This window comes from Pleurodeles waltl, chromosome 12, assembly GCF_031143425.1.
Source record: "Pleurodeles waltl isolate 20211129_DDA chromosome 12, aPleWal1.hap1.20221129, whole genome shotgun sequence".
Taxonomy (NCBI): Eukaryota; Metazoa; Chordata; class Amphibia; order Caudata; family Salamandridae; genus Pleurodeles; species Pleurodeles waltl.
This window is the reverse complement of record NC_090451.1, coordinates 604,642,519-604,786,697: the sequence shown is the minus strand read 5'-3', so window position 1 is coordinate 604,786,697 and position 144,179 is coordinate 604,642,519. Positions and strand designations below refer to the sequence as shown.

Below are 144,179 nucleotides of genomic sequence, written 5' to 3'. Positions count from 1 at the left end.
TACATGTGCAGGAAGGGACAACTCCCTGCACATGAACAAATGATCTCTTCAAGGCAGGCACCCTGTCATCATGTTGCAACAATGCCCGTGTTGGTGTAAGGAGCACTCATCTGTGCAGGCGCAGTGGGAATTGCAGGGCTGTACTGTATTCAAGTAAATATGGCACATCAATGCATATCTAAACTGCTGCAGTGTACTGCAACACATCTTGCAGCTGCCCGGAGCCATGCCAAATAAGAAAAAATCTGCAGTAAAAGCTTGCAACCTGTGGAACACAACCCATACAGAGTGAACCCACAACAACTCACACACAACCATATGCGTCATATGGGAATGGCCACAGAATAAAATGCATATAACACATAATGCATGTATGTGAAGATCAGGTGTACAGCTGTACAAGTGGCCACAATCTCACCATTTGACAAGATAAAGGGCCAGATCAAATAGAAAATGATGGTACATGCTGCGGTGCAAATTTAGGCAGCATCACGCACTGTCATATTCAAAACGCAGGGATGCGCCATATACATAAGAATACAGCACACCCCTGTGTACTCCGCTGCACAAGTGGAAATTAAGTGTCATGCGCCAACGCTGCCACCCTTGCACCATAGTGCAAGGATGGCTGCGTTGAGGGGGAGAATGTTTATGTGGCGGAAGGAACACCGTCCTGCACAACAACAAACTCAATGTGTGATTTGCTCTTACTCCCTGAGCAGCAGAATTCAGCAAACATAATAGACGCAAGAAATCCAGTAGAAATGTAAGCATTAGTCCTAGATTTTGCTATGCTAAACCAACCCCTGGGCCTGTGTCGGATATATGCCTAGCGTCCAGTGTATTAATAGTCTAAAATCTGAGGCAGTGTCAAAACGCAATGGGTGTTGCCGTGGTACGCCCACAGCAACACCCATTACACACACCTTCCACGCAAAGTGCTGGGTGTGAAGGGGATATATATATAAGGTGGCGTCAAGGCACAAAAAGTGGCTTCATGCCACCTAGTACATACAGGGCAGGGCATTGTGCCACTTGAGCCTCACCAAAAGTTACACTCAGGTGGCACTTGGGGCACCTACATATGCCCCAAAATACCTAGGGGCATATTTATGCACCCTTAGCGCCACCCGAGCATTACTTTTTGTGAAGCTCCGTGGGCGCAATGCCCTGTGCCGTATTCATAAGGTGGCATAAAGCCACCCTGTAACACGGGCCCTTCACACGCGAGCCCATTGCATGGAAGAGGGTCGTGCAATGGGTGTTGCTGTGGGTGTGCTACAGCAACACCCATTGCATTTTGTCGCTGCCTCAGATTTACGATTTTTATTAAACCTGAGGCAGCGGCAAAATCTAATGCCACCCCAGGGGTGGCATTAGCAAGACGCAATGAGGAGCAATACTTTTTATCTTCCTCCTTTTTGCTTTTTCTATGTGTGCTGCATTCTACAGCACACATAGAAAGAGCAAAATGCCAGACATGATTGTCAATGTGCGGGAAGGTGTCTATTACTGTTGCGCCGCGGCCCGTGTTAGGGGTCGCGGGGCCCGCGGCTGCCCTTTTCTTCGGCCGCGTGCTGTTCTTCTGCTGCAGCGAGACCTGAGGCCCAGGATTGGGCGTCGGTCCTCGCCGCGCACAGCGCTCGACGCGGGTGCTGCCGTGGTGTGTCTGCACCCCCCCCCCCTAGCATCACACTTACCGGGTGCCCCGTTTCAGGGCCTTCCTTTCCTCCTTCATGATTCCTGGAGCCATGCCTTCTCCTTCCCAGCACACCTTGCACCTCTCTTTTCCCTGCATGCATCTGTTCCCTTTTTTACTATGGTGCATTTTCCTATCTATTGCTGTAGCCCCTTCCCAATCCAAAATGGTGGTGTTACTTCTTCCTGTCTATCACTTCCTGTCTAGGGGTATATAAGGGGAATCAATTCTTCTTCTCATTGCGTTGCAACACTTCTGCTGTGGTGGTCACGCTCCGGCTGGTCTTTGCTTGGAATCCAGTTGTTCCTGTTTTTTCCTCTGCTTTCCAGTATTTCCAGGCTTCTGATTCCTTGTGTCCTCCTTCTGTTCCAGGGAGTTCCTGTTGGAGGTTTTTACCCCTTGGGGTTTTTCCTCTGGGACTCCTTCTGGAGGGCACGGACTGTGGTGGCGTACTATTGTCAACAGCACCGTGGCTACCGGAAGGGGTCGCCCCTACCTCAGTCAGAGTAGGACTTGCAGGAACCGGGGTCGCACACCATCCCTCTCCGATACAGACAGTAAGCCCAGGGTGAATCGTGACAATTACTGCACATAAAAAATAATGTAAAATTGACGCTTTGGCACTTCTGTTTGTGTTGCATTCTGCAGCACACACAGAAGTGGCAAATCGCCATTACTGATTGTGTATGTGCAGGAAAGGACACCTTCCCACACATAAACAATAAAACCTTTCAACGCAGACATCCTTGCACGATGGTGCAAGGATGCCTGCATTGGTGCTAGGCATCTGAATTTAGCGCCAACACGGGGGTTGCACAGGATACAATTAAATACGGCGCATCCTTCCGTTGTTGAAATGACGCAGTCGGGGCTGCCACTTTTGGCCAAGTATTGCACTCCATCATTTTCTGTTACTAGTGAGCTTTACCCATGTGTGATGCACAATGCTACACATAAGAACAACCATAACCTTGGGTCAGTGACATGTCACTAAGCCTCCAGTGGCAAATAGATGATGTCCCATGTCAACAGCCCACACTATCAAATATTGATTTTCCATTATCTCATTGTAGAGGATGATGGCTTACCTCCTGCCGACCTGCCTGTCCTGGATTTTCCTGATGACATTGATGACCAGCTGCCATCCATCAATGAACAGACTCTCCAGGATCACTCCATACACCACCTCCAGTCACAGGGAGGACCCTCAGTGTTCCGGGGTCTCCACATTAACCCCCCAGCCGCCGACACACGCCACCAGCCAGTACGGACACAGCCCTGGTCTCCGAGGTCCCAGAGATCAGCTTTCAGAGGACAGTGACAGAAGTCCAGTGGGAGCTGGCCAAGCAGGTGCGGGTGGGAATGGAGCCCATGGCAGGCAGCCTAGAGGGAGTGCGGACATGCCTCAGTCCAAATAAGGACAACTCAGGACAACTCAGCTGCCATCAGAGGCACCCACTCCCGCTACGTGGACTCCAACAGTCTCTGGCAGACATAGCTGCTGTCATAAAGCAGAGGCTACAACAAACGCCCCCCCTAAATGCCAGCAGCATGCAGAATACCTTAGAGTCCATACAGCGGGAAGTGGCCTCCCTCAGTAAAAATATGGCTGCCTACCAACGTGATGTTTCTGTGGTCTTGAAAAATCAGCAGTTCCTTCTTGCAGCAGTGATGCCCTATGTGTTGCCACAAATGGCAGCTTCTGGGACCTTTGACTCCACATCTCTACCCCCTGAAATGTATGTGGCCCCCTCCACCTCTACAACAGCATCAGCCATGGCAAAAGAGGCACCACACACATCGGAGGATGAAAATGTGGAAGAAATAACATTCACAAGAAAAAGCACCCGGTAGCACCAGTCTGTGCCACATGGACAATTTCTCCTTAGTTCTGGGCTTAAGATCATGCCAGTGCTGTGACAGTAGGAAATGTGCCCTCTTCACCTAAGCACTGTTGATTGTCTAGTACAACGGTACTCAAAGTACGGCCCGCGGGCCGCCAGCGGCCCCACGGACCTAGCTTGGCGGCCCGCGAGACGCACACCAAACGCCACATCATAATGGCAGCAGTATGTAAACATAGAAGAGGGCCCTCCTCTATGTTTACATACGGCGGCCATTGTTTATGGCGTTGCCCTGACGATCCTGGAAGCCAAAGCCCCATAAAAGTCAGCGCTTGCAGCTAACTTTTATGGGGCTTTGGTCGTCTGCTTCCTGTCACCGGCTCCACGTCTGCTGCCCGCCTGCCTGCCTGCTGTTCCACATTTGTGGCATCTTTACAGTGCTTTGAGTCAGGTAAGGCTCTTTGGTTATTTATTTATTTGTTTTTAATGTAGTGTGTGTTACTGGGGTAGGCGTGAGAGCAGATTGCGCTGTGTGTGTGCGCTGTGTGTGTGTGTTACTGGGGTAGGGGTGAGAGCAGATGGCGCTGTATGTGTGCGCGCTGTGTGTGTTACTGGGGTAGGGGTGAGAGCAGATGGCGCTGTATGTGTGCGCGCTGTGTGTGTTACTGGGGTAGGGGTGAGAGTAGATGGCGCTGTGTGTGTCCGCGCTGTGTGTGTTACTGGGGTAGGGGTGAGAGCAGATGGCGCTGTGTGTGTGCGCTGTGTGTGTGTGTTACTGGGGTAGGGGTGGGAGCAGATGGCGCTGTGTGCAGATGGCGCAGTGTGTGTTACTGGGGTAGGGGTGAGAGCAGATGGCGCTGTGTGTGTTACTGGGGTAGGGGTGAGAGCAGATGGCGCTGTGTGTGTGCGCGCTGTGTGTGTTACTGGGGTAGGGGCATTGTTTTGAAAAAGGGGGTGGGGTGGTTGTTCCCCCTCTAAGCCCCGCCCCCTCTAAGCCCCGCCCCCCGCTGTCACTTCAGTGCGGCCCTCGGCCGCAAACCATACTGCAATTTTGGCCCCTGAGAAAAAGTTTGTGAGTACCCATGGTCTAGTATGTATTTTCATTGTCTCTTTCATACCAATTGGCAATTTTCTAAACTCCTCACTAATGTACACTCTTCCTAACCATGTCTCATGACATGTCCCTCAACCCTGGACTCTGATTGTGCTACATATGGCTAACGTTCATTCATGGGGTCTGTGAAATGGATATTGTATAGAAATCACAATTACAATTGCACCTGTAAGTAAACACCTTGTACACATGTAGCATTTTTATGTTTACTCTTATCCATCCACTCAGCTAAAAGATAGCATTGTGTCAATCCATGTCAATGTGTACAGAATATCAGCACATGAGTGTATGACTGTCAGACACTAAGCCACACACTAGGATCCTAACATGAGAAAGCTGAGTGATGGTGTTGTTGGCTACAACCAACTTACTGAGTATACTATATTCTTTTGAACCCATATCCTTTGAAGTAGACATACAGCATGTATGGCTCAGAACCAATTCAATGGTAATTTACCGTGATGGGAGTACCAGTACAACTAATTTGTGTGGTACAGGAAAAACTAACCTTATCAGTGATGGCCACCTGTCAGTGTTGCAGGATATAGTTCAAAATTTGCCTGCTGTCAGATGTACCACACTTGCCAGCAATGAACTTGCAGGACCCCACCAACGACAGGTGAAGTACCATATTTACGTGTCCAAGATGAGGTTTACATACACATTGTGAATGGCTGAAACACTGGATGGCAAATGTGTGCACTAGTAGACAGTATGTAGCAGACATTCTGACAGCCCCTTGGTCTTAGGGGATGCACACGGGAAACCTGGAAAATCAAGACAGTAAGCATACCCTAGGCCATTCCCCCTACTTGGCCAGTGCACTCATGAGAACCCCCAGATTCTCAATCAACTTACAAAATTATTAGGCTAAGATGAACAGGATTTACTGTAAAACCATATGACAAAATATTACCTAAAACCTACCCTATGCTAAACTAACCTACACTAACTAAACCTAACTAACGTCTACATCTATCTAACCTATTCTGATCTTATCTTACACATGTAACACCACACTCTAAACATTGGCCCCTTACTCCCCTTAAGAGACAAGATACAAGTAGGACAACATAAACTTTGATTACATATGTACTAACCTAACCTAAGGCCTAAACAAATATATTTTGGGGGGGATTTTTTTATTGTATTATTTTTTACACACAAATACCTCAATATGACCCCCCATTCAAACCCCTAACAATAAAAAAATGTAGAACCACCCCCAACCACTATACTTAATCTAAACTATGCCTACCCTTCACTAACCTAAAACTACCCATCTAAAACCCAATCTAAAACTATGTAAAACATTAAAAGGGAGGGGAAGGAACTGGGAGATTGTACAACACAAAAGTTAATTTCCTGCTTTTCATCTTCTTGATGTATTGCAACATCCTCCGGTTCTCTTCACTTTCCACTCCCAGTTTTTTAGTCTGGCTAAAATCTTGCCCATGTCCCGTCTCATGTCTTGTTCAAACTGGGTTGGAACAACTGCAGCAGGTGGCTTAACTGGTGGCTGGGTTGTGGCTGATGCAGCTGACGTGGATGGCTTGGCTGTGGTCCCCTGCACCCCTGATGGTTTAGCTCCAGTGTCCTTGTGTGGCTGTGGCTGCTGTGGAGGTCCACCATGTGCAAATGCACACCATTCCCCTGATGCCTTCTCACTGTGGAACCTCCTTCCCATTCAGAGGTATCCAGTGTCAGCCTCCATTATGTGGCAGTAGCGTTCAGCCCTCTGGTCTTGTGTCATATTGGCAGCTGAAATATGAGTAGAAGCAAACATCAGTATCAGCATTGGGTGGAGGTTGTAAAGACATATTATGTACACTGCAACTGCAGATAACACATACAATCCACCACACATTCCTCAAATTTGACTTACTCCTCTTCTATGACTATTTCCTACCAGCCATCAACAGTATCATGTACATGTCACTGGGATGAGGGGAATCCATTGTAAATCAACAGGGCCCAGAGCTGATTGGACAAAATTGTCCATGATCAACATTTGTGTCATCAAACTTGTGAGGATCACGTGCCCCAACAAGTTTAATTTCCTGTGTCCCTGTGCATAAGGGGGGCTGTGCATTCAATCCATCACCTCGACTCCCCTGGTGAAACATCAATGCTTGCCCAGTCATCACGGATGACTCCCACCGGCTATTCTAAGGTTTGGTAAATAAGCATTCATGTGTCCTGGTGTAAGATCTGGCCTGAGCACATGTTACAAGGGGGCACACCATTGCCCATGATGTGCCCACATGTACAACTTATGTAATGCTCCCAGAAATATGGCCAAAGTCTGAGCAGCACATCAAAGTTGTCAACACATTATAGAACTGAAGCCCCCTACCCTGTGCTATGTTATGCTACATGTGTTAAAGGGCACACAGATGATGACTGTATGGGTGCCCTTAGGCCCACAGTGAGTTTGGCACTGCACTGGGTGCTGCAACAGTATCTTGATACATTGTACATCATTTGCACATGCATGTCATACTTCATCAAAGTAGCAGATACGCACACAGAATTCACATCATATGCATATGTGATGTGACTGATATCACTCACAAATGTCATGGTGGCAGCACTATGTGTGAAAACTGCTGAGATCTGGCGTGGAAAGAATCATAGACTTTTCCCACAACCATCTGGAGCTGAGTTGTCTAAAAAGTGTGTGCACTACTGACTGTTGTGCAGCAAAATAGGGCTCCTTGCAGTACTACAGACTCATTATATCTGAAGGGTACTGAGGCACCTGTGGTGCATGTTTCTCGTAAATAAGCCCCCTAGAGACATCTGCAGGTATAACCCACATTTGTACCGTCTTGTCAGTAAGTGTAAGGTATGTGTGGCACACAGTGCTGACAATGGTGCTGTGACAAAGTGGTTGTCAACAGGCATGCTATGTCTCACTGCCCTGAGACCTATCAAGATAGACATCTATGAATAAGTGGCCAGCCATTACAATTCCTATTACAATCAATTCCATGCCAGCACACGTTGCCCCTTGAACTACAAGCAAGTCATTCTTATAGCACAACATTCCAACAGATAAGATATCACCATCCGTTCTCCAATGATATAATATCATTGGTCAGCCAAAACCATCTTTCATACCATTCCACGCTTCAGACTGACTAACACCAAACCCTGGATTAGCACACATGATGCACACAATGACACTTACTGGCTGCATCGGGGTCTTCAAATCGGGCCACCTCACCTACGGTGTAGGGCAAAGGTCCACCTGCAAGACATGAATGGAAAACATTGCTTAGTGTAATTTGTACATATCAGTTAAGTCATCCTACTGGTAGATCAGAGCAACTGACAAACATCTATGATCAGTCAATCACACATTGTCTCAGATAATGTAGACCCATTCATCTATAAACCACCACTGTCCCCAACACTCCTGTGGTACTTCTCACTGCACCATTTATACATGGCATTGTCGTGCAGGTGTCTGTTAGCTCTACACCTCCATGACCATGTGAGACTGCTTGACACTGTATACTGCATCTGAGGGGCATTCTATGGTTGTTGCAGTTGCCATCCCATTGTGACACCCATAGCAGTTGAGTCTGCTTCAGATGTTGTAGACATCTACCTTATTGTCACAGTAAACTGACAAACTTCCGCCCAGGGGTTTTGTGGGTATTTCAAAGTGTTGAGGAATGCCATGATACATCCTTCAGTGAAGTAAGTAGTTTGTGTGTGTCATCACAAGGCACACACACAATCAATAATGCAATGGGAGTTTACTCATGTGAAAAATAGTTGTACCTACCTGCACATTGACTGATTGAAAGCATGGATATATTGCTAATAGTGTGTGGCCAGCCATTGTTGGCATTGTATACCATTATTTGTCCAGGGAGGGATAAGAACATGGGCATAGACATATGCCTCAACACAAACACACTTGCTATGTGGTTCAAGGATGCATTTGTTGGTGCAGGTTACTGAGTGATGAGCCTGTGATGGAGCAGATGCAGGGCAGCCCCATACTGTTAGTGAGAAGCGTCAGGCCTGTGGAACTGACTCTGCACATGTGTGTGTGGCAATAGACGTAGTACACGGTGTATGTGATACACAATGTACAGGAACAGGGAAGTGCCAGTGTTCTGGACCCAGTGCGTGGTCAAGCTCCCTTCATGCCTTGGCCAATGATACAAAGGGGCTGATAGAACAACAGCTGTGCAGTCAATTGCATCCAAACACGCCTTGTGGCCCTCACTGCACCCCTTACTCCAGCCATGTGTGCACCTAATGAGAATTAAGGCACAGCATTGTACAGGTAGGGTCCAACTGCATTTATTTGTGTGTAGAAAAATTCTGTTTTCAGCAGGAGTTGTAACATATCATCACAACTTCTGCTGAGTGGATAGGGGTCCATCACATACATTTCTATGCCCCTTATCACACCGGCTCTCAGCAGCCGTTCAAAGTGCATGATAAATAGAAATAAGGTATTTTTCATTTTTCCCAGTGGCTTATACATTAGCCTCCCAAACAGTTTTTGGGACCCCCTTCTATACATGATGCATGGCACAGGCCTCACTTGGTGCTGCTCAATACTGGGTTGCCCTATGCATGCATCACAACACTTTGTAATGGTTGTGCATGGAAAATGGTACAGCTGCCCTGCATCAGCTTCATTGTTGTACATTTGAATTCAGGCCTAAGGTATCTTCATCTCCAGATACACAACCATTACATGCAGCACTCAACCATATCTGCAACTGGCATGCACATGCAAAATAAAGAACTTTGGGCCAGATGTAGCAAGAAGGCAAATTGCGAGTTGCAATTTGCGAGTCCTTCCGACTAGCAAATTGCAACTCGCACTTTGCTATGCAGAACGGTGTCTCAGACACCGTCTGCGAGTCGCTATGGGATTGCAAAGACCCACCTCATTAATATTAATGAGGTGGGTCGCAATTTGCGACCCCATAGCGATTCAGGGCACTCACGGGGATGGAGGCCTGCTGTAGTCAGCAGACCTCCATGTCCGTGACTGCTTTTAAATAAAGCAGTTTCTTTTTTTTTCAAAGTGCAACCCGTTTTCCTTGAAGGAAAATGAGCTGCACTTTGAAAAATAAACCAAAACCTTTTGTTTCGGTATTTTTCAGGGCAGGTAGTGGTCCATTGGACCACTGCCTGCTCTGAAAAATTATTTTTTGGTCCAGTCACAAAGGGGCCATCCCGTTTGCGACTGGATTACCATCCACTTCAAGTGGATGGTAACTGCGAGTCCATTTGCGACCGCTTTCGCGGTCGCAAATGGAATTGCATACCAGTGTGACTCGCAAATAAGAAGGTAACACCCCTTCATATTTGCGACTCTAAATGCATTTTGCGAGTCGGTTCCGACTCGCAAAATGCATTTCTACATACCAGATGGGCTTTAGCGACTCGCAAACGGCGTTTTTCGCCGTTTGCGAGTCGCTAAAGCTTTCCTACATCTGGCCCTTTGTATAGAAATGGGAGACTTACCAACTGCTCCACCAATATCTATGTCCAGATGATCCAGCAGATCTTGCTCCTTTGTAACGAGGTCTGCCCAGCAGTGCTTAAGTTGGTGATCATTCCTTCCTGTCCCAAATATCTGTGTTAGGTGGTGGAGCACCTTGCCCCACCACAGCCTCCTTGCCTCTGTAGGGTAGCCAAGAATGACATGGACACCCAGTTCCAGCATCATGGGGTGGTAGTGCTGAACCAGCCATATAAACCCCCCAAGCTCATCGGCCGACATCCTACCTTTCCCAGACATACTGGACTGCAAATGCAGTTCACCCAACAAATAAATAAATCAAATTCCTAACACCTAAGCCAACTCCCACAACTACTCCAACAACTATCACAGACAAACACCCCACAATACAGATACAGAAACAGTACACTTACAATAAAAAAGACAGGTTGAAATACAAATAAAACCCAACACCTACAGGACACAGCACCATGCTCCAAACACTTCAAACACTCCCAAACACCTATGGCACCAGCTCCACACACCCTCACACAGTCACAGACAATAAGACTGCGAAGTGATAGTTAACTCACTGTACCATGTTTGCAGGCAGGATGTCCTGTTTCATCACTTCCTGGGCGTCTGCGTCCCGTTTTCAGTCATGCGTAGTTTTTTTAACGCATGACAGTCATGCGTTGATTTTCCCACCTTTTGCGTGAAATTGACTGTGGATGTGCGATAGACGTTCAGGGGCTAGGCATCTTTTAGCTTTAGTTGAATTCTATGTTATATGTGCCTGCGTGAAACATTTTGACACATGACGGTCATGCATCAAGTTTTTCACCATGGTGCGTTAAAAGGCGTGTGAACGTGTGATTGCCGCTCAGGGCGCAGGCATCATTTTACCTACGTTGCAGTGTGGATTTAATGCGTTTGAGTCATTTTTTTTTACGCATGACAGAATGCTTGGATTTTTGCACTGCAGGCCTTGAGTGCACCCTGATTCACTTAACATGTCACTAGGGCTGTGCTACAATGTTGTATATGTGGTATGGCTACATGTGCATGTCTATCCAGTAATGTCATTACGGTGACATGGGTATGTCGACGAGTCTGCTGCATGCGATTACTCAAACCTTGTGCATATGTGCTTGTGTAGCTACACTGTGTCCACATACATGTTGGCAGATGTGCGCAATGTGTCTACATATGTGTATGAATACACATTTCTGGGTGGACTACATTGTTACGTCTGACATACAAATGTACACATACCTACAACACAATTTTTAGGATGGCCTATGTCCAACAAATGGTAAGGCATGTGACAAACATTACAATTTGTACTCCGATTATTCAGTGGACATGGACTGCATTGACATCACGTTACCCCTGGCAATTTGCGTGTGCATGTGTGTCCACTCTGTGGTGTGTTGTATTTCACTTCATGTTGCTCTGCTACACATGTGCCATTTGGTTCCCCTTACATCTTAGTTGCAGAAGATGCTATGTACACATGTGTTAGTGAAGGTTGGTATATGCCATGTGTGTAAAGACATGTGTAGTGTCATTTCTGTAAAATATGACGACAGTGGAGTGTTCATGGGATGTAAAACCTCACATTACTATCACATTTTCCTCAGCAGTACTTGATGTCAGCCTCCCCCTCTCATGTACAGAGCTCTGTGTGTTGCACACGTAGGACATGTCTCATTATTTGATGCCCATAGTTGTTTACGTGGGCAGCTTGGTTAGGGGTTGTATATCTGTTGTGACTTCAATATTGGAAACGTGCCAGGTACAGGTGGTGTTGTCTGTCACTGCCTTCTGTCATGGTTGCATGCAATGGGCAAATACTGTGGCATGCTAGTGGCCAACATGACTGGGTCATGTACTGACCTGGCCACCCTCTCTGTACATATGTTAAATGTTGCCATGTAGATATTGATGTGTTGTACAGTCAGTATTGGTCTATGTGTGTCCCTTGTCCATGTTTTCCTGCATTACTAGTAAGGTATGTATTGCCTCCTACATTGCTCCCATTCTTTAGGCTACTTGCAATTCGTACACATCTCCAACAGCAACATTGTCTGGTCATACATGGACAGAATGCAACATGTGACTTGTGTAATTTGTAGAAGAACACATCTCCTACTATTGGCTACTTGTTTATTTGACAGTTTTGTGAGATGTTATGAGTGCCACGCACACGACATTACACCTCCCACAGCACTTGTGTTGTCTCCAAGTGCCCTGCCGTGTTGTATTTGCAAGTATCTGTGGGTGTTTCAAAGCTGTCCATCCACATCCTCCGGTGAACATGGGTATGCATTTCTTCCAGCATACCACAACCTAGGTAACTCTTATCATGACTGAATGATGTTGAGGTGTGAAATCATCTTAGTGCTGTACTTTTCATTAGCCAGATGCAACATATTGCTAGGTCTACTCCCACTCAGTTTGATGTTGTGTCTCTGATATTATTCAACAGTGCTGTACATAGTAGCACATCCCACACCTGATTGTGATGTTGGAGCCCAAAACATGTATGGGATAAATTGTTACTGTTGCTAGCATGCACTTGTTCTGTCATGTGAGTGACAATGAGTGGTGTGTATTGCTATGTGCTGTGTGATGTTGTTATACATAGCATACTAGGTAAATAGGCTGACACATGTCAAGCATTGTTGATACTGGGAAAAACCGTTGCTGCCTAGGGCATACACCTGTTTATCAGTCTTCACATGTTTATCTGTATTTGCTAGAGGCATATGTCAAGACAGCAGATTTGTGTGAGAAGTGTGCAGCTCACGTACATAGTGAGTGTAACACACTCTGCCTACATTCCACCCAGACTATTATTTGGTGGTGCATTGTCTCTTATAAATTCTTAGGGCATATTTAAGAAAAGTGGCGCTGCACACATGCTGCTTCATTTTTCATGCGTCCTTTAGCACCCCTCTACTGCCACTCTGTGTGCACCGTATTTAAAATACGGCACACCATGGTGCAGGGTAGGGGACAATAGCATTATTTTGATTGACGCTATTGATGTACTTTTCAGGAATAGTGTCAAAATATTGACACTACTCCTGCTGAGTACTTAGGGGCCCATTGTATTCAATGGCATGCCCCTTTTAACATCTGCTCTGAGCAGACGTTAAAAGTACTGAAACAATGACACAAGGAAATCTGTTAGATGTCCTTGCGCCATTGTTTTGGCCCAATAACGGTGGAATGCCCCCTTTGCATACATTATGCCTGGTGCAGGCATAATGTAGTGCAAAGGGTTATAAAGTGGCGCAATACTTGCTTTGTAAATATGGCGCGGGGATTTGGCACTCTAACATCCATTAGTAGAAATGTATGCTAATGTGTCTGCAAATGGAGCTAGGGGCTCTTAAATATGCCCCTTAGAACCTGACAATGGGTCATTTGTTTGGATAGTGATTCTGCACCCATAGCTGCTTATTTTGTCTGGCAACCATTGCGAACTCCACATCCAACATGTGTGGCAAACATGAAGTACAGTCCACCATGTGTCAGGGTTGTGCCCAAGGGCAGTGCCAGGACATAATTCCATGGATACACTGTGCAGGCTCAGCATCGGGCATTGGTTACAATCCCTGGACAATTACTGAAGGTCCATAGTTACCTATGATGTTCCACCCTTGTCACACATGTACCTTGCAGGGAAAGCTGCAATGACCGTGAGTTGTGACAGTGTTCTGTTCCATCATTACTTAATATCCATTTGTTGACAGCCCCTACCTACCTTATGTGTGCCCCCTGTGCATACATTCTTTTAGGCATGGTGTTGTTGTGGTGAATTGGCTAGGTTTTAGCACCTTGCCTACTTGACAGCACAATATATGTAGGGCTGCATGGATCTAGGCCTTCAGGAGTCACGTGCCCGTGAATTGCGTGTCACTGATATGTGAGATGGAGGCAGTAAACCCTCTTACATCAAAAACTATGTTGCTATCACACATGTCACCTTTGTGTTTCCTAACTGTTCCCTGAGGTTTGAGTCACATTCCAACGGTATATGTAGTGGAGAATGTTCTGTTTTACCCCCTCCAAATTATCTGCTCCATCATCTTCCTCCTCCTCGTTGGTGTCGTCTATCTGATCATCCCAGGGGACATTTGTTCTGACACAGATGTTGTGGAGGATTGCACATGCCAGTATTATTTTGCATACGAGTGGTGGAGAATACAAGAGGCTTTCTCCTATCAGGCCCAGGAACCTGAACCTTGATTTTAGGAGCCCAAATGTCCTTTCCACCACATTGCGTGTTCTTATGTGCCCTTCGTTGTAGGCCCGCAGTTCCACCGTTGTGGGATTGGCAAATGGAGTCTTAACCCATGGCTTTATGCCATACCCTTGATCAGCTGCAAAGGAAAGAGAGAAGATGTGTTGGTAAAGCGTGATAGAGGTTTAGAACATACCATGGTAGTTGTTAGTTTTAGTTGGAGTGGTGACTCAGACTTACTTGTGGTATCGTGTATGTTCCTGTTCTTGTGAAATGGTTTCATTGGACTGTGTTGATGGCCTTGACAATCTTGGGTAGTGGCTCAAGGCCCTGGGATTTTTAATATAGAACCCAAAATGATGGTTATAATTTTGAAAATGTGTTTTGTAGTCCATATATGGAGCAGTGTTCTTTTCTTAGATGGAACCTTCCACCTCCTTGACTCACACTAGTGTCCTATGTTGAGACACCATAGTTGCCCTACAAAGCCTGACTGTGCCGTCCATGTTACTATGTGGCTGTAGGAAAGTCCTCCTTTTTTGCCTGATCACCTCCACACTTGTTGGATAGGTACTGGTGGTTACTGACTCTTGGCTGTGCCCTGGGTACTGCTTAACAGTCCCAGGGCCAGTGCTCTGTGTAAAATGGATATGCAAATTAGGCTAATTATAGTTGGCTAAGTTAACCTACCTATAAGTCCCTAGTATATGGTAGGGCATGTAGGTTAAGGGACCACAGCATAGGTGGTGCACACCTAGGTGCACTGCTGAAGTGCCCAGTGTCATTTTAAAAGCAAGCCTGCCTTGCTGGCTGCTTTTAAATTAAAGTTATATGCAAATTCGACTTTGGAATTAAAAGTACTTCCAAAGTCTTAAACTACCTTATTTTTACATATAAGTCACCCCTAAGGTGTGCCCTATGTGCCCCTAGGGCTGGGTGCCATGTAACTATAAGCAGGGACTTTATAAAAATAGATTTATAAGCCCTGGTGAGGTAAAAACAGCCAAATTCGTTTTTCCCTCATTGAAGTAAATGGCCTTCATAGGCTAGAATGGGGAGACTTTATTTTTAATTTTAAAGTCTCCTTAAATGTTGCATACCAAGAATTTGGTATCAAATTAATTGTTGTAATAAATCCCACAACTTCCAGTTGTTGGATTTAATATAACTTGTTCAGGTAAAAAGTTTAGACTTTACCTAAAAAGTTGCCAATTTCAGCTCTGCATTGTTTTTGCTGCTGTGCTGTGATTGGCCAGCCTGCAGCAGCTTTTGCCAAGCTGCCTTGATGAGGTGTGAAGTGGCCTGGCTTCACACAAAGGAATGTGCTTGGGGGAGAGAATCTCCCCTCAGCAGATGGTGAGGCAGGAAGGGGGAGGGCTGCCGAACTGGTCTTCAAAGGCAGAGAAGGACATCTGGAGCACCCAGCAACACCCCCACATCCTGCAACCCCAGACAACTAGGTGCCCCCTTGATTAGATTAGGAGAGGGCAGGAGAGGGGTGTGTTTATGATTTTTAGCCACACCAGTGGGTGGGCTTAGCCAGATGTAACCTCCAAAAATCAGATTCAGCCATGTTGGATTTTTAGAGACTGTTGCCTTTTGGGATGGATTTTTGCCACACTTCCCAGGAAGTGGTCATCACAGGGGGACGACCCTGTTCCTGATTGGAGGACCAGGACCCCCCTGCTTTTCACCCAGGAGCAAGGATAAAACTGGCAGACCTGCCCCCACACCTCAGATCCCCGCCAGATTTCAAGAAGAAAAGAACTAAAGGAGAAGAAGGACTGCCCTGCTGGACCCCTGGCCTGCACCTGGAACCTGCACTCAGAAGGACTGCACCAGCTGCACACTTGGGCTTCACCACAAGAAGGACTTTGCCTGGCTTCAACTGGTTCAAGGAGGGACTCCCTGTTTGCTACAGGTGAAAAATTGCTACCCAGAGTCCCCCTGCACCAACTCCTGAAAAGTGACCAGCTGACCACTGTCCAGTGGCCAAAAAGGAGGTTGCGCCAGGTGCATTCTGGGAGTTGAAGTCCGCACCCCCCAAGGACCATCACAGAACTTCTGGACCCTTGGGGTGAGCTGTGGACACCAAAAGAACCTTAAAAGAACATCTGGGTGAAGCCCCAGAAGTTTGGAAAAGATTTGAGAATTTTTGAAAAAAAGCTCCAGAGAGGGACCGACCCGCCGCGGAAATTCTAGCCGGCTTGCCTCAACCGCGACCCGGCCTGACTTGGTGGTTCGTCCCGGTAAAGAAAAACCTCTGAAAAAGAGACTAAGTCCGAAGGTAAAAAGTTGACCGGGACCTCCCAGCCATCGTATCCGAGAAGGGCTCCACGGACGTCGGATCAAGATCCAGGTTTACCCCGGTCGAAGGATTTTCATCTCGAAAAAACGACTAAGTCCGAAGGTAAAAGTCTCCACCGAAGAAACCCACATCGCGTATCCGGACAAGGGCTCCAGGAGGTCGGATTCAACTGGCAGGTTCGTCCCGGTGAAGAAAAACTTCAAAATAAAGACTAAGTCAGAAGGTAACTTTTTAACCGAGGCCTCCCGCGACTTGTAGCCGAGCAGGGCTCCATCGCGGTCGGCCTGAAACTTTGACTTTGTCCCGGTCCTGGTGCAACCAGATGACCCGATTGGCGCTTTTTGTTTCTAAGCGCTAGAAAAATAATAATTCTTTAAAAATTCATATCTCCGGTTCCCTTTATCCGATTTTATTTGTTTTTGTGTCATTTTAAAGATAAAAATATAAACTATTTTTATAAATTGGTTTTGGATTTTTAAACTGTTTCCTGTGTTTTATTTAATTACTGTTTTGTGATATTTGAATGCTTTACACACTGTCTCCTAAGTTAAGCCTTGACGCTCGTTGCCAAGCTACCAAGGGTTGAGCTGGGATTAATTTACTGAGACCTAACTCTACCTAGGTGGAGGATGGTGGCTTGTTGCTAAGTGTAGATACCTACCTGCCCTTACCAATAACCCATTTTCCAACATTTTTGGTGGCAGCGGTGGGATCCTGTACTTGTGTTCATTATCACGTTACAGTTTTGAGTAAAACAAATTAAAAATCCTTTAAATTGTCTTAGTGCAAAAACATATATTTTTTATTTTTTATTTTTATTTTTTATTAATTTGGATTAATTTCAATTATTGAATATTTGTAATTTTTCTAAATTCTTGTTTCCAATTTTTGCAAAAAGTTTTTGTTGACACAAAAGTAGGGAACCATGGAGCTTGATCTGGCTAGCCTACCCACACTGACAGTAGTCCAGCTTAGGGGGTTGTGTATTGAAAGAGGGTTGCCTGCAACCACTGATCTCAGGAAGCAAATCCTGATTAAATCCCTGACAGCATGGGCTGAGGCCCAAGAGCTAGGCACAGAGGAAGCTCCAGAGGAGGAAGAAAAAGGGGAGGATGCTAACTCTAACCTCTCAGGGGAGGGAAGGCATCTGAGCCCAAGTGAGGATGAGGAAGAACGGTCCTCAGTAGATACAGTCACTAGGGGCAGACCCAAAGCTAGTGGTAGGAAGGGGGTCCTTTCAGGAGGAGTGAACCCATCCATCAGAGAAAGAGAGCTGGAGGCCCAGCTAGCATACATAGCTTTGGAAGCAGATAAGCTGGCCCTAGAAAAGAAAAAGTGGGCAAACAAAGAAAAAAGAGATGGTGGCAGCGATAAAGAAGCTGAGGTGTCCCTGGGTGGGGGTTTTTCTCCCAGATTACCCAAAGGGGTGGTTCCTGCCTATGTAGAAGGGGATGACATAGATAAGTGGCTGGGGGCCTTTGAGAGGGCCCTCAAGATGAGGAGAGTCAAGCCTCAGTACTGGGGTTCACTTCTTTGGGAGTTAGTTCCCAACTCTGGGAGGGATAGGCTCCTAACCATGAGTGGGGAAGATGCAGACTCATACCCCAGTATGAAGAGTTGCTTGACTAAAAAGTTTGGTCTGACCCCAGAGCAGTATAGGCTCAAGTTTAGGGACACCCAAAAGACAAGCACCCAGTCCTGGGTGGACTTTGTGGACATTTCAGTAAAGGCACTGGAGGGCTGGATACAGGGCAACAGGGTAAGTACCTTTGAGGGGCTGTACAATTTGATTATGAGGGAGCACCTTCTAACTAATTGTGTCCAAGAGAAGCTCCGCCAGTATCTAGTTGACTCTAGGTTGACCAACCCCAGAGAGCTGGGGGAGGCAGCTGATGACTGGTTAAGAACTAGGGTTAACCAGAAACCCCCAGGGGGTGATCAGAAAAAGGGAGGACATGGTTCTTCTCAGGGGAATAACCAGGGGAAAGATGATAAAAAGCCCAAAGAGTCCTCACAAGAGTCCCCAAAAACTTCTCAGGGAGGGGGAGCCCCGAGCCAATTCACTTTTAAAGGGAAAGGGTATCAGGGAAAGAATTATGATCCTGCTAAAGCAGGAAGGTTTCAGGAGCTTGCTAAGGCCGGCAAGTGTTTTGATTATCATCAACCTGGACATAAAAGAGGAGATGCTATCTGCTCCAAGAAGCCCCCCACTGGTGGGCAATCCCAGGGGATTGCTAGTGTAGGGTTGGGGGTGGAAGTTGGCCCAGGGGTGGAATCAGGGTACACAGAGGTCACCTTAGTATCCGTGGGTGGGGTGGACATTGCAACTATGGCCACCTTACCTCCCATCATGGAGAGGTATAGGCAGAGGCCTAAAGTCAATGGGACTGAAGTGGAAGCTCTGAGAGATATAGGAGCCAGTGTGACAATGGTCACAGAAAAGCTGGTTTCTCCAGAGCAGGTCTTACCTGGTGTCTTCCACCAGGTGACTTATTCAGATAGCAGAACCAAACTCCATCCCATGGCTATGGTGAGTCTGGAATGGGGAGGTGTGACTGGCCCTAAAAAGGTAGCTGTAGCTCCTGCCCTCCCAGTAGAGTGTCTGCTGGGAAATGATCTTGAAGCATCTGAATGGTCAGAAGTGGAGAGAAGGGTCCATGCACAGATGCTGGACCTCCCTGAATGGGTGTGTGCTGTGACCAGGTCACAGGCAGCACAACAGGGAAATGCTGGACACTTGGACCCTGGAACAATGGGCCAAGCCTCCAAGAAAAAGAGAAAGGGCACTGGGTCTGGATCGCCAGCCCCAACAAGTACAGAGGGTCAGGAAGAATCCAACCCTGAGGGGGAGGATCTGAACTCTGAGGGAGGGACACTTTCCCTGCAAACTATGCCTGATTTGGCAGAACTGCAAGGGGCAGGTGGGCCCACCAGAGAAGATTTGTGCCAGGGACAAAGAGAGTGTCCCACTCTTGAGGGCCTGAGGCAGACTGCTGCCAGGCAAGAACAAGGGGATACCAGTGGGACCCACAAGGTTTACTGGGAGGATGGAGTTCTCTACACTGAGGCAAGGGCCCTCAAACCAGGGGCTACTAGGAGAGTAGTGGTCCCCCAGAAGTATAGAGAATTCCTCCTTACCTTAAGCCATGATATCCCCTTAGCTGGACATTTGGGACAGACCAAGACCTGGAACAGGCTGGTCAACCATTTTTATTGGCCCCAAATGTCAGAAAAAGTCAGGGAGTTTTGCAGCTCCTGTGTCACCTGTCAAGCCAGTGGCAAGACAGGAGGCAAACCAAAGGCTCCCCTGATACCACTGCCAGTGGTTGGGACTCCCTTTGAGCGGGTGGGGATTGACATTGTTGGTCCCCTAGACCCACCAACTGCTTCAGGTAACAGGTACATTGTGGTGGTAGTGGACCATGCCACCAGGTACCCTGAGGCAATACCCCTCCGGACAGTCACTGCTCCCACAGTGGCTAGGGCCCTACTTGGTGTGTTCACCAGAGTGGGATTCCCAAAGGAGGTGGTCTCAGATAGGGGCACAAACTTTATGTCAGCCTATTTGAAAGCCATGTGGGATGAGTGTGGTGTTACTTATAAGTTCACCACCCCCTACCACCCACAGACCAATGGTCTGGTGGAAAGATTTAATAAGACCCTGAAGGGCATGATCATGGGTTTGTCTGACAAACTCAGGAGGAGATGGGATGTCCTCCTCCCTTGCCTGCTGTTTGCCTACAGAGAGGTGCCACAGAAGGGAGTTGGATTCAGCCCCTTTGAGTTACTGTTTGGGCACCCTGTAAGAGGCCCATTGTGCTTGGTGAGAGAGTCTTGGGAAAAGCCTCTCAAAGAATCCAAGGAGAATGTGCTAGATTATGTGCTAGGCCTGCGGTCACGCATGGCTGAGTATATGAAGAAGGCAAGCAGAAACCTGGAAGCCAGCCAGGAGCTCATGAAGCTCTGGCATGATCAAAAGGCTACCATGCCTGAGTATCACCCAGGACAGCTGGTGTGGGTTTTGGAGCCCATAGCTCCTAGGTCACTTCAGGCCAAATGGACTGGGCCCTATCCAATTCTAGAGAAAAAAGGTGAGGTCACCTACTTGGTGGACCTTGGCACTCCCAGGAATCCTCACAGGATCCTGCATGTAAACAGGATGAAACCCCACCAGGACAGGGCAGACATGACCATGCTAATGGTCACTGATGAAGGGAAGGAGGAGGAGGGTGAACCTCTGCCAGACCTCCTGTCCTCAAAGGCAAAAGATGGGTCAGTGGAGGGAGTGGTACTCTCTCCCAAATTGACAGATCAGCAACAAAAAGACTGTAAGCAAGTTTTGGGACAGTTTGCTAGTCTGTTCTCCCTGACCCCAGGACTCACCAATTGATGTGTCCATGATGTTGACACTGGTGACAGCTTGCCTGTCAAGAACAAGCTGTACAGGCTGTCTGACCAGGTCAAGGCCAACATCAAAGCTGAAGTGGCTAAGATGTTGGACCTCAAGGTAATTGAGCCCTCTGATAGTCCTTGGTCCAGCCCAGTGGTACTGGTCCCCAAACCTAATCCCCAAGGTGGGAAGAAAGAATTGAGATTCTGTGTGGAGTACAGAGGTCTAAACGCAGTCACTAGGACTGATGCTCACCCCTTACCTAGAGCTGATGAGCTCATTGACAGGTTGGGGGCTGCCAAATTCCTGAGCACATTTGATCTGACCTCAGGATATTGGCAGATTGCCTTAAGTCCAAGAGCTAAGGAGAGGTCAGCATTTTCCACACCAGAGGGCCACTTTCAGTTCAAGGTAATGCCCTTTGGCATGAAAAATGCTCCTGCCACCTTCCAACGGTTGGTGAACAGAGTCCTATCTGGGTTGGAATCTTTCAGTGCAGCTTATCTGGATGATATAGCTGTATTTAGTTCCACCTGGAGGGACCACCTGGTCCACCTGAAGGAAGTGCTTCAGGCCCTGCTCCAAGCAGGCCTGACTATCAAGGCAAGCAAGTGCCAGATAGGGCAAAGCTCTGTTGTGTACCTGGGCCACCTTGTTGGTGGAGGCCATGTACAACCTCTCCAGCCCAAGATCCAGACTATTCTGGATTGGGAGGCTCCAAAAACCCAGACTCAGGTCAGGGCCTTTCTTGGCCTGACCGGGTACTACAGGAGGTTTGTTCAGAATTTTGGGACCATAGTGGCCCCTCTGACTGAGCTTACCTCCAAGAAACAGCCCAAGAAGGTCATTTGGACCCCAGAGTGTCAAAAAGCTTTTGACACCCTAAAACAGGCTATGTGTTCAGCACCAGTGTTACTGGCCCCTGACCATAGCAAGGAGTTTGTAGTGCAAACAGATGCTTCAGAGGAAGGGATTGGGGCAGTGTTAGCACAAGTTAATGAAGAGGGCCATGATCACCCAGTTGCCTTCATCAGCAGGCGACTACTCCCCAGAGAGAAAAAAATGAGTGCCATTGAGAGGGAGGCCTTTGCTGTGGTCTGGTCCCTGAAGAAGTTGAGGCCTTACTTGTTTGGCACTCACTTCCGTGTACAAACTGACCACAGACCTCTCAGGTGGTTGATGCAGATGAGGGGGGAGAACCCAAAACTGTTAAGGTGGTCCATTTCCCTACAGGGGATGGACTTCACAGTGGAGCACAGACCTGGGACTGCTCATGCCAATGCAGATGGCCTTTCCAGGTTTTTCCACTTAACTGATGAGGACTACCAGGGTGTAGGTTAGTACCCATCACCTTTCATCTGGGGGGGGGGGCAGTGTAGGAAAGTCCTCCTTTTTTGCCTGATCACCTCCACACTTTTTGGATAGGTACTGGTGGTTACTGACTCTTGGCTGTGCCCTGGGTACTGCTTAACAGTCCCAGGGCCAGTGCTCTGTGTAAAATGGATATGCAAATTAGGCTAATTATAGTTGGCTAAGTTAACCTACCTATAAGTCCCTAGTATATGGTAGGGCATGTAGGTTAAGGGACCACAGCATAGGTGGTGCACACCTAGGTGCACTGCTGAAGTGCCCAGTGTCATTTTAAAAGCAAGCCTGCCTTGCTGGCTGCTTTTAAATTAAAGTTATATGCAAATTCGACTTTGGAATTAAAAGTACTTCCAAAGTCTTAAACTACCTTATTTTTACATATAAGTCACCCCTAAGGTGTGCCCTATGTGCCCCTAGGGCTGGGTGCCATGTAACTATAAGCAGGGACTTTATAAAAATAGATTTATAAGCCCTGGTGAGGTAAAAACAGCCAAATTCGTTTTTCCCTCATTGAAGTAAATGGCCTTCATAGGCTAGAATGGGGAGACTTTATTTTTAATTTTAAAGTCTCCTTAAATGTTGCATACCAAGAATTTGGTATCAAATTAATTGTTGTAATAAATCCCACAACTTCCAGTTGTTGGATTTAATATAACTTGTTCAGGTAAAAAGTTTAGACTTTACCTAAAAAGTTGCCAATTTCAGCTCTGCATTGTTTTTGCTGCTGTGCTGTGATTGGCCAGCCTGCAGCAGCTTTTGCCAAGCTGCCTTGATGAGGTGTGAAGTGGCCTGGCTTCACACAAAGGAATGTGCTTGGGGGAGAGAATCTCCCCTCAGCAGATGGTGAGGCAGGAAGGGGGAGGGCTGCCGAACTGGTCTTCAAAGGCAGAGAAGGACATCTGGAGCACCCAGCAACACCCCCACATCCTGCAACCCCAGACAACTAGGTGCCCCCTTGATTAGATTAGGAGAGGGCAGGAGAGGGGTGTGTTTATGATTTTTAGCCACACCAGTGGGTGGGCTTAGCCAGATGTAACCTCCAAAAATCAGATTCAGCCATGTTGGATTTTTAGAGACTGTTGCCTTTTGGGATGGATTTTTGCCACACTTCCCAGGAAGTGGTCATCACAGGGGGACGACCCTGTACCTGATTGGAGGACCAGGACCCCCCTGCTTTTCACCCAGGAGCAAGGATAAAACTGGCAGACCTGCCCCCACACCTCAGATCCCCGCCAGATTTCAAGAAGAAAAGAACTAAAGGAGAAGAAGGACTGCCCTGCTGGACCCCTGGCCTGCACCTGGAACCTGCACTCAGAAGGACTGCACCAGCTGCACACTTGGGCTTCACCACAAGAAGGACTTTGCCTGGCTTCAACTGGTTCAAGGAGGGACTCCCTGTTTGCTACAGGTGAAAAATTGCTATCCAGAGTCCCCCTGCACCAACTCCTGAAAAGTGACCAGCTGACCACTGTCCAGTGGCCAAAAAGGAGGTTGCGCCAGGTGCATTCTGGGAGTTGAAGTCTGCACCCCCCAAGGACCATCACAGAACTTCTGGACCCTTGGGGTGAGCTGTGGACCCCAAAAGAACCTTAAAAGAACATCTGGGTGGAGCCCCAGAAGTTTGGAAAAGATTTGAGAATTTTAGAAAAAAAGCTCCAGAGAGGGACCGACCCGCCGCGGAAATTCTAGCCGGCTTGCCTCAACCGCGACCCGGCCTGACTTGGTGGTTCGTCCCGGTAAAGAAAAACCTCTGAAAAAGAGACTAAGTCCGAAGGTAAAAAGTTGACCGGGACCTCCCAGCCATCGTATCCGAGAAGGGCTCCACGGACGTCGGATCAAGATCCAGGTTTACCCCGGTCGAAGGATTTTCATCTCGAAAAAACGACTAAGTCCGAAGGTAAAAGTCTCCACCGAGGAAACCCACATCGCGTATCCGGACAAGGGCTCCAGGAGGTCGGATTCAACTGGCAGGTTCGTCCCGGTGAAGAAAAACTTCAAAATAAAGACTAAGTCAGAAGGTAACTTTTTAACCGAGGCCTCCCGCGACTTGTAGCCGAGCAGGGCTCCATCGCGGTTGGCCTGAAACTTTGACTTTGCCCCGGTCCTGGTGCAACCAGATGACCCGATTGGCGCTTTTTGTTTCTAAGCGCTAGAAAAATAATCATTCTTTAAAAATTCATATCTCCGTTTCCCTTTATCCGATTTTATTCGTTTTTGTGTCATTTTAAAGATAAAAATATAAACTATTTTTATAAATTGTTTTTGGATTTTTAAACTGTTTCCTGTGTTTTATTTAATTACTGTTTTGTGATATTTGAATGCTTTACACACTGTCTCCTAAGTTAAGCCTTGACGCTCGTTGCCAAGCTACCAAGGGTTGAGCTGGGATTAATTTACTGAGACCTAACTGTACCTAGGTGGAGGATGGTGGCTTGTTGCTAGGTGTAGGTACCTACCTGCCCTTATCAATAACCCATTTTCCAACAGTGGCACTATGCATGCAGTGAGACACTTTGTGACCCTTTGTGCCAGATGATGCTTGTGGCAGCCATCAAGTGTTCGAGGGTGTGTATCACACATTATTAGGATGTTGTAATGTGGTGCAATAGTATCTCCTAGCTTCCAATACATGATTTATCACACATACTTTCTACACATGCAGAGTGCAGGCTTTGGGAGGGGGCACAGCTATTTTTCTCATGGGTCCCTTAGTACGGTGCACCCTGGGTCAGGTATGTACTCTACACTGCTCCTGAGTCCTACTATGGCATCCATGATTGTTACAGTTTTTTAATTAAACCTGCACCATGGTGGGCCATTTTTGGTATACGGAACAGACATGGTAGTGTTAGGGGGACTAGGGGCACATGTGAGGTGGCACTGGAGTAGATGCTGCCCCATTTATCATGATTCTGCACCACGGTCTTTAGTGGCAGATAATTCTGTATTTGTATGTGTGCGACACAATGCAGCAGACAGGTGTACGTGCACACTACAGATTTGTCAGGTATGTGTAGACGATATGTAGTTGGTTATGGCACCACTTGGGTGGCATTTGATTTAGGTTCTGCCAGAGGCTTGCACACCATGATTTACGGGGAGCTGTGCCTATGTGTGACTTTCTTAAAATGGCCATGGCCTATGCCATTGACATGCCTGGTTCATTCTTTGTTTGGTGTAATGAGTGAGTGATCTCTATTTAGTTGTCAACCTGCGCACACTTGTGGTGGTTTGTGAACAGCTTCTGTATGCAAAGGGGACTTGGCTCCACCTGTCCACATGTGGTGTGGCAGTCAGGGTGTGGTTGTGTTATATACATGTGGGTGTATGCGTTTGTGAAGTGCAGTGCATGCGGTGTTGTGTGGCATGTTGCATATGTGTTGTTGCCTGTACATCTATATACCCCTGCCCATGTGGAATTAGTGTGGTGTTTGTATTGTTTGAACTAGATGGTTGGTGTGTTGTGTGTTTTATGATTAGTATGGTGGCTTACCTATGAGTAGACCACTGCCATATTGGCCAACCTGGAATCGCTCGTTGATGGAGCAATGGTGAAATATGTATGCATCATGGAAGCTGCCGGGATATTTAGCAAGGATGTTGGTGAAGAGCCCACTGTGGTCCACAATGGCCTGCACATTGATTGAATGTGTGTGCTTGCGGTTCCAATATAGGTGTTCCGTTGCTGCAGGTGGCACCAGTTGTACATGGGTGAAGTCCATTGCACCCAGCACATGCGGAAACCCAGCAATTTGATAGAAACCTTGCTTGGTCTCCTGCTGCAGATGCTGGGTGTTGGAAAGCAGATGTGGTGGGGTGTGAGGCGTATGATAGAGTCCAGAACCTTAGGTAGGAGGACCGAGAGGATGGCTGGAACATACCAGCCACTTGTGCATCCGTTATCTGAAAAGATCCAGACGCCAGCATATGGAGGACAGCGAGGAATTTGGTCATGGGTGGAATGGTAGTGGGAGTTTGCACCCTTGCTATGATGTGTGGCTCAATATGGTGCAGCAGGCGTACAATGGACTCCTGGTTCAGTCTGTACATCCTGATGAAATTATGGTCCCTGAGGCAAAGGATGGTTGTGCACTGTCTGAAGATCCTCTCCTGCCTTCTGCGCTACCTTTGAGGCTGCTGTGGTGGTGTTTGTAGTTGCTGCGGTGGTGGTGGAGGGACCTGCTGTCTTCGCTGACGTCTGCAGCGTGAGCCAAGCTGGAGCAGTACCACTTCCATGTTTTCCTGGAGGTTTCAATAACTCCTTCTCGTGTTTTCCTTGAGTGGTGGTGTGTGGGCTTGTTTTTAACATCTGGTCTGACCAGGCATTAAAATTTGACGCTAATCGGACTTAGCGCTATTTTTAGGGCTGCATCCTTGGATTGCGTCGTGTTTGTGTTGGTAGGTAAATATGGCGCTAGAGGGCTAGCGTCATTTTTTGGTAGGGAACGCCTACCTTGCATCTCATTGGCGCAATGAGACGTAAGGTGGATTAGCGATCCCTACAAATGGCGCTAACTCCAACGTTTTGACTTTAGACGGGTCTAGCGTCAAAATATAAATATCTAGTTATGTTTGCGCCGCCTTAGCATAAAAAAGAATTATGCTATGGTGAGGCAAACATTTCATAAATATGGGCCTGAGTGCTATAAAAAATCTTGACCAAGGTGACAAGGTGTGCAGTTCACCAAGGTAGCAAGACACAAATACCCAACCTCCACCAACAGGCGTGGTACAATGGGAACATTTAAGTCATGAACTGGGAGATTTGATGTTTAGTTTAATCATGACATTACCACTTTGCCAAAAATACGCTGGTATAAATAGGCTGGGCAAGTTCCATAACCCAGTGACATTTAACCCAGTGATGCTTATTGAGAATGGTCCCTGAGTCTCAAAATGTAAATCACTCACAACAGTGTTGTTGAGTAATGCACAAGGTGAAAATTATGTTACCATAAGACATGGCTTTATTAACCCTCTTGGTGTGGGTGTCGGCCATTTTCAGACACTCACAACCTATCCTCAGTGTGCCTGTCAACCACTGGCTGACAATGTGCAGGGCTGTAAAGGATCAGATACCTTTTTTCAAAACAAAGGGAGGGGGATATGCAGATTAATTTCTATGTTGGCCCTTGCCCCCCCCCCCGCCCAGCTGTTAAGTCAGCATGACATCACTGATTCCTCACTGATTCCTCACCAAAGTGGCCGAAAAGAGCAGTTGAGTTCTCTCGCTTCAGTGGGAAAAAATGCCTCAAATGATATCCCCACATTTCAGGGAGGCCTTGTTGGAACGAGTAGAGTCTCCCCTATCCAACAAGGCCTTTGTGAAGCTGATTCCTGGCTGTGAATTGTGATTACTCTGAAATCCACAGCCAGGAATCCCAATAGGCCACCAAGGGCCAGTGTTTGGGAGGTCAGCCCTTGTGGTTAGGGGCTGAACCCCCTCGACCTGGGACAAAGGGAAAATGTTTCTTTTAAAAAAGTGTTGTGTCCCCTGTGGGGTGCAATCATGCCCCCAGGGAGAGGTAAAGATTTTTTTTTTAATGGTGAAATTGTCAGATGGCCAGTTTCGTGCTGCGTTATCCTGACACCCATCGCCCCATACAAAGGAGGAACAGGACAGTCCCAAACCACGTCCAGCACACAATTAAAATCCCCACCCCAGAGACCCAGCATTGCTCACCCCAGCCCAGGGGTGAGGGCGTCAAAAGATTCTGATGGATTGGGATTAGGTGCATAGATCCCTACCAATGTCAGATGGGGCCCATCTAATTGTCCCTTTAATACCACTTATCTGCAACCCATGTCTGTGATGTTCCACCACACACACAACCCCTGGCATGATCCATATTTCACCCCCCCCAAAGTGCGAACTTCAATGAGGATGTGCCATATTCCTGTCCTCACTATTTCGCTTGGGCTTTTCGAAGTTACCGGGTCGTGAATTGAAGTTCTTGCTGCATGGCAATATGTGTATAGCGGCACATAAGATATGCATGAATAGAATAGTGTTTGGTAGAGGTAGCCATGCCGCCCACGTTCCAGGGTAACCATATTGTATTGCGGGGTAACATTGTCAGTACACGTGCCCACAGTTTTAGTGATAGTGTGTATGCCAGTTGACGGATGGAATACACAAGTTGCCACCCACTCCATGTACCCAACAGAAGGCATGTAAATATTGTGTCTCTCTCTCCAGCCAGAACATCCTCCACCAATATCGGTATCCATACAAGGCTTCACATACACAAACTTAAAGTAACTAACATAACTTTGTAAAAGTGTTACACCCAGGTCAGGTGACATTCAGGTCCCCAGCCAAACACCCCTACACAAAAAACATAGAGTAAAGATACTGTATAACGGGCAAAATGTGTTCACTTTGGAGTCTCTCAGTGGAGCGTGGGAGTACGGTTGTTTCTCATACCCATTATTTAAGATTTGGACATTTCAGCATCCAGTTCTCTTAAGTGTGGCATCTTTCTGTCGGAATGTCCAGTTGCCCCAGAAGTCCAGATGCACAAGTTCGTACATGTTGGGGCCTACAGTACTTGTAGTGTAAGTTATCCGCAGGTCATAGAATGAGTCCAAGCTCCAGCAGGCACCAGCCAACGATGATACAGAGCCATTCAAGCCCGAGCCAGGATCCCGCGGGCGATCAGGGAATTGAAGAGCAAACAATTTTGCGCTGGGTTGCAGGGCTTCCATCATTATTTACACCTGCTCCACAGCCTCTATGTGTTGTTACACAGGTTTTGTTGTTAATTTCAAATTTCCATAACCACAGGAGCATTCCAGTAATGTTCAGCTGCAGTTCCTGTGGTAGACAGCAAGTGTTGATCCATAATATCCAAGTGTACGCTCCCTACAGGTCATCAGCAGAACGTTGAACAACTTTCAGGCCCAAGTGGATATCCATTGTTGATGATCCAGAACCTCCCCTGTCAGAACCAGTTTCCAAGGGATGCTCAATCTGTAGTAGTGCAAAGGGATTTTGGCTGTGCTGCGATGCCTCCTGCACCACCCTAGCCTGTTTTTCTGCCGCCTGATCCCTGGAGGGTGGAGATCTTGGGGTTTTTCACCTGTATCAGTGAGTTCAGGGTGTCAGCAATTCTGCAACATTGGAACCCTCCTGAGAGGGCTGAGCCATGCCTATGGTATGTAACCAGGTTCAGATGTCTTCCGGAATGGAAAAGATATGAGATGTCTCTCCATCCACCACTCACAATTTCACTGGGAACAAGAGGGCGTATTGAAAATTTAGTTCTAAGAGACATTGGGGGTGATTCAGACCTTGGCGGACGGCGGAGGCCTTCCGCCAAGGTTCCGCCGCCGAATGAACGTGCCGCGGTCAAAAGACCGCGGCGGCCATTCAGACATTTCCGCTGGGCCGGCGGGCGCTCTCCAAAAGAGCGCCCGCCGGCCCAGCAGAAATGCCCCTGCAACGAGGACGCCGGCTCAGAATTGAGCCGGCGTAGTTGCAGGGGTGCGACGGGTGCAGTTGCACCCGTCGCGTATTTCAGTGTCTGCAAAGCAGACACTGAAATACTTTGCGGGGCCCTCTTACAGGGGCCCCTGCAGTGCCCATGCCATTGGCATGGGCACTGCAGGGGCCCCCAGGGGCCCCGCGGCACCCCCTACCGCCATCCTGTTCATGCCGGGTTTCCCGCCATGAACAGGATGGCGGTAGGGGGTGTCTGAATCCCCATTGCGGCGTAGCGCACTCCGCCGCCATGGAGGATTCATTGGGGCAGCGGTAAACCGGCGGGAGACCGCCGGTTTACCCTTTCTGACCGCGGCTGAACCGCCGCGGTCAGAATGCCCTCGGGAGCACCGCCAGCCTGTTGGCGGTGCTCCCGTGGTCGGTGACCCTGGCGGTCACCGGCCGCCAGGGTCAGAATGACCCCCATTGTTTGACATTGGCGTAGGATCCTCGAAGGTGCTGAACCTGCGCTGTGAAGTCAGGATATGCAGTTAAGGAAGCATGCTCATATCTCCAGGGACTGTTTCCTTGAAACAGTTGGAGCACCAGGTCTTAGTCTCTAAAAGTGAGGAGCTGGGCAAAAATGGGTCACAGTGCAGTTGCTGGGAAAGTGGCCTGCCAGGCATCCGATGCCCCCTCTCCACCAAGAAGTATTTAGGGATCATGTCAGCCAAAACAGTTTCCATCAACCACTTTTTGACAAAGAGTTCCATACTATTGGGGCCTCTCTTCATTCAGGAAATCCTGGTAGGCAAATATTGCTGCGTCTGGATCGCCCCTCAGTGTCCCCTGCTCTGCGGTATAGGAAGGCCACCTCCAAACTCATCAATTTCAGTTGGTCTTGCAATTCCTGCACCGTATGCCTCAGGTCAGTCAGGGAGGACTCTGTCTCATTCACCCGGTCAGATAACTTGCGATGATCAGCCGAGAGCAGTTAAACATCTAGGGAAACCGTGTTGATCTTAGTTTGTAGTGTTGCCTTAATGTTGAGAAGTGCTTGTCATACCTTCTTGAACTGTGTGGAGTGTGCTTGCAGGGTGATCTCTCGGTGACCCAGGGCATCTGAGGTTCGATCTGCAGGAGCGAGAGAGGGTGCCAGGCCGCTGATATCCTGTGACAAAGGTTTTGGGATTTGGGTTTCACCATCATGATATCATGCAGTGCGGTTCCCAGTGTGGATGGGAAGAAGGGGTAATGAGCACTACAGAATCTCATCTTACTCAATGAGGGTCATTCCCAGTCTCGTAAAGGAGGAGCCGCCCTTCACCAATGTTGAGTGATGTATGGACTCACCAGCCCTTAGCTGCTATGTCGGCTTTCTATGCCACGTCTGGCAGTGAGAAGCGGGTGACTCATCTCAAGTCTCCCTGGTTGGAGGGAGCATGGTAATAGGTAGTCTTCATGGCCCAGAGTGATGTACTATGGTAGGGATTTTCTCTTGGTGGACTGCGCTGGACAATATACTCTGTTTAGGATAAAGGTGGAGGCCCAAGCACCTCAAGAGCTTGAGGCAGACTTGAAGTAGGGCAGGAGGGAAGGGCACTCCAGTTCAAATAATCCACTTGCAAAGGAAATGGATTCATCAGATAATGCTTGTTTGCCTTGCACTGTGGTCCATGTATTGGGCCCTTGCAACAAGGGGCAAGGAGGCAGTCTATTAGATAGAGGTAAGCAATTGGAAGGCTAATTGGGTATTGGAGTAAGCAAGCATGCAGGGCTACTGCAGTCACTATCAAGATCAGTACATAGAGGCGAGGCCTGGGTCAAACAAGGGCGATGGATTCACTCACACCACACCTTCACAGTGTTTCTCAACAGCAAGCACTTTCCCCATGAAGTCCAAGAAAGGGTGTTGCAGGCTCAGAGAGGGATGTTGGCCCATCAGAAAGCCTCCAGGCAGTGGTGGCATCTCCCACCCCTCACTGTGAATAGAGAGAACGTGAGCTCTTGTTCCAATCAGGAGAGTTGTCAGCCGCTCCACTGGAGGCCTCTGCGGCTATTGTCCGATGGGAAGGGCAGGCAGAAAATGGGTGCTGTGTGCAGTGGATTCTTTCAGCACACTTCAGCTCCAAACACAGATGGTCCCCCGGAGAGGATCAAACATCACCCTCCAGGGCTCTGTCGGAGAGTAGAAAGCGCTGCGCAACTCCAGCATCAACAAGCAGGCCGCCTGCACTTCACTTCTTGGAGAGAGGTGGCTCCGGTGGTCCCATGCACTGCGACCTCAGGATAAACAGTACTTTAATGCCAGACCCAGCCGGGCCCGTACTCGCCCTCAGACCATCAGCACAGGGGCGGCCACCAGAACCACTGTGTCGCCTCCTAGCGGCACTAAGGCTAGTCCCAGACAAGGTGGGGGGCAATCATGGCAGGGCAGGGCACTGCGGCAACATCAACGGGTGCCAGTCACCTAGGCCTCACAGGTGTGCCTCATAGCAGCACAGGCGTAGGCGGCCTCGTGCACCGTAACTCCAGGCCAGATGACGCTCTGTTTACGGGGCAGGTTCCAGCAGCTGCAGGCTGACAGCAAGGGCGCAGCCACTTCCACCACCTCATCCTTGCACAGCAGCACCGACTTGGGTGCAGTCAATATAGGATATGTACATGAAAGGACCAGGGGCACCTCTTCAGGGCTCTGCATTTTTCAGAAGTGGCAGGCGCGGACACCTTCATCTCTCAGGACCTCTCCATTGCCAGTGGCAGTAATGCTAGCTCATGGACCCCATGTAAGTGTGGGGCCATGCAACCTGGGGCTTCAAACAAGCCCTGTCTCACTGGAGGGCGCTTCACATCTGGGACCACACCGATTCAAGAACCCTGCTCAGCACAGCCTCTAACTCTCGGAGTCCCTCAGGGCTCTGTCCTTATTCCAAAGCTGTTTAATATCTACATCCGTCCTATAGCAGATGTAGTGGAAAGATGTGGTCTGATCCTTTTTTTCGTATGCGGATGATACTCAAATTATTTTTGCTTTGTCATCCGTGCAGAATCATGGACGTTCGTATCTCCGCCTGGGCTTCAGTTTTATTGCCACTTGGATGAAAATAAACTCTCTCAAGCTAAATGGTGATAAGACCGACGTCGTGATTTTGAGAAAAAATCGACAACTCTGGAGCCCTCAACATTGGCCGGCTTCGTTAGGATCTCTTCTGGCCCCATCTTCTAAGGTCAAGAATCTGAGTTTTGTACAAGATGAAACTCTTTTCACAAAACCTTAGGTGATGAAGATCACAGCCACGTGCTTTGCTGTGCTGAAGTGGCTGGAAAAGATCATCTGGATGATTCACATATCAGCCCAAAATTCCTAATCTTATCCAGACTGGACTATGGGAACGTCCTCTATTTAGGAATTGATCAAACCTCCATTAGCCATTTCCAGACTGTTTAAATTACAGCTGCACGACTTCCACTCTGGCTCCCGGGGCATATGTCTGTCTCCCATCGTCTTCAAGAGCTTCACTAGCTCTAGTCTCAAAACGTATCAATTTTAAGGTGCTATGTTACATTTTTAAAGCCAGAGTGGGTATAGGCCCCCTCTACATACAGACATTGGTGCGGCCTTATCAGTCCATCTGAATATTAATATCACAGAACCTAGCTTTGTGTACTGTTCCCAGGTTCTGACTGACCCGCAAGGAAGGGTGCTCTTTCTCTTCTTTGGCCGATAATCTTTGGAACTCTCTCTGTACTGGTCTGAAAAACTGCATGCCACTTCTTGCATTCCTGCTTAGCACCGGGAAACCCTTTTAGCACGCTTTATAAGATTATATATAATAATAATGTCAGGCTGTGCCTCCTCACTGTGTGAGGCACCTGGGCAGCGTTAAAGGTCAATTTTGAGCTGGATGGGAAGAATAAATGCAGGATAAGAGATGGCCAGCACGCAGAGCACTTCACAATGCGTCCAATGCTTCGGCCATCTTGGCCACGCTACCCACTTCATTTTAGGAGATGAAGATATTTTTGGACTTCACGCTCAAAATGGGGTTAGTACATACACCAGGCTTGCAGTACTACTGGTTGACTCACACAGTTTGGGTAACATCCGTTTTCGTATCATACATGAGCAGATATTGGCTTTTGCTATGGAAGCGTATGCTCAATTTCAGTTACAGTACTGCTGCATTGCCCCAAGACCATCCAGACCATGAGAGGTTGTTCAAAATTCAACCTGTCGTGCAACACTTGTCTGCCAGGTTGCCAGAAATGTATACTTGTGGAAAGAACATAGCCTTTGTGAGTCCTTGATCCTGTGCAAAGGGTGGCTGCTGTTCTGGCAGTACATCACGAGCAAAAGAGCTTGCTATTGCATCAAGATGTACATGCTGTGCCAGAGCTCTACTGGCTATGTATACAGCTTGAGAGTGTATACAGGACTCCACCCTAAATCCTGTAGGTTGCCCTCCCACACTAGGGGTCATGGGAATGAATTTATGGGATCTTGTCCAGCCACTTCTACACAAAGATTATAACCTTTATGTGTACAACTGCTATATGGGAGTAGATATGTTCAGAGAACTGTATAAAGCTGGCACTGTGGCATGCGGTACAGTGCATTGTCACCACAAAGGACTCCCACAGGAGCTTGTTTCTAAGAAGCTCTAAAAATCCCAGAGCACTGCATTGCATTCCAACGAACTCCTCGCAGTCAAGGTCTCTGATAGGCATGATGTGTACTTCTCACTACAATTTATGATGATAGAACTTCCCCCGTCACAGTTTGGGGTCAGATAGCCAAAGTTCACAAGCCCAACTATATACTTGATTCCAACAAGTATATGGGCCTAGTGGACAAGAATGATCAGGTTCTTCAGCTGTACAATGCGAGTCATAAAACTGATATGGTATAAAAAGCTGTTGACTCACCCGATCCAGATGGCAACATACAATGTATATGTTGTTTATCGTCAGACCACCACGGGAAGACTCATGTCTTCTCTTGACTATTAGTTGACGGTCATTGAAAGTCTTACTGCCACATAAGCAGCAACCTCCACTTCATATGTTCGGGAGGACATGGCATGGCTACAGAATCAACACTTGGCCGACTGTATTCCTGCAACAGCTAAAATGACTCGACCATGTTGTCATTGTAGAGTCTGCTCTAAGCAAGGAAAGAGGCAGGAGAGTCATGTTTACTGTCCTCTGTGCCTATCTCAGCCAGTACTGTGTGTTCCCGCTTGCTTTATGTTGTGCCATACAAAAGTGAAGTATTGGGAAATTGACTGAGGTGGAGCTACCATAACATAAACCTTTCAATGACTGTGCATGCCTATCTACTTTCCATGGGCCACTGCTTCATTAGGCAAGCAGCTGTATCATTTTTTGACTCTGCATTAGGAAATCATGGACTTGCCTATGGCCTGCTTAACACCTTTGTCTGCCATCAGTACATGGTAAGGGGTCTGATTGCCAAATGACAAATGCATTGTCCCCAGATTACACATGATGGTGGACAGAACATATGCCACATTTTCACAGAGTACCCTATGTGACAAATATGTAAAGTCTTGACTAGTTTTTGAAGTGCTCTTTAGTGAACTTAGGCAATCTTCCCCAGCATGTTTGCTTTAGTTTCAAAGGTAGAAATGCTCACTCAGTTCGAGAACTAGAAGGAGTTGGATTTAGCACAGTGAGTGCACTAAAGCCACATGAAAAACACGTTTTCTTGACCTTCAGGTAGCTTGCAACGAAAGGCATTAGTAAAGGTTCACTTGGCAAATATACAGGACTTTGAAGGTGACAGAGACTCGAACGGGTAGGAAAATCTTAGCCTAGTTGTTCTTTCACCAGGATCACCTAGGTAGAAGGCAGATAGTCAAAGTAGTACAGATACACATGCCATCACTTCATCTTCACCAATGGACTTAAACCCACTTACACCACTCTCTCCCTGATACTGAATTAATTTGTCAGTCAACTAAGCAGATCACTCCAAACCATAGGTAATGGAGCAGGCAGCCTCCTCCCTGAACTTGAATCACACACATATCCAGCACCTCAGACAGCTTCACTGGCTCCTCATTTATAGCTCTTTTTAAACTTCTGACACACACACATTCAAAGACTTACATACACTGGCCCAGCCTACTTCAAAAGAACTTCAGATTTCAGAATCCTTCCAGATACCTCTGCTCAGTCAGACACATCCCATGCATGATGACCACCACAACAGAAAGAAGTGACATCTCTTAATTTGCTCCCAAAGGGCAGAATTACCAGCCCCTTCACAGATACAATTATTGCATTCTGCACAAATCTGAACACTTGGTTCTTCAACTGATTGCTCCTGGGTCAGTGACATGATACCCTCCCGGGTGTTATTGCACTTTCAAAACACACAATACATTACAGAGAACTATGCACCCAACACTACACTTATGGGTATCCTGCTTGACATGTTCATTCTCCCTCAGAACATAGTAGATATTCAGCTTTCCATATGACACGTGCTTTACAGTCACAACACTGCACATAACGGTGGACAACGCATATGCTGTTTTCTCACTTTCCTCCCTTGTATGTCAAAAATGACTGTTCTTCATGGTTTAGGACATGCTCTTTAAGGAACTTAGGCAGTCTTACTCAGCATGTTTGCCTTAGTGCCAAAGGTAGACATGCTCACTCAGTTCCAAGATTGTAGGCCTTACATGAAAGTCTTGGATACCCCCAAATTGTATCCACAAACATGAATTAGTTGGATTTAGCACAGTGAGAGTGGTAATGAGAGTGCTAAAGGAACATGAAATACACATCTTCCTGATCCTCATGTGGCTGTCATGGGAGCAATTAATAAAGGTTCACTAGACACGCGTTTGGTAATGGTCAGAATGCTGATGGGTGTGATACTGACAGGTAGTAAAAATGTAATCAAACTTTTTTTTCATTTGTGAAGGTTGTTAACATACCAACAGTTAATATGTCTGGCCATGTATCCCACTGTAACTCTGATCACACTTCCCTGCGGGAGGGGTTCGACATTGCTATGCTTTGGTACGAGGACCAATCTGAAACTGGAAATGTATTCTTGTTGTGGTGGCTACCTGTGGTACTTTGTTGTTTTTGCTGTTTTGTAAAAAAACTTAATAAATTTGGTTATTAAAAAACATGTCTGGCGATTTGTGTTTAGATGTTTACTTGGGGTGTATTTGTATGCAAGTTGCTTGATGACAGGGCGAGAGTTGGTTTGAGTGGGGATTCTGTTCTGTGAAGTATGAATGTGATGGGCCTTTGAATTGCACCGGTATGTTGATGCAAGTGCACTGATTTGTTGCATTTGGTCTGCGGGTGGGGACATGAAAGTCTTGTGTTTGGTGGGTGAATGGCATGTGAATGACCTATAAAGCAGTTGGTGTCTTGCGGTGGCTTTTTAGACCACCTTCAGTGTGCTTAGTTTCATTATTCTGATACTCTGATTAGTATTTGTTCTTTGAAGCTAGCACATCTGAAAGTGTCAAAACCAACCTGAAAGAAAGGTGGTTTTACTTAGAAAGTTCAGTAACAACCCCTCATTTTCCGACAACTGAACACTCACAGGAGTCCTTGGAGGTACAACAAGTATTGAACCCACTCACTTTCCCACCATGCCATGCAAAACTCGAAATATTGCGTAAATGGCTAAGATCACTTCTTAATTTACATTTTGTGATGTTATCACTTAAATTGGCTGCAATCCACAAATTCTGCAATCCACACAGCATTTCCATATGTCTCCACATCAAAATGAAATCCAATTGTTGTGGGTGACCCTAGTGCTCACAATTGCAAAGTGTTAAAAATGCACCATAAATAAATTACATTTTTCCACTGAAAAACACCCAGTTTTCATAATGTGGATAGATGTACATTTTAGGGCCGTGCTGAGGTGCCACCAGTGCAAACCTACAAACCACAGACATTTTTTAAAACTAGACAACTTGGAGATCCCAGTCTGTATTTCACAAGATTTTCTTACCCACAATGCCCTGCAAACCTCAGACATTGCCTGAAATCACCCCTTTAATTTATGTGATGGAAACTTGCAGAATCCTCAGGAATCCACAAAATTCCTACCATCTATCGTTACTCCATTTGTGCTGATAAAAACTTTGTACCACTTGTGTGGCTGGGTCTCGTGCCCGCAACAGGAACGGTTCACCCAGTCTCATACACTACTCACTAAAATGTAATAGAGTGAGAAAGTTCTGGTCCCTGAAACAAGGAGACCCGTATTGTTGTGTTGGTAGTCTTCCATCACCAAATAGTTTGATCATGGTCAAAACACATTCTTCCTCTGTCTCTCTCCTTTGACTGTCATTAAGTGGTAGAGGTGGGCAAGATACTAGAGGCTTAAGCCACGCTTGAGATAGATACTCGTTTCTCATTAAGCCAGAGGTTCTCTTGGATCCTGAAGCCCAAAATAAGTAGTACAGATACACATGCCATCACTTCATCTTCACCAATAGACTCAAAGCCACTTGCACCACTCTCTCCCGGATACTGAATTACTTTGTCAGTCAGCTAAGCAGATGACTTCAAACCATAAGGAATGCAGCAGGCAGCCTCCTCCCTGAACTTGAATCACACACATATCCAGCACCTCAGACAGCTTCACTGGCTCCTCATTCATAGCTCTTTTTAAACTTCTGACACACACACACACACATTCAAAGCCCTACATACACTGGCCCGTCTAAGTCTGAATTAGAATGTGAAGCCAGAAAACCTGTGGTCAATCAGAGCTTCCTGTATGATCCTAAACAATTGTTTTATTTCACCTTGCCTCTTTTTTCCTCAAAATTACATGAGCAGGGCCGGCTCCTTTGCATTGGTGACGGAGCGTTGCCCCGCTGTTTGAGCCAGCAGATAAAAAAATAAAACACTATTTTAATATTGTTTTATTTTTTAGCTGCTGGCTGAGGCAGCAGGTACAGGACGCTGTGGGGCTGGTCCATGGGAGGAGGGATGAAGGGGAGTGGAGTCAGCAGTATTTCAGTTGTGGGCTTTACCTTTGCCGGGGCCATACTTGTCAAATCTCGCGATGCTGCAACTGCTGCTCGCTCATTGCCAGCCATGCCAAGTTTCCCAGGTCCATGCGTGATGTGCTGCTCCATTCCATTTTTTTCTCTTTAAATTCTGGGACTTGTAGTCCTGTTTAAGCCATTGTAAAACAATACTACAAGTCCCAGAATTTAAAGGAAAAAAACTGGGCTGGAGCAGCACATCACGCATAGACCTGGGAAACTTGGCAGCTATGCATTACACATTGGCAGCATGTGGAACCACACCAAAGTTAGGCTCTGGAACATAAGCAAGGGAGAAGGGAAACCCTCGCTATACAAGCTTCAGTGGGGGTCAGAACAACTTGTTTTTATTGTCTTTTATCTGTGATATGCTGGTCACAAGATAAAAGCCGAAGATAATAAATATTAAAGGAAAGAATATGCATAGCAAAGCTGTGGGATCAGTCAAAGGTGTTCCAAAGTGGTACTGAAAAAAAAGAAATGTCAGTGGCAAAAATATGTAAGAGGCTGTAGAGTGAGAGAACAAGGAAAAGAAAGAAAAATAAGACTGCAAAGAAAGAAAAAACAGTCAGAAAGAAAGGATGCACAGCTGAAAGAATGCACAAATGAAGAAAGGAAGGAAATTAAGGTGGAAAGAAGGAGCGATAACAAGAAAGGGAGAAGAAAGAGTGGAAAGGAGTTAAAAGAGAGTGGAAATAAGGAAAGAAAGACCACTATAAAGTAGAAAAGAGAACGCTATAAAGAAGGAAACAAAGCTAAAAAGACAGAAGGTATAAATAAAAGGCAGAGGAAAATAGAAAAGGGAAAAATAATGAAGAAAAAAAGGAAAGAAAGACCATAGACGAAAGGATAGAGTAATTGTAAAAAGGTGGGGAAGAAAGAAGGAAAGGCTGGTAAACATGCAGTTTTTTGGCCACATTTTTTTAAAATTCAGCTCTAAAAGTATCTTTTTGCACCATTTTCTCCACGGCCGAAGTTAGGACAACTCTCACAGGACTGCACAGAAATGGTCGGGATTTCTCACTTTGCTCGCATATTTAGTGCATGTGGTTCAAAGTGGGGGGCGTTTTATTTTTCTGGCTGCTGGACGTTTTCTTGTTCCCTTCCTACATGTTCAGCTGTTCTTCTTATACGCCATGTCCACAGTAGGAGTGGGGTTGCAGGTGGCGTACGTCCAACACACTATGGGGATCCCATTGGGATGAGAAGTAAGGGTTTAGTAGAACCCCATTATTTTAGAAGAGTGTGCTATTTGACATATTTCAGTTTGGGATTCACACTGAGTCAACTCCTATCATACAAACTAACTGACAGGACCTGCCAATGAATCATTTAGGTAAGACACTATGCCAACATTGCAACACAACATGAAATCAGTGATTATCAACTTGTGGAATTTTTAAAACTTCCTTTCAGTAAGGATGCTAGAAACATGTCTAATTAGACTCAGTTACTTTTAATGTGTCAATTACAATAGTTCATCTTCCTGCGCATCGGTAGTTATTTTTTCTTAATGAATTTGGATGAGTTAATGACAAAAAATGTAATATTTTCTCACATTAGAGTGATGTGGACTATTTGCAGGGGATTTAGGAGACATCATTTTTTTTAGTCACTTGTATCAAACATATCACTCAAACCTGAAACTTGGACTGACCTTTTGAAAACTTTTTAGGTGCATCCTTGGAGCAGTAGATTATATCAGTGATAATTCTTATTTAAGGCCTGAGTGAACAGCTTTCGTTTCGGCAATTAAACATCTCTCTTACACTCTGGCATTTGTAGTATGCAAGAAGGTATCAAGAAACACGCAAAAAGGCTACCCGCACTGCATCATGGTTGTCTTGTATCTGCCAATGAAATCTCTACTCTTTCACCACTTCACTGATTAACCTTTGATTGCTTCCAATACTAAAGGCCAAAAATACCAAACTGAAACTTGATTTTTTCTATGGCCGCTAAGTGGTCCATTGTTTAGTGTCTGCTCTGGTCTCAGGCCTGTACTGGAGTTATTACCTGGGGCTGAGATTAATTAAAGCGTTGCACCCATCCCAGGCTTTTCCCTCAGTGAGACGCCCTTTCTTCAATGAGCCTGAACCACAAAGCTAAATTTAAACTTTTGTGTAAGTTTGTTTGTTTTAAAAATCATAAAATCTGATTTAATATTAAGTTTATGACTGCGGCGACTCCCTAAACTTAGTATTAAACCGGCAGTTGATGGTGTTATTTCCATATATCTTATTACAGGTGGCTTGCTTAAAACACATGCTATCCTTGGTTCCTCGCTATTAGACTGGTATAGTTCGATTACCCCCGCTTTGCTGTTTACAGTAATTTGTACTGGGTTTTATATATTTATATAGGCTATCCATGGAAGTGACGCACTATTACCAAATTTCAGGCAAGCGGCCACGACTCGTCTGATAAAAACAGCCCGGGGCCGCCCCATATTTTTACCCATAAAAGGCAAGGTGCCATCTTAACGCGATCCTCAACATAACCTACCCCCAATTCAGTATAGGTAATGAAACTGGAGGAGCTCTAGAAATGGCTAAGAGCATACAACGAAAACCATTTTCCTCAAACTGGAATTTCTTTGTCTCAAAGTACCCCCCACACTCCAGCTCCATGGGTCCCCACTGTTGGGCACTTACTATTAAACTATCTGCCCTAGTCTTTTCGAAAACCTCAATATAGCATCACACATAACCCTCATTTTCTCAGCCCTCAGGGATACTAACGTGTCCCATTTCATATTCGAGTCAAAAAGTATACCTAAATAATTGAAAATCTGCATTTTGTTTTATAGGTTTTCTCCCCATAAAAAATCCCTTATGCTTATTCTTATTGGGGCCATAAGACATTGTAAAGGACTTTTGGCCATTGACCTTAAGCTTGAGTCCAATCATAAAATTATTAAAATCTTCCAGAAGTTTTTGCAGGCCAACAGTTGTCCGTACCAACAAAAGCGCGTTGTCTGCATATAATAATACTGGCACTGGTTGGCCACCTATTATAGGGGAATCTTCTGTACACCCAGTTAATACCTTATCTAAGGCATTAATGTAGAACAAAAACTAAAAAAGCTTTCACATCTGTAGAGTTGCTCCATAGAGGTAGATGACAAAGTTTAACTTGTCTGTCTTGCATCAGGAATTGGAACTAATTGCAGTGATACTAGTACTCATCATCTGTGGAGGATGGTGATGCCAGGGCGTGATTGAAGCTGTGGCAGTCCCAATCGCAGATGAATAAAACAGAGGTGGGGTAAGAAGTTACACCTGCAGCTGTTAGATCACTTCATGAAGTGACACTGAATGCATCTGAAAATGGTGAGTTTGCAATGCGACCCATCAGCAGATGTGACAGCACAAATAGGTATGCAAAGGAAGCAGGTTTGATTATGGGCAATTGTATTGCATTGCAAAATGCCTGATGCACTCTGATCAGTCAAGTCAATTCCCATCAGTTAACAGAAAGCACAGCCTGTTGTTGTTCCAACAGAATATTCAAGAAGACAGCCTGGAAACAGTTCAAGCATGGAAAGATAGGTAACTCGTGAGAAGGCTGAAACTTGCAAAAACACCGAGTCCAGAGTGCATTTAAATTAGCAAGCAGCTGTCCAGCAAGTCATAATGCAATAGCTTAGTGACGTTGATATTCATTTGGAGAGGGCATGTAACCACATGTGTTGATCTTGATCACTTCAGCAAAACAAAAACAAATAAGCATTGCAATGCAATAGGTCTCGCATATTTCAAACAAGTTAATTGTCATCTTTTGACAACAGCGCCCACGAGCAAATACAAAAGAAAACATAAGAAGAAACTAAGAAAAGACAACTCGACAAAATACAATAAAGTTAGCTTTAAAAAATAAAATGTTGCAATTTTGTGCCTGCTGGGCACGTTTTTGCCAGTCACAAGACTTCTGTTTGCGGGGCACTCGGAGTTAAAAACAACAAATAGTACCTCGATCACGTCGAGAGCAGCGGACTGGCCATTTAAGTTGCATCAATTAGTGCTTGATTCCTGCTCCGCACAGAGAAACGGAATTGATGCCAGGCGTGCCTTGACTGAGGCTGTAAAGAAGAGGCCATGAAAACCAACAAATGGTGAGCGACAGACAGGCTCCAAGCCCTGTACTAAACAAAGCAGACTCTCGCAAGGGGCACACATGAGCTAGCGCATGCATTCGCAGGCTCAACCCTAAAAAGGTATACCTACAATGGTAATGGCTGTTAATATTTTATCAACAGGCTTGCACATAAAGAACTGAAAAAGGAAAGAATGGTTTAAAAAATAGACTAAGTCAATATGTAGTTAAAAAACCTGAGTCAGTCAGTTTTTTTCGAGTCATGGAACATAATATGCAGTAGTTCTGTAAAATGAGCCAGAAAGTGAGTTTGCAGGAATTTGCAATAGGATAATTTTGTTTAGGACTCTTTTTTTCTTGCAGATAGATTGTAAGGTAAAAAGATTAAGTAAACGTTAGCGTGAAGGAAGGTTAACACTCTGTAATGTTCCGAGGAGTGGTGTAATCTAGTTCAAAAGGTGTTTACTTTGGAACCTCTGGGTGAGCAGTTGTATCCCACTCTTTTTTTGTTTGAAGTTGTAAAGAGTAGATTATAATACTGGGCTGCAAGAATGCTTCATTGCAGATTGGAACATAGTTGTCCTCAATTTAAGAAGAGGCTTAGTGATGATGCCTTATTTGCATAAATAGAGAGTGTAGTTTTCACGGTTCCAGTCATAGGCCCTCATTACGACCTTGGCGGGCAGCTTCAGCCGCCTGCCAAGATCAGACTGCCGGGCGGCCGCCAATGCAGCCGCACTCCTGCCGCGGCCATCGGGAGATCCCCGCTGGGCCGGCGGGCGCAAACCTGCTTTCCGCCAGCTGGCCTAGCAGGGATCTCGGCCGCAACACAGGAGCTAACTCCAAATGGAGCCGGCAGTGTTGCGGCCGTGCGACGGGTGCAGTTGCACCCGTCTCGCTTTTCACTGTCTGCATAGCAGACAGTGAAAAGCTGCATGGAGCCCTGTCAGGGGGCCCCTGCACTGCCCATGCCGCCAGGAAAAGGCTGGCGGTAGGGGGACTCGTAATCCCCTGGGCAGCACTGCAAGTAGCGCTGCCCTGGAGGATTACGCCCGCCAGGACCACCGGCGGTGCGACCGCGGCAGTCAAAATACACAAGATTGCACCGCCAGCCTGTTGGCGGTGCAATCGCCAAAACAGCCCTGGCGGTCTTTGACCGCCAGGGTTGTAATGACCCCCATAGTGTCCTTGGCCGCTCCTCGCCATAAAAGGTGGCAATGATAGCTGTGCAGACTTCTTTGAGAAGGAAGCATGTTATTGGCAACAACTCTGTGAACCCCCAGCCACCACGGTGCTTAATTTGAGCCAGTGGTTTTCGGTGCGGGCCCCAGCACTCATTTTTTAGGGCTGACACTTATTTTTCTGCCTCAAGCATTTACTGCGAGCAAAAGAAACATATGGGAAAGGAGGAGGAAGAGAAAAACAAAAAAGTGTCACAAAGGGAGAAAGCTGCAAGAGTGAACTGAAGGGGCAGGGAGTGGCTGTACATTGATTTAAAAGGCAGAGATGGCTTCAGTATTACACTACCTCAGTACTCTGCGCTCGCACATTTAATTGCAGCAGCCCCATGTTTCAGAGGAGAGCTTTGGGCACCAGCATGTTTTTATTTACAAATTAAGCACTGGAAATGGGGATGTTTTTGTGGTGACATGGTAATGGTAAAGAAGTAATGAAAAACAAAAATTGTAGGTGCTTTGTGATGAGGGGGTTACGGGGAGTAAATAGAGTGATAGGGTGCAAATATGTGTTTGGAGGTGTTGTGAGGATGTGTGATATCTGCTTTGTGAGAGATGTTGGGGTGCCCAATCTATGGTTTGGTTTGCTCTGATGTTTTTACTGGCTTCTTTGTTTGGCGTGGGACATGCAAAGGTTTGTGGTGTTTTATAGTGTGGTTGTATGTATGTGTGTCAGCTGTGTTGTTTTCAAATCCATCCAATGCGGTGTGGTGTATTACTGTGGGGACCGCCAACCGCCACGGTTCACATTGCCATTGGAAGGCCACCATGGCAAGACCGCCATGGTGATTTTTGACTTGTGATAGGTTCGGTGGTTGGTTGGCGGGCTGGCGGTGCCAGTGATCGGACCGCCTCTTTCCCACCCTCCAGAGTTATGGTGGTGTTGGGATTTTAGCTGTCTTTTGGCAAGCCTGGCTGTGTAACTCGGAATATGGCATTCTGTATGACCGCCAACATGACGGTCTTTTGGCAGCAACCACTCCGGCGGTCTGGCAGTCAAACCGCCAAACTCGTAATGGGGCACTAAATATTATGATACATAAATATGGTGATGTAAGAATATCATTGACAAGAATATCGTTTTTTGAGGTATATAATATTGTTTTACATAATATCATTTTTTTAAATATTGTTTTCAGTAATAAAGTGGTTAAAATATTGTTTAATGCCTTTTAGTTGATATATTAATTTTATGTGTTACTTTTGATAGTATAAATATTATTATTTTTTACTATATAGCATGTAAATGTAAATCAATTAGAACTTTTAATAGTAATTTATAGTGTTGTAGAGGGTTGTTGAGTTTGTGAGGGGATATAGTATGAAGTCAATTATTTTATGAATAAATATTAATTATTTAATACATGTTATTTAACTATATGATTAATATTTATTATGTAAGTTATGTAACACTGATTTATTTTTGTTATGTTATTTGTGGGCTATTAGGATTTTAAGGGTATAGGGTGGGAAGTTAAGTAATAATTAGCAATTAATTATTATTTGTTAATTCATTATTTAATTGATTTTTAATTATGTAATTCATGGAATACTTATTTAGTTACTTATTTTTTAGTTGTAGTCTAAGATGGTAGGGGTCTAGGATGGGAAGTTAATTAAGCAATAATTAAGTCACAATTTATTATTAATTGTTAATTAGTTATTTAATTGAATTTTTTAATTAGGTGAAAAGGGGACTACTGATTTATTTTACTTATATTTTGTTTGCAAGATGCTATGTTTGTAGGGGTATAGGGTTGGAAAGTAACTAAGTAATAGTTAATAAACTAATAATTATTATTGGTGTGCTGATTATTTAATTGAATTTTAAATATGCAAATTATGGAATACTTATTTTTATTATATTTCAGTTGCAGCCTTCAAGATTTGTAGAGATCTAGGATGGGAAGTTAATTTAAGGCCCGATTACGAGTATGGCGGTCTGAAGACCGCCAGACTCGCGATGGGGATTGGACTGCCTCGGCTGTGGTGGTCTGACTGCCAAATTACGACCCTGGTGGTCAGACCACCGAAAGACCGCTGCCTGCGCCAGGACCTTTGATCCCAACGAGATGACGGCAGTCGTAGTTGTAATCAGCCACGGCAGCGCTGAAGTCAGCACTGCCATGCTGATTACAACCATGTTCTCCACCAGCCTTTTCATGGCGGTTCAACCTGCCATGAAAAGGCTGGCAGAGAACAAGTGCTGGCGGCCACAGGGACCCTTGTACTGCCCCCGACATTGTCGTGGGCTGTACAGGGCTCCCCCTCCTCAGCACTGTCGGAATGAGCACTGTCTACTTAGCAGACAGTGTGCATTATTTGGGTGCCAGAGGGGCTCCCTGTGCAACAGCATTGGACTTGCCTCCATGTGGAGCCAAGTCCAATGCCACACACTTTGGGCCGGTGGGAAGCCCACCAGCACCATGGCGGTTTCCTAATCAGGAGTTTAGCGGTCGGGTTTTTCCAACTCCCAAACTCATAATCAGCCCCTCAGTAATATATTATTAACAATTAATTATTAATTGTTAACTAATTATTTAATTGATTTTAAATATGTAAATCATGGAATACTTATTTTTTTCGTCATAGTTCAGGTGGGGGTAACTAGGTTTTTAGTGTATAGGATGAGAAGTAAATTAATTAATAACTGAATAACAATTAATTATCAATTGGTAATTATTGAATAGTAATTATACATATACATTTATGTTAATTAATCATTTTATATTAAGAGTTTAATATTTTTCTACATTCATGGGGTTACTCGTATATGTAAAGTGTTTGAAGTGAAGTACTTTACCTACTCTTGCTTAGCCTACTGTTGCTCTGTTTGGAGAAGGAATAGTTAATTTTACCCCTCCAGTGTCCAACACTTTCCCTACTGCTGTAGTGTTTGGACTGAGAATAGTAAATGTAACCTATCTGAAGTCCAACGCTTTCCTTAGTGTTTTACAGACTGGAGTGGGAATAGTACATTACACCCCTCGAAAGTCCAATGCTTTCCCTGTTATTGCTTAGACTGGAGTGGGAATAGTAAATGTAACTCCTCCTAAGTCCAAAAAGTCCCTACTGTTACATAAACTAGACTGGCAATAGTATATTTAATATTCTTGGAATGCAGTAGTTTTCCTAATATTGGTTACATTGATTCCATAGCATTAATTGTTTGTGTTTTATTATTATTTGTTTTTATTTTACATTTATTTTAATGTTTATAGTCTTTTTAGTAAATGTGGTTTTTGGGTTTTAAAATTTTGAAGATTAAGGGGCATATTCATACTTGTTGTGCACCACGTTTGAGTCATTTGTTTACGCAAATTCTGTGCAAAACTAACTCAATATTTATACTTTGGCACTAGACCCATCTAGCACCAAAGCTATGGAGTTAAAGTCATTTTTTTAACGTGGAAACCTACCTTGCATCAATGAGATGCAAAGTAGGCGTTCCCGGGCAAAAAATTACTCTATGGCCTTAACGCCATATTTATCCCCCCATGCTAAAATCACTCATGGAGGGGAGGAGGGGTCAAATAATAGCGCAACGCTTGCTTTGCACATTATTTAACGGCTGAGTCAGGGCAGGCGTTAGGGGACATGTTGGCCTATTTTCATGGTAGAACACCATGGAATAAGCCCACAGGTGTCCTCCCCAGGGACACCCCCACCCACACCAGAGGGACAGTGGAGGATGGGGACCCCGTCCCAGGTAAGTATAGGTAAGTACAGGTAAGTATTTTTTATTTTTAAGGGCCATTGGGGGCCCTGAAATAGGCCCCCCCTAATTGGACCTGGGTACAATGACCATGCCTTGGGGACCCTTGTCCCCTGTGCTGGCCATTGGGGTGGTGGGCATGACTCCTGTCCAAGACAGGAGTCATGTGGTGTGGATAGTTTTATGTCAGAAAATGACGTTAGGCTGGTTAGAGTCATTTATTTTTACTCTAACTTGCCCAACTTCATTTTTTGGTGCAAAACCATACCACCCCCACCCAACTAAAGTCATTTTTTTTATGCTAGCCTACCCTTTGTGCCAGCTTGCACCATTCCATAAATATGGTGCCTGGCTGGCGCTCAAGAATGGGGCAAGCCGGTGCAAAGTTTTTTGATACAAAACTGCGTTAGTGCAATTTTGCACCCAAAAGTATAAATATGCCCCTTAATTTAATGTCTACATTAATTAATAATTGCTTATATTTTTATGGTTTTATTGAGTATAGATCAGATATATATATATATATATACATATGCCTATATATATATATGTGTATGTATATAAACATATATATATATATATATATACACACACACACACATCTATGTATAATACATACATATATAGAACCTAATTAATAAAAGTATATATTTTATATTATATTATTTGTAAGTATTTTAAATGTTTTACTATGGCTATAAATGTTTATAGAGCCATATAATAAATTTAAAATAATAAATAATAATGTAAAATATATATATTTTAATTATGTTACGCTATACACATTATATATATATATATATATATATATATATATATATATATAAATATATATACAAACAATAGATATGGTTTTGTGTGTTTCTAAAAGCGTATATCTACGGGAAACGTCCGGGACAACGACTCCGGAACAACGATTGCGTTGTTAACGCAAGCGGAACCACACTTGCGTTAACAATGATTCCCTTTTTCTCTACCTTAATCACGCATGTGCTGAATAATGCACATGTGTGGTTAAGGCAGAGAAAAAGGGAGAGGACATGGTCAGGTCAAGGCAGCCTTGGGGCGGGTAGTTTTTAGGGGTGGGGCGGATTAAGAGCTTGGGACGGGGTAGTTTTTTGTTTAGGGGCAGGGGTGGGGGGATCGGGGTAGTTCTGATTTTTAGGGGCGGTAGGGATCGGGGCAGTTCTGTTTTTAGGGGCGGGTGGGGGGTCAGGGTAGTTTTGTTTTGGAGGGTCGGTACTTTTGTTTTTGGGTGGGGTGGGGTAATTTGGTTTTTGGGGGTGGGGGCTAGGGGTGGTTTGGTTTTTGGAGGTGGGGGCGGGAGGATCGTGTAGTTAGGTTTTTGGGGATGGGGGTCAGGGTACTTTTGTTTTGGGAGGTCGGAGTACTTTTGTTTTTGGGGGTGGGCAAGGTAATTTGTTTTTTGGGGGTGGGGGATCAGGGTAGTTTGTTTTTTGGGGGTGGGGGACTGTGATAGTTTGGTCATTGGGGTGGGGGGTCGGGTAGTTTGGTTTTTGGGGATTGGAGGTCAGGGTAGTTTGTTTTTTTGGGGTGGGGGATCGGGGTAGTTTGTTTTTTGGGGGCGGGGGTCGGGGCAGGTTGGTTTTTGGGGGTGGGGTGGTCGGTGTAGTTTGGTTTTTGGGTGCTGGGGTCAGGGTAGGTTGGTTTTTGGGGGTGGGGGGTCAGGGTAGTTAGGTTTTTAAGGGGAGATGGGGGATCAGGGTACTTTTGCTTTTAGGGGCGGTGGGGGATTGGGCACTTTTGTTTTTTAGGTGTAGGGGAATCGGGTAGTTTGTTTTTTGGGGGTGGGGTGAGAGGATCAGGGTTGGGGTTCTTTTAGGGGCGGGGGGGTTCGGTTGTTTTTAGGGTGGGTCGAGGGAGGTCGGGAAGGGTTTAGGGCTCAGGGTGGGTGGGAGGTATCAGGTGTGGTTTTGTTTTAGTGGTGGGGTAGTTTTAGTATTAGTGGTGGGGTACTTCTCGGCCTTAGGGCAGTTGGGGGCGCCGCATGCTAGAACCACGCATGCCGTTCCCACACATACCTTTAATAGGCATGCTTTCACAACGAAAAATTGTTGTAAAGGCATGCGTGGTAAAGGCACTTGTGGTGACAACGCAATCGTTGTTCCGACCACGTTGTTCAGGCATGCATGGCTCCAGCATTCGTTGTTCCATTATACATTCTATATCTACATATAGTAGTATATGTAGTGCAATGTGTTTACTTTATATTGGATTTATATATTAAACTTTTATTAAACTATATTTTACACCACAATATTGTGTCAATGATCCCTTGACTCCGCCTCATATCAACTGGGGTTTAACCTTAACTATCTCATCCACCATAAAAGTTAACTAATTTTTGGGGAACCTAGGTTGTCTTCTTCCAGACATTTTAAGAGAAGCTGATGTAGGTCTGTTGCTGGTATTTCATGTTGTGCATGGTAATGTTTGTGTAGTTTGAGGAGTGTGTTTTGTAGTTTGACGTTGTTGATAAGTTGCTTTTCAGCAGGCATGTTGGCAGACACGCCTGTGAACACGTGGGAGGCATCTGCCAACAGAAACCTCGTTCCCCATTGCTGTGCTTCAGCCCCGACCCTTAATAGAGCAGAGGGAATTCCATCAGCCTGACGGATGGGTAAGTCCCTCCCCGATGGAGAAGTGATGTCCCCTGTGCCACAGTCTAAATCAGACCCACGCTGCCTTTCGGCATTTGTGGATGTTTTTGTTTGCGTGCAGTTTTCCATTTTAGAAAATCTTGTATGCTTTGCCAATGCTTCTTTATTTCTTTGACTGAAAAACAACGACATTACCGCCAAGAGCTGGTATTTATTTCATTGTAAGGCCTCGTTTAAAACGTTTGCATGTCCTAATTAGAGAATGAAATTCTTGAAGAACACAACCTACATTAGATGGCGATCAGGGTGCGAGTCTGAAGTTTTACCACGGTTGAATTGCAATGTTTGTTAGCTCCCTTGAAAAACCTCAAAGTGAAAAAAATGCCGTGTCTTCGGCACTTCTATTTCCATGACGTCACTTCTCAAAGAAGATTCTCAGATTTTAACCTTTCTTAGTTCAAAGCTGGGTTTGTCGATTTGCAACTTCAGTTTGTTGCTGTGGGTTCCTTTTCACATCCTGTCTGCTGCTGGCTGTGGAAAAAGTTGAAACAACAGCTCTGAGGTGGCAGAACCGTGAAACATTTCGACTCACACGCTACTAGGGGCACTGCGCGGGTGGCAGCGTCCTGGACTCGTTGGTTGCATGCTGAGAGATCGCCCCATAGGCATGGACTTCAAACAGGACCCCAAGAAAGGTAGGGGTACTCCACCGGATGGGGGTACGTAGAGGAATTGTGTTTGTAAAGTAGGGGGGCCCCTTCCTGCACATAAACAAGCCTTGGAGGCATTTTTCTCTCCCTATGTGTGCTACAGAATGTAGAACACATAGAAAGAGAAATAAACGAGGAGAAATGAATATATTTCTCTTTGTTATGAACCTGTTGGGAAGGTGTCCCATTATGACGCTATATCAGGAAATCTGGTATTGCATCGAAATCCATGGTTGGATACATTGGAACGCCCTGGTTCCACCCATCGAACACCTTCCCAACACAGAGCAACGCAAAGCAGCAATTTTGAGCTGCCTTGATTACTCTGAATTTTCAAAGAAGCACCTAGCCAGGCAAGGTGGCTTTGCCTGGCTCAGTAACTCTCACTTAAGCCCTTGTGTTGCCTTGGATGACACATGGGCAGTGCATGAGCTTAGTACATCTGGCCCTTAGTTAGAAAATATATTGCTTCTGCCTCCTGCCTCTCCAGTATGAAAACCATGTCGGCGATAATTGTAATTTAATTGAAACGTCACTAAATGAACATTTCTCTGCTGCTTTTGGTTAGGTTTCTATTTCAAAGGTTTTCAAATTACAGAAGGTTTAGAAATAATTATTACTCACTGAATAGCAGCTATTTCATCAACCTCGAAGCTATGAACATGTGACCCGTAGGCTGTATATGTTGCTCCGGAGCGGGCACATTGACCCACTGAGCTAATGTGATCCGTGGTCAAGAGGGCGTCCTTAGTACCATGCATTCTTTTTCCAACCATTTCTTTCAAATTCACTTTATTTAAGATAAAGCCCATTAGTTGGGTAGTAAGATAAAAACATTGGTTGTTTGGACCGCTGGATCATTAGTAGAAGGCTCTTGATGTATTGAATTGCTTTAAAGCATTCGGAAGTTGCTTTTTAGCTCTGGCCTTTGAGACAACTTTAGTTGTTGAACCTATTGTTTTTCAAACAGTTTCATACTTAGTATACATACATAGTGGAGGTTTTGATCAGCAGACGCCATCCGTTCATTTGTTGAATTGTCACTCAAATTTTGCTTCCTGCCCCACCTCATACAGAATGGGGCAGAGGGTCAGCCCACTTTACCGACTACCTCCACCTGCAGAAAGCCTTTTCACATTGGTGGCATCCACCTAAAATAGTCACTTTCTCTTCATTGATAAACATGGCTCCAAGTATCTTTTTTCATTTTAGTTATTTCTATATAAGCAGCTATTTATTGTACCCACGCTTCTTTTTGTCTACTTAGATAGTGATTTATTTTCTGCCTCCTTTTCAAAGTTCTTAAGTGCTTAACTGATATTGCAACATTGCAGCTGTCTGCAATGTGGGTGCAAGCTTGGTTAGCTGGTGATTTATTTTGTTTTCCTTCACAAACAATAATATAATGCATGTAACAACTGAGGTGACTTTATATAAAAATTACTAATAAAACAGCTTTATTAGTGAAATGTTTTGTAAATTTAACACTTTTAATGCATGCATGTGACAGCTGCATTTGTTTTCTTTTGTCCTTTTGTGGCATATTCTTACAATAACAAAGTGTAAGAAATTTACTATTGCACCAGCCTACGAAAACCAGTCCTATTAGCTTTTGCCAAAGCTTGTTTCAGTTGGTATGAAGGTAAACAAGAAGCCTACGTTAGTTTCCTTATGATTGTTAGATTTTTCTGCCTTGGGAAATTTGAGGTGCACAGATGAGAGAATGCTTGGCGACTAAACCTGATTTCAATCACAGTCAATTGTGCAGCTTTAATGTTGGTGAAGTTTGCATTCTCATATAATCTCTTTATTCAGACCTCCTTCTATGGATAATATTTAAGCAGTGTTTAATTTGGGAAAACATTGGTTTAGGGGCTCACACATTTTATTTGGCGCCTTCTGCCAGCACTGACACATGCCAAAGTTGTTGAACACCAAGACTGACTAGCTTTGATTCCACATCATGTCTCTTTCTTACATCACCCTACACTTTTTATCTCTTCATGCACATTATTTTCACCCCTGCTTTGTCCATCTGTCACTATTTTCGTGCCTTTCCTTTCCTCCTTTCTCCCCTTTGCTGCTTTCTTTCACATACTATGGGTGAAAGTCTGATGATGAAAAATAAGTCAAGATCCCAAAAAATGAATCCTCCTTTATGGCCTAGCAACAGTAGGTAACAAATTTTGTTATCGACTGCTATTAGGGACATATTTAGGAGCCCCTAGCGCCACCTTAGCGCCGCCATAGCGACATTGTTTTGATGATAAGGAGGCACTAAAGTGACTTTTCTGATGCGCCATATTTACAAAGTGGTGCAATGCACGCATTGTGCCACTTTGTAACCCCTTGCAAGGCATAATGTATGCAAGGGGGCATTCCGGCACTAGGAGGCCCGCAAAAATGGCACAGTGAAATTTTAAAGATTTCACTGCTCCATTTGTGGTACAATTTTTAATGCCTGCTCAGAGCAGGCTTTAAAATGACACTCCATAGTAACCTATGGACCTCCTTGCACTTTGCTGCGCTAGTGTGAACATTTTTGATGCTGGTGTAGCACTGCCCAACAATAATGTCAAAAATGTTGACACTATTGTGCTAACGACCACAATAGTATTATAAATACAGCACAACCATGGTGTCGTTAGGTGCTGGTAGGGGAGCGCTAGAAAAGTGGCACGTCTGAGCTGATGCACCACTTTTTCTTAAACATGGGCCTTAGAATCTGCGGTAAACAAAAGAGGCTTCCTATGGAAGACATGCATAACAAAATGCATTATACGTAGGAGCTCCGGTTGATGGTGTTACACACAAAAAGATAGTGACCCAGATGAATTCTTGGCCACATTGCATGTGCAGAGCCTTTGATCAGACCCCACAGACAGCCTCATTATATGGTCCTTGGATGCAGAGGTTTTAGTTCAGCATCCCCAGAGTTAACAGTATGGTGCGGAATTAACATGGATTCGATGTTAAACCCAGAGAATCACCTGAGTAATGAGGTATTACCAGGAAGTTTAGTAATTCCTCGTTCAACTCTACATTTTCCACAGAATTATTGGCTGTTGAACTGCGAGGGCCATGTTAATTAATGAGCCCCATCAGCAATTATAGCTTTGTGCTTTGTTGGTTGCATTAGTCCAGTGAAACTAGACAGTGGTACATGTATGCAAATTAAAGGAAATTATTATGTAGTCACTAAGGGCCTCATTATGAGTCTGGCAGTCTTGAGACCGCCAGACTTGCCTTGGCGGTCTCACCACCGTGGAGCCGGTGGTAAGACCGCCGTATTACGAGTTGTGGGGTTTGGCTGAAGCCAAACCTCTACAACTACACCTGGCCCGCCGGTGCGGTTGCACCACCGCAGCCGGCGGTGACCTCCTCCAATCCAGCGGCAGGCCTCAGGCTGCCGTCCGGATTACAAAGTTGCATACCACCAGGCTTTCCGTGGCAGTCATCCTGCCATGAAAAGCCTGGCGGTCATGCACCCGGCGACAGGAATCTTCATTCCTGTCGCCAGTACACACACGTCACCACACATCCCCCCCACCCATCCATACACTCACAGGCACCCTCCCACCCCTTCACGTGTGCATGTATTCACATACACACCCATTCAGCATACACATACATGCACTCGGACACACCCACTCACTCGCATTCATCCATACAGACACCCCCATACACGCACACGCACACACACATACGCATACACTGTCAGATATGCACACATTAAGCACCCCCTCCGAAAACTCACATGCACCGAAATGCTCTAGAGGCCCCGGCGCCACCTCTTTCGGACGCTCACTCACCTCTTCCGTCGAGGAGGACGTCTGGGAGGGGATGGGTCCTGGCAGTCTTCCGTCTCCACCACCACCACGCCAGCAGGACACCACAGAGCCATATTAAGGCTCGTAATACGGTAGGCGCAGTCCTGCTGGCGTGGCGGTGCCGGCAAGGTAACAGCCTCTGCACCGCCAACTGCCAGAACGAATGATGGCTTCTCTTCACCTCAAAAATGGCAGTGAGCAGCCACCACTTGTAATATGGCAGCCTGCTGACCGCCAGCACTGGCAGTCGAATGGCGGGTTAGGCTTTGGTGGTCAATGGAATTGACCGCCAAAGTCGTAATGAGGGCCTAAATGTAATTATGCTCTTTAATTCATAGTAACATTCTCTAGGGATACCTTGAGAAGGATATTGACAATATAATGATTACTTTTTTTTTTTTCAAAATTGCACAATGCATGGTGTAAAAAAAAAAAAAACGTAATATTAAATGTCCAAAGTCGAAAATATTGGATCAGTGAATAGTGATTTCTGAAAAGATGTACCTGATGCTTAGCCAGATTGACACAACACACTAACAAATCATACAGTGTGAAGCAATTAGCATTAGTCCAGCTAAGTCCAGCTAGTCGAGGATTACGTGGCCATTCTCAAGTTTTGCTGGAATTCTTGTCTCATTCAAATCCAAAAGCTGAATGCTTTCTGAGACTGCACAGACTAAGACCTGTCAGGAAGAGCAAACTTATAGTTCTGCATCTGTATTTATGAAGTGTAATTAGGGGCCTCTTTTCCCTTCCCTTAAAGGGTGGTGGGGCATTTTAGGTATGTTCTTAACGAGGTTGCTATATTTATTCACCATAAGCAGGGGGTAAGAGTGTTTAACATTACAACCAATCAACATTTAGTTTACAGTATGACCAATTTGGCCACATAATGAAAACCTATTTCAGAAATAAAATTAAAGGGTTTAATTACAAATTAATACTCAGGTTAATGTAAACAATTCTCAAAACCAAGCTATAAAGATACAATATCACCATTGAGTGACCAAAACGTTGAAAGAATTGAAGGCTGATCAACACGAGACAAACTAAGCACTTGATTAATGCAATAGAAACAGTAGAAGCAAAATCTGGTGCTCTGACAATAAACACTTACCAACTCTCTGAAACTTTTGAGAATTTTAGGAATAATCTAAATTAGCTAAGTAGTGGGAAATACCTAAAAGATAACAAGGGACTGATTGGGATGTGCTGGGCTACAAAACACGTGGGCAAAAAGTAAAAATGAAATATGGCACAAAATGAAGTTGGAAAAATGACATTGGAGGCCAATGAAGCTAACTAATGTTGGCAGAAAGCAAATAAAAAGGTAAGGAGAGGTAAGGAGAGGTCATCTCAGAAGCTTGGTTGAGAGTCTTCTCATGGGTGAAAGAAAATCTAAGTCCTCTCAGCAAGCATTTGGGAAAGTGTGGGACAAGGGTAAAGAGGTATGTATTTCTCAAAGTCAAGGTGATCTCTCCTACTGCAGCTAACTGGAAATGATAAATTAAAGTCCAAAGTGAATGATGATTAGTGCATTGGTAATGCCTTATAGATTGGAAGATTTCACTGTCTAATCTCTTCACATCATACGACAGACATCTGCAACATCCAGGCAAGTTCCATGGAACGTCATGGAAAGGTTTCCATCTTTGCTCTCCTATACAACTTTGCAACAATTACGAATTGAGCCAATCTTCACGCTCTCTGTTTCTCCATGTACTGTCCTCAAGGTTACTTTGTCAGGCTCTCTATGACTAAAACAATAACACATCTATTTCCAAATTAACATTTCATGTGAACTACTTCTATAAAAAAATGACTGCAAAAAAAGGCAACTTTCCCATATTCTGTAAAGCTGGGGCCCAGTAGGCCTAAGCACGACTAAACTAGAGCAGGAATAAAAAATCACACTTTATTCATGATAAGTAAACAAATGTAAACATTTAGGGGGTTATTACAACTTTGGAGGAGGTGTTAATCTGTCCCAAAAGTGACGGATATACCACCAGCCGTTTTACGAATCCATTATATACTATGGAACTCGTAATACGGCTGGTGGTATATCCGTCACTTTACCGTCACTTTTGGGACGGATTAACACCTCCTCCAAAGTTGTAATAACGCCCTTAGTTTATAAAGTAATCATTAATATATATTGTTTAATTTCATGTTACAATAAATTGCAAAAGTCAAATAACGTGTTAATGAATGTCAGTAAATATGGTGAAAAACTACAATTTTCCACAATAGTCTACAACATTTAATGCACATCTATGATGAACAACTTTATCGTTTCAATAATAGCCATTCTCTAACATCATAAGGAAACATAATAAATCTAATTACATTACTATATTTCAAGTAACATGGCTGTAACACGTGCATTAAAATACTATTCTACAGTGACTAAACCTCAATAAAGACTTTTAGTGCACCACTTTACAATTAGTTTGTTACCAATTCACACAATATAATGCCAACATGGTCACGTGTAGATCAACATTGTGCTGTCAAAGGTAGCAGCCAAATCTCAGCTGCACCAGTCCCCCCCTCTGATGACGAATGAAGCCATCACATCAGATTACAATCTCTCATATCAATGAGACAGATCGGATTCTTTGAGGTCGTACCAGGTAAGATCTTCTGGATTCCTCTACCTACTTAACGTCAATGTAATAGAAGTTTCTTCTATTCTCAAACTCAAATTCCTCTTTTCTTCTCCCCTTTTCTGCTCTCTTTATCTCAATACATTTGTATAACTCGAACAATCCTATGGCAACTAAGGCACACAAGGATATTATTATATATATGGTTGGTACCAATTAACGTGTAATGATAAACCCTCTTTAATGGTAAAGTCGAATTTATCACCACAAATTTGAAAATGCCACATTTAAAATCTGGCATTTTCCTGCCCATGGCCATCTGTGCCTGTAATCTGCCTTAGGCCACATGACTGGGTGTGTATCTGACAGCTGGGACTTTGTGAATTCACCCAAGACAGTCACACAATAGGGGGATTAGCAGACCCTGAATAGGCCATTAACTCACTTGATGGGGGCAGAGCTAAGCACAGCTCCACTTGCAACTGAATAGGCTGGGCTCTGCCACCACACAATAGGCTTAGGCCCTCATTAAGACAATGGCAGTAAATGCAGCCTACCGCCGCAGTGACGCCTGCCAAAAGTCTGTCGCCGCACCTAACATCCGTCCTCCAAATAATGACCACAGCCGGATTCCTGCCACAAGAAGGGCAGAAATCCGGCTGTGGCCATACTGGCGGATGGTGTTAAGGTGGCCCTGCCACCACCAGCAGCGCCACGCCCGTAGAACGCCGCCAGCCGTATTATGAAAAATAATACGGCCTGGCGGTGTTCTGCTGGCGGGCGCTGCTGGCGGTAGCAGCGCCCCGTCCCCTGCCGGAAGACCCCGTGGATGCAAGTATGTTGGGTTTCCGACAGGGGAGGGGGTGGAGGGTGTTGTGTGTGTGTGTGGGGGGGGGTGTGCATTATTATGTGAGTGTGTGCGTGAATGCAAATGTATGTATAGTGTTGTTTGCTTGGGTGTATGCATGTGTGAAAAGCGTGTATGAATGGAAATGTGAATGCATGTCTGCATGTCAGTGTGAATGTGTGTACGGATGTGTGCGAGAATGTATGGAGGCATGCGTGAAAGAATGCCTGTATGCCTGTGTAAGTAAGTGAGTGTGTGTGCATGGTGCATGAGTGCATGTTTGCGTAAAGGGGAGGGTGGGGGACATAAAGGGGGGAGCATGGATGGAGGGAGGGGTGGGAGGCATCTGGGGAGTGTGTGGGGGATGGGTGAGACAGGATTCCCTGTCACTGGTAGGGCCTACTGCAATGTTTTTTGTGGCGTTGTGAACACCACGAAAACCATGAAGGTAGGCAGGGTCATGATGCCGCCGTTGGTACAATAGCGGCTGTCGGAGGGGAGATTCCTATCTCCGGCCCGGTGGCTGCTGCCACCATGGCGGTCAGTATGGTAAATTGGTGGTTTGGCTGCAGCCAACTCCCCAATGTCATAATGTGGAGATATGTACCGCCAGCCTGTTGGCGGTACTACCGCCACATTATCACCGACCGCCAGGGTCATAATGACCCCCATAATGTCTCTGTATTGTCAGTGCAGCCAGTTAGGAGCCAGGGCAGGGGAGGCAAGAAATTCCTGGAACTTCAGAGAACATTCTTCGAAACTTCACCCAGCTTCTAGGAGCAGGGCATCAGGGTATACAAATAGGGCTCTCAGACCTGCTCCTCAGTGCACTACAGGACCTGTGGAAGGACTGTTAGAGGACTGCCTGCTGCTCTGACCTGCTATGCACTCTGCCGCACTGCTGCTGTAACTGGAAGAACTGCTTTGCTGCCTGGAGCCTGCTTGGAACTTTCAGAGGCCAGCCTTGCTGTAGAGCCCTGCATCACTACCTACAACTAGGACTTCGGACGTGACTCCAAGGGCTAGTTTAGTTGGTCTTCTGTTCTGACTCACAGGGACAAAACAGGCTCCCACCATCTTAAACCTGCACCTGGATCCAGCCTGAGTGAGTCTTGGACCCCCAAGGGGTCTCCATCCATTCCTGGACCCTTGGTTGTGGTGATAAAGGTGCCCAGGTGGCCAATTTCCAAAACTGAGGACTTGCTATTTTGAACATTAAACTTTAAAAATTCAGGGCTCTGGTCCTGCTAATTGGATTTTCATGGTTTTGAAGTCAATAATTAGTTATATTTTTTTCTAAATTGTTTTTTTTTTGTGTTGTGTTTTCACTGTGTTGCTGTCTCTGTATTACATAACTACTTAACACATTGCCTATACGTTTAGCCTGACTGTTTCTTCTGCCAAGCTACCGAGGGTTAAGCACAGGTTAAATTAGTGACTTTTTGTTGTTCACCCTGCAAGGAATTGTGGCTGTTGCTTAGTCGGGGCTCACACCTCAGTCAACCAACAACCCAGTTTCACACATACATGAAATACCATATGTCAAGGGAAGACTGAGATATGTAGTTCCCTCACTAACTGATATAGGCATTTGTGTATAGACGTAACAGCTATTCGCGTCCATTGAGTCAATGTACTCGTAAAGTAATTTTCAATAAACATTTAAAGAAAGATTTCCTGTTGAACCGGCTACATGCATTTCCTTTTCATATAGTGTATGCATTCTACCATAAATAGGAACTGTGGAACTCGGGGCACTTGTGAGTCTAATGTTTCCTGTTCTGGAAGGCATAGATTAGCTCAATCTGATAAGCACTGCAATCATCAAAATAACTACCTCAACTAACACTCATATACAAATGTATCTATGTAAACTGCTTCTATTTCTATTAGGCTCCATGCACTCTCTAAATTCAAACCCGCAATCAAAAAGAATAAAATGTAAAAAGGTAAAATGGTAAAATGTAAAAATGAAAATTGCAGCAGCAAAAACAGCAACTGTATCTTTCAGTCTTTTCATTGTGAGCAAAGCAAATAACAAGCAATTGTCCTTCAACAAAGTTCGAATGTAAACTTGCAATAGTATTTTTTAGCCTTCGTTAAGCCTACTCGTGTTCTGCTAAATGACAACCCTATGATGAAAGTCGCATACTCGGACCTAGGCAATCCTCTTCTTAATTCCCTACAAGGTTAATCAACAGTTTCTACTAAATGTTCAATTCTCTCCAATAAATGTACAGTTCAAATTCACTAATAATCACATCCAGGATATAATGTTTCAATCCATCAAGTAGCAAAGTGGTGGGGCACTAGCGAGCCCACAGAAAGATGTCTGCACACTAGTGTACCTCTGACGGCTGACTCACAACATCCGCCCATTATCGTGTTCTCTGACCCACATCTGAACCGTACATAGCTGGCCTGATGAGTTGGGGGAGCCAGTGACCTCACCTATCCCCCAGGAAGCACGAAGATAGGTGGAGCAGGGCACTAAGACCGATTCCACATTGCTCAATGTGGTGCTTTCAGGCTTGGTCCAAGATGGCGACAGCTTTTGAAACGCAGGGCACAGTCAGCTCCTGACAGGGCCCTCCCTGTTGTGACATCAGACACGAACTATGGAGTGGTGTGAGGCTGTCCTCATGTCTGCTGCCAGCAAATGTTGGTTTGATGGTATGAGCAGAGGCCAAGGAAGAGCCGGCGTACCCTGGCCTCTTGTGGTGGCGGTTGGGTGAGTGGTTGCACAACCTGTGACTTAGGGCCGTGAGCCCTTCCTGAATCATGCTGCAGGGCCGCATTGAGGAGCGACCGAGAGGAAGAGAGAAGCAACAGCCTGTAAGAGCTGGTGTTGCTGGTAACATACACTGAGCAGCGTTGGGACTGACAGGCATATATGGCCTCTCGCCAGCCCAGGCCAGAGGCTTCTATTGGCAGCATTGTTGTTTGTGTTCACTGCGCCCCAATTCTCTACCTGGGCTCACAATGCTGCTAGCACTTGGGACTTAAGGTAAGCGCTAAGCCTCTACTCCTATACAGGAGGCCATATATGGAGACGCTGAATGAGACTGCGGGTGAGAGTGCAAAGTGAGTTATCACTGAGGAAGTAGCCCTGTGCCTCTTGCACTGGTATAGACTGGCTGGCGGAAAGAGGCCCGCTCCATGCTGGTGAGCTGGCACGCTATTCCTACCAAGACCATGTGATGTCTGGGTTTTTCAGGGGCCACATGTTTGGTGGAGGGGGGGAACCCGGGTGAGCCAATATTAGTGGAGCCAGTGTGAACGTGGGGCCTTGACGACTGCAGGACCTTTCATGCTATAGAGCCTGATGGCAACCTAAGGCGGACAGTCATGTGAAGTAAACCTTAGGGTGTGCTAGACGCATCTCTAGAGCCACCTGCCCACCCTCGCCACTGGTCTCTAGCCGCTGCTGTGCCACGCATGTGCTGGATCCCCTGGCTCTGCTCCTTGCTGGACCTGAACTGTGACAGAGTGCTGCATTGGGGAAGGCAGATAAGCAACAATCTCACCTTACTTTTGAGGTCCGGCATCTCCATAGATCTCAACCAGACCCTGTATCTGACCCTGAACCGGACCCATCTCCCCGAGGGGCACCTGTGCTGGAGACCACACTGCTGGCTGTACAGCAAAGTCTGCAGTCTATAGATGAGAACATAGATACTCTCAACATTTGCATGGACCATATGGCAGCCAAGCTGGTCAAGCAGAGTATATGGAAAACCGAGGCACAACTACGTATTTCTATAGCTGAAGATGAACTGCAAGTGGTGACGTTGAAGTGCCTTAACATGGAAAAGGTCCTGGTGGTGATCCAAGCCAAAAATGCAGTCTAATTGTAACAACCTGAGGATTACCAGGGTGAATGAGTCCACAAACACTGGTAAAATGGAACTCTTTGTGGAAACCCCGATCGGAGAGATATTCGGTCTGGAAAATGTTATCCATGATGGTGGTGGAGAGGTAGCATAGAACACTGATGGCTCGACTCCTGCTGTAGGCACCACTGCGTCCCATTATAGTGAGGCTCCTTAACTACCAGGAATGGAACACCATACTCCTCCTTGCCCGGGAGAAAAAGACCGTTAAGTATAAAGGCTACAAGGCAGCTTTCTTTCCAGACTTCACAGGAACGGCACAAGCAGTGCATAAAGAATACTTAAGAGTAAAAAAGAAGCTAGGACAACTGGAGATCCCATATGCCATACTATACCCAGCACAGTTGCGAATCGACCACGGAGAATCACCAAATCTTGGCTAAACCAAGGCATCACCAGATTTTAAATGTTGGAAGCCACCTGAGTCCAAGCTTGACAAACCTGATGATTAGCTTAGAGTCCTGTTTTTGCAACGGAATCAGCTGCCTGTGGAATGCACCATTCTGAAACCCAACATTTGGTCCCTGTACCAGGTGCTGAGTCCATAACTCCTTTATGCAACTGGCATGGGGTGATTAACAATAGTAGGTCTTGCTGAGGTACTGTTTTGCTAGTTGTTGGGGGGTTCGGTCCCTTGGTGCAGCAGGACTTCCAGTGACATTACGTAGCCGGTGGCTTATTGGTTCTCCCGCAGATCCACATACTAGTAGGTTGATGGTGCTCCTAGTTGTCACCCACATCGGCACAACCCCAAGTTCTACTGATTTACTGTGTAATGTTTGTTGATATGCAATGCACGGTTGATTCTATGGATACATGTCCAACGTTAATGTTTAAAGATGGGAAAGTCTTTGACATGATTGGGATGCTGAAGTAGGAAGGGATGGGGATTTCTGTTTGTTGATGTTATATCCTCAATGTGCTGCCGTTTGCAATTTGTATGCATTGTATTGTGAGGTGGCAGAGACTGGAAATCCACTAGGCACGTTGTGTTTCAAACACTATGGCTTCTAGCAAAGCGCACACTACATTCTTAACATGGAAATTACGAGGACTTAACAATCCTCAAAAAACGAGGCAGGTACTGACCTATATAGATAAACAGAATGTCCAGATTGTCCTCCTGCAGGAGAGTCACCTCACAAGATTCACTATGAGAGCTACTGGGATGCACTTGGTGGGAATTAGAATAGCATCTTCCTACTTAACATACTGTCGAGGGGTATTGCTCTTAGTGTGAAAGGGAGAGCCGTTTACTCTCACACAATCTGACACAGATGACTGGGGCACTGGGTGGTGGTTCAGGGCCTGCTGTGCGACATGCCCATTGTTCTGGTGAACATGTACATATGGAATCTTGACAATCCCTTAATCTAAAAACAAGTGTGGCGTTGCACACAGGTGGCCCAGTCAGCAGCCATCCTCCTGGGGGGGGCGATTTAAACACATATCTTGACCCGACAAAGGATGGATCTGCCTCTGATTAGTGGCAGGGGAAACATACTGTACAGGTGATTCGAGATGGCGTGGAGGACCATGGGATGGTGGACTTGTGGCGCCTGAGATACCCCAGTAAGGGAGGGCACTTTTACCTCGTTTGTTCATGGCACATTTTCCCAACTAGAATACTGGTTAGGATCTTGGGCGGTCGGTAACTGGGCAGGAAACATATGTCATTTGCCACGAACGCTGTCAGACCACACCCCAGTGAAAATGGTGGTGAAAATGCCTGCTTATATCCCACCCTCATTTGCCTGCCATTTTCAGACTATGACGCTGCAAGACCCCATATTCAGAAATGATCTGCGTACAGCAGTTATAGAATACTTTGAAAATAACAAGGTTCTGGTCGAGGGGGTGGGCACCCTTTGGGAAGGCTTTAAGGTAACCACATGAGGATTCTGTATTGGCACGCACACTGGAGTGCTGAAGGTCCTACGCAAACAGCTGAAGAATATAGGAAAAATCATTAGGACCCTTGAAGTCGCATATGACGCCTCACTTGACTCATGTATCTTGGCAGCTATTAAGGACCAAGTGAGGGAAATCAAAGAGGAGGCAGCACAAGATGTGTGTTTTCTCTTGAAGCGCCATGTGGCATTATCATATGGAGAGGGTGGCCGACAGGGACGTTGTCTGACAGCCAAACTGTCACACCCCAGAGTGCACCCACATATTGCAGCAATCAAGATCTCTGCCAGTACTTTCTGCCATAACACATCACAGACCCTTACCACCTGTACAGATTAGTATGCACAATTATATGAAACATATACATTGGCCTCAGAGGCTGAGATATCTGTGCGAGCTTGGCTCTCTCTGGGACAGCGGGAGTATTTAGTGTGCCAAATCACAATTGAAGAGGTTAAGGAAGCCATACACACTGTACCTAATGGTAAGGCCCCTGGGGTGGATGGTCTTGTAGGTGAATTCTACAAAGAGTATGCCGAGCTCCTGGTGCCACATTTTCATGCCGTGTATGAGGAGGCATATGTAAGACAAAGGCCATCTCTAAGGGAGGCCCTCATCATCACCTTGCTTAAACCTGATAAGTCATCTGATAAATGTGAATCATATAGGCCACTCTTTTTAATGAATATTTACACTAAAATACTGCCCAAGGTTATGTCCACAAGACTCCAGCCCTTATTGCCTAACATGGTCCTGCAAGACTAAGCTGGATTCATACCCACCCGGTCGACAGCACACAATTTGCATATCCTGTTTGCTGCTCTGCACTATCTGGATCCCACCATGAAGGCTGTGGAAGTCCTCTTGGAATGCAGCTAAAACCTCTGACTCTATAGAATGGACTTATATGTTCACCATGCTACACCACATGGGCATACCCCAACACTTTCTTCAGTGGGTGCCTCTGCTCTATTTAAGCCTGGTGGCACGGTGTGTGTCTTTAGGGGCATGTGGCAGGGATGCCCACTCTCCCCCACTTTATTTGCGCTGCATTGGAGTCACTGGCGTGTGTCATCAGACAGTGGCATGCCGAGACTGCATTGCGCTTTCTACAGCATCCGTTTGCCATATTGTTGTATGCCGATAATATGGTGCTTTATGTCTGCGACCCAGGCACACACTTGGCCAAATTTATAAGGGAATATATCTGCTATGAATATTACTCGGGCCTCAGTATTAATTGGTTGAAATCTATAGTTCTTCCCCTAACTGCAGCCACTCTGCCCCATAGGATTGACTTCCCCCTAGAGTGGAGCACTGACCTTGTTGACTATCAGAGGATATGGGTGCATAGAGACCCAACTTAGTGATACGCCACAATTATGGGTGGCGATCCCAAGCCTTAAGTAACAGATTACACAGTGGGTGCGCTTCCCACTTTCATTGGCTGATAAGAGTGGCGTTCGTAAAGATGGTGATATTGCCCACATTTCTTTATCTGTTTACCAATATCCCTATCACTCTAATGCAGCAATTCTTTAAAACTGTTAAATCACATCTGAACACCCTGGTGTGGGCGGGTAAGCAAGCATGAATCAACAGGGACAAGATCACATTACCCTACGACTGGGGCCAGATTTGAAGCCCAAAACTGTATTTGTATTACCTATGTGCATAGGCCCACTTTGCTCACTACTTGTTCCATCCTCCCAAGTATATGCCACACCTAGCAATTGAGGCAGATGACACACATACTATCCCACTAGCTGCCATACTTAACCACAAACATCCACTGTCTCTGCATACAGGGAGTAACACCATTAATTGCACTGCTGAGACCTGGAGAGTGCAAGGCACCAGGGCTAATAAACTCACCGTATATGGACCTCCACTGCCACTCCTCTGTCACCCCAAGATTTCTGATACTCAGGAACCAGGAGCCCTTGCCATATTGAAGGGACATGGGCTTCACACAATGGGAGATACCTATTCTGGAGGAACATTCATAGACTTAACAGATTTACCCCAGGCGCAGGGGGAAGCTTCTCTTCTGATATTCACATATCGTCAGCTGAGGGCTGCTAGGAAGGCCCTATACCCCCAATTCACTGCCGATCCCCAGCCCTTGGCACACTACAAACAAGAATCACAAATTTAACAAAACAGGAGCTTATCACACTTCTTTATAGCACATCTCAGGAGGGGCAGGCAGCTTCCAGCGTCAGGAGCCATAAAGAAGTGGAACACAGTGCTTGACATGCCTGTTGGTGTAGATGAGCGGACATTTTGGTGTGCACTGACAGGTATGCTTACCTGTAATTGTAATTTGAGAATTATTCATTTAAACTTTTTGCTACAAATATATTATTCTTCTACGCAACTGTTTAAATATGGTCTGCATGTAGATGTAGACTGTGTGCGTGGTGGAGGAGGAAGACTTCTTACACCTGGCCTGGGAGTGTGGGCGGATAAGGGGGTTCTAGGAATAGGTGATGACCGCCATCTCTGCAATGGTACTGGAATCGGTTGTATTATTACCTTGGCTGTGTTTGCTTGGATTAGTCAAACCGCTGCAGCCAGCAAATCGAAAACTGGTGGTAGGGGCACTGCATTAAATTGCAAAACACTGGGGGTTGAAAGCTGTGCCTACTGTAAAACAATTGCTCCTAGATGTGACATACTGTCAAGAGCAATGTGAACTAAATACAGAGGAACTATCAAAGCCTTCAAGGCCCAAGAATATTTGGAGCCTATTCATAGCTTATTTATCACATAGAAATGAGGAAGCAAAGGACTGAGAGATGAGTTGATATCTTTGACTTGTGCTGTTCCACTGTATTCCACTCCATTGGCAGACTGGTGTGAGGAGATATGTAATGTTGATGATAAATACTGTGATGTATTACAGAAGCACATTGTACATGTGGGGTATGTTGGTAAAATCTAATATGGTTTTTTTTAAAGTGGCAATGTGAGTTCAAAGTTCTGACAAGGTAATCTCCTTTGTTTTGATCTTCAGACGACTGGTCCTTCTGAATCACGTCACTTTGACCAGATTCTTCAGTTTCTTCTGGAAGAGTTTGTAGAACTTGCACTACAGGCACAGTCTGTTCACTTGGCTACTGATCTTCGGGCACAACTCTTTTTACTACAGCACTACGTTCTTTGTCAGCATCTGAGTTTTGCGCGGTCAACTTTTCTTGTCTCGACCCCTCTGTACCAACTGCTGCTGTTGACTCAACCGTACTTGTGCTGTGTCAATCACCTGCTCATCACCAACAGCTTGACTAACCTGCTCCTGTTGTCTCACTACAACCAGCCCTTCAGGGGCAGATGCTGTTTCTTCAAGGGGATGTGGAACATTGAGTGTGCCGCATGAACCCAGTTGGTGAGACAAGCAAATGTTACAGCTGTCCTCGTTACCAGTATTATTTGATAAGGTACCCTCCACCAAGGTTCCACGCAGGGATTCTATACGTGCTTCTCTACCATGACCCAATCACCTGGGCACAGGTCATGGCACAACTTCAGCAGTGGCTGGACTGTAGCTTCTCTAGCCTGATGGGGGACAGAACAAACCACATCAGCCAATCAGTTGCAATAATCAAATGCATTGTCATCTGTAATGTTCACAAACATATTCACAGTTACAGCTGTTAAGACATGGCACATCCCAAGATTATTTTGTGGGACCACAATCCTGTTTTCCTGTCAGGAGTACTGCACAAACTCATTAATGCAAGAGGCAATGCATCAGGCCAGTTCAATGAGATGGAAGCACAAACTTTTCCCAGTCTGGATTTCAAGGTTCCATTTTCTTGTTCCACCAATCAGGAAGCTTCCAGTCTGTAACTGCAATGTAATCTGTGCTCAAGTTGCAATGCCACACACAGTAATTTCAGGACCTCATTACTCAAGTGAGTCCCTTAGTCTGAGTCTACAAATGTCAGAAAGCTGAAACAAGGTATCAACCCCTAAGCAACAGCTTTGCTACTATGAGACTGTCATTTCTCCTAGCCAGGTGAGCTTCAATCCACCAAGAGAAAATGCATACAATAACCAAGACATATCTCAGTCCATTGCATAGGGGTATCGCACTAAAATCAATCTGCATTCTGTTGAAAGGTCCTCCCAATCTTCCTATGACTCAGTGTGACTGCAGTTTGTTTGTCTACATTCATCTGCTGATAAGTGACACACCTGTGACATAGAGCTTCTGCCATCAATCTGAATCTGGGGTTAAACCATGTCCGCTGGAAAACTCTTACTATGGCTTCACGGCCAACATGAGCAGGACCGTGGGAATGCCCCACCATAGGTGGTTCAGCATCACAACTCTTCCATTATTTGAAACCCAAACATCATCCTCTTCTCTTTTGACTCAACCTGCTCTAATCCAGTTCTGCTGTTCCTCCTCGGGCACTTCTTCCTGGAATCTCTTAACTTCCTCCCATGTATCTGTATCAGTTAACAAGAGATTATAATTTGTCTCAGCATTTCCCTTATTAACATAATCTTCATTATAAGCAGTATAATTTAGGGCATAGTATCTAGCCATTTCATCAGTATAGTTATTGCCAAGAGTGACATTGTCAGTATCCTTGCGGTGTGCAAAACACTTCACAACCTCAATTTGGGCAGGCAAATGTAATGCATTCAGCAGATTGTAAACCTTTTCTCCATTACAGATGGGGAATCCAGAAGAGGTCATAAAAACTCTCTGGGGCCGTAACTGTCCAAAATCATGAACAACACAGAAGCCATACTGACTGTTGGTGAAAATGGTCACCTTCAGAAGTTCAGAAACACAGCAGGCTCTTATAAGAAAAACGAATTCAGCTACCTGGGCAGAAATGATTCCTTGAATCCATAAGGCTTCGACCACACGTTAGACAGTACAAAGTGCATAGGTGTCTCTCAGGGTACATTCATAGTCTCTCAAACAGGAACAGTCAACAACCATCACATGATCAGATTCAGAAAGTGGGGTATCTTGAATATTGGGTCTTGGCTTGTTGCATAGTTTAGTGATGTCTAGGCAATCATGCTCAATTTTATCAATTCCATCAACGTTTTTATCATCAAGAGGCAAAGGCAAAAGAGTGGCTGGATTTAAAGTAAGACATTTCAGTGTACCGTGGGGAGCAGCTAAAATGGTCTGACTGTACCGGGTACGTCTGATAATCATCAAGTGCTGTGTCTTAGTGGAGGATAATAACATTTTCATGGAAAGGGGCAAAAACATTCTAAGGATGATCCATGACAATGCTTTTGCACTGCTGAAAGCTAACATGTCTGCAGTCACTGATTTATGGCTGCCATGCAACTCAGAACCCACTGGATCAAGTGTGGTGGATAAACATGGAACAGGTCTTTGCGCATTTCCATGTAGCTGGATCAAAACTGAGATAGTGCATCTTTCCCTCTCACATCCATACAAAGTAAAACACTTGTTGTAATCAGGCAATCCCAGAGCAGGGGCACAAGAGAGATTTTCTCTCAGCTCTGTGACAGCACGTTTCCAGTTGCCATCCAATGGTACTGGATCAGACACATCCATGGGTATCAGCCTCTGTATAGGTTGACCAAAAGAGAAAAGTTTGGAACCCACTGCCATTCCCAAAAGCCAACCATTCCCGAAATCATCCTAACTTCTTTCTGAGTTGCTGGGGGATTAATTTTCAGAATTGCTGAGATTCTCTCGACACAACTTCATTTAACCTTTCTCAATGGGGTGTCCTAAGTCCAAGGCTTCTTTCCTAAAGTACTGCAATTTAGTCGGTGAAACTTTATGTCCATTCTCAGCTAAGTGGTTTAACAGGGCAATTGTATCCCTCCTGCAAGCTTCTTGTGTATTTGACACCACTAACAGGTCATCAATGTACTGTATCAGGACTGAGTGGTAAGACATTTTAAGGGACTCCATATTATTTTTCAAGTTTGGTTAAAGATTGAAGGACTTTCGGTATACGCTTGTGGGACTCGGCACCATGTCAATACATGACAGCCAAACCGAAACATGAAGGGAAACTTTCTCTTCTCATACAACTGTATTGAGAAAATGCTTGGCACAGGTCAATCACAGTGAACCACTCGGCTTCACATGGAATTTGAAACAAAATCACTGCTGGATTTGGCACCACGGGACAACAAGGAGCAACTAATTCATTTACCTTTCTAATATCCTGGACTATGCTGTATTTCTATTAGGCTTCCACTGTCCCATAGAGGGACAGTTACATGGACTTCCCATTATCTCCTTCAAGATTCTCTGTCCTATCATGGACTCAATCACTGCTAATTCCTGCAATTGATTTGGGTGTCATGTTATATTGTGGGATTCTTGGGCATTCTGTATTCAGTTTCATAGTTATCTTGGCAGGCTCAACACGTTTGATGAGTCCTATCTCCCTGTCAGAAAAGTCCCAGACTTCAGGAGACACAGTATTTCTCAAATCTGCAAGAAAATCATTACATGTCAGTATAGGGAACAATGGGACACTTGGGGTTTGATTCTTAATTTTAAATGCCACATCCTCATCATTGGTATGGATCTCTATACCTCTTGGAGTACAACAGACGGAACAGTTCAACTTGCACAGCAAGTCACGTCCAAGCAGACTCACAGGACTTGAATCACACACCACAAATTGGTGATCATCTTTGAAGGACCCTATTTTTACAGGAACTGCTTCTGTTACAGAGTTGGACAATTGCTGGTTTGCAACTCCTACAACTTGGATTTTATTTCCTGATAGGTGTAGGTTAGGAACCTCTGCTATTCTTACAGCAGAGCGGGTAGCACCAGTGTCAACCAGACAGAACATATGGTGGCCATTAACTTCACCATCAATGTATGGATCACAGTGATCTACCTCTAAGGATGCCCCAAGCATGCATTCCTCTTCCCCCTTCAGGCACCATAATTGGAAAACATCAGAAAAATCCTAATCACTCAGATCAATAAAGAGAAACCGAGTTGCCATTATGTTAGAATTTACATTTTTGACTTGGTTCAAATTATGTTGGAGAACATTTAACTGTTGTTAGGGCATCTGGGCTTGTGGAACTTGCTTCTGTTTTCTCTGGGACACATTAGAAGTTTGCACTCATGGTGTCTGCACTTGCTGCATCTGAACCTGATTGTTTCCCTGTGTTTGCACACATCTGATTTATAGTCACATTGAGGGGACACATCCCTGTTCAAATCTAAACATAAAATGACCTATATTGTTTGCCTCTGTGGTCTCAGTACCACTGAAATGCTTGAAAGACTGCAACAATCTCTTGTAATAAGAATGTATCGACTCCTTAGACTGGATCTCTTGAAGGTTCTCTGTCAGGCCAATCATCAGCAATTTTACCTTCACTCCACAAGTCACTCGGAACCACAATGTCAAACAATGTGTTCAAATCGTCTCTCAAACATTTTTAAAGTTTCACAAATATTTCAGACTGTCTACACTAGGGTTCTGCAAAGCGGGTCCTGGAGAGCCAGGTCCATGCCAGATTTTTAGCATATCCACATTTAGAAAAATATAGATTTCGGAAACATCTTTTTTCTAAATGTGGATATGCTAAAAATCTGGCATGGACCCGGCTCTCCAGGACTGAACTTGCAGAACCCTGGTCTATACCATTCTGCAGGTTTCTCTCTCAATTTCAGGAAATCATTTGTGAACACAGAATATCACTTCTATTCCAAGCTGCATGAAAATATCCCCCTCCAGGAACTTCTCCCTCACTCTGACCTCCAGCCGGAAGTACGTTTGTTCTCACTTTCTTCTGATCCTTCTTCTTTACCCATCGTCCTTCCCACTTGTCTTATGCACCCCATTTTTGTATGTAACAAATGAATTCTCTCATCTGTAATTTTATTCCCGGAGGTCTCATGTTCATGATGTCCTTGTCACTAAATTCTAGATGATAATTCTTCCTTAAGTGTTTTGATTTCTCCAAATCAACTTCATATTTCTGGGCTAATTCAGCTAACCTCTCATAAGCTTGTCCTGCACATTTTGTAATGTATTTACATATGAACTGTAGTTCGTTATCTCTGTGTCTAGTTGATCTGTGTCTAAATTTCCCAATACCATCTCATTTAATTTCAATTATAATCTGGGCACATATAGTGTTCTCTGTCTTTCTAGGGTCTGTACTGATTTTCCAATGGGACTTGTACTTCCTGGTGCATTTGTACCATTCAAATTATTTAGCCAGTCACTTAACTCCTGGGCATTAAGACCTTGTAGGCTCACTTGGGCATCAACAAATATTTCTCCTCCCGAAACATTTGAATTAGCATGATCTGGGGTACTTGCGATAGACATTTCTTCTGAGGAGGAGTTAAAGTGTAATCTCCTATTTGGGGTAATACAACCAATATTCAGGTATTCAGGTTAGGCACTGATCAGGGCACAAAATTTGGTGAAGTTCTCTGAGGAAACCTCGCATCGGGTGTGAATCCTGTCTGACATGTCATCGGAGTTTGTTCTGAAATGCATGAAGGGATCAATGGTCTCGTAAGTGAAAGAAATTATTCTAATTCTGAACCACGTGGGCTAACAATATTCTAGGCATTTGTCGGTAGAAGAACAGTTGGAACAACTAGGACATTCGGGACATTTAATGCATCTATATTATTTCCCTCATACCTGGACCACACGAAGGAACAACTGGACCTATTTTCACTGGAACCGGCAATGCACCTGGATTAGTGTAATTAATTGGATTTTGTGAAATTTCCAGCCCCAAGCTTTGCCCTGACTGATTTGGATTCATAATTGTTTCTGTCTTTTTCTTTCCCTTTGGTTTAGTGCTTTCTCCTCCTTCACCCGTAAAGGTAAGATACAATCTAGTTCTCTCTATTATGTCTGCCCTCCAAGCTTTCTTGTGATTATCCCATCTCGCCCCTGCACCCGGCCCTATTGCTTTCTTGAATCTTCCCTCATCCTTCTCTTTCCGTCTCCGATGAGCTATGTGTTCCCAAGTATTAAGTGCTTCAAATTGTGCGAGTTTTATCTCCTTTAAAATTTGATCCATGTTCTCAAAAATTCTCAAATTAGATGTTCGATAATGTGGAAATGCTAATGCATCTTCCTTCTCAGTAACCTTATGCCATTGCTCAAGCCACAAACATACATTAAGACCTACATTGGACAATTCATAATGACCTGGTTGTTCTCTGGTGGAGCCTCCATTCCCTCTCTTACCGGGAGGAATAAATCACCTTTTATCAAACTTTTCAATGCTTTAAAGCACTCAATTCTCAATCAAATTATTAATACTTTAGTAATTTTGTTCCCTCAATCCTCTTTTCGATGTTCACAACAAATAGTAGTGTGACACAGTGTGATGTAGTCCACCAATACCAGGGCGACTTCACACCAGCTGATCTATACCAGTGGGACACAGTGTGACGTTGTTCTCTCTCTTTGCAGCAGCTCATCCTCCTTTACAATTTCTCTGACACAATTGCTCTTTCACACAAACTTAATGCAAAAAATGCAAGCAAAAATCAACAACAACTGTCTGCGTAACTAAAGGACTGGGTAATCCAACACTTCTAAAGCAGTACAGAGCTACACTTTCTGACTATGCTTTCACAATTATACTGCAAATGAGACTCAACCAGCAGATCTCACTCGGATTGATACAGTTCCTCTCTGTGTGCACTAATACCAATCTATCACACTCATACTACTGGTACTGTTGATGACATCTCACGATCAGCACCCCATACCACAGACAATTAATTAAACCAAATGTCTTCTACACTTGTGCATTATCCTGGAATCTTAGGCCACAACGGACCCATTAACCAACACAACTTCTTAGCAAAAAGCACATTGACACAGCTTCGAAAACTCTTCAAAATGTTTAAAAAACATCACACTTCACCGCAGTCTTAAGCCAAAGCAACATAAAGCAGAACCCATGTTGATACTCACACATTCACTGCAAAGGAATGAAGCTGGAACTCCTTTACTCTTCCGAATGAACCATGGGATCAGAATTGGGGCTTGGTCTGGACAATTTTATAATAGGACTTCCTGGTGCCCTACTACTAGCTCCCTATTCTTGTCTCACAATTACGATCTCCCTCCCCCCTATGGGAGAAGCCCGACCTCTGCCATCAGATTTGATGGGTCATTTCAGGTATTTCTAAACAAGGTCAACATATATTTTCACCCAAGCAGGGGGTAAGAGCGGTTAACATCACATCAATCAACATTTAATTCCCAGTATGAACATTTTGGCCACACAATCAAAACCCAAATTGGAAATAAAGTTAAAGAGTTTTATCACAAATTAATACTCAGGTTAATGTGAACAATTCTCAAAACCAAGCTATAGAAATACAATATCACCATTGGGTGTCCAAAATGTTGAAAGAATTGAAGTCTGATCAACATGAGACAAACTAAACACTCAATTAATGCAATAAAGAACAGTAGAAGTAAAATCTTGTGCTCTGAAAATAAACACTTAACAACTCTTCCAAACATTTGAGAATTTTAGGAATCATCTAAATTAGCTAATTCGGCAACAGGAAATCTCTCAAAGACAGCAAGTCACTGATTGGCATGTGTTGGGCTACAAAACACGGGGACAAATGTAAAAAGGAAATAAGGGACAAAAATAAATTGAAAAATTACATTTGAGGTAAAATGAAGCTAACTATAGTTGGCAAAAAAAGGGAAGGTGTCAGCTTCTCAGAGGCTCGTTCAAGAGTCTTCTCATGGGTCAAAGAAAATCTAATTCCTCTCAGCAAGCATTTGGGAAGAGTGGGACAAGGGTAAAGAGGTCTGTACCTCTCAAAGTCCGGGGGATCTCTAATACTACAGCTAACTGAAAACAATAAATTAAAGTCCAAAGTCAATGATAATTTGTCCATTGGTAACACCATATAGATAGGAAGGTTTCACTGTCCAGTCGGTTCACGTATATGACAGACATCTGCATCATCTAGGGAAGTTCCCAGGACTGCCATGGGAAGGTATCCATCTTTGCTGTCCTGCACAACTTTTCAACAATTATAATTTGAGCCAATCTTCACGTTCTCTGTTTCTCCATGTACAGTCTATTATTTATTGTTTTTCTCATCACTGGTACATTTTGTTTCTTAGGGTTTTTCTATGTTTGTTCATATTATTTAATCAGTTCTTTGCATTGCTTTATTTTGCACATTCTTCATAATCAGGTCAAAAGTATGGAAGAACAGATTTTCTGTCTTGGGTGTGAGACATTTCTTTTACTTAATTTACTTCTGTCTTTCTAATATTCCTTGTCAATTACCTAACTAGGCCCTTAGTATTTTATTCATTTTTCTCCTATTACTGACTTCACTGTCACTTTTCTCTAATTTCTCTTGTTTTGCCAGTGGAGTTAAATGTGGATCCTTGTTACTGCGGTCTCCTCCTCACCAGTAAATACAAATATGGTTGCATCACACACTGCCCATCCAACATGGCTGCTGCGGTTGTGCCACTTTTCTCCCGTGCAATAGTCGAATCTATTTTGTCTTCCTTACCAATTTTGGATCCCGTTTCCTCGTCACTACTTTGACGCAGCACCTTCTGGGTAATTATATCCACCCCCCACCCCCCTTGGTACCATCTGGCAGCACCGCATTCTGCTACGCTATCCTTGGCTGTACGCTGAGCCTGTTGGTTGTTTACTTCTCCCGCCCAGTGCATCTCCAGTCCCAATTCCAGGCTCCAGCGTCTACTATATCAATAGAGCCCCTCCCCACGGGGTTTATTTATTTATTTGTTTGCTTTCCCAACCTCATTCACACGGACACAAGCAAACCTACCCTTAGGTCACTGTGATATTTTAATTCCTCACATATGTTTGCAAATCCTTTTGGTTCCATTTACCTTAATAGGTTCTTCTAATTGCCCAGCGCATGCAGGCTTTACTTCCTCTTTTGTCGCCTGGAACATGGAACATGGAACAAATACTGATTGCTGTCCTTCCGCTGTTTATGCTGTGATTGGGACACTACTTTTATTTTTTCTCCTTCCCTGTTGTCATTTTGAACCTCATGCCCTTTGTAGCTATTCTTTACTATGCCACACACACTTCAAATAAGCGTATTTATCCTTTGAAATCGATAGTTATTGTGACATAAGATAAGCCCTTTTCTCCTTTGAAATGGAGTTATTGTGACAAAAGATATTGGCTGAATTTATTCTGACAACATATGTTATCTGCTTTTTATTGTGACAACAGATGTTATTTGCTTCCAAATGTATTTTCATTGAGACAGGGACATGGCTGCAATTGCTTTCTTTATGTGAATGGATTTTTTGACAATTGTCATTTTCTTTCCCCGACCTTGGGAGATTACCTGATTTGCTCAAAATCACATGGGTTTTGTGACGAGGAAGCATTGGAAATATAAGTCTCGTCTTTGAGATTCTTGGCTCTATCATTGCCTTTTATCCTGCTGTACAGTATGGGCATTACCAACTTGGAAAATTATGTTTAGCATGCTGTAGAGCAGTGTGCCTGCTGTACAAATGGCTAAAAATAATTTACAAAAATGACTATGATGCACCCAGCACTAATGAGTTTTTTTGGTTTAAGACCATTAGTCCAGGCTGCACCATAGTGCTTTTTAAATTAGGTTCAGCCACACTGCAAAGCATCCACACTGCTGGACAGGATGGCTACAAAACACTGCCAACGCCAATAGCTCTCATAGGCGAGTCCTCTTGGTTTTTCCAATGCTTGTTATTGTCAATTTCCTTGATATTACTAGAAACGTTGCATGCAGTTCTTCCAGCAATGCAACACCTCTGTACAGCCTGCCTTTACAAGTTGAAACCTGTCCGATTTGCAAATGTGGTCAACTTTTTGCTATCTGATTCGTTAACAGGGGCCACTTTTATTTTGTGTTTGGTGCTATTTTCAGTCCCAGTCTGATCCTGAAGGCACCGGGGCCCAAAAAAAGGTGTAAAATTGCGAAAGCAGTATCTTACTCGGTGGCTGGGTCTGGGGTCAGAGGGGTTGCTGCGATCCCTGTGACTGATCTCTGCTCGGCAGGAAATAGCAATGACAGTTTGACAGATTTTGGTTTTGTTCTTCACACTTGAAAGCCTGCCACTTTGTGACGCACAGGATCTGCGAGGAGCACAGGTAGTTTTTCTGTTTCGAGTGTTTTTGTAGGTCGGATGCGGTGTACATTTTTACCCAAATTGTGTCAGAACGAGAAGATAGACAAACATTTCAGGATCAGGTGTTATAGGGAAAATATTTTAGCGCTAATGTGTTACAAGGAAAACTGTTTTGTTTTGTAGTTCTTCTAATAGAAACTGGTGTTTATACTGTGTTCTAAATGTAACACGTTCTGCACCAGGGTGATTGTAGGACTGACGTCCCAGCAGATCGGGGGATTGGCAGAGCTTGGGGCACGCAGCTACCTGTAAGTAGATCTCCTGTGAGCAAATCAGCCTAATAAATTAGAAACTTTTGCGTTGTTGAATTGATGTATGCAAAAATTAAAAAGCCTATAGTCTAGACGAAAATGTGTTTTTTTTCAGAATTCACAAGCTGATGTAAGGAGAAAAATGGCTGAATTTTCAAAATATATTTAAAGTTCATGCGAGTGGTAAATCATGTTGCAGTAGAGAGACGTATTGCTACAATTTCCTTGGTACCAGAGGAATTGCAGCCATAGCTGTCGTACATTAGCTATACAAAGGAATTCTAAACTGATAAAGCCTTTTTCACATTACTGCTGGCAACCCTAACTGATGCACCAAGGTGACCACTGCTAGTAATCGTGCACGGAGTAGCCACTTATGGTTTGTGTCTGGTGTGCTTACTATTACAACACTAATAATATTAGTAGCGCTGGGTGATTTTCATTGAATATAAGTATCTCTTGTTCTTGAAAAGGATGGATTCCTTTGGTTTATAGGGTAGTATTCTTTATACAGGAGGATTACTAGAGCGTGCTTTGTGGGTCTGCAAATACATTTTAATGTTATGCTTTTCGGTATCCCCAGAAGGCTTCTGAGGAGGTAGAAATCATTCCTGTAATTAATGTTCACGAGCCAGGCAGAATTTTGGTGTTTTTGGACGGTCCGACTGGAATTGAGGGATCTGGATACTAGAGTTGGCACCAGGGGAGGAGCAGTTAAAGCGGTACAAGGGCCTAAGGGTGTGAAGGGCCCTTTGCATTCCAAGTATGCCTGTTTTTTTCCTACCCAACAGGGTCTATGAGGCCACTTTCTATCCTTACATTAGGGACCATGGTGCTGTTGCTACGCTACTGATCAGAACAGTCCATTTTAGAGTTGATGAATTTCTTCACTGCAGTAACATGTAGGTCTGAGAGGGTGTCTGAGGTCTCAGGAGAGCCACCCAAGAGGGAAGAAGGTGGAGTTAGGGAATCTATCTTATCCTACCCATTTGGTAAAATCACAGGTTTCTTCACAATGTTGCTGAAGGTGCTGGTGTGTCCAACGTTGGTCCATGAGGGCCAGGACAATGCCAGATTCCCCCGGAATGGGACCCTGTCTAGGGGTATAATACCGGCCACTGCAGCCCCTGTGGCACAATGGGGACCCAAACCATTTAGGACTGGAGGCCCCCAACTCTTCAGGGGCCCCCATTGATCCCAAACCAAACTAATATCTGTGCAATCTGCGAGACTTCAAGACCACTTCTTACATTCTCCAGGTGGGCATTATGCCACAGCTGTGTAATTAAAAGGGACCCACCTAGAATAATTGTATATAAATATCACTTGTGAGCATATGCAGAACATCCAAGCAATATCCCAGCCCCATAGGCCAGTGTTTAACATCCCTGTTATGAAAATGGTGCAGGATACAAAGAAGAGACAAGAGGTGGAGCACATGAAGAGAGCACCGCGGAAACATCTCTGGCTTCACGCCATTCACTCTGATATCACTCTTTCTTTTCAAAGTCCAAGAGTAACCAGGTTAATTATTTCCCTTAGGTAGTTCTGTGCGTCATCAGCATAGGATTGGAATGTGAGGGCCTTTATAAATCTATAAGGATCAGCTTTCTGGTAGTGAAGAGGACAGGAAAATGCTGGGATGTCACTGGGGAGAGGTAGTTAGGAATCCTGTTATTGAGGTGAAAGGCACAGCTTACAATGCAACCAGTACCAACTGATCTACTATAATATTATGTTCCAAAATATCATCTGCCAAAAACCATATGGAAAAATCGACCACTTCAATATCATGAAGATAAGTATAGAATTATGAATCCTAACTCTATACATCATTTGAGATGTCATCAGTGATGTCATCAATTATATCATATAACAAACATGTCAAAAGTGATGTAATATTTGTGGTCATAAGCAGTGCATGATGGGGGTGCAAGATATAATTAGTTCACTAAACTATAACTAGCAAAGGTCACTGGCTTTTCAGTTTTTAAACAAGTTAGTTCTTATCTCATTTCAATATCTAAGTATTAATTCACTTTAACCCTTGGTTTTCAGTGAATTCTAGGTGTATTTTTAACACAAGTTAAGATCTTATTATGATACCTGACTATAAAGCCTATTTAACCTTTTATTCATTTCTGAGAATTTCTGCATTTCTTTTAGGGTATTCAAAGATTAGCATATGCCCACCACCCTGCATCCTACCCCCATCTGTGTAGGAAAGTCGTTTATTATTTGGGGAGGATATTTGTCCTTCTCCAGTTATAAGTCTGCAACGTTGCAGCACTTGTCTCTCTCAAGGTAGCGGGGTAGAGCAGTCTACGGCCTACTCATGGGAGGTGGTGTACCCTAGCCCGCAGATACGCAATATCACCCTAATATGATTGTTCAGGCAGTGCTTTTACTTCTAGAAATGTAAAGTACTTTATTACACATACAGTAAAGTATTTTATCACACACACAGTACTCAATTATACACATTCATTTACAAATATGTGCAAGTAGGCAGTTAGAAATACCTATGGTGACACTTTTCTAACGGTTCACATCTCTGGCGGGATCTGAACCCTTTTACCAAAATACCACTTACAAAATATAGTAAAAACAACACGATTGGGGTAGTTATCAAAAGGCATGCGTAATGGTTTTGTCAGGGTGTCGCCAATTAATACAAGCAAAAATGTTTTATAATAAGCCAAAGTTAAACCATTATAATTGCTTTGGATGGTACCATCTTCCAGTGACATTCGTTAGAACTTGTAATGACTTACTGTTAACCGTGTGAGCCATAAAGCATTTCAAAACATGTCAAAGACCTTCATTACAACATATGATTCCTTCTACATTTGTCATTGTCAGTAAAGCTTTTTAATTTCAATACAGCACATCTATGAGTATTTTTCCATCTTTTATCATGCTACAAATGCATACTTAGGACCAACTAATGGGAGTCCCCAGACTACAAAGCCTTGACACCAAAGTAGAAGCTTCTAGAGTGCTTGAGACATTGATAACATCTCTCATGGTCATTAATTCAATGCCACTAACAGACCTAGGGAGAGCATTACAAATTACCACTGGGGCCCAATGGGGGCTGCTACATTGATGGCAGCCCCCAAAATAGTTCTCCTTTTGTTGGTGGTGCCACTAACCTCTCTGGGGCCCAACTAGCAAAATTCTGCACATTTCTTGGAGTTGCCAGGAAGCTTCAAAGACACTCCTTCTCTCAGCAGATACTAAGTCACTGGGGCTTGTGAGGCAGTGTCAAAGAACCAGGGCTATATTTTTGCTCTTGTTTTGTTTAATAGAGGGGCAGTTGCACTGCAACTATTAATACAAACCTCGCTGCCACTACTCCTTTGTGAGGTATATGGGTCCCTAGCTCTCTGGGCCGCACAAGCAAGTGCAACCCTGACAGCTCCTTACCTGGCTGAAATTTCTGTCTGCTTGTGCAGGAGCAGGCTTTCTCATTTATTCACCCACTTTAGGGCAGGTGGTGCGCTGGCTGTTGCACACTCTCATTCTTCCCTCAGACATGTAGCCGGGTGTGGAGGAGATGCTCCATATTGTCCCTAGGGAGTGTGTGTGCCCTCGAGGCCAGTACAATAGTAGGGAAGGGGCTCCATACACGCGCACTCCCAGTGGCAGCAATGAGTCCCCAGGATGATGGGGTTACCAAGGGACCTGTTTTAATAATGAGTGGCTCCAGGTGCCATCTCTATGTGCTTCGTCCCTGTGGAAATTGGCTCCCTAAAAATCATTTCTTGGGCACAGGCAAGAGGATGCCATTAGTGCCTGATGCAGACTGGCCCCGCCGGGTGCTGGAGCCCAATTCTGTGTGGAATGGCCTAGCCACCAGGAGATGTGTCTCTTCGGGCTTCCTCGACCCCCACAAGGCCCTGGGTGTCAGGATGTGCTCACACTATCCTGTTGTGTGACCTTTCATGTTTTTTCAGGTGCTCTGTAATAGCTGCCATCATTTTTCTCCATGTTATGGCCAGCCAATCGGGATCTGCTCATCCACTTGGAGAGTGCCAGTGAAAACATATCTAGATAAAAGCTGTTCAGATATATCAAGCTTTTAACCAGTAACAACTCTTTTATGGCCGCCCAAACACTCTTTTTTGAAAGTTAATTTCTTGAAAAAGGATAAACAGGTTTACACCATACAATAAAAAGCAGTATGAGTAATGTTCTAACATTCTTCTATTTTTGTGTGATTTTGTTCAGCTGTGTTTTTGTGTATCATAGAGCAAACCTTCTTATGGGAATTACCATTGGAAGGCAAAAATTCTTGGCCCATCCTATTTCAATTTTCGCCCAGTTTGATGGATCAGTGCAAAAGTTCCATGAAGGAGATGATTTTTTGGGGAAAATAAAAATGCTAATTTCCCCACATATTACATCACACATGACATGTTCTATGACATCACTGATAACATCAATGCAACATGTAGCATTACATCACTGACGACAAGACTGCGCATGGTGAGGTGTGAGCTTTTGTGATTCTCTCCTAGAACAACTGAGAACCTATCTCCGTTGCTAGTTTCAGGGCAGGTCTACATATGTGCCAATTTTAGATCAGCACTAAGTGATCATTCTTAGATAGTGCGGACGAAATAAATGCCTCGATTAATTTATTTATTTAGATCATTTGAGGATTTATAGTGGCATGTATGGGTAGTTAATGTAGGGCCTCAAAGCAAACTGTCATGACATTGTAAACCTTAACAATACTTCAGTGAATTTCGGCTTAATCCAAAAACTTCATGACCCTTAGTTTATAAATGGGAAAAGTACGTGAGTGGTCACCTTATATTATCCTCATGACCACCCAAAACTCCTAAATGCAAGCTCTGAGTAGTCATCTCTTAATAGAGGTCTTTTGGTGACTCAGCCCAATACTGTTTTGTAGCTCACTTCGTTCACAACTCATCATCCCTTTGGTCTCCCACATCCTTTCCCACACTGCTGATGGGCATGCTTTCAAAATCTAAAAGAACTTGTCTTGCAGAATGATTTCACTCTGAACTTATTTAAACAGACCTACTCATTTGTTAAATCAAAATAAGAGGCAGCCTGGTGCTGAAAGCAAATGGCCAATGTCAGTTGCCCTATTGATCCAACTGGCCTACCTTCTGAAACAGAAGTATCTTCTGTGAGGTTAGGATTGTGGTTCATCTTTATGTGCTAGTCTCTTGTGTGGGTGTTTCTTTCTTGTTTTAGTCTTTCTCCTAGTTTGTGATACTCCCAATATTGCATGTTAAAGAATGTGTCTTTCTGAAAACATAATTCCTCATCTGCATGTCTCCCTGAGAGTAGATACATTTATTTTTCTTCTAGTTCTATCTATTGATTTAATTCTTTGCAGTACAGCACTGTTGATTACTTGCTGTCTCACTGTGCTGGGTGTTAAATGCTTGCATTTCACCAAACACAAGCTAGTATAAAACTAGAAGTGTAAATTGTAAGCTCTGATGACTCTCATGTACATCATAGGGGTTTGCAATTCTAGTCCCACATACATTTGCACATGTTGTTGAATGAGGGATCTTGTGGCCTGAGCTGGAAAAAGTGGACCCTCTGAGCATCATACATTTCTGTGTCATAGCTTTAAATAGAGTCTCAGGTGAGATGAGCGTGTTATCTCAGATGGATCCTCATGTGCATCCTAAGTGGAGACGTTGTAGCCTCATTCGGGGTCTCATATATCAGGAAGATTGTAGCAACAGTCTCAGACTTTTGATCCTTCTGTATCCTTCTAGAGAGTGGAATGGTATAGCCTCAGACTGAGGGCTTGATTTAGAGTTTGGCAGACAGGACAAACCAACCGCAGTGTTATGATCTCCTTAGGCTATAATAGGGTCGTAATATTGTGGACGGGATATCCTTCACGTTTGTGATGGAGTAACCCCCTCCGACATACTCTAAATAAGGCCCTAAGTCTTATGCACATCATGAGGGGTGAGTGTTGTCTGCTCAGTTGGAGTTGGATGGGTTTTGTAGCATCAGATGAAGTCTCGGTGTTATAGCCTTGGACAGGCTCATAAACCCTGAGTGTTGGTGTTGATGGCTCTGAGGGGGTCTCATCCATATGTCAAGGGTTACATGTTGTAGTGTCAAAGTCTTATACACATGATGATGGCGGATAGTTGTACACTCAGATGTCATCTCATGTACATCATGAGGGTTGGGTTCATAGTCTTGGACAGTATCTCGTTCATTTTGAGTGTTAGCTGTTGTTATCTCATATGAACACTCATGAGCCTCCTGATGGCTGGTTGTTGTGTTTTTCGAAAGAATCACGTATATCATAGATGTGGGTATTGTAGTCTTATATGAAGTGTTATGTACATTACAGTTGCTGTTTTTTGTAATCTTGGACAATATCTATTACATCATGAGGTTAGCTGTTGAATTCTCAGATGAAGCCTCTTGTATATTGGGAGGGCTGGGTGTTGTAATCTAGAACAGTGTTTAATGTACATCTAGAAGACTGGTTTTGCTTTTGAAATAATCTTTTATATTGTGTTAGGTGGATGTTGTGATCTTAAATAATTTTTTATGTACATCGTCAGGGCTGGTTGTTGTAGTCTCGGACAGTGTATATAAGCATCATAAGGTTTAGCTGTTGAAGTTGTAGAAGAAGTCTCTTGTATATTGTGAGGGTTAGGTGTTGTAGACTCGAAGTAAACCTAATATCCTAGGAAGATTGAGTGTTGTCGTTTAATTTGAAGACTAAAGGGCTTATTACAAGTTCGGTGTACGGTTTACACAGTCTGCCGAACTTCCAACGGGGAGGTTGCCACCATACAGGCTACCTCCCTGCCGGTCCCATTAAGCGTTTCCTGCTCGGGCAGCGGGCATAAACTTGAGTTTCCACCCACTGGCCTAGCGGGAAACAGCCTACAGCATTGTCTTCGGCTTGTAATCGAGCCGGGGTCAATGCTATAGAGCACAGGGTGCATCAGCACCCTCGCAATGTTCACTGTCTGCAAAGTAGATAGTGAATATTGCGATGTTGTTGGCCCGGGGGGCCCCTGGACTGCCCATGCGAAGTGCACCCTGCACCCGTTCTCCACCAGCATTTTCATGGTGGTGGTACCGCCATGAAACCACTGGAGGAGAAGTGGGTTATAATCCCCAGGGCAGCTGTGCTTGCAGTGCTTCCCTGGCAGATTAGGACCGCCCCCACCTCCAGACCACCGGGATCTCTAATACTGGCAGAGCTGGCGGTTCTTTGGCGGACCGACCTCGTGGGTTGGAATGTGGCGGTCCGACCGCCATCTGCTAGTCTGGGGGTCTAGTGACCAGCAGATTCGTAATGAGGCCCCAAGTGGTTGCAAGTTTGGGAATGTATTGCTTTAGACTGAGTTTCATCATTGGTCTAACAGCTATGTGGTTGGAAGAGTGTTTGGAGCATTACTTTTGGTCCTTTTACCCTTAGTAACACTGTTCTGTAACTCGGAGGGTAGATGTGACAGAGTTTTGAAAAAGTGGCTCAAATATTCTGCTGTTAGAAAGGGATGTCTTATGTCATGCAATTATAAGTGGCATGGTTGATGCTTTCCATGTGGGTCAATTTTTCTTGGGAAAATGAGTCCCATAGATAGAAAATATGGTATATTATTGGACACCAATGCAGCTGATGCATTGCTGGTGACATATGATCCCAACATCTGAACCCTTCTATGATTCCTGCTGGCATATGTATTCAGGGTTGACTTAGATCATTTTCGAATGCACTCACGTAAATGGAGGTGTAGTATTCAGGACATGGCATTATATTGAGTTTACGCCCTACTGAAAAAGCACCTGCATGGTGTCTCCCGTATTTGATATGGGATATTTTGAGACATCTTGTAGTGGTCAAAGCACTCGTCTGTAGTTTTTCACACATCAGGGGGAATAGCATGTCATGTTATTTCAACCAATAAGGAGTGTGGTACAGTATTAAAAAACTTACAGCAATTCGACCGTTGAGAAAATTCCATTTTTATACATGTTGTTTTTACTTTTTTTATTTGGCCTCAAATGTTCTGTTGCCATTTATCATAGGTTGGTGGAAGGGGGTCATGGTGCATGGTGATGATTCCTTAATTTCCACTGGTTGGACATTAGAAGCCTTATTGTGGCTCAAGCTTAATTCTGCACCATCTCAGACAGCCTGGAGGACATTGGTAGAGACAATAGGAGACAATACGTTTAGGACTATCTCACAGAGCACTGTCTCGTTTACTTATGCATAGGCATTTATTTGTGTTCCTACAAAGGGAAGCTTTCCGGTACTTGTATTTTTTTTAAATGGCTCAAGGAGGCTGACAAATAATTAGGCCCCTGCGTGTAGATAGGAGCACCTTAATATTCTTTTTTAAAGATTATACTCGCATTTACACGCCAGAAAAAATCAGATACCTATTGCACTATTGTGATGCTATAGTTCTACGTGCAGGCACACCACCTTTAACCCTACAGGGTGCTACACTTTCAAAGCTAGAGAGATAACAAGTCTTCCCACGCTAAGACACATCACCTATGATTTATCAGTGAAGAGGGTACTTGACGTTTAATGGAACTGTGGCTACCTGGCTTCAAGTGACTAAGCTGAGCCGATTAGAACCTCCAATGCTTATTGGGAATCGAGTGGCTGGAACCCATTGAATATGGCCCTTTATTGATTACAAAGGAAATGACAGCACCTCTGACCTATAGTTATGTGATAGAGTCCCTGTGCTCTTAGGACATAGCTACTTGTGATTAGAGCCCACATCTCACAGCCTACAGTGATGGTATCGCTTCTTGTGATTCTGGTAATAGAGGAGACCCCCACAGCCTAACAAATTATAGTACAGCTATGATGATAGGTGGGCACCTCGCTCTTGGTCTTATCTTCACCTGTGAAACAGCCCGCCCAGGATGAAGGCGGAGCCCCTCCGCCGTCTGGACCCAGCCTCTTCATCCATATCCCTTTTAGACCATGAGCCTCATTTAGGGGTGGGGTTATTAAGCCAACTGCCAAAATGTCACAGAAATACAATCACCCACCTCTCACAACATCCCCTGTCTCGGTTAGCAGCCGTGGAATGCTGGTTTCCAGATCACCAAGCTAGTGCTGGTTCTGCATTTGGTAAGTCCTTGTGGGGGAGCCGCCCCGCTAGACATCTCCCCTCTGACGTCATGTCCATCAGCCTTTTTCTGTCTGCCACGGAAGTCCCCGCCAACGAAGAGGGAGCTGCCTCTGGGGAACAGAGTCGTCCAGCACAGCAGAAATCTCTAGATTTTCAAGTCAGGACTTTTTCTCTGTTTAGAGGGAATTAGACAGTACCACCCTGGATAACATTCCCATCCTTCGGCTAGGGTTACCCCTGAGTGTTGCACTGGCCTGGATGGTGTTTTAATGCGACGACAGGTAAAAAATAATATCTGAAAGACATAAAAAAAACAGTATATGTCGACTTAAACACCTAAATGTAAGGCAACACATACATAATGAAAACACATAAAAATAGTTTTGATTCTGTCTACACTATCCCTAAGTTGTTTTTACAGAAAATAAAGACAAAATTGGTGTATTGAATATTATACAGATGATTTTACAAATAATCTTTTCAAATATCTGCTCTGCTCTTCCAGAACCACAAAACAGACATAAGTTGCATGTATGTTTTTTCTGAGAAAGTTGACAATTCTATCTTCAGCTACGTGAATGATTTTGGACTCTGACCTGAGCCAGTGCGCCCCTACTGCATCGGGGTATTTAAGAGTAGAAAAAATGTACGCAGTTGGCACATGTGCCAATAGCCCTGCATAGACTCAGGCCCACCGGCTCGGGAAACCCAGAAACCGTTGTTTTGAGTGAACTTCAATCACACCAGGTGCCCAAAAGTCCCACGAGGAGTGCTAGAATTTTCAGTTTTAATCCTAACTTGATGTATCAAATACACAAATTCTAAGGGTTAAAAATATAATTTTTAATCGTATTTCTCAATAAAAGAAAAATATTATCTCCTCATGTATGCCAATCAACATTTTACATAAATACTAAATATAAAGTGGCGATTTCCAAAGAGAAGTTAGATCTTCTTTACAAAGAAGATTTACCTGCACTAGAATTTGTATATTTAAAATAATAAATTAAGGTCGATGTTCAATTAATAATTGTTTGAAAAATGTTGTACTCCCACTAAAAATAAAGTGCCTTTTTGGGTACCTGGCGTGATTCAAGTGCTCACTGTAGTGAACACGTGTTGTTTAGGGGCACATGCTATGGAAACTGTTTTGTTTTTTAGGGTACGAGGATTCGAATTACGTTGACTACAGAGCAAAAAGACAAGGGTTGGGAGTCCCCATTGGATGTAATATCTGTCTATGAGGCCCTCAGGTTCTGTGTCTTTTTTCAGAAAGAGGGGACTGAAGACATGTTTACGGCCTTGTAGTAGCGTTAATTTTTAGTGTCTTTGGTTCCCTCCCATTAGTGACCATTTTGATGGGACTCACTCGTGGGGCACATGCGCGTGATATTGCGGTTGCTTGCGTGTGCCCACTGAGTGGGCATTGAAGTGCATATGTGTTGTGTAGCTAGTTTCCACGTGTTTTTGAGTCTCGTGAGTCATGAGTCACCTGTGGTCACATTTTTGTTTGCACACTCGCTGATTTTGTTTGGTTTATGAGGCAGTTCTGAAAACGGACCATTGAGCCCGTGTGTGTTTTACAACTTGCGTTCTGGACCTGTTTCTTCTGCCTGATTTTTTTAAAGCACTCCACAGCGCTCTCTTGTGTTGGAAGCGGTGTAGTGACGGTGGCACTGTTGGCCAGCACACGCACTCTGAATAAAAGCAGGGACCATAGTGCTGGCGTAGATTTACGGTTTTGGTTGTGGCATGTGACGATCTTGGAGTGCGTGAAATTTCAACCAGATATGCTTGGTGGCTTTAACCACAAACAAGCTGTGACGGTTTGAGAGTAACAGCAGTTTGAACATTTATTTTCTGGACTTTGCAAGTGATTTAAGAAGTTTGCAGTGCTCGCCTCGACCCTTGTACTGGGTCACCTAAGACTGTCTTCAAACCTGTGTCCTTCAGGCCTCTGAATGAAAACATAAATAACAGGCTTAATGGTAATAGGCAGTGTTTAATGTATATGAATAAATTCCAGGCTGTTGTCAGGAGGCCACCTCGGATTGCACCACCCATTTCCCCTGCCACCATTGCCAACAAAATATCAACACAGCTTCTAAATATTACACTCCTGTAAGTGTGACATTCAGACTATTCCAGGTCACCCAAAGCTATAAGAATAGCATGGATGGCAGTTAGTATTCATTTTTAAAGTATATTGAATTGTTAAAGAACTGTTGTTGTGCTCATCTCAAAGCTAGATCCACAACGCCACCACGTGACAGACCGTCATAAGTGCCGGTTGTAGGAAAGTACCATCTTGCCTGGCATGTTACCCCCATATTTCACTGTATATATGTTGTTTTAGTGTATGTGTCACCGGGACCCTGCCAGCCAGGACCCCAGTGCTCATAAGTGTGCCCTGTATGTGTTCCCTGTGTGATGACTAACTGTCTCACTGAGGCTCTGCTATCCAGAACATCAGTGGTTATGCTCTCTCATTTCTTTCCAAATTGTCACTAATAGGCTAGTGACCAACTTCACCAATTTACATTGGCATACTGGAACACCCTTACAATTCCCTAGTATATGGTACTGAGTTACCCAGGGTATTGGGGTTCAAGGAGATCCCTATGGGCTGCAGCATTTCTTTTGCCACCCATAGGGAGATCTGACAATTCTTACACAGGCCTGCCAGTGCAGCCTGAGTGAAATAACGTCCACGTTATTTCACAGCCATTTACCACTGCACTTAAGTAACTTATAAGTCACCTATATGTCTAACCTTTACCTGGTAAAGGTTGGGTGCTAAGTTACTTAGTGTGTGGGCACCCTGGCAATAGCCAAGGTGCTCCCACATTGTTCAGGGCAAATTCCCCGGACTTTGTGAGTGCGGGGACACCATTACATGCGTGCACTATACATATGTCACGACATATGTGTAGCGTCACAATGGTAACTCCGAACATGGCCATGTAACATGTCTAGGATCATGGAATTGTCACCCCAATGCCATTCTGGCATTGGGGAGACAATTCCATGATCCCCTGAGTCTCTAGCTCAGACCCGGGTACTGCCAAACTGCCTTTCCCGGGGTTTCACTGCAGCTGCTGCTGCTGCCAACTCCTCAGACAGGTTTCTGCCCTCCTGGGGTCCAGCCAGGCCTGGCCCCGGAAGGCAGAACAAAGGACTTCCTCAGAGAGAGGGTGTTACACCCTCCCCCTTTGGAAAAAGGTGTCAGGGCTGGGGAGGAGTAGCCTCCCCCAGCCTCTGGAAATGCTTTGATGGGCAGAGATGGTGCCCATCTCTGCATAAGCCAGTCTGCACCAGTTCAGGGATCCCTCAGCCCTGCTCTGGCGCGAAACTGGACAAAGGAAAGGGGAGTGACCACTCCCCTGACCTGCACCTCCCCTGGGAGGTGCCCAGAGCTCCTCCAGTGTGCTCCAGACCTCTGCCATCTTGGAAACAGAGGTGCTGCTGGCACACTGGACTGCTCTGAGTGGCCAGTGCCAGCAGGTGACGTCAGAGACTCCTTCTGATAGGCTCCTTCAGGTGTTACTAGCCTATCCTCTCTCCTAAGTAGCCAAACCTCCTTTTCTGGCTATTTAGGGTCTCTGCTTTGGGGAATTCCTTAGATAACGAATGCAAGAGCTCATCAGAGTTCCTCTGCATCTCTCTCTTCACCTTCTGCCAAGGAATCGACTGCTGACCGCGCTGGAAGCCTGCAAAACTGCAACAAAGTAGCAAAGACGACTACTGCGACCTTGTAACGCTGATCCTGCCGCCTTCTCGACTGTTTTCCTGGTGGTGCATGCTGTGGGGGTAGTCTGCCTCCTCTCTGCACTAGAAGCTCCGAAGAAATCTCCTTTGGGTCGACGGAATCTTCCCCCTGCAACCGCAGGCACCAAAGAACTGCATCACCGGTCCTCTGGGTCTCCTCTCAGCACGACGAGCGAGGTCTCTTGAACTCAGCAACTCTGTCCAAGTGACTCCCACAGTCCAGTGACTCTTCAGTCCAAGTTTGGTGGAGGTAAGTCCTTGCCTCCCACCGCTAGACTGCATTGCTGGGAACCACGTATTTTGCAGCTACTCCGGCCCCTGTGCACTCTTCCAGGATTTCCTTTGTGCACAGCCAAGCCTGGGTCCCCGGCACTCTAACCTGTATTGCACGACCTCCTGAGTTGTCCTCCGGCTTCGTGGGACCCTCTTGTGCAACTTCGGGTGAGCTCCGGTTCACTCCACTTTGTAGTGCCTGTTCCGGCACTTCTGCGGGTCCTGCTTGCTTCTGAGTGGGCTCTTTGTCTTGCTGGATGCCCCCTCTGTCTCCTCACGCAATTGGCGACATCCTGGTCCCTCCTGGGCCACAGCAGCATCCAAAAACCCTAACAGCAACCCTTGCAGCTAGCAAGGCTTGTTTGTGGTCTTTCTGCACGGAAACACCTCTGCACGACTCTTCGCGACGTGGGACATCCATCCTCCAAAGGGGAAGTTTCTAGCCCTTGTTGTTCTTGCAGAATCCACAGCTTCTACCATCCGGTGGCAGCTTCTTTGCACTTTTGGACTTGGTCCCCTTGTTCCACAGGTACTCTCGTCTGGAAATCCATCGTTGTTGCATTGCTGGTGTTGGTCTTTCATGCAGAATTCCCCTATCACAACTTCTGTGCTCTTTGGGGAACTTAGGTGCTCTTTGCACCCACTTTTCAGGGTCTTGGGGTGGGCTATTTTTCTAACCCTCACTGTTTTCTTACAGTCCCAGTGACCCTCTACAAGGTCACATAGGTTTGGGGTCCATTCGTGGTTCGCATTCCACTTCTAGAGTATATGGTTTGTGTTGCCCCTATCCCTATGTGCCCCCATTGCATTCTATTGTGACTATACATTGTTTGCACTGTTTTCTTTTGCTATTACTGCATATTTTGGTATTGTGTACATATATCTTGTGTATATTTGCTATCCTCATACTGAGGGTACTCACTGAGATACTTTTGGCATATTGTCATAAAAATAAAGTACCTTTATTTTTAGTATATCTGTGTATTGTGTTTTCTTATGATATTGTGCATGTGACACTAGTGGTACTATAGGAGCTTCACTCGTCTCCTAGTTCAGCCTAAGCTGCTCTGCTAAGCTACCTTTTCTATCAGCCTAAGCTGCTAGACACCCCTCTACACTAATAAGGGATACCTGGGCCTGGTGCAAGGTGTAAGTACCCCTTGGTATCCACTACAAGCCAGTCCAGCCTCCTACACCGGTGTTGACATTTAAGTGCCCGTGCTGAGCACCAGAAACCACCAGCTCAAATTAAGGTCTGGCAATAGGGCATCTGTATAAGTATTCAATATACATGTCTCATTACAGCAGCAATTGTAGGTCCTAAGCAGCATTCTTAGGTCCTCTGTCTGAGTTGGCTGGTAATATGTTAATAACGCCAAATCCTTGGGTTTTATTCTCAATAGCCTGCTTAACCTCTGGAGGAAAATCCCTGGTAAAGCAAGATATCTAAAGATTATCTGCAGCATTAGGCAGCTCATCCCATAACAGGATTGAAGTCTGTAGTCTAGACACTGATTCTTTTCTCTCCAAAGTGGACTATGGGAAAATGCTCCTCTCCAGACTGCCAAAAGTTAATTTGGCTCCCCTCAGAGTAGTGCTTCATGCAGAAACATAATTTGTTACAGGCCAAAATAAATTTGACCACATCACTTCAATCCTGCCTACTCATCAGGTGCTTTCCATTGAAGTTAGAGGTCAATTCAAGACTGATTGCATCACTCACAAAGGCCTTCATAACTCATCTCCTTTCTATATGACTGACAAGTTGAAGATTTCATGTGTTCAAAGGGGATTGCGAAAATCAAAATCCCTACTCCGACAGGCGTCCACATTCAGACATGAATGTTAAATAAAACAGGACTCATTTGGATGTACGCTTCTGCTCAGCCTCAACCCTCAGACACCTTTTACCTGACTGACATTCTGAAAATTCCCTGTGTTCAGCAGGAATGGAGAAACTCAAAATCATGTTTCTGGGAGCTCCCCTAAAGATACACTCATAATTTTAGTTGAGGTTACGCTACAATGAAGTGGGAAGCCTCAACCCATGGTATCTAAACTCAAAGGGACTACAGGTGCATAACAGATTGTAGTTACTTGAACTGGCTTCTGCAAAAAAATACGGAAACCAATTGGGCCCACATATCTAAGACACTTTTATCTAACAGTAATGTGAAGCAGCCTTGGAATGCAATTTGTATCTAAATGAAAGTGAAGTAAGAGCCTTACACCACAAATGCAACAAGAGAATCATGATGCTTGTAATCAAGAGGTTCACTGACATAATATCAGAATCTAAATAAAGAATGAGGGACAGGGAGATTGATGGTCCAGTGTATAGCCTCCCAAGATATCTAGTTAAATTCAAAATACACTGTTCCAGGAAGAAAAAGCAGAACGTGGGGCAACCCTAATGCTAGAAGCAAGTGCCCTCACACACCCTATTGGGTGTCATGCTTCATCATCGGGCAAGCTCCTTGTCAGACCGGCACTGCAATGTCTGATGGGCACCCCTGAAAGGGGGCCCTTTGCCGGAGATCTTTTTCTGTAACACTGTGCCGTGATGAAGCCTGCGCAGAAAGGTCAATGCCCACCTACAGGCACTATAGAAAATAGGAGAGGGAAAGAGAATTTAAAATTAGCTCAAAACCCGAACAGAGCGCCAAATTTTGATGACTAGGAAAGGGTAATGGCCAAAACAATAAAACCCTATAGAGTGGGGAATGAGATGATGCTCAAAACACTCTCATAGTACAAATGGCGGGGGGGGGTTATAAGGAATTATCTTATGCCCCTGAAGACAGGGTCAACATGTTTCGTGTCTGAACGGGCCCTCATTACAAACCTGGCGGTCGGTGTTAAAGCGGCGGTAATACCGCCAACAGGCCAGCGGGTAAAAAAATGGGACTTGGACCCTTGGGGTTACCGCCATCCAACACCGCCACTTTAACACACCGACAGCCAGGGTGGTAACGGCAGCTGGGCTGGAGACTTCAGTCTCCAGCCCGGCGGCCGTCACATTCCCATCCTTGGGATTACGACCCGGCCTACCGCCATGGTTTCCGTGGTTTTTCTACTGCCACGAAAACCATGGTGGTAGGCACTATCAGTGCCAGGGAATCCCTTCCCTGGCACAGATAGGAGTCCCCCCACCCCCTCCCCAGAGTCCAGCCTCACCCTCCCCCACCTGCTCCTGCCCCCGCGCACATATTCACACCCACACGCGCACCCATATAAACACACGCATACCCACCTCCACCCACGCATGCACACATACATACGCACACAACACAACATGCACCAACATACCGTGACACACACATGCATCCACAACACACAACACTCACAATCACTCATCCAACGCGACTCACACCCTCATGCACACATCCCAAAACATACACCCCCCCTCCCACATACACACAATGCCCCCCACCCCACTCTCCGGTTGGAGAACCCGATTTACCTGCTTGCAGGGGGTCATCCGGCTGGAGACGGTCCGCGGCATCCGCCAGCAAAACACCGCCAGGCCGTATCATTGCTCATGATACGGTCGGCGGTGTTTTGCTGGCGTGGCGGTGCTGCTGTCAGCAGCGCCGCCTTACCGCCATCTGCCGCGTGTTCCGCCAGATTTCTGGCGGAATACTGTCAGCGGTCATAATACACGTTGCCGGCTGGTAGCCATGGCGGCGGGATGTTGTCAGCCGTTGTCGTGGCGGTAGGCAGTCAATACCACCAATGTTGTAATGAGGGCCTTTATAATCAATTGTTAATTAATCACACTTAATTAACTTCCCACCCTATACCACTAAAAACCTAACAACCCACTACCAGACAATAAACTACTATTAGCAATTAAATTACAAATTATAAATCACTTAAAATTACAAAATATATAAAAAAATTAACATTAATAACACAAAATACTAATATATGAACTAAAAAAGATGAAGATAATTAAAAACGATGTTTGTAACAACTTCAGTAATTGAAAATGAGGGAAGCGCGTCAGCAGCACCTGGGGACCCTGGGCAGGAGGAGCCTGCGTCCAATCAAGGAAAGGGCAGGAGTCCTTTAAAAATCGCATAGCGCTCCCGCCTCGCGGGAAGTGCGTCAGCAGCACCTGGGGACCCTGGGCAGAAGGAGCCTGCGTCCAATCAAGGAAAGGGCAGGAGCCCTTTAAAAATCGCGTAGCGCTCCCGCCTCGCGGGAAGCGCGTCAGCAGCACCTGGGGACCCTGGGCAGGAGGAGCCTGCGTCCAATCAGGGAAAGGGCAGGAGCCCTTTAAAAATCGCGTAGCGCTCCCGCCTCGCGGGAAGCGCGTCAGCATCACCTGGGGACCCTGGGCAGGAGGAGCCTGCGTCCAATCAAGGAAAGGGCAGGAGCCCTTTGAAAATCGCGTAGCGCTCCTGCCTCGCGCCCGGGCCAAGGGCGGGCCCGTCCTGTGCCCATCGGAGACCGGAGGAGACTGGGCTGGGCCCCCCCTTTTTCACCTGCAATAAGAGATCAGTCTGCTACCCAAGAGAACAGAGACCATTCCATACACCTTAAACCGAGTAGTAACACTTTTATTTAGCTCTACTAATACTAGACTCTCAAGTTCATCTGCTGACACTGGTGGCTAAATTTGTGGGGCGTCATTAATTAAGTATATAGCTAACGATTGGGACACTGCTACCCCTGAGAGAGGCTTGGCAGGTAGGGTAGTGCTTACCGGAATCGAAGGGGACTATAAAATTCCGTCTGCCCAGGGGCCTAGTATCCCGCGCTTGGTACCTTAGGATAACTTAAATAGCACCACCGGGCAAGAGCCCAGAGCCCTTGTATTAGATCTAGTAGAGGCGAAGAATTAAATAGTAGGTAAAAATATATGGGGAAACGTAAGGCATCAGAACCCCCACGGGGGAAGGAGAAATCCACAAAAAAACGTAGGAATGCAGGCGAGAATTGTACGATATCTGAAATTGATGACCTTATAGAAGAGGTAGAGTCTTTTCTAAGTAATAGGACCGCCCCTCGGGAGGGCTCTGAAAAAAAGATAACTTCCTATTATACAAAGAAAACAGAAATAGGGAAAGAGAAATCAATTGATAGGAAAGAGAGTGGTAGCCAGCAAGAGGAAAACCTACTCCCCGCTATCAGGACAATTAATCACAAAGATGATATAACGCGGGCTATATGTCATCACCCAACTACACTAGGAAGTATTAGGAAGAAGGGCCATGTACAGAAGAGCGACATTGAGTGTTCTAACAAGTATGCAGTCCTGGCAGAACCCGCTACCAACAAAGCTCATAAGGTCCAGGAGGGGAAACCCGATGGTAAGTACGACCAAACTATCCCCTTAGTACAGATAGCTATAGAGAAGTCATCATTAGCTAACCAAGACCCAGAAAACTGCTTAATATGTAAAACAAGGAGTCTAACAGATCTTTATGACCTAATGATTGGATTAATGCAGGAAGTTAGAGAGTTAAAACTTGAAGTAGGAACATTATCAGCTCTTGTGAAAAATGGGGGGAGTATGGGAACCCATAGAGACCAGAGTGCAGAGGAGACTTCAACAGTATCACTACATTTACAGGGCAGACCCATGTCCCCCCAAAGTTTGAATGTCCAGTCCAATTCTACTTCAACTACAGCCAGTATTCCATATGCACCATTAAGAGGCATGAGAGGGGAAATGGGTGTAATATGGGGTCACGTAATTATTCTGTAGCTAAGGTAGGAGAGTTACAACAAGATTCTGCGAATCCCCCAAGGGAGCCCAGTTTTGAAACAGGGTCACAAGAAGATGGAAGATGGAACGTACATTAAAACCCTATACTAAATTATATAATGGTAGCATGCCCCCTACTATAAGGAGTAGACTCCCTGAGGGAAAAATAAGTCCTTCTGGGGCTGAGGTAATTTATTTGCTAAATGTCCCGAAATTGGCCCTAAATAGTATAGAGGATGAGGATTCCTTAAAGAACAAAACTATACACTGGATCAGACATAAACAACATTGCTTATCCCTAATCCGCTCATATATTACGAGGGCGGAAAGGATGCCAGGAGAGGTTGGGAAGCAAGATGTTGTTGTTCTGATATTAAGGGATGAAAGACTAATTGAAGGTCTTATCAATATGGAACAGAGAGCCAGTGCTCCCATAAAAAATGCTATGAGGTTTAGCCTGGATCCACATACTTGCAAGTTTATAGCTCAGAGGAATAAACACAGGAATTGGGGAGAGCAAATGAGAAAAGGAGATTCTGATCTTGAAACAGTTGATTGACTAACACAACTAGATCAAGTATATTTGGGACCGATTAGTGACCTAATAGCAGTTGAATCCCAGGATCAAAATAATTACCAAGTTACAAGAGTAGGGAGTATTGAGGAGCACTTGCCCCGTAGAACGGAATCAACCATAGCTCAGAGCCCTAATACCAATGACATGATCTCAACTGGAAGGGGATTAGTTTCTATGGTCTCTTGGAAAGTAGCAGGCCTAAAAAGCAAGCTTATAGACCCTGACTGGCATGATTATATTGAACAATTTCATGTTTGCCTCTTTCAAGAGACTTGGTTAAAGGATCCACCGCCCAAACTGGGGTATAACACTTTCTTTATCAGTGCAACTGCTGCAGCAAGAGGGAGGCCGTCTGGGGGGCTGGTTGTATGGGTGAAAATTTCCCTTAATATCAAGATATGTAAACATGATGCAGAGTCTCCTGACATTCTGTGGTTGGAATTAGGGGACAAAAATAAGGTGTTATCCCATTTGTTTAATGTGTATATAAGGCCCAGAAGATCTAACCAGGAGTCACATGAAATTGAAATATTAGATGGCATGCTTAAAACAATTCCGGTAGGAGAGACAAATATGATAGGGGGAGATTTTAATTGCAACTATGAACCTATAATTGGCCTTGAACTTCTGGCAGAAGATGAAGACCTAGCAAGAGCAGTCCCCCACCTATCAATTGAAGAGTCCGTCCCCGGAACGGTTGCTGCTTTACAACTTATGGGCCTCACATTAAAGCATGGACTGAGGGCGTGCAACGGTAGAGTGGGCCAAGGTGGTCTTAATATGGATACTTTCCAGAGAGGTAACATAGGCTTTAAATTATATTATATTATGCATAACACTATTACATGGGAGAGAATAGTGACCTTTAAAATTGATAAGAGGAGGGAAAGTGATCACTTTCCGTTAGTAATTGAAATTAGGGGGTTACCTCACAGACCTGAATTGCATAGAAAAGGATAAGGTGGAGTTACAACCCACTCTTAGTAATAACCGAAGGGCAGTAAAATGGCCGGTGATAGTGGGCAACTCGGGTGTTATGACTAACATTTATAACACATATACAGAACTGCTGAAACCCCATGCCCATAAAAACTGCACTGACATCCCTATCATGGATATTCATCAATTAATGAGTACTGCACTAAGACCCTATTTTACTAGACAGATACACCAAAAGTATGAAAAGGGCAAGGAGCAAATTACTCCATCTAACCCCTGATTTACTACAGAATGTAGAGAGGGAAAAACATTATTGGTAGTGGCCCTAAAACAGCAAAATTTAATAGCCGTGCAAGAGGCAAGGGCTGGTTACAGGAAAATTCTGGCTACAGCACAAAAAAACTGGGAGGACCAAAAATGTATGACCTCTTAGAGGCAGCCAAACGCAATGACGCAGTGGCTTTTTGGAAAATAGTTACTCACGGCAGGAAAGAGGGGACATATAATACTGAACATCATATAGATCCCAGTGCGTGAGTTAACCATTTTACGCACCTTTATTCCGATTTTTCTAATCTTGATTCATATTCTTCCCTGTACAAAGAAGTACCCTCCTGGGGCATTTTCCCTGATATACAGTTTACCTTGGAAGAAACGGTGACTGCCATTGAAGTGATTAAAACAGGCAAAGCCCCAGGTCTGGACAAAATCCCTGGGGATTTGTTCAAATATAACATAGACATTTGGGCACCCTATGTAAATCTACTCTACAATGCCATAGCAAGGGGAGAGCCAGTTCCTGAGATATGTAAAGGTGCAGAAATAATCCCTGTCTATAAAAAAGGTTCTAGAGAAGACCCGGGGAATTACAGGCCAATTAGCCTTATCGATGTCATGCAAAAAATGTATGCTAGGCAGCTGCTGAATAGAATAGGATGCTGGATAGAAGAAAAAAGCATTCTGACAATATACCAGGCAGGTTTCAGGCAGCAGACAAGCACAATTGACCAGGCCTTCAGGTTACTAGTAATAATGTGGAAATACACAAAATTAAAGAAGGGCCACCTTTATTTTGCATTTGTGGATTTGCGAGCGGCCTTTGATCTAGTTCCAAGAGACTCTCTATGGGCTGCGTTAGGGAACCAGGGTATGCCGGGGAATCTCTTATACCAAACAAAGAGGTTGCACGAAAACACATACGCAAAGGTACGGTGGGGTCCAAATGGAGAGCTGACTGACCCAATACCAATTAAGAGGGGAGTGAGGCAGGGTTGTGTGCTTGCCCCAACCCTCTTTTCGTTATATATCAACGACCTGGTAGAGTATCTCAAACGGAGTAACCATGACTCACCAAGATTGAATGGAGATCCAGTCCCCGCTCTCCTGTTTGCCGATGATACCATCTTACTATTGCAAACTCCCATGGGTCTTCAAACCTTACTAGAAATGTTTAGTAAATACTGTAGTTTGAAGGGGCTGGAAATAAATGCAAACAAGACAAAATATCTGGCTGTCAATCCCCATAAAGCACTTAAAAGAAGTATCTTGATTAAGGGGCACGAACTGGAGCGAGTCAAAAACTTTAACTACTTAGGGATTTTGCTGGATGCTAAGTTGTCCTGGACGCCGCATGTTAACAAAGCTGCAACTTCTTTAGTCCACAGCTCCATGGCGATAAATGACAACTATAAAAGCTCAAGAACCGGGATCGTTTCACCAGTGTTTGAAGTCTATAGATACAAAGCGCAGGCTGCTGTCTTATATGGTGCTGAGCTTTGGGGAATTGCAAACCTAACCCCATTAAGATCTCAAGAAAATAGTTTTATGAGGGGGGTATTGGGATTGCCAAAATCTACTCCACTGATCCCTCTCACCTATGACATAAATATGAAGCAAATAGGTAAACTGGCAGCTCTGAGGCCTTTACTCTGTTGGTGTAGACTTTGGACGATTCCCGAACTAAACCATTACAGACAAGCACTAATTGAGATAAAGGACCTTGATAAATCAGTTTCACTTCCGTGGCTTCATCACATAAAGTATTGGTTTTATAACCTAGTGCTGAAATCTTATTGGGATGATCCCCATACACTCACATCACAATCCAAGACTCGATTAAAGCAAGTTTACTGGGAGTTTTCTTCGATTAGTCTTTTCCGCAGTAAGGACTTGGGTAGACTGACATCGAGTTTTTTAGACATTAAACCAATACCAAGAGCTGAGGAATGGTTAGATATCATTCAGCCTAGGTGAACGAAAGCACTATTTATGAAGTTTCGATATGGGATCCTTCAGATCAAGGCATTCACTATTCAATGGGGCCCTCAGAGCGAGAATAGTCATGAGGCAAAGTGTGGGTTGTGTAACATGGAGGCCATCGAAACGGTGGATCATGTCTTGTTAATCTGTAAAGCCTACGATAAGCCAAGGAAAAAATTGATTCGACCTATCTGTAGGAATGTAGGAATTAGAAATGATAATGAAGCGGCCAGACTGTTAAGGTCTAACACTACCCCATCTATTGTCTTTGGAATAAGCCGCTTTCTTCTAGCAATTTCATTTATTAGGGACAAGGAGGGCCTGAGGTTTTAATAAGTTTAGATTTAACTAATACTTATAGATACATTTTAAGATGTTTTAAATGGTTAACGGGTTCCCCTCCTTGTAAGCTAATAGACCTTGGGTAGTTATTTTGTTTCAAGATATAAATCTAGTTCTTACATTGAAGGAAGAATATAGTTTTCCTTGTATTTTAAGAATATCACTCCATATTTATTAATTGGTTTTATACAATGGTCAAACAGCTCTCTAATAAAACAATGCTATTATTTCGGGCAGGACATAAAGTTTAGGATTTTTTTTTTTTTTTGTGTAAGTAATGATGAAATTGATTGCTATTTATTGATTTTAGGAGCACCATTTGTTATTTATGCAAACTGGTTCTAGTATTTATATGATTATCTGTTATTTAAACGATGTTTCCATTGACTGTATTTTCCTTATATGGCTGATAGCCGAATAAAGGTGTGATGATGATGATGAGGATGAAAATGATATTAACAACAAAGATATTCTTGACAATGATATTACTTACCTAAAAAATTGAATTGATATTCTTGACAATGATATTTCTGCATCGCAATATTTTTGCATCACAATATTTTTTTCCAATATGTCTGTAACTTGATATATAAAATTCAAAATTTTTTCCAAATAGCAATCAAGTTTGGTAAAGCCAATCGAAAATCTTTAATAGCTAAAATATTCTCACGTTCTTGAATGTTTTTTCCACTCTGTATGATGTTTTTCCTTTTCATTATTTAGATTGTTTTCTAGTGCTTCGTAAATTGGTTCTGTGGAGGTGTGCTGCTCCTACCTGGCTAGGATCTGTAAGGACCTGACATAATAAAAAAGCACAATGTCTCATCACCTTGTTGCTCTCCTGAGTTTCCCTGACTTGATCTGTTTCTTGTTTCGCTTACATCCCCCTTTTCTGCTCCAATCCATGTTGTACTTTCACCCAGGCTCCTCCCATCCATCATTCTTCCCACCACTATGACAGCAAGTGAGACCCCACCTTCCTTCTCTACAGTGTTTTTCATGGCTGATATTGTTCTGCCTGCCCTCCACCACGAGAAGATTTTCCTATAGTAGGATCGATCCCAGTTATTCTCCACTGCCTAGTTTGCAACAGGCACTTTCCTCCTGCAATCTCCTGCAGCCAGCAAACACCCCCAAGACTACATGCAGTGGTACACATCCCAGTTACAGATCCAAGTCCAAAGGCTACCAATGATTCACCAGTACCAACAGCATCTCCTGCTGTTAGAGGGCATTGCATGTTTTCCCTATTTCAGCCATTGCCTGGCCCACAGTAAAACTATGATGCTCACAGACTAAGCTTCTCACTCTGGGGGCAGGGGGGGGGTCCTATAAGACATCACCCACCCCTATCAAGATCACAGAAATTATAGGACTATTTTACTTATGTCTTCATCACTCTTCATATTGATCCCGAGAGCTTTGTGTTACTTAGGCTTGGGTTCTTCTGAAGCAGACAGTGATGTTACCTGCCGCTATCAACACCATAGACACCTGTTGATTTTTATCATGATCTGTGGTATAACAGCTTCCATGCATAGTAATCGAGGACCGTTACATGCAAACAGCAAATATATTACTGTACCCCTAGCATGTCGTTTGTAAAAGGAAGTTAATGTGAGCTGGTGTTAGAAGTTGCAGAACAAACTCCAAAAAGATGTGTCACACATCAGCAATATATTAATGTTTGGCAGCACTCAGAGTGCAGTTTTTAGGGGACATTTAAAACTGTTTGATTACACCCTATGAATGCAATACGGTTTCATCTTTGCTGCAGGAACAGTTCTTGACAATGGGCACAACAGTCGCATCTTCAATACCCTGAAGTCTCTCAAAGGCCTATCCAATATTTGCAAGAAGCACAGGGAGATTCATGCACAGTCCCAGCAAAGTCAGCCAGTGCAAACAGGAAAGTCTATCAATGATGGAGTCCATTCAGTTCCAGAGAAAACATTGGCATGCTGCTCTGAGGGAACCCAATCGACACTGAAACACAGAAAGGTAAGTCATGAATATTAATCAACCACTTTAACTGTGCTGATTATACATCTATGTAGCTTTGGTCAGCAATTGCCAGTGGCTGACATCTTTCACCTTGTTATTTTTGATGCCATAAGTGTGCTGGGTATTCCCAGATGTGGGTCCCGGGCTCACTGTACCACTGGAACCAAGTTATACCTGGCTGAAGAGTCCTACCTAGGGCAAAGCTTGTCCTAGGTTTTTTGTGTTCCGGTTCTGGGAGGACCTGGCCTGGTAGCTCAGGATAGACCAGTCCCATGAGGGGCAAGGTCAAGACTGATTTGCATATGGCTGGGTCCAAACTGAGATGGCATAGTGGGAGAAAAAGAATGGATTGGGATTCGACCTGAGCGATTGCCAGTGGCTGAGATTAGTTCAAGCATTCCATCCATCACCTAGTTGTTTTTACATTTGATGCCCTAAGTGCACTGGATATTCCCATGCATGGGTACAGGGCTCATGGTGCCACTGGTACCAGGCTATATTTGGCTGAAGAGCCCTCACTAGGGCGAAACCGTTCCTAGGTTGCTTGTGTTCCAGTTCAGAGAGGGCCTGGTCTGGCAGTTTGGGCCAGACTGTTCCCATGAGGAGTAGGGTCAAGACTGATTTGCATATGGCTTGGTCCAAACGGATGTGGCATGGTGGGCAAAAAACAATGGATTAGGATGCGGCCCAAGCGATTGCCAGTAGCTGAGATTAATTCAAGTGTTCCATCCATCATCTTTTTGCTTGCATGTAATGTACTCCAGCCTGGACAATGCACTGGAAAGAGTGTTAGTACCAGAGAACATGCCTCAACCCACACAAGCTTAACCTTGACAAACAAATCTTGACATCACTCCATCTCCCATTTAAAACAAGGATCACATTTAAGACTGTGTTGTGCACATGGTCACCTGATTCAAAGAACATGGCACCTCCTGAAAAGTGTAATTTCATTACCAACCAATCCAAGAACAGTGATCCACCTCTTACTTGTTTCATCAATAAAACTTCAAAAGATAAACATACTGAGATAGATCATAGGAGGGCCCAGATCCCAAGGCTCTTGAACAGCCTGTACCCATTTGACTGGAAAGAATATGTTTTCTTAGTTTTAAGAGGCTCCTGATAGCTGGGGTATTATGTCCAGCTTTCGACTAAGCATGTATGATGATAAGGGGCGATACTAAGGAATGCTGCATCTTGCGGCAGTCCTTACATCCCACTTGTTTCTGTCTCCCTGACCAAATGCTGCCCTCAACATGTACTAGGCAACTCAGTAATAAATCTGTGAGAATCTGACATAAAATCACCATCACACACTGAGCAGTCATGCCACTGTGCCACCTTATTGTCACTGTGGGCGAGCTTGCAGTCGTAAGCACCAACTAAATGTGCATTTGTCATAGTCAAGACCTTGCTGATAGGGTATGACCCAGAGCATTGTAGGAGCCTGACTAAAATTGTTTCAATTTTACAGCAATAGCTCACGTTAAAATTAAGAGTCCATTCCAGATTTGCATTTTCATTTCTCTCAGATTCTTTCCTGGGAAGTTTGAATTGCTGGCTTGTGACCTTCCATATACCTTCTGGACTAGCTAAACTCTTCCCTCGTGTGTGTCATGAAGTTTTAGGTCTTTATTCGGGGTGCTCTGTGATGCAAAATGTCTATTTTCCTCTAATTCTTTTTGATTCTCTGGCAACCACCCATTAAGGGAATGTGTGGTGTAAGAATGTCACTAACATGTTTGGTGGCCATCAACAGCAGGGGGTGTTACCCTGAAAGCAAAACACACTTTTGATTTGTGCTTTCGGTGCAGACGGTCATCAGAATTGTGATAGCTTGATGGCCACCTTTCGACCAGAAGCCTCAACCTTACCTGATGCAGAAAACTGGAATTAGTATGAGGAGACTGGGAAACAGAGACTAATATCCAAGGGAAACCAAGTGTTATGGTGGAATGCTTCAGCCTTTTCACCAGAGTTGGAAGAGTCATGAAATAATAACACAGTCGCACTGCTGCTCTGAGGATGCTGGCTGTGTCTTGTGAATGTGATAGTCTCATCGACTGACCACTAGTGAATGGTTATTTGCACAATGTTTCACTAAGAAAAGTCTAGAGTAGTGTCCCCTTTGCTGAAAAATTTTCCAAATTAAGGAACATATTTTTGATGACAAGGTAATGGATCATTCTGTGCTCCTAGACGAAAAAAGTTAAATTAGGGGGACGGTGCTATGTGAGAAGTTTCTGCTCTTAAAAAGGAGTGTGAAAATGGTGTAGTAAGGTTGTGTGACAAAAGCCAAGTTTTCTTGGTGTTGGGGCCCTCGTGAAAGGCTAATGTAATATGTAATATGTTTTGATTAATTTATCATGACTATAATGCTAAACCTTGTCCTGCCTTATGTAGAAAATGTATCAACTGCAGTTATTACACATATTAAACAGGCAGGAGCCTGGGGGGAAATTACTAGATGAGTGTTATGCAGAAGGTTTATCCCAAAGATTGCTGTGTGTAACTTGTTGTTGACTTTATCTGATTATATTATTGAGGAAAATAATCGAGAGCGGCACCTATTTGCGAGATTAAGATTGAATAGACAATATTTGGATGATAACAGCAGACAAGGATTTCAATAACCATTGGCAGGTTAAAGATTTCAGACAGAGCTATGTTTCACTGGTGAGTGTTTCTGCCACACTAAAGTCTACTAAGCAGCACAAATTATGTCTCAGTGGTAAATTGTAAGTTGCCATTCCTATAATAAGTATTATAGAGTGGAGGCATGAGAAGAATTTGAGAAAGAAAATGTGACTCTTTTGCTGCATAACCAGTGCCATGTTTAATGGAGGGTGGGGTTACATACATTGTACAGCAATAGGATGATGTGTTTTAAGGGGGTCTGAGGAGGATTCTGGGAGGTTTTTATCACTAAATTGTTTTAAAGGAAAATGCTATCTTGATAAACTCTAAAGTGCCTAACATACATTTGGGTGTGCCAGGACAGAGTGAAACACGTGTTTACTTTTAGTTGAGGGAATCCCAGCGCTGCTCTCATGCACTTCAAAGAAAGTCTAATACTCTATATTTTAAAAAGCAGCATTGGGATTGGTTTGGCTTCAGTGGGCCGACATAGGCAAACTCCCACTGGACAATGAAATCACAAGAGGTAGAGCCGGATGAGCAGAGCAGCTTCATTTCAGATAGCAATCTCCTTGATAAAAGGTAGGTAACATGTAGTCACAATGCTGAATTTAGGTATGCGTTCCTTTTGTGTCACTCCAAGAAGGAACAGAATGCAAAGAGGTGATAATAGTTTGCATTCCATTCATTTTTGGAGTGACACAAAAGGAACATGCAGCCCCACTACTTTTAAAGGGCACCAGCCTGGCTTAGGGCCCATTTCTTGTGGGGGGAATTCCCTTGAGGCACTTTCCAAAAGGTCGCTACAGACCACGTGGACTGTGCTCGGCTGCGTGTGGGCATGTGGGGCCACTTCAGGACCACCAACAGAGCCATGGCCAAGTGACTCCTGCAACCAGAAAGATAGATGACTCATGGTCGGGTGTGCTCAACGACAGGACCCAGGTGTGGGTAGGACTAGCGGATAGTGTCTAGATGGTTGGTCCCTCACAGTGCCAGGGGTGCCTCCTTGGTCTCTTGGTGAATTGCTGGTGTAAGCTCCACTCTGGTTGTGAGACGCTCCTTCAGTAGCTACGATGATGCATGCTGATGTTCTTACCATTAGACAACTTGTACGACAGGTAGCAAGGACATGCAGGGAGTTAGCGTGACTGGAGGGTCTTTGCAGCTCATAGCTCGGTGTATTGCTGGTGCTGTTCTTCTCCCAGGGCATGTGGAGTTCTTAGCAGAGATGCCATCATTCATCACGCAGCCCATGATTGTGGCTGGACAGTCGCACTGGAAGCATGGGGCAGCTACGCAATTCACACATATGTGCGGCTTACTTTTGGTTCTTCCTCTGGGCTGTCACTAGTTACATCGCTCCACAAAGGTGGCTTGCTTATGTGAGTAGGTGCACTCTCATGTAGTTGCATGAGTCCTCTGTCTTGTCACCCTTGATTAGTTCTCTTGCGCACCTGTGGTCATCAGGATCTTCAGTGTGACAGGTATAACCACACACCCTTCTCTCCTCTCTACTTTCTTCAGTTCTCCATTGCAATGTTGCGTCTGGCCAAGCGTCACGTGTGCTTTCCTCTTCTTCTAGTACTGGGTTGCGAAAGGCTATGTGTTGGCAGTGTTCTTCTTAGGCACCTCTTGCCAGTCCCGTCCTGTTTGTAGGACAGTGCGTCTTCTCCCTTCATGGATCTTTTTCAGGTCCTGTCCTGTCTGTAGGACTGAACCTTTTCTCTTCATGGACCTTTCGTTGGTTCCTTCCTGTTCATAGGACTGTGCACCGTCTCCCATCATGGACCTCTCGCAGGTCCTGTCCTGTCTGTAGGACTGTGCCTTTCCTTTCATGAATCGCTTTGTGTCTGTAGGACTGTGTGTCTTCTCTTCAGGTTGATGTGACATCCATCTACACTTTGCATGTCTCCGCTTCAAGGATCTTCCCAGAGCTCCACTCCATAGATGGCAGGTAACCTTCCTTCTGCCTCCCATTTACTCGAAGGCACAGTTCTTGTGCCTTGATATCTCACCATCAGCGGGCATGGTGAGATGGTGTGGGCAGCATGTACCTTGAGGGTACAGGATTGTGGGGTTCTGGTGTCTGGTCCACAGTCGGGCATTGTGGGATTCTGTCCACCTTCTGGTCTGGGCTTCCTTTCCTTGGACCTTCTCCTGTGTGGGACTGTGTCCATCTGACAGGCTTAGACAAACAATCTGGTGTCTCTGGGGTTCTCAGTCTCTTTAGTGTGTGGCATTCGGTGGATTGCACCTTGTGTTCCAGGTGTCCTCCTGTAAAGCTTCTACTCCTCTGTTGTGCAGAGACCAAGGTCCGAGCGCTCTCCTTCCTTTCGCTGCTCAGCGCATCTAACCCACTTCCCCCCGTCTTCAGGGAGTCAGGCTGTCTGCTTCGTCTCTGCTTCACTGGTGCTGTCTCACTTTGGTAGTGTTTACTGGTGTTACCACTCTTGGCAGGTGACGATCTAGTGCATTTGATGCAGTGCATTTTGGCTTCTTCTGTGCCCGTAGAGATATCTGGTGGATGCAACTGGCTGCTGCGGGAGACAGGTTCCTTTCCGCCCTGCATTCTGTTTCCCCTTTTGGTGTTATGCCAAGAAACAGCTCTTTTGCAGCATGCAATGGTGCTAAAGGGCCACCAGGGGGTGTGCAGCATTCTTCAGGCCTGTCCTTGATGTCTTTCCATGCAACAGATCTCGGTGCAGTGCCTCCATGCTGCAAACTGGGGCACAAGCAAGCAACGGGGCAAGGTATGTGGTACTGACTTATTTGCCGCCCAAACACCCACCTCCCTGTAATTGGGCATGGGCCTCCTGTCTGGTGCAATGAAGCCTGCTTCTCTCCCCTGTAGGCACTTGGTTTGGGTGGGAGAGCAGTCTCTCGACGGGCCTTTCAGGACGGGCTTAGGGGTGTTCTTTCTTTAATTCTGTAGCGGGTAAGGTGCCTTACCTTGCCACGACCTGCAGCGCTGGCCTGAGTATTCTACTGGAGGGCAGAGAGGGCTCATCTCCCTCCCACGGCGCTGACCTACTGCCAAGATGGGCGCCCGCAGGGAAATCCCGGGCTGGAGGCTGGAAGCCAGGAGAGAGGGACAGTGGTGTGGCACGGTGGGAACAGCCACCTTGTTGCCAATGTAAGGAAATGGGCCTTTGCCCCTCATAGTGGGGTAGAAGAACCACGTGGACACCAGTGGTATAGGTGATACCTGACTTAGGGCTCGTGTGCCTGACCCCTTTTATTAGCAGGCATCACTCGGATGCCTGTGTTGGGTGGTTGTGGAGTGGGTGTGAGACCAGCCCTTAGGGGGGGGGGGGGAGGTGAAGCAGTTATGTGTCCAGCAGGAGACTACGAAACCCTTTAGAAAAATCAAACACAAGTTATCTTTGACCATAAGTTTTTGCTTCTGGGCGGAAAGCTTATGACTCCTGAAGGGTTAAAAGCATGTTGTTTATGTTGGCACATGATAGCCATTTATGTTTTAGTCCCAAAAAATTGTTTCAGTTTTTTTGCGACCTGCTTGAGTAGCAGTTTATCAAAACGTGTTTTGATTTGTATTTAAGGAAACTATCTGAAGAGTTGATATTCCTCTATGTCCTAGTGAATGTCCAGAATTCCTTGAAGAATATGTGCCATCATTTGTGGAAGGACATTTTTAATCTTACCAAAATATAGGATATTTTTGATTCTTCTAGCATATTGCATTTTTCATGTCAACAGTTTCATTTGCTACTTGTGCAAAACAAAAACAATCTGTTGGGGTCGTTCATACGAGACTGGCATGACATGTTCCTTACCATAAAAGGTTAGTTCAAGAGGTCATTAGAATTATCAAGGAAGACATCGAGATGACATGCAGGAAATAATTTGGGAATGTTGCAGTAGATTCCATGTAAGCCTTGGGGTTTATTCTTTCATGTTGTCAAAAGGACTTCCAGTGTTGGAATAGCCCTCAGGCAGTCTAGACATCTGGAATTCCCTGATAGGCCATTTTGAAAGGCCAGTTCAACTGGCCAATAAAGCAGCCTATACGTTGACCATTTCATGCTGTCCCATCTGGCTGTGCCACATTATTCAAAAGGCCAGTACAAAATTGTTGCCAGCTTGTGTCTTATTATGAAAGGCATAGATGAGTTAAAATATGTGGGTGCTAGTTGATTGGATTTGTTTGAGGAAAATGATCTTAAGCAGTGTAGCTGTGTTGGTAGTTTCCGGGAATGTTGTTAACATGTCTGAGGTTGTTTGCTGAGTAAATATTGTGTAGTGAGTGTAGAGTTATCAGTTTTAAGTGATGGTGATGAACAATGGTACATGTGTTGAGAAGTGTAGCTGGGCCACAAGTGGAAGGTTCACGGGAATGGGTGGAAGGTGTGTCTAGTCCCCCGAGCCAGCTTCATTTACTGATGGTAAAGGTTTCGGTAGAAGAGCTGCTAAGTTGGTAAGTAATCTAAATGATTCCCATACTTATTCATTCTTTTTGTTTCTGATTTGAATGGCTTATTGTGTGCAGTCCCATGCTAGGATCTCTGGTGTACTTAAAATATTCTCGGTAGGTGGTGCATAGGTCAAGAACTCCATTATATTCTCTGGTTATTGGAAACACTGGATCCTTTCTGTTGTTCATTGTGTGGGTTGGATCGTTTATGTTTCATCAAACACGTCTAGCCCCTTTTCTTGGTCCTGTCATCATTGCCATTTGCCCCAACCCAAGTGTTTTTTTGAGTTCCCTAGCTGTTCTGAAAATATCTCTAGGTCAGTTTGTCTTTGGGAATAAAAGAACACAGGACTGAAACAAGACACCTTTCTGTTTATTGATTTAGTTCACTTGCACTCCTTGGTGGGCAGGCCATGTGGATTCGCAGGTATGCCACAGGGAGGATCCAGTGAGGGGAACCACATCAGCATTTATCCCGGCAGAATCCCTAGCCGACTTCCAAGCAGAGACCAAGCGATGGTTCAAGGAGACACAGGAGATCAGAATTCTACAGGAGGGAGAGACACCAGAATGGTTTCATGGATTCGTCACAAGGAGGTGAGAATGAAATTGCCTTCCTTTCAAAACTGTTGCGTTGATGCAGCCCTATTTCCTTAAAAAATTTTTTTTTTCGATTTTACAGATTTCAACCATCATTTTAAAGTAACTCTGGAAGACCGAAGGTCTTACTTTTTGTTTGGAGGCCACATAGTGAAAGCAGAATGAATGAGTCTCATTTTGAGTAGAAGCTACTAGGGTACTTTAGACCCTGGTGGTCTGTCTACAGGTCTGCAAGGTGTGGCTAGGCCATGGCCTCCTCCGCTCTGGCAGAGTAGCGACCACTTTATTTAGAGATCCATGCCTGCCTGGCGGGATCTCTAGATGAGAAGAAGGCTCTCTTTCCCGTCCTTAAGGTTTTTCAAGGGGTAGCCTTGTTTAAAGCATCTGTTCAGTAAACATTTTGGATTAAAGAAAACGTCCGCAGTGACAAACTATTTTCTATAAAGAAAAAAAGAAAAAACTCTGACATTCAGGGAGGTTTTGTCCGTATATTTGGAGCTCATTCTACATTTCCCCTGCCTTACATGACAGACAAGGTTGGGGGAAATTAGTAACTATTGCCCCAATCTCAGTACAGTGGGACGATCGTCACTGTGACCTGGTCCTTGGTGGGTAGGCCACTATGTCAGAGTTTAATGTAAGCTGAGGCAGGTGAGACTCTGCCAGTGTAAGCCTGGCACTTCCCCTGAATTTGATTAGAGCGGGAAAACTGTAGGCTTGGTGGGCAGGAGCTCCACCACTGCACGGCGGTGTTCCCACTGCCCGGACTTTAAATAGGGCCATATATAATCTCAAGAAATATTTTGTAATAACTTGATAAACAGCTCATTGACCTTTTTTTAATTTAAAAGCGAAGCTATTTATATAGTCCACAAAAGCTGACGAATAAGGGACATTAATGTTATGACACAAAAACCAAATACTACTTATGGTGTGTATTGAAACCACAACCCATGCCCACTAGTGCACCTCTCATGACGACAGCTTGAGTGTGAAAGTTGCTGCGGTAGGGCTCACTTCTGTAAGAATCCGCCTACTGAAGGTGATTGGCCTATCTGCAGGGAAGTTCAATGCATCTGCCAAAATGCAATTTGGGCATGCCCTATGGCCATTATCAGGTACTTGGAGTTCAGGTACTGGCCTCTGGCCAGGCTGTCACTTTGATTCTCAGTGCTCTCTCCCTTTGATTACAGGATTTGGCTTCAGACCAATCCGGTCACTCAATAGCCTTACTCCTACAAGTCATTTGGCATGGAGTTCAGCTTTGTCCATCATGCCCTATCATATGTGAGGTCATAACCAGTACATTAGAGTAGTTATTGTTGCATAGTTCAAAATAACTAATACATTGTACCGTTTTTAGGTTTTATTCAATAATCATAACTAAACTTTTTAACTGTTTGAAATATCTTCAGCTGTTCCCTCACTAGGCCCCTTTCTTTGCTTTTCTGTTTTTTCTATTTTACAAAAACTCTTGATTGATTTTCTTGAAACAAATATAGATCAAGAAATGTTTAGGTCCTCTAAATTTGGATGAAATCCTTCAAGCTGCATTTTTAACTACACAGCAGAACGTTTCCTCTTGCAATTAAAATGAGGGGAATTCATTTTTTCAACTCCACCTCTAGTATTCCTACGTCTGTTCATGGATCTTCACAAACTCCTCATGGCTTGGTTGATGTGTTTTAGTCAAACATCTGAAAGGTTTTGTACACTTAAGTCAATTTGCACAAAGATTATTAAGGAATCAAATATTGTATGCCCTTTGATGTACTAACCGAACAGTAACTACAGAGTCAATAATGCAGACACAGTAGTATGTACTTATAAATAAACACATTTTTATAATGTACAAAGTGTGCCTTGTGGTATGGTGTATGTATGCATGTAAGTGGTTTTCCAATAGCACGAACCTAGCCAAAAGGCAGTGGAGCACTCTACTTGGTCAAAGACAAACATAAAGTCAACAAGTAATAAGAGAGGAAGCTGGGTTGTGGAAAGTTAATGCATTGTGATGTAGTGTGCTTTAAAGAGGTGAATCTTCAACTCTTTCCTAATCTGGAGCAGCGTGGCGGTCCTGATTGACACAGGGATGTTGTTCTGTATACTGGGTGTAGAGATGAAAAAGGCCTGCTGTCTTATATTAGTTTTTTACACTTCTTAGTCTTCTGTCTGATCCGGTCATGGATGAGGGTGTGCTGAGAACCACCAGATATGATGAGGTTATCTGTAAGATAAGTGGGGATGCTGTTTGTGATTAGTTTGTAAATGATTCCGCTTATTTAAAATGAAGAGGCCGGTTTTGAAGACGGTGATGACTGGCAAATGTATCCAATAGAGTTCCATCAGGATGGGGTAATGTGATCATATTTCCGCAGGCCCTGGATGAAACGTGCTGCGGTATGAACGATGCCCCTAATGCATTGCTAGTATAATTAGCATGTATAATTTCTTTCAGGTGTTCACTTTCTTAAACTATATATGTTGGTTATTTAGATATTGCAAGCATTTCTCCTTACCTGTTTGTCTCCTTGGTTGAGACCAGCCCCTGTGGCAGCGCATATCTTCTGCGAGCTCCGGCCTGCGCCTCGGCTACCTCTGGTCTCAGGATGCCCACAGGGTCCTTGGCGGCCATATTGTTTTCACTGCCGCTTGCTTACTCATCCCACAAGCAGGGGAAGAATGGGTCAACCTCTCCTGGAATCTGGTTTGTCAGTAACATCTCATTCAGGAGAAATATTAGAACTGCAGCATTGTTAAAGACAGAAATATTCAACAAGCTGTATTTTGCTTCATGTTACTATTATTGTTACTATACTTAAAACATATACTTATGCTGCTGATTATTTGACTGTTTGCTGTTCTTTTTCATTTACAATGCCTTGTGTCACATCTACCAGAAACTTTAGATTTCAGCAATACACTCAACTCGCTAGCAGCCTATCAAAAGTCATGCTGATTCATTAACTAGATCTAAAATTATTTGCAAATCAATTCTGTTTTGACCTCCCTAGTTAGCTCGTCATCCCTTGGACGGGTTTGCATGAACCACAATATACGAAGACTAAGGTGATCAGGACAACGGCCTCTTACATTGTGTGCAGATCTGGGATAAGGCACTAAAGGCATTACTATATAAAGGGTTTTGTAACCCACCCCACTTTAAATGTTTCCCCTTTGAGTGATCTGCAAAAAACGTAGCGTTTCGATAGAAAAACCAACATTCTAAAGGCCTGTCAAATTTAATGCCAGTTTTTGAAGCCCGAAGGCCATTTCCAGCTGGTGTTAGCCATCTGTGAATGGTTGTGTACAGGACCTGGCCACTGGCCAGGCCCTGCAGTAAATCTCTGCTGTGCATCACCAAAGACTCACGCCCACAGATGGTTGGGTGCTTGGATATTTTGGAAGACGTATCTATGATTAAAAAACACAAATTCCATGAAAAAGCTAAAGGTTATTGTGGAATTAAAGTTCAAATTATTATATTTAAAACCAAACTCAGAAATTTGCCTAAAACACAGTTAAAGTACAATAATGGTTTTGAAATAAAACCGAAAAACACTGAAATTCACAACTTATGGTAAAGTAACAAACAGCCTTTGCAAACATAACTCACACACCAAATACACTGCTTGTGACCTAACAATTGTACCAATATATAACAACATCTAAAAGGAAAATGTCATTAAATAATAACCCATCCTTGAACCAATAAATAATACTACATTCATAGTCATTCCTTTCTAAGTGGTAAATGTAATGTGATATGTAATATAATATGCAAACTTATTTTGAATGTTCATAATTGCATCTGTCAGATTAAGGGTAGGTCATGAACATTAAAGTGGGTGTGGAAGTTATGGTTATCTCATTCTGCTTTTCGATATCCACTTTCACAAAAAGGCAGCAGCCAGCAAAAGGATGAGTCGGAGTCATGATATCCAATGTCTCGTTTTTCTCTCTAATTCCATTACTCTTTCATCATTTCTACTAGTCACCAACATATTCTTATAGTGTGTGGTTAGTGGTGGGAGAGGTGAGGGAGGTGAGGGACAGAAGAAAGTATCCATGTATTCACAGTACAGGATTGGTGCATTCTGACCTTGACGTGAGATCAATTACCATCACCCACAACACCTGCAATATTCTGAGCAGAACCCCAAGAGTACCTATATTTCAGTGCTATGTGTCAAATCCACTACATAAACCAGCCCCATTTGTAAACTAACCACAACTTCAAAGTACCCTTGATTGGAATATGTGTAACTTGGCCTTTTCTTTAACAGAAACATTAATAGAAACAAGACACCCATTCTTAAATAACTGTGGGGGTTAGTCAATGAATAGGGTTTTTCAAACAGAATACATCTGGCACTTTCTATCATATGAGCCAGTGAACAATAAACAAGGATCCCAGACTTTCCTAACCTATGTGCCAAATGAGCAAATGATGTTCCAAGTGAGTCTCTTCCATAGTGGTTTGTGGAAGGATAAGGAAGTCTCTTTAAGGAATGCTATTGCCCCATCAGAAGAGATCACAGCTTTGATAAATTTGTTGTTATTATGGGAACAAAACCTAAAGTCTATAAATATAGAAAGAAAGCAGTCTCCTTTCTTTAAATCAATTGGCATTAAATACTAGAGGAGAAGCTGTAGGAATACTCTCTTTAATGGAGTAGAGCTTATGCTGGAACCCATTGTATAGGGCCCATCTATGCTATGAAGTGAGAACAAAGATGAGTAGAGAGCCATTGCTGGTATTAGTATTATTGTGGGATGGAGGTTTATACAGCCTGTAGACACTCTTAATGAAAGGGGAAAGCTTAGCAAACATTCCAGCCCATCAGTAATGCTAGGGGTCCCACAAGATTGCTCTTCTCAAGATCCTTTTTTGAAGTAGCATACAAATTGCCTTTGTGAAAAAGTGGATTATTAGTTGAAATGTATGGTAGTCTTCTTCAAGTAATAATGACACTATTCCTTACTCAGCTCTGTTAGGTCTCAGTAATGTAAACATGAGCTGAACGCTTGGTAGCTGAGAACAGAGTAGACACACATAACCTAGGAGAAATGTGCAAAGCATTTATCAGTACCAAAACTGTTAAAAATAGAAATTACAACACAATAAAGATGCCGCCTTAATTTACAAAAATAGAGATAAAGTTATTGAGCAAGTAGACACCAGAATTACAAACATAGGATGTAGGGACTAGGAAATCATTCTAGCTCCAAAAAGCACAAAGCGCCAACCGTAGCAGTCTAGTCGTGATACATCGGATCAAAGTTAAATGTTAAGGCTCACCGTGATGGACTGCAGGTCGGCTGCAGGCACCAGGTTCATCCCAGTGGGAAGTTTACCTTCAGACTTATATTTATTTCTGGAGAAAAGTCCTTGTTGACAAGGTCATCGGTGGTTCGGGCGGCAGACTTGTTCCAAAGAGTGGCTTGTCCACATCAGCCAACTGTAGTGCAGGACCATAGTGGTAGCCTCAGCTCTAGCAGGAAGTTCATGACTCTCAACGTCAAAGGTGGTGAAACTCCAAACAGGCGAAGTGCGAAGTTGCAGCCCAGAAAGTTATTATCATTGTTGTCAGGGTGATGCTCAGTATTGGTCCCGGTGAAGTCCTCTACATTTGGTCTAAGAAACGTTTTGGAAATCAAGGTTCTTCCAGTGGGGCCACCCAGCAAGTTGAGTCCGAGTGGCAGTTTGACGTGGTAGCCTCTTGTTCTTTTTTTAAAAAGATCAGAAAAAAGTTTCTAAGTATCCAGCCTTGCAGTTTTGAAGGGAAATGAGTACACCCTTAACACCAGCCATGGGGCCAGGACCTTTTTAGGCACCACTTGTAGGTTAGATCTCATTCTTCCAGAAGCCACCAGCAGGCTCCAGTAGAAATCTAGTTAAACTGGTCAACTGAGCAGAGATTTGAGTTTCTAGCAGGAGCTTAACAGAAGGTTAATCACCTAGCCCTTGCAGTCCATTCTTATGTAATGGGTACAAACTGGAGCAGGTCCAGCCCTTGAAGTTTCTCTCCACATGCTCAACAGTCACATCAGGTGATGTCCTTAGTCTGTTTTCAAAAGGTCCAGAGGTATTCTGAGCAGGGTATTGGGATGCCAGTTCTATGCCAGTGCTAGCCTGTGGGTGGTAGAAAACTCCTGGTCACACCCTAAGCAACGGAGAAAAAGTTCCCAGGGGTTCCCCTGCCCACTTTTGTAGCACTTTGTGTGTGTTTTGCTGTACATTCTGCCACAGCGCCCCTCTCTACCTAAAACCAATATAGCAGAACATGTTGTGCCTTGCTCAGAGCCCCTGGGCCCACCCAGAGGTAAAGCTACTGATAAGAGACAAACCTTCCTAGTAGTCACTGTAAAGCAGTTGCATAGGCAGGCCCTCTCATGCTGGGATTGGGGCCCAGTTGGCTATCAGGGCAATTAAGGTGGAGACCTAAGCATGGGTTACATCTGCTTGTGAGAGTATAGGCACCATTTCAAGTTTAATTAAGTTCCGGGACTCAGGCCAGATGGGGCTCCAGTCAGGGTTAAAATATCTCCCCACACACAAGCCTTATGTCCACTGTCTGGAAGCAATACACATCTCACCACAGGAGAGCCATTAACAGTCAGATGACACTGAACACTGAGGGAAAGGCAAATTTGACTCAGACAGTAAAATACCAATTTTCTAAAATTAGTATTTCCAATATAGTGATTTAGATTCCAGATTGACTGTTAGATTGGATTTTGGATTACTAACAGTTTGAGTCCTTGAATCATGGTTCTAAGTATTCCCAAACTGAAGTTATGTATTATAATGCGCTATAATGTAACCAACCGCTTTTCAATGGGAGAACCAGGCTTGTAACAGTGAAAAACAACACAGGAGATTTTTCACTACCAGGACATGTAAGACGTAAGTACATATGCCCTACTTTTTAAATACCATGCACTCTGCCTTCTGGGAATTAGGAACTATTTTAGGGGTGACATAAGTATTATAAAGAAATGTATAGGCCAGGCAAAAGGTTTATTCTTCTAGGTCAAGTTAGTAGTTATAAAAATACACTCTCAGGCTGCAAGGGCTGCAAGGGCAGACCTGAAGACATGCTTTGCATTGCCACTTTAGTGGCGGCACGACAGGTACTGCAGTCCACTAGTGACATTTTACTTACCTGCCCTGGGTTCTATATACTAGGGACCTATATGAATTTTAACCAGTTCAACAAGTTTTTAAGGGTCAGAGCACATGCACTGGGGCCTAGTGAGCAGGCTCCTAGTATAGAAAGTACAAAGACCAACAGTATCAGTTAAAGCAAACAGGGCAATCCAGCAAAAAGAGACATTTTCTACACCCTTCTATTCTCATTTTTGCGTTGTGGTCTCCTTCTGTCAATCCCAGCTTCATAGTATGGGCCTTTATAGCATTTTGATGCTCTTTACTGGACTTTGTCAGACCTTGCAGTAAAGAACTGGAATTACTGGCCAGTATCTCTGTAGCAAAGTCCAGTCATTACAGGTTTTTCCTCAAAATGGAAAACAATTAATCTGACCGGGTGCTTAACCTGGCAATTTTTTTCACCAATGCTACTACTTGCAGCTTGCAGACCCTGCCCTGCAGCTAGCTTTTTGACTTGGGTAATCTGAAAAATGACAAAACTTTCTGAAAGAAACATACTTCTTTGGAAGGATGAACGAGTCTGATCCATTGCTTTCAGTGTAGATAATTGTAATTAATTATAAGAGATTTATAGAGAATTAATTGGAAATAGATCATAATAAAAATGAAACCTGAAGTTAGATTGACTGTTTTAGTAACAACATAATGAATGGTTTGTGGTTCTTTAACCCGCGGGTGAGGTACCATTTTTATCAGGAGACTTGGGGGAATGCTGGGTGGAAGGAAATTTGTGGCTCCTCAGATTCCAGAACCTTATGTCACTGAAATGAGAGTAAAATGTGTTTTTTTGGCTAAATTTTGAGATTTGCATAGAATTCTGGGTAACGGAACCTGGTGAGAGCCTCACAAGTCACCCCATCTTAGATTCCCCTAGGTGTCTAGTTTTCAAAAATGCGCAGGTTTGGTAGGTTTCCCTAGGTGCCGGCTGAACTAGAGGCCAAAATCCACAGATAGGCACTTTGCAAAAACAGGTCTGTTTTCAATGGGAAAATGTGATGTGTCCACATTGGGTTTTGGGGCATTTCCTGTTGCAGGCGCTAGGCCTACCCACACAAGTGAGGTACCATTTTTACGGGAGACTTGGGGGAACGCTGAGTGGAAGGAAATTTGTGGCTCCTCTCAGATTCCAGAACTTTCTGTCACCGAAATGTAAGGTAAAAGTGTACTTTTGGCCAAATTTTGAGGTTTGCAAAGGATTTAGGGTAAAAAAAAACTGGTGAGACCCCCACAAGTCACTCCATCCTGGATCCCCCTACATGTCTAGTTTTAAAAAATGTGCAGGTTTGGTAGGTTCCCTTAGGTGCCGGCTGAGCTAGAGTCCAAAATATATAGCTAGGCACTTTGCAAAAAACACGTGAGATTTCAATGTAAAAATGTGATGTGTCCATGTTGCGTTTCCTGTCGCGAGCATTAGGCCTACCCACGCAAGTGAGGTACCATTTTTATCGGGAGACTTGGGGGGAACACAGAATTGCAAAACAAGTGTTATTGTCCCTTGTCTTTCTCTACATTTTCTAATTCCAAATGTAAGACAGTGTGTAAAAAAGACGTCTATTTGAGAAATGCCCCGTAATTCACATGCTAGTACAGGCACCCCAGAATTCAGAGATGTGCAAATAACCACTGCTTCTCAACACCTTATCTTGTGCCCATTTTGGAAATAAAAAGGTTTCCTTGATACCTATTTTGCAGTCTTTATATTTCACCAAATGAATTGCTGTATACCAGGTATAGAATGAAAACCCATGTGAAGGTGCAGCTCATTTATTGGCTCTGGGTACCTAGGGTTCTTGATGAACCTACAAGCCCTTTATATCCCCGCAAACAGAAGAGTCCAGCAGATGTAACGGTATATTGTTTAAAGCAGACGTCGCAGAAAAAAGTTACAGACTAACACGTTGAGAAAAATGGCTGTTTTTTAACCTCAATTTCAATATTTTTTTAATTCAGCTGTTATTTTCTGCAGGAAAACCTTGAAGGATATACACAAAGGACCCCTTGCTCAATTCAGAATGTTGTCTACTTTTCAGAAATGTTTATCTTTCTGGGGTCCAGCATTGGTTTCACATCGATTTCTGTCACTAAGTGGAAGGAGGCTGAAAGCACAAAAAAAAGTAAAAATGGAGTATGTCCCAGTAAAATGCCAAAATTGTGTTTGTGTGATTCAAGTCTGCCTGTTCCAGAAAGCTGGGAAGATTGTTATTTTAGCACTGCAAACCCTTTGTTGATGCCATTTTCAGGGGAAAAAACATCAGCTTTCTTCTGCAGCCCCTTTTACCCATTTTTAAAAAAAAAAAAGATTTGTTTTTGCTGTATTTTGGCTATTTTCATGGTCTCCTTCAGGGGAACCCACAAACTCTGAGTACCTCTAGAATCCCTAGAATGTTGGAAAAAATGACACAAATTTGGGGAGGGTAGCTTATGTGGACAAAAAGTTATGAGGGCCTAAGGGCCAACTGCCCCAAATAGCCCCCCAAAAAAGGCCTGGCACCGGAGGGGGAAAAGGCCTGGCAGCGAAAGGGTTAATAAAGTTAATCATAACCGTGAAGCAGCTGTTTATCTTACTCCTGATTCACACTTGGCGACATACTGTATTGTATAAAAATTACTTGAAAAGGCAATACCTGTTCATTCTGAAATTTAAAAAAATAAAATAAAAATTTGTATTAACTGGTACCAGTATCAGCAGTAGCTAGTTCAAGCTAATATTTGCAGTTATGAGCTAAAATTGAATGATAACACTAGGTATTGGCGCCCCGCGACACATGAACCTATGTTTAAACATGGGCCTTGAGCAAGCTAAAGGCAATAATCATAGTATAATTCTAGAAGTTAGTGCTGGCTCCAATGTAAGCAATGCTAGCATCAGTTGAGTCTGCCAGCTCTGTCACCACTCCACCTCACGTCCTTTGTGGTGTTTTGGGAATGTGACAGATCTCCCATGCACTGCTATTTACAGACTGATGCTGAAGAAATTTGATTGACGCCTGCTCTTACTAGTAACATTATTATGGCTGGAGTAATCCGGTCAGGAGCACGCATACAATCAGTGCTTTAAATGGGCAGGTCCTGTCCGGTACTGAGCATGTCTCAGGAGCAAACAGGCACTCTAAAAAGTGAGTACCTGCACTTCTATATTTCCATTTAAAGCACTGCATAAAACGATTTCAGAATCGGAGCACCAAAGGTTTAAATTAAGTATACACATGACTACGAGCTGTTATAAACTATTACAAAGAGTTACATTTGATGAAATGTGCATAGGTGACAAATCCCACAGCATCCTTAACCTTCATATCCACTCTGCTCATCACACAGGGAAGCAGACGGGTTGCTCCACAATAAGCCATTGGGATGTTTTCTGATCCGCTTCTGTGAAAGTAAAGTGGGATTCGTCCTTTCCTACCGGTGAGTAGAACCATGTGAAACATACAACTTCCACACCTGGGAAGTGTCTGTGGCATTGCCCCGGTTTCCGCCCCGTGACCAGCTCAGGATTCCTGTGTTGTTTTTTATGTTTCACTTTGCTTACTTTATACTTTTCATTGTCTCTTTGAACATAAATCACTCTCTATCTAGAGCAGGGGTCTCCAACCTTCTGTTTAACGAGAGCTACTTATGTTCAGTGAAAATCATTGTGAGCTACTATTATTACTAGTGTTGTAATAGTGACCACATCACACAAGATTACATTAGTGGCTCCCATATGCAAGATTACTAGCAGTGATCGCCTCACTGTATGAGGCTGGGTTTCCAGCAGTTATGTAAAAAAAAAGGCTTCATCAGTTTTGGAACGCTTATGTGCAAGTAACACATGCCTGCCACAGTTGTAGTGCCCCTGGCACAAAAGTAGTAAATTAGTAATATGTCTCCCCACATGACCCAACTGATTCAACCAAGCAAAAGGTGCTGATTTAAAAGGCTGGGATGCACACAGGAGAGCTCCTTACTGGTAGCTGGAGAGCTATCAGTAGGTCACGAGCTAGTGGTTGGAGAAGCCTGATCTAGAGTGAATGTGTATTCTGGGTGCTAAAGTTGGAGGAGAAAGTGTCTCAACAGTAGGTACACTATATGGGATAATTCTAAACCAACAATACTGAGTTATGACTCTCCTGCGCTTTGGCTGTTTTTCCAGCGGTATTCGTACAGAAAGATGGTGTCATGTGCATCAGTCACCACCACTTTTAACATTCATTGAGCCTCTGCATGTCAGTAAGGGGACTTAGCGATTTACTTCAGGCACAAACATGAGCATTATGTTCTGGGCAACAGGTGTCACCTGAGAATTGCATTTTTGGTCGATAAAACTGCGAGCATCCGGAGAATGGTTCCATTTTGGATGAAAGTTAATGGGGTGTCCCGGGGGTAAAACATTGGTCAGTTAGCATTTTTGGAGCACGGTTTCTCCTGGCACAGCTTGTTCTCTAGGAGACTGTCTTTATTTGTCCTATTTGGTCCATAAAGGAGGCAATGAGTACAGCCACGTACAGCCTTTCTTGGGGAAACGTGTGTCTTAATAGGGGCAAATCCATCAGTAAATGTATTCCGGGCTGATTTAATGGCTCGAAACCTAATTTCTAACTAGTGGCTCTAAACAATGTCTCGTGATTGAGATGATGTGATTTTATTGGAAATTCAACACTGGGACAAAAATGAGAAAAAAAAGTCCTGAAAAAAGCTCGAGAAACAAGTGTACAAATAGACCGGGTTAATGGTGATGGTTAATTTGGACGAGAGGTATAACATAACCAAATAATCCAAGGAAGAAGAACAGTTAAAGAGAGATTTAGGAAAGTGGGTCTGGGTAATAATATTAATAAAACACATTAAAAAAGGTGGAGGAGTGGTACAGAGATCTTCATCGGACAGTAAAAAAACATAAAAATACAGAACACAAGAAAATAAATAAAACCAAAAACAAGATTAATATCCTTTTAAGGAACCAAACTGATTACACAGACAATAATAAATACAAGAAACCTATATTAATCTCCACAGGGTTAGTGACCTGAAATTACTCTCAGAGTGATTAATGCACCAGATACAATTACAAGGATCCATGCCGGTGTTCTCGCTCTGTTGACCTTGGATTTTCTTTGTAATCAATGTCTATGCTCGTGCTAGTTCTGATTACCCCCTTTAATACTCGTATAAACCTGCCTTGGTGTTGGTTTGTTCTTTGTAAACTTGTCCATGTCTCGATTTATTCTTTAAAATCATTTTCTTTTACCTGCTTTGTCTCTGATATATTCCTTCTAATCAGCTCCTCTCCTGCGCATCACATTTAATTATGGTTATGCTCACCATGGTGCCATTTGATATCATTATTGGCAGTCTATTCCCCAAGCTGATTTTGCGCTAAGTATTGATAACTTTCTTCGTATGTGCTCCTGAAGAAGCTCTTTGCTCTTTCATGCTATTTTTAAATTCCTGATAAACCTTTTGTACGTTGTTTACCAGTCCATCAAGCCATTACTCTTATTGCATATTTTTAAATCCAGGAGTACTGGGCGCTGTAGGCATTTCCTCCTTGAGCAGCTTCCAGATAACAATTATGTGATCCTTGGTGAGGACATTTCCCATGCCAGTCTGCAGGACCTGCTTGATCACTACCGAGCTTCCCCCATTGAGCCGTACCACGAGTTCCTGACATCAGCATGCAGCAAGGTAGGAGATACGAACAAAATTAGTCTGACTAACTAATGACAGGCTCCAAATATGATACAACTAATCACAAACACTAAGCCTCTTCAACCTTTCATAAGAAAAGCTTTTTGAAGGATTCTAAACGATGGAGATTTTTAGTAGAAATGTTTCATTGGAAAATGAATGCCCATTGGTTTCTATTTCATAGATATTGGATTAACCTGACCAAGACCACATAGGGCCACATTACAAGGATTGCAGTCATCAGACTGCGAGCCTCGCCGTGGCGGTCTTACCACTGCAGACCCGGTGGTAAAGACCACCAAATCTCGAGCTGTGGGACTTGGCAGACGCCAGACTTCCACAGCGCCGCCTGGCCCGCTGATGCGGCTGAACCGCTGCGGCCAGCGGTAATCACCTGCAACCCGGCGGCAGGCCTCACTCTGCCATCTGGATTACAAAGCTGCAGACTGCCAGGCTTTCTGTGGCGGTCACCCCGCCACAAAAACCCAGGTGGAAACGCACCCGGTGACAGAAAACCCCATTCATGTCGCCTGCACGTGCACCCCCGCACGTCCACATACTTACAAACACCCCCCACTCCTTCACGCACGCATGCATTCACATACACACCCCTCGGCAAATGCATACATGCAGACAGACACCCCCACTCACTCGCATACATGCAGACACACACCCCCACTCACTCGCATACATGCAGACACACCCCCCATTCACGCAAACATTCACATTCAATCACATACATGCACGCATTCACCACCCTGCCACACTCGCACTCATACTACACCCCCTCCGCATAATCGCACTCATACTACACCTCCTCCGCATACTCGCACTGATGCACTCACACACGCAGATACGCACACACAGACACCCCCCTGCACTCACACACACGTACCCCCCCATCCACACTCTTGCACACAGACACCCCCACTCACTCGCTCACATACACACACTCATACACCCCCATTCGCACACTTACACTCACATACCACACACATGCGCACAACACTCCACATCCCCCACCCCCTGTCAGACAATCACTTACCTTCTCCATCGAGGAGGTCGTCCCGGAGGGGATGGGCCCTGGCAGTCTTGCATCGCCAGCACCACCACGCCAGCAAGACTCCGCCAAGCCGCATTAAAGCTCGTGATACGGCGGGCAGAGTCTTGCTGCCGTGTCTGTGCTGGCGATCGAACCACCTCTTCGAAATCAGACTTCTGCCCATAAATGGGCGAAGGTCCTCCAAAACCTCCTACTATGTCGGTCAGCAGACTGCCAGCACTGGCGGTCTGTTGGCTGCAGCAGCTTTGACGGTCTTTTGACAGCCTAAATCTCGAAACTCACACAAATTCTGGAAACTGGTAAATTAGGTAATGTTGGAAGGGAAGAGTGCTGGGATAAATAGTGTGCCTCATATTGAATAGTCCACTTACATTAAACAACTATGAGTGACCAACAATTGTTTGGAATTTGAGACAACAGGGGAGGTTCACAACTTGAGCAAGTTTAAAATAATCAAGACATTCACAGAGGCTACCACAATGTTGATGTCCATCCATAGAGGCAGAGGAGTCCTAACGGAACCCGAGCGGCACTTTACAAAGCAAACATCTCACTATGGGCTAAGAATCTCTTCCTGTTATATAGGTCCTGCATAGTTGCTAATGCGGTTCCAGACAGCTGGAGAGGTTTTGCTAAACTTCTGCTTAAAGGTCTAGAAGCTTGGGCTGGCAACAAAGGACTAGTACCCTTGTTCCAAATGGGATTCCGAAAAGAATATAGTATTGAAGACAACCTACTAGCTCTATGACTCCTAATTCACTGTGCAGTAAGTCAAAGGACAACTTTCATGGACTTTGCAGTGGGTTTTGGCTGCATTGACAGAGGAAAACTATAGGGCAAGCTGAAAAAATCGGGCATCCACGCACGGTGACACACCATTCATAAGAGCAATCATAAGCCTGTATTCTGATACATGGGGTAAAACAAGGGTATACCCATCTATAGTCATATCAGAGGAAATACTAATAAAGGGCTAATGCAAGGTTGTGTTGTAGCACTCTTGTTATCCTATTTATACCGTAAAGAATCGGTTTTTGGAAGAAATGCCCTAAATATACACCCCCTTTGAAATACCAAATCGGTATAGTTTTATGAACCTATTTAATGATTTAGAATTTTTTTATGAATTTTTAAATAGGTTTAGGACATTTGAAAAATAATCTGTTGTCGGTTTGTAAAACTCTGATTGCAGATTTGTAAAGTTCTATTTTAGCTGTCCAGAGGTCTTCTGGGGGATAATATGCCTGGATAGCTTTGTGAGGCGCTATTGAGGTTATTATGAGGTTTGTTGGAGTTCATTGATGCGCCTTTTAGGGCTATTCTGGGTTTATTATTGTCTTTTTTAAACAATGTGACGGTCTAAACTGAGTTAAGTGCGATGTTATTTTAATTTCATTATCTTAATCAATATTTCAATTAAGCCTTTTTGGTACATTTTTAAGACGAAATAAAACCCAATTTATCCCAAAACTGGAGGCAAGCAGGCAGACAAATAATCCTGTATGAGCACTGGTCCCTTAGAAGAATTCAAAAATTGATTATGTGACACTTTCCTCTCCCTCCGTTTTCTGGTCTCCTGGATGCCTAAATAATGGGTTAGAGAGGGAGTAAATTGGAGATACATGACACAAATGATTCAAGGTCACATAAAGAAATAAATACAAGCGGTGGTGGAAGGTGGGAATGGAAATATGATCAAGATCTACCGACCTGAGAATTATGAAGAGAAATAAATGAAAATCTTTAAAATGAAATCATCTCCCTTATTAAACTTTTTCTGCAACATTTTTTTTTTTTAGTTTAACCATTCGAAAGCCCTCCTTAAATGTTTTTTTTGTAGAAGCCAGAGTGTGCTGATTGCACCCAAACACGCCAGATCAAAGAGGAGACACCAAATTTGGATCAAGCGCTAGGCAAGGTCATTGCAGGTAAAGAAGATCATCACCCATACACCAAAGTCAAGAAGCAGATAAACCCTGAACCCCGACCTCTGTCTGCTCTGCATATACCAGCTCCTGTATCCCTGAAGCAACACAATGAAGACAAACCAGCCAGCGTACAAGAGCAGGTATGCAACTTGCAATCCACGGTTATAACTAGTGGGCTTGTAGTATTAATACTTCAGTGCTTAATGTTTGTAGGCAGATGCAGGTATTGGTCACCAAACTGATTTTTAAGGAGTGGGGCGTGCTTGTCATCATCAGACTGTGAATCACATCAAGAGAGAAACGTGCAGAAAATGCAAAAACAGAAAGACAGGAAACCAGTGGCAAAGGGAGAAAAAAAGGTAAAAACGCAAGACTGTGATAAAGAGGCAGGAGGTGCAGGGAGGTGGTAGAAAGAGACATTGGGTGAAATCAAAACTGGTTAACCTTGGTTTTCAGCAACCCTGGCATTTGGCAGTGCTGGCGGTGGGCTGCCAAGGAAAACTTTCAGTTCCTGCACTTATATGTTTTTCAAATTAAGCATTGGAAGCATTAGAACAGTGATTCCCAACCTGTAGTTCGGGGACCCCTGGGGATCCAAAGCCTCCTCAGGTCCGTGACTGCTGAGAAAATTAAATAATATTAAAAGATTAGGTTCCCAGCTTTCAGTAATGAGTCAGTGGAGGGGGGGAGTGGTCCCCGGATTCCAATAATGATTCAGTTGGAGTTCCCCAGTTCCAGTAATGATAAAGTGGGGGTCTACAGAAGTGGTTGGAAACCACTGCATTAGGGCAAAACAAAATGACTCAGGGTGTCAATACAGGACACTTTAGAGAGCCTCGATTTGAAATTACATTTTCACGTCTTCCTGTATTTGCACAGATTGGAAGCTCGAATTTCTCCTCTACAAGAGGCTGTTCTTGCACCCAGTATTACTGCTTAGCCACACATCTGTGTCTTAAAAAGTCTGAATAAAACCTTACATACAAAGATAAAATAATTGTCTATATCTAACCTTGCAGTGCCCACTAAGTATATTGGATGAATGAACTAATTCAACGTTATACTAACAGAAGCGTACAGAAAATAGGTGAAATAATGTGTGTAGTAAAGTTATTTTTTATGAAGTTTTATGAGGGCGTACTTGCAGTTCTATGCTGTCAATTACTATTTTCGTCATTTGTGCTCAAATGCATTAATACAATAAGCAAACAAATCAGATTTTGATTTTCTCGCTGTGTACTGCATTGCACTATTCTTGCACGTTTGTTGGACATGAATCCCACACGAGTGAATTCTTTTAGGATATGCATGCGTCCAAAATGCTGCTGTTTACTGATGGGTAGAGAGCTTGTTTCGGCTACTCATTGAATTCTTCATCGAACTTTCATCAATGTCTGGTAACGTGAAAAGTTACTGTGACGAAGATCAGCGCCTAAAGAGGCAGTAAAAAGCCCTATCACCTACTATGTTTTAATCCACCCATTATCTTTACCATTCTTCAGGCTCTGCAGACATTTTTCCCAGTAGAAGTTCTGAGAAGGTCTCAACCCTGCTTTCAGCCCCTTCGCTCAGTGCCCAGGCCTGCTGGTTCACACAGGCAATAGTTGCACATGCGCTGTAGGGTTGTGCCAATACACAGGGAAGGCTGGCTTGGACTGCTATCTGTATGGGGCATCGGAAGCAACACACCACACCTGCGAGGAGGGGGAGGCGGTAGCCATGTTGGCTCGGTTTAGAATGGGTGCACCCACCCTTCTGAGCTCCCGCCAACAGACCCACCCCTTGTATTAGCAGCTGGAGAGCCGAATCCACCGCTGATGCCCGACAAGACTTCAGCTCACGCCGCTGCTGGACGGACAGCTCAACAGTCCGGGTTGGCCCAGATATTTGCCTCTGCCTTGCGCTGCTACTTTAAATCTGGGTAATCGACAAACTGGAGGTTGACTCTTTGTTTTTCTGGAATCAATGGGAATACATAGCCTGGCTGTGGTCGGGGTGCTTTTCATTCCAGATCACGGCCCCAACTGAGCTGATTATGGTGCTTTGTAATGGGCAGGGTGGATGCTGGACTGGATACAGGGCTTTACATCCTGAGCAGTGCTTAATTTGTGCTTGTTGATTCCGGTGCCGAGCACCGGCACTTATTTGTGAGGGCCGGGGCTTATTCTTATACCTCAAGCAATTGCTGCAAGCAAAAGACATATATGTGAAAGACGGAAGAAGGAAAAACTAAAAAGGGTCATAAAGAGAGAAAGCAGAAAGTTGCAGGATGAGCTGAAGGGGCAGGGGCGGCCGTAAATGGATTGAAGAGGCCCGAGATGGCTTCAGGATTATGCTGCCTCAGTATTCAGTGCTGGCAGATTTAATTACAGCAGCCTCGTGTTTAAGAGAAGGGCTTTGAGCACCGGCACTTCTGTATTTACAAATTAAGCACTGATCCTGAGGCAATAGTGGACTAGCTAGGTGTTATGCATACTGCAGAAACTGTTTAGACTGTGGAACTTTAGATTCCGTGGCAATGTGAAAACCGGTTATTGTGTTTCGCCTACTGAGCTGTTAGGGAACCTTGACTGATTATTGTGTTGCTTACATACTGATGCCATTTGGATACTGCCACAGTGATGGGCTGCTATCTCTTCCGTAAAATTTGGAAAATTGAGAGTCCACCTGTGCATTGCATGCCGATACATTGGACAAAACAGCACGATAGCGCTTTGTTTTTTGGGACAATGTAGTCACTGGCATCGTGGCACTTTTAGTATCTTGATTATTAAATCTAGAGTGCGGATCTGAGCCTGTCAGACTACTAATATGATGGTACTGAACAAGCCACACCACCCTGAGCAGCATCTCTGGCACCCAGCAGAGCCAGCAGGAACCGTGGACTGCCCCTTAGAGCCAGTCTGCCCTCCTAATCACTCCAGAACAGCATGCATATTGACCAAAATGCCCTGTACTATTGTAGCACCCTGGCATATAAAAGCTTTCATTCTGATAGCTGGCAGAGGAACACTTAAGGGAGTATGGGCCAGATGTAGCAAAGGTTTTTACCCATTCTGTGTCTATGGGAAAAAGTGTTCGTACATATGGCCCCATGTGCCAACAGGATTTAAAAGGGGCACAGGTTTTTCTAAAGGTGTTTTTCAGTGGGTAACACTGCATCAGAGAGGCACTGTTTCTCTAGGGACCCAAACAGATGCCAGCGGCGCAGTTTGGCACGTATATGATAGGCTGCAAACGTGAGATATTGCTTCTGGAATTTATGCCAGACCCATGAGAGTTAGACCACATTATTTGTTCCCCTTCAGATCTGCCACCATATGCCACTGCTTTTTGTACAACTGAGTTGGAAATGACATTGTAGAATGTGCCATTTGCACTATTTCCTCTTCAGTTTCCTGGCAGAGACTCTCAAAGCCCTTCCCATAAAGGGTTGGCTCACGGAGAGTGAAAGGGATATTGAATTCTAGTCTTGGAGCATCGACTAAGGAGGGTGGTCAGCAGGATTTTTCATTGTTATTCAAGCAACATGAGGGCAGGCTATTGTTCTGAGGCTCTTCTAGTGGCGCGTACGAGCCTCTTGATTGGTGAGTTGGACCTATGCAAGAGTTTGTTTCTGGATGTTTAAGTGTTTGTGAGAGCTGCGTGATGTTCAGTCTGGGCCCTACAAGGGCATAGTTGGCAGCTTTTCAAAGATTTTTTGACAGCTCTCAGGGGGTTGTTGTGGGTCTACAGGAGTTAAGTAAGGGTCTGTTTTGGGATTCAACAGGGTCTCTTTAAACTATGCAGGGGGGTCTACTGAAGTTTTATCACGGTTTTGTGGTTTATGAGCGAGTCGGAGGATAGCTCAGAGTCCATCCATGGTTATTTGGTGATCTCCTGGAAGTTAAGTAGGTGTAGGTGCAGAGATATGTGTTTATGGGATTGAGATTAAAGTCTTAATCTGTGCTTTTGTCATAAAAAGATACAAACTCACAAAATAGGAGCAAAGGAATCAAAGACTTCTATATATTACCGTGAATTTGCAAGCCTTAGAAATACTTGCAAATGGGCTGGGGAGTTATTTTGATTTGAACACACCCTGGGGTCCCTCCCTCCAACTCCCTGTATCCTCATTTGAAACTTCCACAAAGATTGGCAGAAATCGTCTGTCGTTTCACCTAAAATTGAAGATAGAAATTATATGGTTCCCTCTCCCAAAGAGTAAACTAAATATTTAATTTTATTCACAGCAGAATCTTTTTGTCTCTTCGGTGCCTTAAGGATAGGTAGACAGAGGGAATTATAGAAAGAGTGTGTGTGCCATTCAAGGTTTAAGTAGGGATATAAATGTATTGGTGGGATGGTGGCCTGGAAATACAATCAAGAGGTACCAACCAGTAAATGAAGATACAAAATGAAAACAAATTGTTTTAAAAAATAAAGTCATAAACATGACAAATATTTGCTGCACATAATTGACATAAACCATGAAATAATAGTCAGCCCACTTTAAAGCTTTGTTTTCAACCTAATTTTGTAGAAATCAGTGCATGCGTGTTGCACTCAAATAGTGCAGAACACAGAAGAGATACCGGATGCTAATCTTACACAAAGTAATGTCAACTCAGGCAAAGGAGACCATCATCCCTACACAAAAGTCAAGAAACCGATACCACCAGCACAACAAACTGAACCTACTCCTCATCCGTCAACTCCTGCATCATCAAAGCTGCCAAATCAGATTGACCCAGCGAAACTCAAAGAAGAGGTATGTCAGTTTCACACTGCCAGAAGCGGTGTTTATGGTGTTTACAGAGACAAAAATAAATTTTATGGTGAAGATCAACATTATCATTTTTAATACTTTTATTCTTGAATTTGAAGACTGAGTTTCTGCAAGGGAATGGCCTACTCTTACCGCCCTAGTTCCAGATACAGAATTTCTATAATCTGAATATTGTAATTGTATTTATATAGTGCTTACTATCCCTAATGAGGCATCAAAGTGCTTTTCAGCGAGTAGCACGCTACTCCGGAATCCAAGAGGATTAGTGGTGGATTAGTATAGGGGAATATGAGTACAGTATTAGTATAGGGAGGAATGATTTAATTTGAGCGGAGGACATGTGAGTCTGTTAGTCGGATTGAATACAATAATAGAGGGAGAGGGGAGGGAAGAATCCAGATGTGTCAATTGGGAGATCATAGGTGTAAGATGAGGTTTGCAATAAGTAAAGGAGAGATGGAGGAGGGAAGAGTCTGTAGAAAGGGATTAGGGAGATCACAGGAATAAAATGGGGTTTGTGATGAGTTAAAGAAGAGATAAATGAGGGAGACTTTAGTAGTGGTTTTTGGGAGATCACAGTAGTAAACTGTGGTTTGGTGTGACCCAAGAGGGGTAGAGAAGGGAAGAGTCTAGGAAGGGTTATTTTGGAGCTCACAGTAGTAAAATGGGTTTGGGATGAGTCAGAAAGTGGAGATAGAAGATAGATTGATAGAGGTATAGGGTGATGGTGAGACACAGTAAAGCTTTCAAGAGAGTATTTTTTCATTTCTTTCCCTCTTGTACAGTAGGACTAAAGTAATAAATATATAGACACATGATTACATAGTAAGAGAATATATGTGTAATGAATATAATATATTGAGATTTAAGTTGTATCGTATAAACACAGACTTTTTAAGAGTTAAAGTATTTGAAGTTAATTTATCTTTTCTAACATAATTTTATTTTTCCTCAATATTTCAATAGTGAAATGCTTGTAGATGAATAGTTAAGATCATTTTTACCTTTTGTTATAGATAAAATAAAAACAGAGACTCTCAAGCATCTAATCAAGCAACCTATATAGAAATTATGCACTGACCTATGAACATGTTAAGCATATAATAATATACACATATATATGTACATACATACATACATGTATACATAATAAATATATATACTCATACATACACCTACTCATACATACATATATATATTTAACCATAAGTAACATATACATTTGTTAAAACAGGCCTAAGGAGTATGCATATATTGTACGATAAAATAGTTACTATACACATTTGCACAAAGAAATACACATATCTAGACATATACATATTGTAGGAGGCTGGCCTGGGACTTTCCTACACATATTATCAACTTATAAATGTTTACATACACAGGGATATGCAGTCCATTGTTGTTTGAGTATGGTGGTTATGTGGGTAAGAGACACCTCTTGAGTAGTCTTCTAAAGATTAAGATATTTATCCGTTGATCTTATATTTGGGGGTAATAAATTCCATAGTTTGGCTGCTTGAACAGAGAAAGATGAACCACATCTTGTCTTTTTCTTGTATGGGGATGTTTTGCGGCTGGGTGCCAATCTTGAGCGGATGTTTCTTTGTTGACTGTATTTTTTTATTTTATTCATGGTGCAAAGTGGTCCTGTTCTAAGTATTGCTTAGTGGGTGATACAAAGCAGCTTGAAGGTGGACCTTCTGGCAACCAGTAACCAATGTAGGGCCCTCAAGGCAGGGGAGATATGGGCTTGTGGCTTTATATGTAGGGGTAGTCTGGCAGTCATGTTCTGAATGTGCTGTAGTTTTTTCATAGTAGACAGAGATGATCCATGGTAGAGGCCATTGGCGTATTCCAGTTTCGATAGTACAAGAGAAAAATTAACCTGCACCTTGTGTGCTAATCCGAGGTGGGGGAAGATGCATCACAGGGTTTTCATGGTGATGAAGCTTGATCTTGCTAATCTGTCTACCTGAGCATTCTTTATTAACATGGAGTCCATGGTCCCAGATCATCAGGCCAGGCGCAGAGTGGGTCATTGTTTTCATTCGCCACATGTGAGGATTTCTGTTCTAGAAGCATTCCGTTTTAGATGCCTCCAGGTCATCCAATGATCAATGGCTCTGAGGCAACTGAAGATTTATGAGTTTCTAATATCTTTGGGGCATTCCAGTTTAATTAGTATTTGTGTGTCATCTGCATAGTTGTAGCTTATGAGTTGAAATTAATTTATCATTGCCGGAAATGACATCATGTAGATGTTGAAAAGCATAGGTGAGATAATTGAACCTTGAGGGACACCTGCTTTTGTGTAGAAGGGTTTTGACGAGAAAAGGGGACAATGAATTACATTTGTTCTGTTTTGAAGGTAGGATGGGAACCAATTGAGAGCAGTCCACTCTATGCCGGCTTTGTAGAGTTGTTGTATTAGGATGTCATGGTCAAAAGGCAGGTGAGAGGTCCAGGAGAAGTAGTGCAGCAACTCCATTGCGGCCTATATACCTGTATATACCTGTGATGTTATAATGACGCATTTAGCTTTTTAAATCGTTGCAGTGAACAATTGGGCAATTGGACAGAGGAAATTTATTTAACTTCAGAATAACAGATCTTCGAAAATAAGAGGCAGATTGAAAAAGCATGTAAAATAATGTTTATTGTAGTTACCAGGTGACATAAGTACATGGCTAATTGCTACTGTATGATAAGAATAATCATTTGTGATCAATTGTGTGCGGCCTAAAAACACAGAAAGTACTGTAGAATTCTCTTATTAGGTTGAATGTGTTGTTCTGTATTGGTCTTGCAAATTGTTGATTTATTCAGGCGAGGCAAGATACCCTGTTTCTGCTACTCAGTGAAACTGACTTTGCATATATCAGAATTTGCAAAGCTGACATCTGAATATTAGTGTCCTTTTGTGCTAGATGAGATATATTTATTTCATATAACTTGTGAGTCAGACACTACCTCTATTTGAACAGAGGCACAACTTTAAACAAGTATGGTCTACTCTTAAGTAGTTGCACTTTTTTATTTTAAATGGAGGAAACATTTCTCAACTTGTTTCTAATATTTTTAATGAATGAAACCCATTAAAACAATAGTAGAAAAACTTCTTCAAATTACTCAGCGATAGATAGATAGATAGATAGATAGATAGATAGATAGACAGATAGATAGATAGATTTCCACCTGAATATTCCAGTACCAGTTCTCAATTCCATCCCCTGCACAACTCTTCAGTCAGTTGTTATCATAGTGCAGTCATTTTCTGATTGATCTCTTGCAAAAAAAAAACAAGTTGAATTGAATTGCCTAAAGCCATAGTCTTGTCATAGAACAACTGTGAGAGATGTTTGTGGCTTAGCACCACAGTCTTGCACTTGCTGGTCTCTAGCTTCCAGAACTCCTTGAAGCAAGTCCACTTCAGGCTCCAGACACCATGATGCCTTGTGGTGATGACATAAAGTCCACCCTCTTTTAGGTGTGACATTTACCAGTGACCTTAAGGGGGGTTAAATTACGTACTATTTGGTGCCAATTACATTTTAAGCAGCTAGCAGACCAATGGAAAACAAATAAAAGCTGGTCACTGAATCTGGAACCTTTACAATTGAGAATGATACTGAATATATTACCACCGCTTGGCACATATGAAATGCTGCTGAAAGACCCACCTTCTTCCCTGGCATTCCTTAGCCAAGATTGCTGCTGTTTTAGCTCATGGAATACTTTATAATTTTATTTAGCCTTATCATTGCGAATTTGAGACTTTATTCTGTTTTATTAGGTCAAATATTATATAGTCTTTGATCAGCAGGTGAGCAATATCTCTCTTTTCCCCTGTAGGGTAGTATTTCAAGTTCCATTTATTAATATAAGCTAACCTATTCCAATTTTACCATTTACATTTACAATAAAACCATTCGAAATTGAAATAGTACATTTCTTTCAATGTTTATATTTTTGGTGGATTCTTTCTCACAGAACATCTTACATTTTAACAGAATTAGAAAAAGCCTTTGGGATATTTCCTACCCCAAATGTAGCAGACTCTGTGCAAAAGTATGTTAAGTCTAGGGCTTTATGCAAAAGTTATGCAAACATGTGCGAAGGTACCGTCCTGGAGGGCATGTTTACACTTTAGTTTAGTTTGTACGTTTTCACTCTGCCCAGATGCTTCTGACCCTATATTCAGAGATGGGAATCTTTACAAGAACATTAAAGGCGAAGAATTAATACGGCCCTACAAGATCTCTGCTTTGTTATGGACTTGATTAACATCATTTATTTCAAACCTGTATATTTAGCATTAAAAATACAAGTGCCATTGTTCCTTCAGTAGCAAATGTATGAATAATACAAGAGGTAGCCTATTGATTCTCCAGAGGCAAAGTAAACTACAGCGTATGGAAAGGAAATTCTTCGAATGGATCAAAAATATTACTTAAAAGAAGAAGCACATGACCTTTAACAGTCCTTCTTGAGACTTAGGGCCACATGTACGAAATTCAGGTTTTGCGACTCGCAAATTGCGAGTCGCAATACCTGATGTACAACAGTGTCAATGACACTGTTTCCAATTCCCAATGGGGTCGCAAATGACCTACCTCATGAATATTCATGAGGTAGGTCGCAATTTGCGACTCCATTGGGAATGGCTGCCCTCACAGGGATGGTGGCCTGCTGGAGAAAGTAGACCACAATGTCTGTGACTGCTTTTAAATAAAGCAGGTTTTTTTTTAAATGCAGCCCGTTTTCCTTAAAGGAAAACGAGATGCATTTAAAATACAAAAAATGAAAAGTTATCTTTTCATTTTTTCAGAACAGGCAGTGGTCCGCAGGATATTTTCGCTGCCAATCACAAAGGGGAAGGGGTCCCATGGGGACCCTGTCCCGTTCGCGAATGGGTTAGCACCAGTTTGAAACTGGTGCTAACTGCGATTGTTTTGCGACCGCATTCGCGGTCACAGAACAATCATACATGGGACTGCGACTCGCAATTAGGAAGGGAACACCCCTTCCTAATTGCGACTTGCAAACCCTTTTTGCGATTCGGTAAAGAGATTACCGAATCGCAAAAATGGGTCTGTACATCCCAAATAGCATTTTTCAAGTCGCAAATGGCCCGATTCGCCATTTGCGACTTGAAAAATGCTTCAAACATCTGGCCCTTAATTCCATAGTATGCCTAATCTGTCAATAGTTTCCTTTCCTTCTATTTGATGACAAATGTGTAACATGACATCAACAGACTGACTGATTTCAATACCATTTTCCATCAGGTTCAGCTTCATGATTTTATACTGCCACTTCCGGTCAGGCCTCATCCGACCCCAGAAGGAGAAGAAATATCTGGGCCATGGCAGAGTGAAGCCCACCATCACAGGCCTGCGCGCATTACTAACACAGATGCTCAAGACTCCAAGGCCTCGGCAAGATCACCTTCCGCAGAACACAAATACTCCTTCCTGGTCAAGTTTCATACGTACACTGAGCCCACAGACAACCTGCCCCTAGAGAGGCACATCTACCATGAACCCCATGAGACCATTGATTTTTATGCCATGGGCCGTGGCTCACTCTGTCACGAAGAAAATATTTATTCCGAGGTGGAGCAGAAGCAAAGGAAAGCGGCTGACATCACAGAGGTGGAGAAGAGGACAGCACCCCCCAGCCTTCCTGCACACATCCCAATACCCAGGGTCAATGCAAACAAAGCTTCAACGCTGCCTGCGAGATCCCAGTGGGACCCACACACCAAGGAACTGCCGCTTCAGCATCACCTGCTGGTTAGGAATCCTTCAAGACAAGCATTTAAAGCCCAGGTAAGAGTGGGGTGTGGATTCTCAGAGGGTTTGCCTCGTAAAAGGCCAGAGTTATGCTGTGTTTGTGTGCCTAAGAATAGTCAAGATTCATCTGTCATTACTGACAATCTTCCTTATGGATGAAATCATATCCCTCGAAAATATAAGTTCTTCTCATCACTCTCTAATGCAAAATTAGTTGTGACCCATTATTGATAAGCATACTCTAAAGTGATAGTTTCTCTCCCTCACTCTGTCCCCTAAGTGAATTCGCTCGGTGCCATTCTGGATCTTCTCTCCAGCACCATGTCCCAAATTACTCTTTCAGCTAAATTTGCAGTTTTTTTCTCGTTTCGGTCCTCATTTACAAGGCCCGAGCAGCACATTGCGACACCGAAGCATAATGTTTTTACACCTCGGTGGCACAGTGTGCCAGCCCATATTTACAAGGCCACGCAAAGCTCCCTTGTGTGGCTTTTCATGGCCTTGTAAATATGGACCCCTTTCATGCATAACACTGCATGAAAGGGGTGTTCCATGGGTGTTGCTTGGGGTGTTCCCAACCAACACCCATGGAACCCAAATGAATCTGACGCATTCCTAGATTTACAAGTCTGGGAATGCATCAGATTCCTACACCAAATCTGGGGTGGCGTAAGAATGATGCAACAGGGAGAAATATCTTTATTTTTCCCCGTTTTTTCCCTCTTTCTATGTGTGCGGCATTCTGCAGCACACATAGAAAGAGGACAACACCTCTTGTGATTGTTTTTGTGAAGGAAGGTGTCCCTTTCTGCACAAAAACAATCATCCCCTCAATGCAGGCATTCTTGTATCATGGTGCAAGTGTGCCTGCATTGGCATTAGGCAGCAATTTGTGCACCAGCGCAGGGGGAGAGGACAGAAATGTGTAGTGTTCTTGTAGATACAGCGCATTTCTGTCCTTTCCCAAGGGCACAGGGCTGTGCATCAAGGCACTTGCTGCCCTGCCCTGTGCCACAGACCTCATAAATGAGGCCCCCAGTGTCTTAAAAAAGATAAAATACCTACTCTCCATAGAGCACCTAAACTGGAATCCAATCCCTGGTTACTGATTATATGGACTTTAACAATGCTGTGTTGATGGAGACACGAAATTAACTAGCTGTGTGTTAAGTAGTACAACACTCAACTGCTTACTCCTTTACTAGCAAATTCAACCAGATCTTGCCCATTTTTAAGTGTCAATGTTGGGTTGTGATTAATGTAAAAATCAAATATAAGATTTGCTGTCTAACATATATGGAAATTGACAATTATAATGCAGCATACCGGACCAAACTGCTTACCATTTGAGGGGGTATGGGGCACAGGACTTCACACTAGGCTGGTACCCCATGGGGGCACCGTGGTACTATTTCCAGCGTGTGCATATCCGTCAGAAAAGTTAATGTAGCCACAAGGTAGCAGGAGTTGTAAGGTAGTTTGCCAGTGCTGGTAAAGATAGCCTGGAGCAGCCACCTTGTTTGACATGTTTCTTACTGTCTTCTGTAATACTTAATTGAAAGTGATTGGGAAGAAGGAGTAAAAGAGTAGACAAACATGTTGTCTAACTGAGTTGGCAGTGGCACCCATCCAGAGAAGTGCTGCCAAGTGTCCAGACTCCTGGGGGTCTATGAGAGATGGTCAGGGGAGCAGTGATGTGTTCACATAATAGACAGAGGAGAAAGTCTACTGGGGGCCTTAAGGCACATTGGACAAGGAAATTAGATGCCTGTGTTATGGTGTACGAATGGGTAGGGGAGACTGTCTGTGGGAGTCTTAAAGAAATGGCCCAGTGAAGGAGAGAGTGGCATTGTGTGTGCCAGCTGCTGCATGTCAAAGTTATAAACACAAGGGCCAACCCACGTACCCAGTACGGAACCCAGGTGAGTACAATCAAAATAATACACAACAGTCTATGGGTACAATTCTCACAGTGATCTCACCACACCACTGGTACCCGATCCACTACGGGTGTGGTAGTGCATCAATAAGTGATATAATAAATGCACCCATTGGCTCATGTCAATGTGATGTATTATTCTCACATCATTTCATCATGAACATTAAGCATCAGTACAGACAGCATAAGGTGCAAGGGGTCAGAAGGCACCCCTGACATTCCTAAGGCAGGCAGCGGGCTTCTGAGCATTATTTTGCCAATAACTCTTCCTAATTAAGAACTGCACACTGCTTGATTTTTTTTCCATGAACATCTGATTAGTGGCTTTGCACATGTCAATTGAGTAGTGTATCAGGAAGGTCTGTCTCATCTCCTGGAAACTTTAAAGACAGCTTTGCTTGGAACCTCGGTGAACCTTGAATTGTAGTAGGTCGCTTTGGCTGTAGTGCCAGGTCTTACCCAAGCGGAGTAGAGAGCTTTGAATTTAGTAAGGTTATTTTTTTATTTTGTTTTGCTTGTTACCAGATGTTAATTTGCTGCCAATGATTTCTTGAGTGTACAGTAGAAAATATTTTTGGGCTTGTGGATCTGACGTTTATACAATAATACTTTGCCATACTTGCTTTCTTGGTAGTACTGTGACTGAGAGAGAAGATATGGAGAAGCATGCTAAGTAAAGTGTGTTTGTTGTTTGGCGGGAGGGTGGTGTGTTGTTTGACGTTCATTTTTTAATTGAATGGACAGTTTTGCTGTTTTTATAATTAAACACACAATGAAAATGTATATTTTAACACTGCAAATATTTTTGTCAGTATTAATGCTTTCAACAAATCATATGTCCTTAACTGGAATGGATCTAACATTGCAGCAAACTATTTTCGCGCGCACATATCAAGTGTGTCTATTTGCTTGTGATGGCTTATTTACATTCTTCTGGAAAAAAATATTCAGAAACACACTGCAACGAACTCTCCCCTTACACTTTACACTGTATTCTTTTAATTGCAAGATGCAAAAATGATCCTGGCGTTGACACTTGAAATTATTTCCTGGTGATATACAGTACAAATGTATAATCCCATATGTTAGGCTCCACTGACGAGAAACACAGTAACATCTCCCTTAAAAGCCTGATTACATCCATACAAATTCCACATTTTTAATTGCCGGTCAGATAGTAATCCAGCAACGTACACAATGTAGTTAAAAGTCAAATTTTAAACTTCATTTACCACAAATTTGCCGTAGACATACCTATAATAGGTGTTGAAACTGTTACATTTCAGTTTGTTTTTACCATTGTCAAGTACACTTAAGCAAAGTACTGGAGTGAGACCAGCATCCGAAATATGATTTTTTTAAATTATATAAAAAGTAAATACTATTCCAAATATAAATGAGTTACTGCACAAACTAATCAAGTGGCAACAAAATGAGCGCAGTCAGGCCCCATCAAGAGTTAGGGGAAGTGAATTCCCATATGGAATTCTGTTCCCCCCAAGCACATGTGGGCCAGTGTTCCAGCAGCCGAATTCATCAGATGCAGGAACCCTAAGCCCAATTTTACTGACTGAAAAATGTAGCCGCTAAAACCGCTTTCAGATCATTTAACACAGAATAATATTGTTTGGCTTCTCGCAGGCTTGACTGAGCAGGGAATGGGAGATGTCTATTTGGCGGTATATTGTGAGCATTTGCCTTTGAGTGTGAATCTTTGCTTATTGAAAGGAATGTTTGCCACATGAGCTTCACAATTCAAGCCCTTGCCCCTGCACCCTTGTCTGAGTTGTTAATCAAACTCCTTCACCTTTTGGGCCAAGAGTATTACTGATCTATCGCCAATGAGTCCACCTCTGGATACATTGAATCATGTGCATTTTAGCCCAGCAGGTGTAGCTGGGGACAGGTATAATAAATTAAAATCTGTTCTTTTGTTAATAATAATACTTCTTTCCTTGACTCCTGCTAGAATCCTCCGAAGAAGTCACCTCATTTTGATGATCCGGTTTACAACAGACAGCTAGGAAGGACAGCTTCCGAAGCACCTACAGTGACTGAAAATATTTATGAGCCAATTTCGGAGGAGCATCAGCGGCCAAGGGCATTTTCAACATTCAAGGGAGATGATGTAAATGGACACATCTGGAGAACTAGACCTTAATTCACAATGGATCTAATTTACAGAGATCCCTTGGGATTTGTTAAGTGTGTCTACCAGAAACTGGGGCAAAATATTTTTGTGGAATGCAGTCTTTTTTTAGGAACACCAAAATCATCATTTTTTAGTCATTGGAAAGGATTTGGTGCCAGAGGGGAGTAGGGAGGTCGTATTATACAGCCTAACAAATTTGCTGAGACTTATCATCAGACTTCCGGCTCCCATTTTGCTTTTCCTTCTTCTAACAGTTCTACTTTAAGGAACGCTGCCAGTTAATGCTCATTTGTGAACTTTCTCCTCTTCTCTCCCCCATCTTCCTAACATGTTCCTGATCCGCTGACTTGGATGCCTATCTATCTATATATCTCTCTCTATATATCTATCTATATATATATAGATAGATATATAGAGAGAGAGAGAGCGAGAGAGTCATTTCTCAATATACATTTGCCTTTGTATAAAATATCACACTTGTCACATGTATAATCAATAGGTTAAGGTAAGGCAAAATAGGGACTATCAGTTTGAATGTTAAGTCCTTATGTATTTGTATGCGGTCAGCTATTAAAACAGTTTTGTTTCCTCATAACTGAAGCAAATATTAACCAATTTGCGCCAAAATTGTCAGGGTAAACATTTTTATGTAATTCATGTGGTAATGTGAAAATATGGTCAGTATATGTGTCTCTGTGTCAATATGGAGATTTTCTAGAAGAAAATCAATGGCAGCCTGATTACATGTAAACTACTAAGCTTGTGTCCAACAGGTAGGGTGATGTTTTGTTAGATGGAAATTTGATCAATCATTTAAGAGATGTTAGAGTTTTAAAAATCTAGTCTGAGTATCGGCATTAGCATTCACTAATATAAATGCCATTACATTTAAAATATATTGTTAGCTTGAGTCACCTGGAAAATTTTATCAAGTGATTTCCACATCTGGATTGTGATACAAACATCTTGTGTCTGGCTAAGGGCATAAAAGGAAATCTCTGTTGTGGTTTAGTACTCAACATTTTAATGGGATATGTGAATTTATTTTATCTCATGTCTCAAGAATGTGTCTGAATACAATTTTATTGTGTAAAGTTACCTAACACCAACTTTTTGTTTGTTTTGAAAGTGCAAGTAAACAGATTCACTGAGTGAGTGCCATGAACAGAGAGGGGAGAATGACAGGGAGTTTGTGAGAGAGAGAAAGAAAGAGAGCGACATAGATAGGGATCGATAGGTGCTATAGAAATAACGGTAACACCACTTCTGAGTTTTATCCACTGAGCTACTTCACAGCAGTTTATTTTTTGGAATATAAATATACATGATGCAATTGTTCCACGCCAGTCTGCTGTCCTCATGATATGGTGTAAGAGATGTTAGGGAACATTTGATTTAACTGAAAAATATGTGCCGCTTGCAATGCAGTGCTAAGACTGCATAAAGGTCTTTGCGCTCAAATTTTATTGGAAAGTGTTATTTTTGGTCATGATTTGACCCCTTCTTATGGGTAGCTGAAAGCGAGAAAAATACAGTGTTTTTTAGAGTTTGAAACTGGGGTATGAAAAATTCTAAAAAATATATAAATAACTTTTTGTGTGAATTAAAGCTAATGCTTGTCTGATCTGCAAGACTTTTTACCAGATTACAAAAATCAAGCATGCAAAAAGTTAAAATGGACCCTTTTTCATATATTTCCTACAGAACTATGCATATTTTCCCTGGTCATACAGGTAAGTAGGACCACATAGCTGAAGATCTGCCAGTCTATGGTTAGAAAATTTCAGAAATTTACATAAACATTTTTTTTTTTTTTCAAGAAAAATACGTAACCATGTGTTGGGTGGGAATGTCCCGTGCACAGTTTAAGAGTGTGTACCCGTAACCTCAATGCTCAGCTACACGTGAAACTGGTATCATAATGTTTACTTTGGCACAATCAGCACTCTATTCTAGCATATGCACTGATGACTATTCCTGTCTATAGTAAACTCTGTAGCAACATGAGTCTACTCTTCAGGTTGTGAGCCCCACAGTAGTGACAGCATACTGTTTTTTAAGGATTTATGGGTCTGGGCAGAGTCTTTTTGTCTGATTCAAGTTTCGCTTGTACCGCCCACACTATAACAACAGGCCTATCTGCCACCTTTTCCGGGGCGGTACCAACGACATCAAAAGCACAGCGGAAACAGTACACAGAAGGCAAAGTACTCACCCCTGGAGACACAAGGAAGAACCATGCCGCCCTGGAGCCCAAGTTGCAGGTGTTCCCCATGCTCGTTTATCTCCTTCTTCACTATGAACACCAAAGCTGGCGAAGACGACCACGTTGAGTACTGCCACCTAGCACAAAGGGGAAGGGGGAGGAAAAAGAGAGTGACACACACACACACAACATGCAACACCCCCACCCCCAACACCATACACATAATCAGATGCAGTAACATTATATATTCACCCCGTAACCCTCAGGAATAATGCAAGGACAAAAGTAATTGATTAAAGTGAGTGCAATAATAAAAAATTGTAGAAAATCGTGCTTCCAAATAAAAACAGTGTATACATATCAGTGGCGTAGCGTGGGGGGTGCAGGGGGGGCCAGCCGCACCGGGCGCAACATCTTGGAAAAGACTAAATCCACGGGTTAGGGGTCGCAAATTACTTGCCTTGCCCCGGGTTAGGGGCCGCAAATTACTTGCCTTGCCCCAGGTGCTGACAACCCTCGCTACGCCACTGATACATATATACAAATGGAGGGACACAGCCCAGTCCACAATGTCCGTGGGCCACAGGGCCACATCACATAGGCCAACGCCCCACTTGACTCCTGCAACAACACGGAGAGAACACCGCAGGGGCATCAGGTCAAAAATACACAGGCACCTCAGGCGGACAGAGAACAGGGGGCACCTCAGCCTGAAGATGGTACAACACCACTTGTCCTGGAGGGGGCTACATGCCCTGTGCAATGTCCTGAGGAGTGCAAAGCCACAGTCTCTCAAGTGGATGGTCTGCCCACTGCTTGGTCCTGGGGAGTGCAGAGCAACAGTCTCTCAAGTGGGTGGCTTCTCCACTGGTTCTGGAGAGGGCCTTGTGCCCAGTGTGCTTCATCTTGGTAAGGATGGGGTGAGTGGGTGGCTTCTTCCACTGGTTC

At 44.0% G+C, this 144,179-nt stretch overlaps 1 protein-coding gene across 1 annotated transcript; it reads left to right on the top strand.

Moving 5' to 3' along the window:
* The first annotated feature begins 51,175 nt into the window (after positions 1-51,175).
* On the top strand, positions 51,176-142,123 carry SH2D2A (SH2 domain containing 2A). The gene is made up of 9 exons (XM_069217850.1): positions 51,176-51,306; positions 102,632-102,855; positions 110,319-110,530; positions 121,026-121,115; positions 123,209-123,374; positions 126,281-126,508; positions 130,891-131,118; positions 136,428-136,970; positions 140,843-142,123. Exons 1-9 carry the CDS (start codon positions 51,255-51,257, stop codon positions 141,032-141,034), a joined length of 1,935 nt encoding a protein of 644 aa, XP_069073951.1. The 5' UTR covers positions 51,176-51,254; the 3' UTR covers positions 141,035-142,123.
* The last annotated feature ends 2,056 nt before the right edge of the window (positions 142,124-144,179 follow it).

Excerpts from the sequence above, each read along its gene's own strand:
- SH2D2A (XM_069217850.1), top strand. The coding sequence starts at position 51,255 with ATGCTGAGAGATCGCCCCATAGGCATGGACTTCAAACAGGACCCCAAG. Across the intron at positions 123,375-126,280 it reads TGACATCAGCATGCAGCAAG|AAGCCAGAGTGTGCTGATTG; the intron begins GTAGGAGATACG and ends TTTTTTTTGTAG. Across the intron at positions 126,509-130,890 it reads CAGCCAGCGTACAAGAGCAG|AAATCAGTGCATGCGTGTTG; the intron begins GTATGCAACTTG and ends CTAATTTTGTAG.